The sequence below is a fragment of the Amblyomma maculatum genome, chromosome 4 (genome assembly GCF_055883805.1).
Source record: "Amblyomma maculatum isolate TAMU_Amacu chromosome 4, ASM5588380v1, whole genome shotgun sequence".
Classification (NCBI taxonomy): domain Eukaryota; kingdom Metazoa; phylum Arthropoda; class Arachnida; order Ixodida; family Ixodidae; genus Amblyomma; species Amblyomma maculatum.
Genome location: NC_139347.1, coordinates 33,625,671 through 33,766,665, shown reverse-complemented (window position 1 = coordinate 33,766,665; position 140,995 = coordinate 33,625,671). Strand labels below are relative to the sequence as shown.

Here is a 140,995-nt window from a genome sequence, read left to right as displayed (position 1 = left end):
GGTAGGGTTTCACTAGACCATTTGCAAGCGGTGAGCTGAGTGAATAGTGAAGTTGATGCACGGACTTACCGACATGCGGGTGTGTCACGCAATGGAGTTCACATGCGCATGCTGGCTTGTAGTGGGAAAGCTCTATACGCAACTGCAAAACATGTAAATAAAGATAATCAGTAAACATGAGCCCAATATATCTTTAAAAAAAGAAAGAAAGCACAATATCATCACTTTTTACAAGAGAAAAATTTCCATTGGCAAGGGCAAAACCTGAGCAAAAGCTAAAACATGGCCATTCTCAGGCAAATATATTTTGAGGGACTTCCTTGACACAGATGTAATATCAATGTTCTCTAGCTCCTTATTATTTAACAATGACGGTTCTGTGGGTGGTAGAGGAGCATACCAACATTCAGGATTGGCGGGTATTATACGACGATGGGTTTGGAGTAAGGTTTGATAGGTCGCCAAAGAGGCTGTTATTGCGTTTAGTGGATATATTGTATGAGTCAGCTGCAAGCGATATTTATAACAAAAAATTCCATTGTTGTTATCGCTATTATAGTTGCTGTCTCCCAGTTCACTTGTTTATATATACGTGTATAGCTTAAATATGACCAAATTAAGGAATTGCAAATCAGCATATTTACCCATCGGGGCATTTTGAACGTATATTTAGCAGTTCCGATATGATCCCACACATTTTTATGTATTCCGTCCATAGGTGAATTTCACATCAAATTACAGAAGAACTATGAAATACAGAGTTTTTCATGCATTTGACAATACTAAACAAGATTTAACAAAACGCTATTGTGGGAAAAGTGACAGTTTTCTTCTTAGGCCGAATGAGTAGCGCTTTTGTTTTAGCGGTGTTTACGTGTAAATAATGGCTGAAGAAAAGTTGGCCAGGGCACTGTCACCGTTTTAACGCAGGTAAGCGTCGAGCTTTTTAGTTACGATTCTGTTAATCGCTGCATTTGCTCGCTTTATTACCTGCACATGCCGACCATTCCCAAAGCTCCTCCGTGAAAGCATGGATTTTCGCGGACAACGACGGCAAAATACTGGCGGCACATTGTGTGTGCATCGCATGCAACGGGAAGGCATGTTCGCATGTTGTAGCCCTGCTCTTCTACATCGAACACGGATAGCGGGTACGAGAAGAACCCTCGTGCACAGACGGGGCAAACCAGTGGCTTCCACCACATGTCCGGAATATTGAAGCGCGACCCATCGCAGAGATGAATTTCGTGTCGTCGACAATGAAGAAGCGCCGATTATATGGCGATGTTTCCGCGAGATGCACCATGAGCGACTCAAGCACAGAAGAATCAGAAATTAGCTTCTACGCGCTTGGTACGCGGGCGCAGAACCATCACCGATGTGACGGAGGCCGTCTGAACGCTAGTAAGCCTTTGTGCGATGCCGCACGCTCTTTCTACAACTCTTGGGCTCTTAAAATTAGTTAATTAAATATCGCAGATTGAGCTAGTGCGCTTACCTGACAAAAAGTGCCGTCCACACACGCGGTACTAGTCGGGAGCTGCACTGATGTTTTGCCGGTTGATCCTAGCCAGCCATTCGAGGCGCCGCTTTTCCGACAGAAGCTCCGTGCGGTCGCAGTCGTTTAGTCGGATCTTCGGTATCTTGAAGCAACCAAGGTCCTTGTTGCTTTTCAGCTTCTGCTCCTTGGCCTGACTCCGGTTATTGCAGCCGACAATAACGGAGTGTACCATAGCTCGCGGCGAAGTGCAGGACGGCAGCGCAACGACTGACAGCTTCGCCCACGCGGCTCGAACTGAACCCAAAGATGGCGCGTCAGTGAATACTCCCTATAGTCGAAGCAACTGCGCACAAAGGGTGCCCCAATCCCTGGCACATACCTCTATGCCTTTGTCACCACTAGTTTGTGCGACTGCCCAAAAAGTGCTCCACAATACTCAGAAAGAACACAATGAAAAAGATGGTTTTGGCCCTGAAAGGACCCCCTGCAGCGAACAGTGTCGACTGATTATCGCGAATGATGCCCTTGTACCTTCTACCAGGACAACACAGGGGGAGATAGATGAAAGCGGGTTCACCATGCCTTATTCTGATTTTCTAGCCGGGTTGTCAAGAGAGGGACGGAATGGAAGCATTCTATTGTCCTCAACAGAGAAGACAGGGCCGTTTCCTGTTATCATTGTCAGGGTATAATAGGGAGTAAGGAGGGCGGGGGGGGGAGTGGGTCATTAAGTAAGTGGTTTATTAAGTAATCAAAAAGGAAGGAAAAGAGTGTTGCCGGCCGCAGCAACTGCGATCTAAAATCTGAAGCACCCGAGCCGTGCCCGGCAGGAAAGAAAAGGGGATGAGTTGAGGATAGGGAGAGAATAGCGAGGGGAAGTACAAAGTGGAGCGATAGCAAGAAAGGAAAGCGGGAGCTTTGCACATTATTTGCAAAATGCAAAAACAAAAAAAAAGGACAGAGAGCTCGCGTCGCTCGCGCGCAAGTGCCCGAGCACTGTCCACAATTGACTGCGCCTGAGCGGCCACTGCAATTGTTTACAATATAGTTAGAAGGGCATATATGCGTAGCAGCCCGCACATAGCGTCCTATCCCAAACAGATCTCGCGCGCGACACAATAATGCACAAGCTGCCGGGGTGGGTATCTCAGCGCTCACGGGGAGCGTGTCTCTTCCACATCTAGATCATCGTTCAGTGGTTCCTAGTAGATCAGAAAAGCCATCAGCTTTTGAAGTTAACGAGACATCATAGATAAAGAAGCTCTCGGTTAACATATTTAGCCGTGGTGGCATTCGAAGCCGTTTCTTATCGACTAGCTGTCGAGGATTCTGAGTTTGGGGAGCCTGTCTGGATAGCTTTCACATACTGTGCAGGTGGCTTGGTGGGTTCTGCGCCCCAGGCGAGCCATTGGGAGTTTTGGCTCCAACTTCATGTTAGGAATACATGCATGTTCAATAACCAGCGGCATTCATGTTTAAGATGTGCATACGCAAGTCAGGATGGCTTTTCTCCTCTGAGCCATAAAAATTTATATCGGCGTTTTTTTCCTGCCATAACAAAGCTTGCAGAGTACCAAGGGAGCTTGATGAGCGGCGCGATTCTCCGTCCAGGGCGATTTTGTCGCTGTTTTTCAGTCCTCTTGCCAAATACGAAGGCAAAGAATGTTGCCGGCCGCGACAATGGACCTGCTTCGAGTAGCGCTAGAGTCCCTGTAGCGCTACTGCTCATGAGCAAAGCCTCCTCGACCACCATTTTCGCCGGGATGCCACCCGAAAATGGGCGAAGCAGTTCGCTCCTTGTACTTTTTCACGAAACGACGTCTCTCACTTCATCGACGTAACAACCTGTTGCAAAATATTTGCATACAGTGCTGGTATTTTCTAGGCCTTCAGAATGCGCATACTGTAATGTCCCCTTCTGCCCTAGGTCGCCTCACGAGAGAAAACACGGCAAGTTTCGCCAGAATATAGCTGCTAAGTTAGCAGCTATATTCCTAACCACGCAAAGCGCTGCAAAAGACACCCTCTGCTTCAGGCACTGGTCCCGCGGACTCAGGACAAAGAGGCTCGATGCTGTTGCTCTGACTTGATGCCTCCCATGGGCGCTTGTGCTAACCTAAAGAGAAACTGCTCGCAGGAATATGCAAGGTAACAGGTGAACTATACAGGTATACTTTGTTCGGAAGTATGCGTTCCTTTCAGCATGCAATGAAGCCTTCCGAAGAATTGTGGTGACCGGAGCGTGTAGCTAAGCTTGAATAAATTCTACAAGAGACGAATTGGCTGCCCCTTTTTGAAAAGGAAAGTGGAAAAAAAAAGAAAAAAGTAATAGATTTGTCGCGAGTGGCGACTTTAGTGGTGGCAATCGGATATGTGGTAGCCTTCGCACAGTTTTAGAAGAACAGTGCTTATGCATACCTTGGCTGACCTTATCAGTGCTAACCTTATACTTCGTCTCAGATGTTTGCAGCAGTGCGAAAGGCAGATGCACCCGGGTCCAATCAGGATCACGCGCACTACAATAGCCAGTTGCGCTCCTAGTCGCTCTCGCAAGCCAAACCTGCGTGGCTGACGACAAGAGCACAATTCTCTATTATAGTCCGCAGGGGCAAGGGTCACTTATGAGCAAGGGCTCCTCTGGCTTTTGCAGTGCTGCAAAAACCTTGTGAGACGAAGTATAGAGGCACGCGCGAAACAAGGCTTATGTCTCCTTTCACAGGATGTTTGTAGCTTGCACTGGGCAAGGCAGAGGCACCCTGGTCCGATCAGTATCACGCACACTGCAATAGCCAATTGTGCTCCTACTCGCCCCCCCCCTCCCCCCCCAGTGAAAGGTGCGCTAACACAGGTGCTTCCCAGTAATGCTATTTTCTGGGCTTCTGTAATCTCTCGGATGAGTTGATTCCGACTACGCTCAATGATATGGCATTGATTTAACAATGGAGCACAGTTACGATTCTTACTGCAGTGAATGACTAGGTTGCTCCCAGAAGAATTTCTAACGTTATTGTTGTGCTGTCGTAGCCGGCCGATGAGGCAACCACCTATTTGTCCAACATGCTTTTTGCCACAAGATAGAGGAATGCAATACACAATGCAATCTAGCACCGTCTACGTACGCTGTTTGGTGTTTAATGCTACATGCTTGTTTGAATGAAGGGTAAGGCTGCGTCAGCTTCCAAACCTTGTTTAGCTTATAGCTTATCTTTTTGAAGTTGTGGGAAACATATTGTGCACGTAAGGGAGCACAGACCCCTTTTTCCTTTCTCTAGATTTCTGTGCGTTTTCTAGACGAGCGTTAAGGTTCGGCTAAGGTTCTGCTACCGAGACCGAGGGAGTAATAACTAATTAAAATCTGCCTTTGCTCCGTCAGGAACTATACAAAAGAAAGCTATACAGCCACATCGGGAACTACGGGTTAGCGGAACGAGAGCAAGACCAAAATTTTTTTCTTCCACTGCGAAGCTTCGGAGAATGTATTGGATTCCTTCCTATCAATGGGTCCAGCAACAAACACATGGATGCGTTTCTTCTCTATTAGAGCAGGTGAAGTAGTACACACAGGTAGGTGTGCCAGTGCAATATTGAAATTCAAAAGTTAGGCACTTCATGAATACTTATTATCGTGAACTATGCCACTTTATTCTTCTGCATGTAAATCCTATGCTGGAAACCAAGTCATTTGAATAAAAGCCGGCGTTGCCCGCTCGAGATTACACGCGAGAAAAAAGAACTGATGAAACTAGTTTTTAAAGACCTGTTTGAAAAAGAAAAAAAAAAAAAGACAGGGAGGAAAATGGGGGGGGGGGGGGGGGGGGGGTCGGAGAGAGCCGGTGACACACGAGCGCGTGAAAGAGTTTGCAATTCGTACTGGCTACTTATATATGCATCTGAATTTCTTTGCCGATCTTGGTTTCGCGTCCGCTGAAAGGGTTCTTCGTCACTTCTTTTTTCCCCTTTGTGGCGACTGCTGCAATGCTGCGCTGAGGTTTCTGTCCTCGTACAGAGGCGTTGGACATGCCCCCCAGTCCACTGAGATGACGCCACTACGTGTTCGTGCTAGAACAAACCATCGATAATGTTACAGAAGAGCGTGACTGGTGTTCGGAAAACACCCATTTAAAGCTTACTTAACTGAAGCGCTCACGTGAATTTGTAGAGAATCCTGTGCTCCTAAACTTAGTGGTGTTTTTTTTTTTTATGTCGTTTTTATTGGCTTTTAAATTTTCGCTTAAGCCTGGAGCTGTTTTTAACTTGCTCGCCGTTTTAATCATGCATACAAAAAGACGCCCTTTCTGTGAAATGGAAATTGATCTAGCTCAGAATGAACACCGAAATGACATCATCTCTCTTTTGCATGCTTGTAATGTAATGCGGAGCAAAGATGTTGGTTAGCTGAACATATAAGATGAAAGAATAGTCCTTCCTTTTATTTATTATTATTTTTTGTAGCAAAGAAGAGTGATGCTCTAGTTCACTATGAAGCAATTAAGCGAAACCGTCCCCGCTGGTTGGTTCTCGATAAGTGGTCAGCACTAAACTGTGACCAGTATTTTACAAGCTCTGCGGTTCGGAACAAAGATGACAGCGGTTGGTGTTTTCAGAAACCACCTCGGAAGCAAATTTTTGCGATTGTAGTGAGTCTTCCTCACTATAGCGTAAACAAAAAGCAAGACACATGTCGCACAAAAGTTTCTCACGGATCAGAAAACAATTTAAAGGTAGTAATTATATAATATCATTGTTATGAAGGCTAAAAAATCCCTCTCTAAATATCAGAACCGGGTGTTGAAAACAGGGTGAATAAAACTCTCCGACTTTAACCGTTCCTTACAACCTTTCCAAAGAGCAATACACTCATGTTATTGGGCCAAAATACGCTTAGAATTCTTTTTCTGACCATTGTCGGCAGCAAGAGAAAAAGTGGAAAGAGGATTTTCGAGGCTATATATTCCCCGTATGCCTCGAAAACCTTCTCTTCACTTGGATTTCGGGTGGCTACGTCGCTTTGATGGACACCGCTAATGTCTCCTGGTGCACCTGTTTGCTGTATGGAACTGAAGAAAAAAGCGGCAGGTGCCATTCAAAGGATGCTTTTCTTCCAATGGCATCGACCGATTCTCCGTAAGCCACGGGTAATCCGGTCAAGGCGTCCTGCGTTGCCCCGCTAGTAGGGGCGGGGGGATTATTCACGCAAGTCGATAAGCGTCATTTATTGCAAGGAGGTGGTTCCAGGGCAAAAACAACCTTTTTCTCGAGTTGATAGCGTAGGGTCAAATCTCGTACAATGCGTTCTGTGATCGCTTTTGAGAGTCATAGAACCGTCTAAAATGCCAACCTAATAAAAACACTTTGAGGAGCAACCAAACGGAAGCGCGACTGCCCCCGCTTCCAGCGAACAATTGTCGGCGCTCACGGTGACAATAGCGTGCTGCGCAGAAATGGGCCGCGCACTGCGCAAATTATTTATAGAATTATAGATGTACGAACTCCGCAGCTGTGTTGCCGACAACAGCTGTGGTTGAAACTGTAGAAGCATGTTATGGCGACGATAAAAGTTGTTTTGATATGTATAGTTTAGCGCTGTTAAAAAAGCGCTGAGCTTTAATTCGCATCTACCGTTGTTACTGCTGAGAGGTGCTTTTTTTTGTTTTGTTTTGTTTTGTTTTAGGATTTGCTGCGACTCGCTGGCTCAATGTTTAACGCATTTCACATCCCCGCAGTTGCACGCTATGCTTTGTGAGCTCCTCCTGACGCGTTAGGCTTAGAACGAAATAATAAGTGGTGGTAGTGGTTTATTATCAAATAATCAAAAAGAAGGAAGAGTGTTGCCAGCCGCGGCAGCTGCTATATAAAATCTGAAGCACCTGAGCGGCGGCCGGCGGAAAATAAAAGGGGATAGGGATAGGACAGCGAGGGGAAGTACAGAGGGGAGCGGTAGGAAGAAAGGACAGGGGGAGCTTATACATTATTTACAAAATACAAAAAGGACAACACCCCACCCGGGGTGGCGCAGTGGTTACGGCGCTCGACTACTGTTCCCGAGGATGCGGGGTCGAATCCCGGCCTCGGCGGCTGCTTTTCGGTGGAGACGAAAAGCAAGGCGCCCGTGTGCTGTGCGATGCCACCGCACGTTAAGGAACCCCAGGTGGCCGAAATTTCCGAAGTCCTCCACTACGGCGTCTGTCATAGCCTGAGTTGCTTGGGACGTTAAACCCCACAAACCATACCAAACTAAACAAAAAGGACAACGAGTTCACGTCGCTCGCGCTCCAGTGTACGAGCACTGTCCACAAACTTGTGTCTGCGCGCGAGCGGCCACAGAACAAAAGAGTATGTTCGGCATTTCGGGTAAGGAGCCCGCACTGATGAGATGTTTGTTCTGGTCCGAACTGTAAAATTCCAAATGTCTCATGAAGAGTTCAAACATATTTTGATAATCCTAACTAACTTGTCTGGTTGGTTACAATATAGGCATGCTTTCGGACGTTAAGAGGAAGCAAGAACAATAAAATTTTCCTACACCACACAAACGTCTACTCACACGTGAAATATTTCCTTCAGTTGCGCTTGCTCGGTACAGTCGACACAATGGGCCGAAATATTAGAGTCGAACAAAAACAAGCACAAAAAAAAAAAGCCTTAACAGGAAGCCCTTGCTGAATTATCAGAACATTTACTTTATATTCAAAATATCTGAGGTTAGTGTGTGGCTAGTAATTAGAGAGTAAAATACTTGTAAATATATAGCGACTCTGCAGGTACAACTACCTTGTTACTCTTTTTTTGAAAGCGTGCAACCATTTCAGCTCTTTTGTGGACTTTTTCTGCCGCGAATATCCGACGTATCGCCCTAAAAGTTTTCAGAAGATATATGAGTCCATCATGGGAGTAAATATGCTCTGTCGAAATTGCGTGCACCCGTGTCGGCCGCCCGCTAATGGACTGACTGCTTGGCAAAGTGGCTTTCTGGGTTTTCCACAGCAGAGCAAGAACAAGCAGTCATGAGTCAAGGTACAGAAAGGTAGGCGTTGGTTCTTACTGCAACGGCGATGGCATAGTAAAATGCAAATTGTGAAACTTAGGGCGTAACGGCAGCGAGAAGGCTAGGTTAAGGTGAATATACCCTGAAAAAGAAAGCGGTGTTCTCTGAGTTAGGAGGACCACCGCCTTTTTCTCGTTTGTGACGTATGTTCGACGAAATTCCGAAGTTGTAGATTCGGAGCCCGTGGAAGCTTGTCGTTGTTTTTCTTCTAGTTATAATCGATGATCTCCTGGATTACTATATTACTTCATTTTGATCAACACGCACACGCACACGCACACGCACACACACACACACGCACACGCACACGCACACGCACACACACACACACACACACACACACACACACACACACACACACACACACACACACACACACACACACACACACACACACACACACACACACACACACACACACACACACGCACACACACACACACATCTCCCTATGCCCTACTTGGAGTCAGTGGCCGTTGGTTATATTTGTGTTTTTCATAAAGGGCCACTTAATTTTTCTCTCCGTTGTTTGCTGCTTGGCCTAACGAAGACATCAATTTTGGCTACCTTGATGTTATAGGTACAGTAAGAGGGTTATCACACAACTCCCATCCTCCCGGTTATAGATCAAGTTCCACGTGACACATGCGATAAGACAGGCCGTTCCCCGTCGACCGCTATGGTGGAAGGTGGCGCTGGCGAACATTCTCAAGCATAAGTTGTACTTCGCATAAATACATGAAAAGCATAGCCGTAGTCGTAGCTCAGTCGGAGGGCACCGGAAGCGACATTCAGAGGTCGTGGGTTTGGTTCCACCAGCGGAATGTGTCTTTTTCTTCTGCCTTCTAAGTCGATTATCTCCATGATCATTATTTCGCATTGATCAACGCACAATAAAAAAAAAAAGAGCCTATATTTCGCTTGATGTCGGTGACTGTTGGCTATATTTGTATTATGCTACAGGAGCTCCTGTATCCCCTGACTGCCGCACCGTGGTTCCTATATATGACGAACCGAGTTCCAAGTTTATGACCGCGGTCAAACTCTGTCCTTGAGCAGTATTCATTATCAACTCTGGTTAGTGCAGTTACCCCGTTTTCTATCGCAGAATTTCTACGGAATGTTAAAAGCGACCTTGTCAGGGATAGAAAAGTGGTTGTCTGAGCGCCTGAATCATCTGACATTGAAAATAAAAATTGCGAGACACTTTGGCAAATAAAGCGATGAAAGGTGAAAACCTGAGTGCCGCATTCTGCTACGCTTTTGTTGCGAATGTGGCGGCGAATGATGCTGCGAGTAAAGGGAGCGGCTACTGTTTCACATTCTGCTAGTGTATTTATTCAGTGAAATCTGCTTGGCACGGCGCCTCCGGCAGCATATGTGTCGAAAAGTCTAACCATTGCTATTGGTTATGACTTGCGCTTTCTGAGTTCTAGTTAATGTCTGGTTCGTGTTAGGTAAACACCCCTTAACTAGTAAGTGGTGATTAGTGATAATTACGATGACCACCAAATGCATGGGTTCCTATGGGCATATGCTTAACTATTTTATTATTAGTCGTAAATTATCGCGAAGTTAGGCTTGAAAATGCCTTAAATCATGTTCTGATATCATCCCATTGCTATTGATTAAGTATAGATTCAATGATGATTGGCATATGCCCATATAAGACATGCACCGGAAACGCGGACACGTAGGCATTAAAGGCTTTCGCCTTAATAAAAACAAAATCACAGAAAATCACAAATGCGAAGTTTATAATGGGTGCGCATCACTGCTTTACCACTTCTGTACTTTTCAATGCATTTCAGTTTTGCTATGCTTAGTCTTGCTTTGATGTACAAGTTTTCATGCATATTATTCTCCTCTGTATATTCTTTATTTTCATTTTTTTTTTTTTTTTTTTTTACATTTTAGTGCAGATGAACGAATACAGCTTAGGTTTGGCTTGTCAGGTTTAACGTCCCAAAGCGACTCAGACAATGAGAGACGCCGTAGTTCAGAGCTCCAGAAATTTCGACCACCTAGGGTTTTCTAACGTGCACTGACATCGCACAGCACACGGGAGCCTTGCTTTTCGCATCCATCGAAAAACGGCTACCGCGTCCGAGATTCGATCCTGCATCCTTAAGCACAGAAGTTGAGCGCCCTAACCACTGCACCACAGCGGCGGGGTCGAACTAAGTTTATTTTTATTTATTTTTTTACATTTAGGTGCAGGCTAACTAAAAATGTTCAGTGCTCTGTGCAGTAGGTCGATTGTAAATTGGATTATAGGAAAGGAAGGTCGCAATATCTGTCACACTACATCGTGGATGCTTGCAGCGCGCAGAAAAGAAGGAAGGTGGTAGTGAAAGCGGAAGGAGGTGCGTGGTGGAGGACTACAGTTCAATTTCGACCATCTGGGGTCTTTTAATGAGCCCTGACATGTGGAGGGGGAGGGGGGTGGGGGGCCAACATCGCACAGCGCATGGAAGCTTCTCCGTTTCGCCTTTATTGTCTTCACCTGATTCACGTGCGAAGAAGAGTTCACTCCCACAATGACACTGACCACTGTCGTGTTTCATGGTTACGTGCGGAGTGTATCAGTGACACTCGCTCATGTTGCATGCCGAGGTGACGGCGGCAGGCCACGTGACGTGCACCAGCAGAGATATGCGCACATTCAGTAGCAGCTTATTTCGTTTCGCGCTCAGTAAAGTGTCACAGTGATCTGCTTTAATGTAAGCTATCATTAGCATTTGCGCTCTCTTCGATCCTGCGATGACCTACGAAGATCAAGTGCCGGCATAGCGCGCACCTCGCCGTGCAGAACACCCGTCCGTAAAGCTTTGTAATCGGTAAGAATTGCTAGGTTAGTTGTTCTCTACATGCAAAGCCAATAGTACGCTCACCAATAAATCCTTCCTTTATATTGACCTCAGAGCCGTGGCAGAAGACATGCCGTAAGGCCTACAGTGATGCAGCCACGATGGCCAGCAGCACGGCGAGCCTGCCGAGGCGAAGGTGCGCTGCACGGCAATGCATGGATGAGTAACAGGAAAGCTAGAAGCGCGAATGATCCGTGTTGAATGGGTACTTAGGGGAAAGAGGGAGGGGGGGGGGGGGGGGGGGGGGCACATATTTGCGTAGAAATAGCCAGGAGTAAATCCGCAGTCCAACGCTCTACCCAGCTACTTGTGCCAACCAGCACTCGACCGAAATGCATGCTATTTTTCACCCACGTACCCTGCATAAAACTGTGCCAAACAATTTATTTTTTGCACACTCGAAGTATCCTTGTAATAGCGTATTCCGGAATTCCCACGTGATCTGGCTTTCACATTTACTTTCCCTATTCACAATAACTATAGTTAAACTGCCCACAGATTTCTAGCCTTAGCTTCCCATTTCCGTATGTGTATCCATCCAGATCATCAATGTATCCATACATATCACCCAAAAAAGCTATACCAGCCCCGTCTCCAAACTGTTTTATATCATTACTGATACATTTAACTATTACATTCAACATTTACCTATAACATGAGACATTTAGCTATAGATCCCTGTTTTCCTATTTGCATTTGTCTTTTACCTGCTATTGTTCCTGCAACCCAGACATGTTCTTTGCAGCCTGGTTTTACCCTTTGCTAATTTTTCTTTTGGTGCATTAGCATACCAAACCCCGCCAGACTTCTCTGTTGTTGTTCTTTTGCACCCTTCTCAAACATAGCCTTCGATAATCGGTGATTCTTCCAGGTCCCTGAGGTCTTGCACATTTCTAACCCCTTATGTAACGAACAATGGAGGTAACTTTTTTTCTTAGCTTTCTTCCTATGTCTTCTTCTGGTGGGTTGGTTGGAGTTGTTCTCCAACCTGACATTTTCTGTTTCACTGTGACGCCCTACGCTCGGAACTCTCGCGGACCCCAAAAAAAGCTCCCACATGACCTGCCAGGAACCAGCCGATCTAAGCGCCCAAATTTTACTTGAAATGGATTCCGTCTCACTGAAATCCCTTGGGCCTGTTCTATGTACTTCTTTGTTGGTATCATTTACATCGAAACGCATTTCTCGCAATCTCTGGGTTCCTTCAGGGCATCTCTGGTATTTTGTATACTACAGTCTGCGCCTTTGGAGCTGCTGCCAAGGTCCTAGCAGGCTGATTCTGCCATAACCGTCCCATGTGAAGCGAGAGACCAAATTTGGCAGCTCCTGCCAGCCCATCTCTCGGCTTATAAAATGCAGCTGAAATGCCATCAGTATAGTTTTCATCAGAGTGATGTCACGCGGGAGCTTGGTCGAGGCGTGCTGGCCACGCTAATCACGCCAACGTACTTCTCTTTATGCACAATTCAAAGTACGCAGATAGTGATATTCCCAACCTGATTTGTCATTATGAATTTGCAATTGTGTGCAATAATGCTTGTTTTATACTTCGGCGCGTGACTTAATTAAGACGGTTACCTTTATTAGTGTCACTTTGACACTGTCATCTTTCGTTCTGGTTCAAACAATGTCCATTGTGTTATTTGACTTCCTATTTGTAGTCTAGCGGCATTCTTGTAAAGTGCGTCGTCAAGTATAGGGTGCAGTGATATTTCTCGGCATGAAAAAATAGACAAATCAATCAATACAATGATTTAACACCGTTCATCTAATCGCAAGTACACCAAAGCTATTTCGCAGGTACGCTATGCAGCCAGGCGGACACAAAAATAATAAAAAAGCATTTGCTGTTGTCAACCCTGTAATTGAATAAAATGCAATAATAAACACTTTAACCTCTTGCATTTAGTTAACTTATAGACGGTCACATGTATACTCTACTCCAATTTGTAGAACTCTTCTAGATCGCGCGCGTTACCAGAGATTCAGCTCCAAATATTCCGTTTCGGTTCGCCTCTGCAAGCGTGTCACCATGGCCCCCAAAGGCTTCCGCTGTGACGTGGCGTTTAATGACACTCCATGTGTGAACGGCATAAAAAAAAATAGGTTTTTCCCTTTCGCTTTTGGAGTCAAAGTGGGAGAATCGCTAAGCGCAAAAGCTAGCCGCGTCAGGATGTTTTTGTGCATATGGTCTCTGTCTTTCGTGCGTACTCAAATGGATAAAACGGTAAAGTTCGGGTCGTATATACATCTAAAAAATCGCAAGTATATTGAGAATGCAACCGAATGGAATAGCCTAGAAATGCGACTGCATCCAATTATATAATATAGCTGTGTACGCTAATAATGTTGCCTGGAGGTTCATTAACCGCTATCAAATAAGGTGGACGAGAATTAATACCAAATAAGGCGGACGAAAATTATTCCTGCAATTTGTATACGCCCGGTCGCATAACCTACGCACACAAGCAAGTTCAATGTACTGCTGATTGTTTACGTAAGATCTCTAAAAGACTAATTTCGAACACCAAGAATCGTAGAGGAAGGTCTCATGCTGAAAAGCCATCCTAACCAACGGAACAATGTTGTTCAGCGCATGCCAAGATACGTGAGATGTTGGCAGTTTAAGGGGAAATTGTTGATCAACTCCTGCTAGCAGTCTGACTAATAATCGGGCGATATTGACCAATGTAGGCAAGATATATCTCATTTTGGCAGTCCGACCGAGATGAGTAAACAATACTGGCCAAGGTACACAGATTTATATGAGATCTTGGTAGTCATACTTAAATGAGCGAAAGGTAGTTGCGAGCGTACACAAACGTCTATCTGATGTTGGCAGTCCAATCTAAACGAGGGAACAATATTTGCCAGCGTAGAGGAATGTAGATGAAATGTCTGCAGTCCGATCGATCTGAAGGACATGTTGCCGAGCTCGCATCAGCATATGAGAAATTTTGCCAAGCCACACGTACAGCAGGATGATGGGAACCATTGGTTACCAATAACCTTGTTATTGTTCGGTTAACATAGTGAAGAAACAATTAGGACATAGTAGCCCGTTGTAACCAGCTCATTAACGTCGTGGCCAATATTGGTAATTGAACGGATACATCGGCCCATTGCTGGCAGTGTTCAAGAATGGCACCTCCAATACCAGAAACATACTTGCAATCATACACTGTCCTTGGGCCTTGTTTTGCCAGCACATTTCCAATATCGGGCCAGTTAACTGTGCTGCGGGAAGTTGTAACCGACTGAAGGGGATTATAGCGAAAATCTTACAAGCAACAGCAGAAAGGGGGATGGGTCTGCAGCAATCTACAATTCAGATTTTTCCTTTATGTTCAGTTTTGATATTAACAAACTTTAGGTAAACGAATGCGGAAAAAAATCCAGAAGTAATACTTGTTTTGAAAATTTTGGAGTAGGAAAAGGGATAAAACAGATTTAAACGTCCTTAAAAATACCACTGGGAGGCCGTCAAGCCCTATGACTTCATAAAGCGGCATTCGATCAACTGTGTCATCAAATTCCGCTAAGGTTAAAGGAGCATTTGATTGTAACGTTCGCTCGTTCTCTGAAAGCGCCTTAATCATCGATACCAAACGCTCTACATGAACGTCGTAAGCTGTGCTCAATCCCCACTTATGACGTATACGTAGAATTTATGTATGAAGGGGCAAAGAAAACTAGATATGTAGCGATTTGCGGGAATTGCATATGCATATATGACCAGGCCACCACGTTTCTCAGAGTTCTTCTCAGAGTTTAAAACAGGAATGCAGCGATATCGTAGAAGGGCCACTCGAAAGCGTTCTGCATTACACTTTTGAACGCTGCACTTTGTAGTAGCGATTTCCTCCGTGTAAAAGCCAGGAGCCTCGCATGCAAGCTAGGGCAAATAAGTTAGGCCCTGAGCAATCGTTTCTCTCCACAATCTTCAAACGAAGACATGACGAAGTCGATCGGAATAGTTTTGCAACTCCTTGCTTAAACAACTCTCTAGCGTTAAAATATTAGCGAATGTTAATTAACTCCGCTTAAACCGATTAAACGTACGAAACACTGCCTGACATAGTTTTGCGATACTAGCACAGGGTTTGACAAAGTGTGCCTTCCTCGAAATGAAAATTTGTTGGCTCTGGCAAGAGGAAAGATGTACTGCATCCTTTTTCGGTGGACACCGCTTTTTAGAATTAGTGGCATGCAGTTGGAAATGCGCCTGTCCTATAGGGTCGAATCCATGTCACCCACTAGCGTCCAACTTGGACTAGCAGATGCATTAAAATGAGAAGTGATGGGGTTGAATCCATATCACAAACTAGCGTCCAACTTGTTTACCAGATGGATTAAAAATGGGAAACGATGTAGGCTGGCACCACCCTGAACGCTACGCAACGAGCGGTTGTGTCATAATTTTGATACGGGATCACGTGGTATTTTCTGTTGCCACTTCCTGCAGACACGTTCTGTGGACGCTGCCTATGAGCCAAGTAATAATAATTAATAATACGCCACTCATGGTCAAGCAAGATTCCAAAGCTGTCCCCACTCGCTGCGCAAAGTTATCTTTGCTAGCGGCGAAGCATCATTCTTGTACAATGCTTGCAGCGGTTGAATCATGGGACAGCTGCATTCTCCGAACCGCGCAGTGACCATGGAATGAACAGAAAAACAGGCTTGCCATCACAAGAAGTGTGTCCCTGAAGGAAATCTGCGAAAAATAATCCCAATCGAGACGTGAACGTAAGGCTCCTCTATACGTAAAGGTGCATGGATGACAATCCGCCACCAATGAAGACGTTCCCAGTGATAGCTGATAAAATGCCAGGGCTCTTATGCGTTTTCGCCAAGTCTCGCACACTAAGTTGAAGTGACCCATGAATGTCACATATATACCTGCTCGCTTCGCAGTTTATTTGAAGCGATGAGCCTCAATGATTCGCCATGCAGTTGAAAGTTATAACGCATCAAATGCCTTTCTATGCCATCCTTGTACATGAAGCTACAGAGACCCCTTTAAGAACAGCGATCAGTTCGCCTAAAATCCCACTAAGCGCAACGCAAAGACGTTTGAATCTGTTAATTAATAAGGGCTGCAGGGCTATATCTCCATGTCCATTCATTTTCTATCTTAGTTTCATGAAGAGAAACAATGTCAAGCCGACTGCCGGGGAACAAGCGGTGCAACTGCATCTACCAAGACCGGAACCAACATACGTTGAAGGTTGCGACGATCGAGTGCTGGACGCTCGGCATAGTGATCAACTTGCACTTAAGCATCCGTGATGACTAGCGCCCGTCCGGAAGGGGATATTTCCCTAGCGCTGGCTCCTTTCGCCTCCATCTGGAGGGCGAGATTTTTCGCCCTTCGACATTCGGCTTGCACTCAGCAGGAACAGTTTCCTCCTCAGAAGAGAAAGAACTTAGTGACACGCCGCGCTTCGAGGCCACACTTGATATTGGCGCATCCGAACCACAGTTGCTATCAGGGACTGAACTGTAAAGCTGGCAATTAGTTGCCGGTATGACACATGATGACAACGACATCAGGAATTCCAGCAATGCAGCCACTCGGCGTCACGAACAAAACGACCCAGGCTTGTGCACAGTGACTGAGAAGAGCAGAGACAAGCTGTTGCGCGAAAGTAAGGACGCCTTGGTGATCGAACGTAGTGGACAGGCGTACTTAAAAACCACGTTTATTTCACCACTTGATGTAAGTGAGTGGATTTGGTTGAAGTAACAGCTGCGGTTTCCGCAGCTTGACAACGCTCGAGCCACCTGTTCATCAGCAGCAATGATATGACGAAAAATACACGCGTCAAGCATTTTGCAATCTAACAGGCCGTATAGACGTAAAAAATGAAATAATGTGAGGCGAGTCAAAAAACGAGGCATTGCGAAGTACTGAAGGCAATAAGACTAATTACACAAATAGCTTCTTTAGATGCCTATGCGGCATTGTAACAACATCTATGTGCTGGAAATCAATATCGTTCGAAGAAACCGGTAATGAGCACTTTATCGTTTCAACCCCAAAGCCAGTCAGTGTTACTCTTATTCAAAAGGGATAGTAATAAGCACTTTATCCTTTCAACCACGAAATCAGTCCGTAAAAAAAGAACAAACCATTGTGATTGTTACCTAAATGTGTAGGTTTTTCCCCCACTGTTTTAAGGCTTGCTAAGTTTAAAATGGTTTTTGATTCTGTTTGTGCTGATTTTTTATAAACGTACATCAGTTTATATAATTAAATATTTTTCACTGTAATGATCCTGCGTTTTCGAAAAAGAGGTAGTGTATGTTCTAACAAGCTTGTTACTATTTGTCATAGAAGTATTTGCCCATACTAAGGTGGTGGTGGTAGTGGTTTATTATTAAATAATCAAAAAGAAGGAAAAGAGTGTACGCGTTGCTGGCAGCGGCAACTGTTATCTAAAATCTGAAACATCCGAGCTGCGGCCGGCGGGAAAGAAAAGGGGATAGGGGGAGGTAGCGAGGGGAAGTACAGAGGGGCGCGATAATAAGAAAGGACAGGGGGAGCTTTGTACATTTTTTACAAAATAAAAGAAGGACAACGAGTTCGCGTCGCTCGCGCGTAAGTTCCCCAGCACTGTCCACAAACGACTGCGCGCGAGTGACCACTGCAATTGTTTACAATGTAGTTACAAAGGTGTATATACATAACCGCGCGCTCGTAGTGTTTTATTGCAAACAGATCGCGCGCGCGACACAATGCACAAGCTGCCGGGGTGGGGCGCCCACGGAGTGTTCGTGTCACGCACGCAATACTTGGCGAAGAGCAAGCAGGACTTCAAGCCCGCCTGCTCAATGAACGCACAGAGGCTCACCATTCAGTAAGAGTTTTGAGAATTGAACAGCTAATTGCAAGTACGTTTCTTGATATTGACTGGAAATATTCAGCGACTTTGAATAAAGATGCCTACAACCTTGTTTAGTTTTGATGAAATTCTTATAATGTTTTCGTTCTTTGAAAAATATTCAAAAAAGTATACTCCTTGTTTTGATATGGTGTACTGATTTTATGGGGGCCTACGCAAAAGCTATCGGGAGGTATAAATGGCGTTCCTGGTGTGCGGTATAACACGTATAATGTTTTAATTTTATTTATGATTAATCTTATTCATTAGGCACAATTCCTGACGTCTACAATAAAAAATATCTTCTACTGTTTTTATCCGAGTTAAGTTCTTACCAGAAACCAGAACCATTGAGTCATTTGTATAAATTATATACTTACACTTACCGGCCATTCTTACAATATCATTAAAGGTAACACAATAGGATAAAGACTGCTGCCTTGTAGAACACCGCATTTTATAGGTTTTACACTCGACTTTAGGTAGTTTAAATAGACATACTGTTGTCATTAAGAAGGTAGGATTGAATTTGATTTTGCGAGATTCCGCGGAACCCATAGCTTTCCAATTTGTCAAAACTATAAGATGATTTGCAAAATCAAAATCTTTCCTGGAATCTATATAGCCGTCGTTTTATTTTCAACGTTTTCCAACCTTGTTTCCTTATGAACTGTCGACCGGAACTTCCTAAATCGAATCAGATGTACGGTTATCAAAATGTCCTTTTCAGGAAAATCCAGAATGTGCGAGTTAATCACCTTTTCCAAACCCCTCGATAATAAGGGCAGCATAGAAAGCAGTTGGTAATTTGAAATATCATTTTTATGTCCTCCCTTGTGGATTATTATTATTCTAGAAACTTGCATCTTTAGTGGAAATTCACCAGTTGAGATCGTCGAAAAGTTAGTTATATGGAGTTTTATGGCGCATAAGCAACTGGGGCTATCATGCGCCAACCGCAAGGTTAGACGATCAAGTGGCTACAGTAATGATGCTCAGATTTGGTTTAAAACATTGGCTTCCTTTAAAAATCCGTAAACAAGTGAAAAATCAACAAGTGCTTCTTGGCCTAAAAGCAATGCGGGATGAAATGGGATGTGTTCTTTGTAAAATACAGTAAAATATTTTTTCCTGTGCTCCTCGAGTTGTGAGCATGAGATTAAAATATGATTTACTGTTAGCTCATGTCCACACATTTCACATACAGGTTTGCCTTTTTACGTTAGTAGGAAGTTATGTGTTATGTGTGTATGGCCTATGCGCAGGCGACATAAAATTACCTCAGTGAAACGTTTCTGATGTTCACATGATTGCCATTTTCCTAATATGGGCTTTATGGAGTGAAGCTTGTTCTCTGCTTCGCTTTCCCAATCAGCCTGCCATTTAGCTCGTAATTTCGTACGTACTAACTTCATTCCGTCTCTGTGTGGCATGTTGATTTGCTTTATTTGTAAATTTTTCACACTTGCTGAGCATACATCTGCTCGTTCGTTACCCTTTATCCCAACATGACTGGGTACCCAGCAGAATTTGATAGTATGTTTTCTTCTTGTGATATTTACTATGTTGTGTATAATGTTTCCTATCAGTGGTTGAACAGCATTTTTGGAGTTTATTGCACTGATGACGCTTAATGAATCTGTGTAGATGATGCTGTTTTTGATGTTCTTATCCAATATTTTCTCCACAGCAACACAGGCAGCGTAGCATTCGGCTGTAAAAACTGATGCACACTGGGGTAGTCGTGTTATTTTCTCTGTGTTATTTTGTACTATTACACTGCCAACATAGTCTTTAGTTTTTGAGCCGTCTGTAAAAAATGCAATGCAATTTTTATATTTTTCTTTTAATGCAAGGTATTCTTGTGATATATGCTCATGTGGTGTGCGTGTTTTTTGAAACTGCGTTAGTGTGACGTCGAAAACTGCTGGGAGGGTGTACCATGGTGGGAGTGGTTTATTTCTTGGGGCAATACTTGGCAATTCACTAATGTCTAAATCTTGGCACATTTGTTCGAAGCGCATGAGAAGCGGCTTAATCAACCGGGGCTTGTTGTTGAAGACTGTCCTAGAGGGACATTCCGTGACTACTGAATGACATAGATGTTTTGGTTGAGAACGAAGTTTCAGGATGTATGCACATGTTAGGGCGCATCGTCTGTCCTTTAATGCAGGTTCATCTGTTTCTACATAGAGGCTGGTTATTGGGGATGTTTTGTACGCGCCAACTGCTAACCGTAATCCAAGATCGTGTATCGTGTCTAGTCGTTTTAAATAGGATGTCCTAGCTGAACCATATACTATACAACCGTAATCCAACTTAGAGCGCACCACGGAGCGGTAGATTTGCAGAAGGCATGCTCGGTCGGACCCCCACCGTTTTCGCGACAGCACCTTTAGGACGTTAAGTGATTGGGCTGCTTTCTTTTTCAGATTGTTTATATGGGGAAGAAATGAAAGTTTCTTGTCGAATGTGATACCCAAAAATTTATGTTCATGTTTCACTGGTAGTATGGTTTGGTTGAGGTATAACGTGGGATAATTCTGTAAGCCTCGTCTCAATGAAAACACAACGGCCACTGTCTTTCGAGGAGAGAACTTAAATCCATTGCTGTCTGCCCAGGTAGCTAGTTTATTTAGTGTCAGTTGTAGTTGTCTCTCACAGGTGGATATGTTGGAGGAAGTGCATGCTACTTGCAGGCCATCTACGTAGACGGAGTACATTATGGACTTTGGGATTATTGCAGATAACGAGTTCATTTTCACTATAAAGAGAGTTGTGCTTAGAATACACCCCTGCGGCACGCCGTTTTCTTGTGCGAAAGTCGTGGAGAATACTGTGCCTAAACGGACTTGAAATGTACGGTTCGTCAGGAAGTCATTCAGGCAGCTCAGCATCCTGCCCCGGATACCCAGATCTGCTAGGTCGCGGAGGATACCGAACCTCCACGTGGTGTCGTAGGCCTTCTCCAGGTCGAAGAAGACCCCGACACAGTGCTGCCTGTAGCTGAACGCCTCCCGGATTGTGTTCTCGAGGCGGACAAGGTGATCGGTTGTTGATGATGCCTTTTTGAAGCCGCATTGATGTATATCGAGAAGATTCCGGGATTCAAGAAAAAAGGTTAGTCTGATGTTTACGATGCTTTCAAAAGATTTCGCAATGCAGCTGGTTAGGGCTATTGGTCTGTAACTGCTAGGACATGTGGGGGGTTTGCCTGATTTCAAAAAGGGTACTATTATGGCTTTTTTCCAAGCTTCTGGTATCTTGCCAGTCGTCCATATTTTATTAAAAAAATTCAGCAATGCTTCTACAGCGGCTTGTGAGAGATGGGCGAGCATTTGATAGTGTACATTGTCAAGTCTCGGTGCTGTTTTTTTGCCAGAAGATAAGACTCTGTTTAATTCATGTATTGTTATAAGTGCATTGTAGTCGTCATTTACACCTGTCCGAAGGGGAAGCTTTTGCTTTTCTGCTGTTGTTTTATGCTTTTGAAATGTGCGAGTGTAGTTAGATGAGCTTGACACATTGGCAAAGTGTTCGGCTAAAATGTTCGCTTGTTCTTCTAATGTTGTTTGTGTTCCGGGTGGTGTCAGCATAGGATATGTATAAGGGGTGAAATCTCCTGTAAATTTTAGGACCTGTTCCCACATTTTTTTGGAGGGCAACGAGCTGTTTATCGAGGGCACATATTTTTGCCACGAAGTTTTCTCCGCGTTTCTCCGGACATACCGCGCTCTGGCTTTGGCTTTCTTGTAGTTAATCAGGTTCTCATGTGTCGGATATCTGCGGAGGATGCCCCATGCTTTGTTTTGTTCTTTTTTGGCTAATTTGCATGCCTCCGTCCACCATACTTTGTGTTTTTTTTCTTGCGTGTTGTGACGTCTGTGGAATGGATAATAGTGCTGCTGAAATTATGCACGCGATAAACCTTTCATTTATTTCTTCTACGCTCAAATCTTCAGAATATACTTTTTCTAGCGCAGCGTTCGTTCTAAAAACCGACCAATCGGCGAGGTGGAGTTTCCAGCGCCGTGGCCTCGATGGGATGATGGGTGTGGATGATGATAACTTTAAAACTGTCGGTAAGTGGTCGCTTCCCAGAGGGTCATTTAAAACATCCCAATTAAAATCATTAAAAAGTGATGGAGATGTGAAGGCTAAATCAATGCAGCTCATTTTTCCAGAGCTGGGGCAACAATACATCGGCTTCCCGGTGTTTAAAAGGCATATATTATTTGAAAGTACAAAGTCTTCTAAGATCTGTTCTCTGGTATCAGTATGGTCACTCCCCCAGAAGTGGGAGTGCCCATTTAAATCCCCAACAATCAAAAATGGTTCTGTCAACTGCTCAGTCAAGTCTTCTAATTCATGTAGTGTAATTGAGAGTTGTGGTGGTATGTAGAGGAAACATATTGTTATCGTTTTGTGGCTTATGATGGTTACGGCCACTGCTTCAAGGTTTGTTTTGAGTGGTATTTGTCTGGCAGGGACATCAGGTTGTATTATTATGGCGACTCCTCCTGACAGCCTACCAGCATGCGTTCGATCTTTTCGGAAAGTTTCGAACTTTTTAAAGATATTTCTGTGCTGAGGCCCAAGGTTTGTTTCTTGAAGACACACAGCTGTGGGTGTCATGGTTGTGAGGATATCTGTAATGTCTGCGTAATTTCTCAATAAACCTCTACAATTCCACTGTACCATGTAAGCCATTATGATATGTTGGGGATTAAGAAAAGTTACTTTACTTCAGGAGGGGTTATACGTGGTTTTCCCTTTTTTTCAAGTGAGTGCCTCCTCCCCTGCAGCCCAGAAGTGCTGGGGGAGAAGTCCATCGCCTCACCCGAGGCGCTGGAGTTCCGTGGTGAAGGCACGGACGACCGATTCTTAGGTCTCCCCCTGGTAGGGGAAACCTTGCGGGCTCCCGACTCCGTGGTCGGCAAGCCCTCTTTTGAAACTGGCAGAGCAGCCTTTGCTGCTTCTGCCTGGGGCGAGCAGGATGGCCCTGCCTCAGGTTCCGAAGATACCTTGGCAGACGCCTGATTGCGGTGTAGTGCCTCGCCCTTGGACGCTACAACCGCATAGTCTGGTTTTCCAGTGAATAGAAAAAGATTAGTTTGTGCAAGTCGTTTTCTGGCCTCTGTAAATGAAATGTTCTCTGTTGTTTTGATAGTGATGATCTCTTTTTCTTTCTTCCAACTTGGGCATGATCTAGAATAGGCAGGATGATCCCCCTCGCAGTTCACGCAGTGTGGCGATGAGGCAGCACAGTTTTCAGACTGGTGTTCTTTCGAAGCACATTTTGCGCATGTTTTGCGACTGCGACAACTTTGTGATCCGTGGCCGTATCGTTGGCAGTTAAAACATCTTCGGGGGTTCGGTATATAATGTCGGACTTCAACTTTCAGGTATCCTACTTCGATCTTTTCTGGCAGTACGCTTGAGCTGAATGTGAGAATGAGATGTTTAGTAGGTATCTCTTTATCATCTCTTCGGATTGTTATCCTGTGCACATTTACAACATTTTGTTCTGCAAGACCTTCTAGCATTTCTTGCTCGCTTATGTGGAGGAAGTCATTATCGGAGATTACACCACGCACGCTGTTCAAAGATCTATGGGCGGTGATGGTCACATCGACATCCCCAATGCAGTGGAGGTTTGGAAGTTTTGCATACTTGTTTCGTCGTTTAATTCAAGCAGTAGGTCTTCGTTTTTTTTTGTGTGACTTTGTATTTCGGACCAAGGACAGCTGAGAAACATTTTGACACTAGAAATGGGGACAAAGTTCGGGCCGGCTTTCCTTCAACTTCGGAGTGCACGACGTGATATTTGGGGAAGCTTTTCTTAGGTTTTTGCAGGAATTTTGCAATTTCTTCGGTGCGCCTGTTTTTTTTAGGCGATCAGTTTTTACAGCAGAAGAAGCCATGTAATATGTGTGTTGTTCGGCCAAGGTGCCAGCCGCCAACCATGGAGCCCAACAAGGGGGCAGGACAGGAACTTGCAACCAAGTCCAGTCCATGCCAGCTGTACACCCCAGCTATAACCAAATATGGCGGTACTCAGGGTGGTACGCCACACAAGGTTAACCCTAGCCGCCTGGAAAAAGAAAAACCAAGAAGAGAGGAGAGGACAGGACAGTTGTAGGAAAGGAGATAGGAAAGTGAAAGATGGAGGGGAGGACAGGAAAAGACGACTGCCGATTTCCCCCGGGTGGGTCAGCCCGGAGGTGCCATCTACGTGAAGCTGGGGCCAAAGTGGTGTGTTGCCTCCGCCGAGGGGCCTTAAAGGTCCGAACTCTCGGCATCGGCTCAACCACCAGGATCCCCTTTTCCCCGGACACGGCGATGCCACGCACGGCTAAGCGTGGGTGCTGGGGTCCGTGGTGTCGCACAGTACACGCAAACACCTGCTTTAACAGGCCCCCTGCGGGGAGATCGTCGAAAATGTGCGCTAAAGCAAGTGCTACTTCGTCTATCACACGCTTGATTGGTTTCATTTCTAAATCTAAGTCGCGAGCCCTACTTTTCTTAAGACCATGAAAAAGCCTTGTTACCTACGATACAGAAGTGGGGCAGAAAAATAATGTATTTTGCACTACCGGAATATTTCTAGCGGATTCAGAGCAGTATTTGCTACTTGTGGGGGAATCAAAGAACGCAATCAACCGTCTGGCCTAAGTTCTGCTTGAGCTCATTCGCGAGCACGCTAGCTCGGGACAAGGCGACGCTTCGCCTTTATTTTCAGCCATACTATACTACCTCTATAAAGAAATCACGAAATTTATTAGCCAGATCCACTCCGCTTATTTCTTCATTCTGCATTCTGTTTATTTTTACTTATGATGGCATTAAGCTTTTTCTTCATTACATCGCGCTTTCTGAGGCAAGCGCTGTGAAAAATGCGCAGATAATATTCGCCGTTTGCTTTCTTTAAACTCTTATATAATATATTTCTCAAGCATTTTAAATTCAACACATTTATTTGAATCGTGAGACTTCGCGATTCTTGTTTCGCGAGAGCTTTTTTTTTTTTTTTTTCTTTTTGGTAAGGCTAACGTGATGGCGAGTAACCCAAGCTCTATGCAATTTTTTTTCTGTACTGTTAACGCGACTTGATTTAGATGGCTGTGTAGTAGTGTCCAATCAAAATTTTCATGAGTTCTTCGTAAGCGGCGTTGGTGTCAATTAGCATGAAAACGTCGCTCCAGTCAGTCTGCATAATGACTTACGTGCCGAAAGTTCTCTGTTATGCCAGGTGTTATTTAGCAATATTTTATTACATCTGACCTATTGGGTTTGGAAACGTTATAACTCGAGATAATGAAGGAAATTGTCAAATGGTCATTAACGTCACTGCTCATTCTTGCCGACACGCAGATTTCAGAAGTGTGGTTTATAAAAGTCGAGTATTGTTGACGTGGACGATGTAATTCGTGTTGGACCGCTGAACACACTGAAACATTTGCTTTGCATGGCCAATAAAAATTCAGCAGAGTGACTGGTTTCTTTTTTAAATATATAAATTTATATCCCAGTCTATTGCAAGAATACCTGCTTTTCATTGATATAAGACAATAAGAAGTAAAAAAATAGCTGATAAATTCAAAAAGGCTTCAGTTTGGGGGTATGTACAGAACTGCAGAAATGTTTCCATTCTTTTTAATTCATAATACTTCATAATTTTCACAGGTGACGCTCTATTCGATTACAATTTCATAATCTCATGGGTAAAGCCATGGAGGAAGGAAACAACTTAGGAGACGCCCTTGCCATTCCCAATGCATTGGAGAAAGTGTGGGGGAAGTGACGTCAAAATTTAGGGTTAGTCAAGTCGGGCCATTAGCAACGGCGACGCTGTTGCTATGAAAACTCGGGCCACTAGCAACAGCGTTGCTAAGGGCCCTAGGTACGTGAACGTCGCGGAGAAAGAAAATGCGGAGGGTAAAGGAGGAGGAAAGACGCTGCAGCGTCCGGTCGCGGCGCGGCCGCGCCGGCTTCAAAAAAAAAAAAAAAAGACGTCAGGGCCTCTCCTATGTTCTTTCCTTCCTCCATGTGTAAAGCACGCCATCAGTTAATCTGACAACTAAAGAATTAGAATACTTGCGCAAAACGTAGTCCGCACAACGCAGAAGTTCTGTTTCGTCATCTCGTGGTATAACACAAAGAAGTTGTTCACCAATATTTTTGTTGTACCTGCCCTAAATATAGACGTTGTTAGTGTCACCGTTGTTCTTCGTCTTCAGTTCGTTTGAGTCTATTCTGGTGTTGACGTCCTTATAGCTATGTGCCAACGAGGCCAAATACAACCAGTTTTGCACTGAGTTAATCGCCCTTGAAGCTCATGAACGCCCACATGGTTGGGACTTCAAAAACCCTCTCTTGAGTTGCTGGTGTCGAACAGCTCAGCAATGCGGCAGTTGTCGTTTTTCATATTTGTTCATTTTTATTTACTTAGGTGATGAATATGGTACGGTGATTGAACTCCAGGTAATGTAACTTCGGTGCATAGTTGTACGGTACGAAATGAGACCTTGCGCACTAATGCTAGAAAATGAAGTTAGAGAAATCGGCCGAATATTATCCAAATCAAAACCTTTTTTCGGATCTTTGAGGATGAGCATAATTTTAGCAAATTTCCAGTCTTCAGGCAACCAAGCAGTTTCCAGGGAAAAATTTACAATATTCAACACCTCCGAGTTGTGGTCTTGCACTAAAGATTCCGGCATAGAGACTGTAATACCGTCACACCCTGGAGCGGCAGGTTTCAGAGCAGCCACAATAAAATGCAACACCGATGGCTCAACTGAAATGAGATCAGCACATGGCGCAGGTCGAAGTAACGGATCCATTGTTTGCTCTTGCATTCTCTAACTTCGATTTCTCTAACAAAAGAATAATGAAAGAATGAGATGCATAAAGATCAACTCACGACCATCACAGTATACAGTCTTTGTCAAAAGCTTAGAGCCAAGGGAACTAATTTGCTTCTGATGAACACCTTGCGGCTCAATCACAGTTCATTCCCAGTGTTCCGACGCTTCTGAAGGTAAGAAGATGTTTGGCTCCACCCTCTCCAATGGGAGGGACCTAAACTAACGGTAAAGAAATGCCCCATTGCACGATAGTAGCCAACTCTCAGGGCTCTAAACTTCTGACGAAGACTGCGCCTCTCGCTGTTTTATCTTTCCTTTGGGGTCATTACATGCTTGGAAGTTTCCGTTACATCCAAGGCGAAGAAGTCTCTAAACTTCATTACATATCCTATAACCACTGACCTATAGACAGGAAAATCACAGGATACATATTTTGAGATATATTTGTCTCAGTTGGTCAGATATTTTTTGTTTTTGTTTATAGCCTGTAGTGTCATAATACAACTACGCCTCAGAATGACCTCCTTTTCTTTGCGCCATGTGCTGGAGATTATGATTTTTGCTCGCCCGCCTCGAAGTCACGAAAAAGGTCTGACGTCTCTTCTTTTCCTTCGCTCTGAGCTCTTCCACATAACTTTCAGCAACCTTGCACTACCCTTAGTACCTCAAATAGGTAGTTTTTCCCAATCATGCAGGGCAATTTGTAATCTCCTTCATTGGTCTCAAAACACGTCTTTTCCCTTTACCGCCAGTGTGCGCATTTTCTTTTTTTTTTTTTTTTACCTTCTTCTGTACTGGCCTCGACCATGAGCCTAGTACATTATGCAGTGTTAGCCACCACGAAAGGTGGTTCTTGAAAGAGCCATTATCTCTAAGGAATAATCGACAGCATTAAGTTGGACGATAACTCCTCACGGAATAGCTTCGCCCACGACGTTTACGCCTTGCACAAGTAAAGCAGTCAAAGTGAGCCTCACTGTCTGACCTAATGGATGGAACAAAGATCTCAAGACGTGCACTGCCCCTGTATGGGAGGGAAACGGAATTGCTGAGAGCAACGGGACGTGCATATTGGACACGGCGAGATATCCATTCTTCAGAGAGAGGTGCCTGACCGGCTCTTTCCATGTCAAAGCATGGAAGGGACAAAAGCAAAATGTTAAGCTAAGCCTATGCTATAGATGTTACTGTAACAGATCCCATAGTATGCCTTCTTACGACGTCGTCATTTATATAGTAGGCCACCGCCTACGCTGTCCATGTTCCGCGGTGCTCGTGGAAAAGAACCCACAGTCTCCCGTCGTGCAAGTAGGAATCAGCCAGCCGCGCTCCTGTACGGGGTGCGTGTGTGTACAGGCAAGCTATCCCATAAATGCGTACGCAGTGACGCCAATGCATTATCGTTGGGCAAACAAAGCGAACTGGAAGCAGGAAAAAAAAAATAAAGCAAAGTATGCGAGTCTCTCGAGTTTTCTATGTGCCGTGAAAGGGCGGCAACCTTGTGTACCTATATAGTAAACGGTATGTTTCTTCGACTGAATGAAATGTCAAATAAGTGTCGCTCGCATTATTTATTTTTATTTTATTTATTTTCGCGTTGTTGGTGCATACTGTTGCGTTGAACAGTAGCGGGAAGTTTAATAGGCATCTGCGTGCCCACTTTAAACGATACCATGAGGAGCAGCTCAGTCATGATGATAGTATGCGGTGCCCCACGTGTCCATACTGAAGACATGCCTTTCTCAATAATACAGTCTGTTTGGTCGCTAATGGTGCGCGATGCGGCTTCAACGGAGCAGAGACGTTTGAGCAGATCCGCGAGTCTCCAACGCAACTGCGTTGTAAATTTATGTTTTTGTTTTTACGGCCTAAATTTCCCTCCTTTTTTCCCTTTTCCTTTCTGCTACAACGCACTCCAAAACGCACACGAGAGTTTCTTGCGTTTATTTTTGTGTGATTGTCTTTACGCCTGCCCCCCCCCCCCCCCCTCCCTTTTTCCCAGCCCGGGATGTCCTCACTAAGGAGAGAAAATATTTTGAATCGCTATACTATCAAAATCAAGAACACCACGGATGAACATGAACAGGTTTAAAGCTGTTCTTGTTCATTTGCTCGAGCACGAATTTGTAGGGTCGCGGGCAGAAGATTATAAAGAACACTTCGGTGGTCGAAGTCTTTTATGAGTTACCTCGAAAAAAAAACAAAGGACGGTTGATGCATATGACAGTAATATTAATTTCTACGTAAAATCAGCAAACACTGGTAGTTCCGCTACACTGCGCGTAAAAGAAGGTTGAATGTGGAATGTTCGTCTATATTATTCTGAATGCCAATTTACACGTTCCGCGCGAGGAAGAGGAAAGAGGAAAAACTATTTTATTGTTCCAGCGCATTATTAAGCAAACAGGTGTCTTCTCGCATTAAAGGGACACTGCGGTGATTTTCAAATGTGCTAATACTCTAGATGTTTGAAGTATATTATTTGTTGATCACGTCTGTGAAGTGGCTTTTTCGATTATGCTTAAAACACCTGCACAATCGCCTACTGAATGCGCGTAATTCAAATCTCCTGCGCCCCCGTGCGACTGCTACAGGGGAGGAAAGCAGAGAGAGAAACTTCGTTTCTCCGTCAGTTGTGATGTCACTTTGAGGAGCGGAAGGCATTCAGAGCCACCCGGAGGAAGCTCTCGGCGTGCGAGTTTCCTCGTCACTGCGTGCGTTGCATACGTACAAAACATGTCAACTCAGTGTTGTGCGCCCAATACAACATGGGTTCGTATGCACGAACATCTGTGGGCACGACGATGTCGTCTTCCATCATTTCTCGCAATGTCAAAAGCTCACAGAACAATGTGACGCTACTGAGAAGAGAAATAAATTCAAGCGGACCAAAGGGAATATTCTACTCGAATCATTTTTGTGGCTGTGACTACGTGCAGTTTGTTCCTGATGCGATTTCTATAGGGCTTTGTCAAAAAGGCATGGCTGAACCATGACGCGGTTCCTTCCATTTCCTCGCACAAAAGAGTCGTGCCAGTCACCATTCCCTAGAACCACGTTTATTAAAGAAAGAAAATGGAGGTAAGGCGTGTACGTCTGATTGTAGCTCTATTACTTTCTGCCTATTCAGGTTTCATCTGGATGTGAACGGTCGCGTTTAGCGTTGATTGCGGTCTGTTCACGGAGTGCAATCTCGCGATGGGACGGGCAGACAGCATCGACGCGTGGTTGTACTTGCGTGTCTCTTCATTTTCTTTTTCTTTTTTTTTTTTTTTTTTTTACGCAAAGGTATACGCGCCTCTACACTAAACATCGCACAACGCCTGTGCTTGGTCCTTTGCGAACGAGCAGATGATTAAGAATAGCCCCACTGCTGTGTCGTAGCTAGGTTGTAACGGCTTTGCGAGATCCTTTCCAGCCCGGAATGTGCCTGATTTGTCCGTGGAATCCCTACGGGAGCGCTATTAGAAGATATCGTGTACCGCTCCGCTGAGTATATATGCGCATTCAGGTATGGACCGCACTGAGCGAGGTTTCCTTCGATATGCGTCCAAGCAAGCAATCATCGAAGTTGTTCGTATAGGACCTCGTGATGTTGCACCCGTTGTTGCCTCGTCATTTTACATAGTCCGGTCTGGTTTTGGGATGCAAATTTAATTAGAAATGTAACCGACGAGGTTCTTGTAAGCAGATACGTTTCAGAACACGGTTTTCTCGTGAAAGTATGCGTGCGGTGGAGCTGCAGCTTGGCATTCAACATACGTGAGCCGTGAATTCACTAAACTTAGAGAGATTTAGCTTGCCGGAGACGTACTGACGTAGACGTAGACCGGTTTTCTGGATCCTTCTGCGCAAGCGCATTGACAGGGGTTAGTGACAATCGCGGCCGCTGCGCCTGCGTGGGAGGGGTACGGTAAACCGGTATACGTCTACGTCAGTACGTCTCCGGCAAGCTAAGTCTCTCTATTGTGAGCGTGCGATAAAAGTGGGAGATTCTGTAGGTCTGCTAAATGTCATATGTCCTATGTTTGACTTCGTCTCGCATGCATCGCAGAGCTCGGCAACCGCGCTTCGCTTACGGTTCATTTGTCTGGTGGCAGCTGTGTAGTGCTTCACCCTTTCCATAAAATTCTTCCTCTCTTCAAGGCCTGGCACTCAAAGAAGGATTTGGAACACCACGCCTTGGGCCATTTTTTCACAATAACTTTTCGGGCGGGGCGGGATGCCCGAGACGGAGGTAGTCGGCTAGTGCATTGTTCGCTACCCTTCGTTACCAGGAATATGCACGCCGAGGTTTCACTGAGTACCATGCAGTTTCTGCTAATAATGACACACACACACTTTGTAAAATGCCTTATTCTTTGCCACAGCAAGCGTTCATGCAAAACCTACGCTCTTCAACAACGGAAGTGCTGATCGATTGTGGGCTCATCTGGTACAGGTACATGCGGCGAAAAACCCGATGACCATTCGGATAGAAATGGCATGTCATAATGATTTTCCCAAAGCTGCAAAGAGCTGCGATCAGCAGGCAGCGCAACGACGGAGTCGCATCGGCATCTTTCCTAGTGTTCAAACTGTTGTCACGCGACGTCTTGGCCAATCACAGGCGGCGGCGCAATGCGCGGTGAGCCCCGTCGCGCGAACTGCCTATTTCTGCTGAGAAAAAGATTTTTCTGTTTGTTTTTTTTCCTGCCTAATTTCAACCTGATATTCGAGTTCGCAGTATGAAAAACTGTGGGTTTCCTCCGAAAGCTCGATTTTTGGTAAAAAAAAAAAAAAAAGAAAGAAGTGCCGCAGTATCCATTTAACGCCTACGGGTCGCGTCATTGACCAATTAAGTTATCCAAGCAGCATGGGAAGGGACGAAGGCGGGAAAAGGAAACACACGCTTAGATGAGGAGGCGCTTGTCTGGCGCAGTCAGGTTGGGTACATATGTTCTGACGTTCTTTCATTTTTGCCTATTTTTTATGCGTGCTGATCATTTTGTAATTTTTTAACGTTTGATAATGACAACTTAAGTTAATTTTTCGGTCTGTTCGGAACAATAAATCTACTGCACGATTCGCGTCGTCGTATATGAACATAGAGTCTTTCAATATTATCTAAATGTAAAAGAGGTGCTGAGATCATTAACCCGCTATGGAGAGGTATACGGGAGTGACGTGATGATGTGGTCTAGTACCTTGCTTGGTTATTTTCTGTCGTAACATATTGCTTCAGCCCAAACGAATCTCGAAAATTTTACTGAGGAAGTGGCGACGACAGTACTGAAATAATTCAATCTGCGCACAGGGGGGAACACCTCGGAGCAGCCACCCATTCCTGGGGAGAATGCACGTTTTCAGCCGAACATTATCGAAGCCAAATACGGCTTTTCCAGCATTCCTGTTGCAAAGGGAGTGTTTTTTTTTTTATGAAACTCGGATAGAAGACTACAATATGTTCAACAGCCTCGAAAAGGGACAGCAGTTGACGGGTATAGCGCCGGAAGTGGTGAGGAAATTCGGTTACTTAGGAAAGATATGACAGATATAGGAGCTACAGATTCGGACCATGAAACAGAGGCATTAAATCAAAAGAAAAACTCAGTTTGCTTCTGAAGTCTGCATACATGTCTTAGTAAAGTACGCCTAATTTCTGATCGATCGAATATTTAGGGGAATCTCCCAAGGTGGAGTAGATTTGTAATAAGGGGGTAATTACTCATTGACATCCACCCAAGCGCAGCCATACCGCTATAAAGGAAAGCTATACAACCTTCTCAGAAACTTCGCAGTTAAAAAAAAAAATCGTCCTGGTCAGGGGATCGAGCCCGGAACCACCCCCTTTCCGGGGCAGTCGCTCTGCTAGCTGAGCTTGCCAGGACGGCCAGCAGATCAGATGGTTGGGCGAGAGCGAATTGATCAATAACTCGAAGTGGCAACGGTGTTGATCGAATATTTAGAGGAATCCCCCAAGGTGGAGCAGATTTGTAATAAGGGAGTAATTAATTACTCACTGATATTCACCAAAGCGCGCTTAGGCGCGCGGCCGCTTCTTGATGGAAGCAAACAACGAAAAAAAAAAAAAAGAAAAGAGTAGCTGAACGTGTGCTCCATTATCTCATACGTATTCATTAGCATACATTTACCACGTCATGTGCAGGAGTCCACCAGACATATTAGACGTTTCAGAGAACAATTTCAAGAATTCCTAGAAATGCACTCAAAAATGAAAAACAAGTACTTCCAAGAACAAAGTCTCGCGGCTTCGGCAAACCATATTCACTGCAAAATTTTCCTAATTACACAGCTTATTAACCGAAAATCTCGAATTAATATTTCGGAACCCAAGCATGCACAGGGGATATTCTCTCACGCCGTGTACAATGCCTTGCTGTGCAGCCTGCTGCAAAGAAAAGCCATTGTCAACTTTATGTCATAATTCTTAAGAGCAATGGAACAAATTGAATTGCATGACCCGACGCCGTATTGTAGGCAGTAATCATCGCAACATCTCAGCAGCTGCCGTCTTCTCTGCATCGATCTTCTTTAGCGTGCAGTGCGCTCAGTTTCGGTTTCGCACCAATTTCCTCGCGCCAGGCTTCTTTAGAAAATGAATTCTTCGTTTCGAAAACTGATATAGCATCCTTTTGTTCACAGCTTCGAATTCCCCACTTACCGTAATAACAAAACAATGTTAATCAAAACCGTTAATTGGAGAGTTTTTGGTAATCGGTTGCATAATGATAATAGTCATGCAGTAAACTGCGTCCTAGGAGACCAAGAGCTTGTTTCTGCATTTATTTTTCGATTTTTTAACTTACTGTTTCTAGAAATTTTCCAGAGTGTTCGCTGAAACAGAGTATACAAACCACGCTTTCATCAATGAGTGCGAATGTGTCCGCGTGGCATAGGAGTAGCGTGTCTCCCTCGGAATCGAGGGCCCCCAGGTTTTGATTTACATCTCAAAGAACAGCTCTAGCTGGCAGCGCCGGCCAAGTCGATGTCATGCGGTCTCATTACGTCCCTACCATCTGCCAAAGGCATGCTCGTCATTTTTCGGCCACAACGCTGAAAATGCAACGCCGACGCCAGATTTCCAGTTGAACAGGGAACGTTGAACTTTGTCGCATTAAAACGGAAACTTCTTCATGATTTTTCTATAGGCCTCTTTCTCCCTTTCTGTACAAATCAACATTTTTTTTTGCGTCTCTCATAGCCTGAGTCGCTTTGGGACGTTAAACCCCCCAAACCATCAACAATTTTTAACCACACCTGCGGGAATGCCCTTCCCCACAGGCAGTACACCCCCATCCCCCATCCAACTCATTCCTCCTGGGAGGCTGCTTTGCGAACCACTTAGCCCGCCAGCCAGAAATGGATAATCGATCGGGCTTTATATGAAGCTCAAGCCCGTGGACTCATGTATACCAATAAGAGAACACCCTGGAAGATCTCTTGTTTTTCGCCTGATCAAGCTGCTGCCATCCATGCATGCCGTTCTACCATATTCAGACACTAAGTGAATCAACAGAACGCCCCATAATTACCATAATCACCATCGGCTTAAAAAGCCCACCACGGAATGTAATTGATCCTTCAATTAAACTTATGCTTTACCGCTACACCATCTTTCTTCGCAAACTTGCTGATTTCTCTCAACTAGATAACAACTAGAAGGTGATTTTATGCAGACATTGTTACCAGTGTTCCTGGGTGGCACAAAGAGCAAAAAAAAAAAAAAAAAAGAGAGAGTTGCTTGAAACTTACCAAACCGGACAACACCTTCCTCTTGGTGCAGGCATGCCAGCACAAGTGGTTGTGCAACTCGCACGCATTGACGAGCGACGCTTTAAACTCCGTTTCTGCTTTGTACATTACGTAATTTTACTTGCGCGTATAAACGCAGCAATCCTTATTTTTCAGCTTCGATGGGACGCTCTGTGCACTGGCAATTATTTGGTTTGCCAAGACCTACTGCCCTGTAAGTAATTAGTTCTCGCAATGCTCATCGCCACTGTAGGTTCCCTTTAATTTTGATGGCCGCCACAGAATACACCAGATATAGTTCTCATCAGCTCCCGACAAACCTAATTTTCAGTTACAATCAGCGCACCATATTTTCTTGTTTGTTCTCCTACCCCTGATAGCGAGGCAGCGGTTGTGTTTCGAAGATGCACTTCAATACCACCTATGACAATGACATAGCTGTTGGCAATAGCGCCGCTCAGAGAGTTTTCAGAAAAGGCTTCTTATGGCTGTGACAACACTTTAAGTTTATACTAGTCCCTTCTCATTTCTCTATATATATGTGCAAAGCTCTGAAGGTGTACGGTACTCGCTGTCGCGGACATTATTTCAGTCAGTTCAGTCCAGTCGTTCAGTCGTGTCCGACTCTTTGTGACCCTATGGACCATGTCACGCCACGCTTTCCGGTCTCTCACTATCTTCCTAACATCACATAACTTCATCTGCAGTGCCTCGAGGATGCCATCTAACCATCGCGTTCGCTACCGACCCCTTCCCCGGCGACCCTCAACCTTTCCCAACATCAAATCTTTCTCCAGCGACTCCTCCTTTCTCATCAGATGACCAAACTAGCTGAGCTTTAACTTTAGAATTTGACTCTCCAATGAGCACTCAGGGTTTATGGTCGACAATATCGACTGATTTGATCTTCTGGCAGTCCAAGGAACTCTCGAGATTCTCCGCCAGCACCACAATTCAAACGCGTCAATTCTTCGGCGGTCAGCCTTCTTCAAAGTCCAACTCTCGCATCCATACATCACAACTGGAAAGACCATAGCACGAGTTATGCGGATATTGGTTGCCAGTCTAATGTCTCTGCTCTTTACTAGGCGGTCAAGGCTAACCATGGCTCTCTTTCCCAGAAGCAGGCGTCTCCTAACTTCATGGCTGCAGTCTCCTTCCGGGGTAATCTTGGAGCCCACGAAGAGAAAATCTGTCACAGCTTCCACTTCTTGTCCCTTGATGCTCCAGGACTTGATAGGGCAAGACGCCATGATCGTTGTCTTTTTAATGTTCAGTTTAAGCCCAAACTTCTCATTGGACATTATTTACTAGGCGTTATTGATAGAATCGTAGGTGTAGACGTGTGATCCGTAATTTCCATTATAACTATTTCCTGCTTCCTAGCACTGATTCGATCATTTCACGCCGGTTCAAAGGCAGCTTTACGCATGTACAATAGAGACATTTACCGCCATCGGAAATTTCTCCGCTACCATGCACCGATTAAAGGTAGGTGAAATAAAGTCTGGCCCATTTCAGCACTCAGGGTTGAATGGGATCAGTAAGATCGTTTTTTTTTTTTTTTAATCAAGCCCGATGAAGCAGTTATTATCTGTAAAGGCTAAACACTACATGAACGTAGCACTTATTTTCCTCAAAACGGCAGATGAACTCAGTTTAAGCGACTAAATGTGCATGTATGGTCCGCACAGTAAACGTCAGTTGTATCTCTTCCTTGTCTTCGATCCATTTGCGTGAGCATGGGAAAAACTAAGTCAGCTAACCCAGACAAAAGCAGTAATTGAACCGACATATCATCACGTAGCTCCAATACGAACACTAAAATGAATGGAACGAGAACGCCTCCATATACCATTGTCCTTCCTAGTTTTATTCATAATGGGTTAAAAATTGATGTGTTCTTCCAGCTGTATACGACTTCCCGTTCTCTTAAAGCTGCCCATTCACGTCGTGCAGACGCATGTCGGAGGCACGCACATAGACTGTTTGCACACGCCATTTCAGCATCCAGCGTGGGCGACCGAGCGATGGTTTGTCCTTATCGCTTCCTTATGTTTACAAGCTGCACCTCGCATTCCCGCCGAGTTAGTCTTCTGATGTCGCAGTAAAAGGCTATGAAGGCGCACGTCGTAGATAGCGCTCAGTGCCGTCTGGAAATGCACTCAGAGGGATTGCTACCTACGCCGGGCGACGAATGCCTGTACTGGTATTTGTTTGTTAGTGAAATGTCAGAGGTTCTAGGCATGTTAACAACGCATTGGAAAATCATGCCGGCATTATGTTTTTCTGGCCCGGCCTAATTAGATTTTCACATCTTGCTGCCAATTCGTCGGCTGTGAGACACGCATGCAGGCTTATCTTACGTTGTCCGTCACATGCGTATACACCTCAGCGCCCCATAAATGGTTGCATTCCCCGTGTCAACTTGCCATTGTTTGTTTGCTTAGTTTTATTGCAATGGTAACGTGAAACATTTCCTCCATGAACGGTAGCTGTGTTGTTGGCTACTCGCATGCATGAAAGAAAGCATGGCACTGGGAATCCTTTGCGCAAAGGCCGCGGAAAGGGTAGATGAGGAGGGGGTGGAGGGAGGACATCGGCAACCTGAAGGGACGTTGTGCCAAATAATTTGATTGCCTGGAAACAACCTTATGATCCATCGTAAGCCAGTAAAAAGCACTGAACAGTATAGTTCTCAGTTCATGCACTACGTTATAACTGCATCGCTTAAACTGCCCTATCATACTCTATCAGCACGAAATGGATGATGAAACAAAAATTAAAATAGCTAAGCGTATTAGAAAACGAAACCGTCAGTGCTAGGCAAGCAGAGCTTTCGGGTTCTTTTTCAAAACGTGTTCCTTTGACGAACTCCTTCCAGGCTTCAGCCTATGTCGAATGTTGTCTTCTGTCCAAAAGTCACAATGACTGAAAACCGTTAAGCAAGTGATAACCTTACTCAGGGCAAGTTTGCCCTTTAAAAAAAAAGAAAGAAAAAAAAAAAACCTGTCAGCTCTGACTGTGGCAGAATATCAGTTTCATCCCCCCATATTCACTAAACTGGGGAAACTTTAAGAGTTTCAAAAAAAGACCTTTCATCTCATATTTCTGAGCAAATGGACCAAAATAACAAAAACAACAGCAAAATTTTGTCACTTCTTGTAAGAGTGTTTTATGTGGTCAAATCTAGCATCGTCAAATCAGTCTTAGCTCACGTTATGATACTGCATGATGATCATTTCGCAAAAGTCTTATCTGAAGATTAGTGGCTAAAATTCTGGTCACACTTGAGAGATCGTGTATATGGCACAACGTATAGCACAATGTATTGCACGCGGGCATTTAGCGTAGCGGCGGCGTACTAACACGGACGCATTTAAATTTACTGTGCGCCTCCTGCGCACGCGCAGTGGAGGGGGCGGGCCAGGCATGGCTACTGCGCGTGCCCAGCCGGCATCCGGTAAATCGGCATACGTATACGCCAGTATGCCTCCGCAATGCTAAAATCTGCTTCTGTCCAGCTTAAACGATCTGCGAAAACTTATATTTTTCTATGATTATTTCGCAAATTACTACAATGTAAGAGCTAGTAACTTGTAAAAGAGAAATCTCGATGCTCTGATATTTTGTTATTTGCGTCCGTTCTTTACTAACGGGCAAACATATAATCGAGAATTATTTGCATAAATGCAGCAAATGCTTGACGAGCTGGTTCACCGCCTGCCGACGAAAAAACGACCACACACTGAGTAATAACAGTAATAATAAATAGGTTTTAACGAGAGGTGCAGTATCTGTCACACTGTTTACTGTGGATGGTGGTTTGTGGGGTTTAACGTCCCAAAGCGACTCAGGCTATGAGAGACGCCGTAGTGGAAGACTCCGGAAATTTCGACCACCTGGGGTTCTTTAACGTGCAGTGACATCGTACAGCACACGGGTGCCTTGCTTTTCGCCTCCATCGAAAAGCTGCTGCCGAGGCCGGGATTCGATCCCGCATCCTTGGGAATAGTAGTCGAGCGCCGTAACCACTGCGCCACACCGGCGGGGTCCGTTTTCTGTGGACACTACAGTTTGTACGTGATGTGCGTCAGCCGCAGTTGTCACTGCGCTCATCACGCCAATTGTGGCATTTATTGATCCCCAGACATACGCTCCCGATACTTTGTTAGCGGCAGAGATTTAAAGAATACGAAGCGACTGCGCTCAGCCAGCTGTTAAAGCCTCGAGGAATTGTTCCATTAAATTTTTCTATCTGTACGTACGACCGCACTGCTTTTGATGCCATCTGCATTCGATAGATAGCGGATGTGCTGTTCTTTTCACTCTAGTGCAAAAGATGCCTGCCGGTCAAGGGGGGAAGCAATGGCGTGATTCCATCGGTCCATGCCCACACATCCAGAAAGGAAAGCTGCACGACGACTGTCCGACGAGCACTTGTAAGCATAATTTACTTCCACCGCAAACCAAAATGCTCCTGACAAGATCGCAGATACAGAGCACGGAGTATACACGCTTTCTGCATATAAAGCTGCCTAATTATACCTCAGACTTTTTTTTTTTTTTTTTGCACCACAATCTGAAGCGCTTAGCTAGAGAGTGGAACTGATTAACCCGCCAAAATTAGTCGAATAGGATATCCATATTAAGGCGGCTTAATCTGAATTCATAGTTAAGTTACGTAACTTATTTTTGATAACTCAACATGTTTTCGAACAGAAAATCTCGGGTAGAATGAGGTAAAGAAAATGGCTACACAAAGTCAGTAACCGAACAAGGGTAACAAGGTTAACTCTTGTTCAATTATCTGTGATATTGCCCATAGAAGGCAGAATGCTGGTCGAGCTGCGAATTCTATTGGTAGCATTGTTGGGAAGTGTGCTGTTTGTTTCAGAGCAAAACAGTCATGTTTATAGCCATATACCTGCGCCTTCTGCAGTAGCATCTATTGGGTCAGTTGTAAGACCGTAATTATATAGCAAATTATTTAGATTTAAATACGTAGATATGTCACCTGCTTTGGTGTACAGGGAGGAAAGTTGCGCACTGCGGGTTGCACCTACAAATCATGGCAGGAGCAGAGAAAAACGTAACCAGAAGGTGACCGTCAAGAGAAAAACCAGAGAGTGGCAGATGGTTGCTACCTAGGAAAGAGGATGTCACGATGAGGGCAAATGAATATGCACAGCCTGAGGGTGGTTTTACTGCAGAATGCGAAACTACATTAGTAAACCAAAGTCATTGGTTCTCGCGCCAACCGGCAAGCCTAGTTCCACTGAATATTTTTTTTTCTGTCTCGGTCCCGACCAGAAGACACCGTCCAGTACACTATGAAACTAAAATTCTTTACGAACCAAACGCCTCAGTTAACATCGTTTGTGTTTGAGTGCACATGTCCTAGCGCGCGGGAACGACAGGCTGCTTGAGTCAGCTCTCCAGGATGCGCTCAACAAGCGTGAGCCCCTACTACGACTCGCACTTTCTCGCACTTACAGTGTCCACTCAAAAGACGACAAGGGCAACGCCCTCGACAACAGCGTCCGCACGTATACCTTGGCACGCCAATCCACGCACAGATTAGGGTTTCGCCCCACATAACGCCTCGCTGCATTGCGATGCGTCTCCAGCGATCTTCCATCAAACGCGAAAGCACGAAAGAGTGCGCGCGTACAGCAAAGAGTGACATCGCAGAGGGCGACTCGAAACAGCGAGACGAAACAAAACGAACAGAGATGAAGAAAGCAGAAGATGAATGTGCGCAAGATAGAGCAGGCAGTGAGACGTAGGAGCTTCTGTAGCTCTCCTCGCGGCTGCGACGCCCCTGACGCGACACAAAGGATGCTTTCTCCACGAGCGTCCTCCCTCGGGCGAGACAGAAACTGAGAGGCGCTGGCTCTTTGTCACGCAACTTTTCAGAGCTTCTCCGTTCCGAGAGAGGGGGCTACTCGTCGCGCGTGAACCGACCGACGCGTGAACATCGAAACCGAGTGATACTGCGCGGGGATGATAATGAAGACCGCTGTAAAAAGGGTCTTGCTCAGTGCAGTGCGTAGCAGTGGGCGAAAGGTGAATGGCGCGCTGTCGGCTTGCGCGTGCAGCTCTGTATGATCTCTCGGCCTTGAGAATGGGAGCATGACGCGACGCTCTCGTCGGAGGCCGCCAGGCTCCCAGCTGGCTGTGAGCGGCGGTCTCGCTGGCGTCGCTGCCTTTTCTGCGATACGTGAGGCGACGGCGAGAGTCTCGGTCGCGTCCTTTCAGGCAGCTGTGCTGCGGCAGCGGCACTAGCAGCGAAGACGCGCTTGGGCCTCCACAAAAGGGCGCCGTGGTCCGTGTCCCCCTGGGTTGGTTTCCATACTCCCCAACCCTTCACGTCGTGGGACACAGCGTGACAGCTTTGTGGGGCGGTGCCTATCGCGCGTAGCTGCGCGGTTCTTGAACCCTCTCTGACAGTGTATTCGCTTGGTTCCCAAGACCACAAAAGTTTCGAAAGAGTCGCAAGTCGAGTGATGGAGAACGCCTAGCGTCTTGAACATTAGGTTCCTGTTTCGTGTGGCGAAGAAAACATGCAAGTAGTATAGTCGAGCCTAGTTATAACGGTCAGTTACAACGAATACTGACTAATTGCGAAGGAGGATAAAACTACGACGGAAATATGGGTGATGACACTCAAAAAAACAAACAACTGTCACACCACTCGGATATATTTAATGAAGAGGCACAGCAAACTCGATCCACACTACGAAAACAGACACCTCCCGCGATGTCAGTTATCGCAGAGAGTGTCCGTGCTCTTGTGATCGCCACCCAAAACAAAAAAAAATTACGAAGGACTTTAGCGACTAAAGTAGTGAAAGGCGAAAGCATTCGTGCCGCATTCTGCTACGCAATTGGCACTAATAAGTAATTGATTAATTAACAAATCAATAATTATTAAGTAGGTAATTAAGTAAACAAATATGCATTAATTATTTAATCAATGAATTACTTAATTCGTATTTAATTATTTACTAATTGCAAATAATTATTATTTGATTACTGATTGCCATATGGCCATATAAGGCGCGCATTTGTGCACTGTGGCGGTGTTCTGTGATTGGTCGAGACCTCTATGACGTTATCCTGTCTCGGCCAGTGAGAGCCACCGCAAAATCGGGACTTGTTTTGTTCACGACAGCCTAGCCACTAAAGGCTTTCGCCTTGAAAAATCTAGCGCTTCAACAAACTATCGTTAACGGTGGCATTGAAAAAGCAGTTAACCGTCCACCAGGCGCACCCAAGCAGGCTATTATAGTTCAATCAGTGCGCGCGGGTGTGCCGTGTGTGGGAAATGTTTTAAATGGAAACGTGGTAAGTGAGAGAGGGGTAGCTCTTAAAGCGAGGCTACTGCAGCTTGCGAATAACAACCAATTGCAATGATATCAGAAGTCTAACTACCAGCTACGAAGTACACGTGTCTTGCAGGCCCACCAGGTTACACGTTTCCTGGCCGTTTGGGTGTCGGCCTTCCACGTCGATGCGGCTTGCAAGCAGTGCGGAGGCGACTGGCAGTCTGCGCGTCACTCCCATGTATAAAGAAGAAAAATATGTTTCAATCGGCGAAAACTAAAATCAGGCACTATCCGATGGTTTCTCATGAAGTGCTATACTCTAAGAAACAAAAAAAAAAAAGAAAACACCGGCTGACGGGGGGAGTAACGTACACTTTGGTCCCCAAATCGGGCCGTTATTCCGCAGAGGAGCAACTGCGGAGAGAAGCGTACCGTGTGGAAGTTTTGAGGACTAATGTTTAGTATTGGCTTGAAAAAATATTACCGACGATTACATTACTTTCTAATGTGCAAAATTTAAGCGAAGCTCATCAGCTGTTTGCCGGCTATACGTCTCGCCTCGGGCGGTGCACATATTGAAATCCGAAGCTCTGATTTGCCGCCGCACGGGGTTGGCACTGGAGAAGGAGCGAAGAGAGCAATGAAATTATCGGGAGGTCGCGGGAGGCAGCGCGTGGGCCCATAGGAATGTTGCGCGGCGAAGAGGTAGCAGCGATTGACTGATGCCGCTGACGCCGCTAGGGGGAGTTACACGCAACGGCGAACGGTGGCAGCAGGAGCGCGCGCTGCCCGGGCCGCGGAGCTGGTTACGAGGTACAACGGCGACGACGACGCGAAACGCAGGAACGGGTGCCAGAGAGCTGCGCTCTCGGCGCGCTTTTCTGGTGCACAGCACGTGTTTCTGGATCCATGGAAAAACGTTCATCCTATCTGGCAGGGGAGCCCTGGCCAATTCAAGACCAAGCACATAGGTAATTGCACTCCCATGCGCCCCCCCCCCCCCCCCCTCCAAATGGCGGGGGCGACAATGGGAGCACAATCACCTATTGCGCCCTGTGACGAGAGGTTCCAAGGAGCACAATTACCCTTTATAGTGCGCAAGATCCTGATGGGCCCAAGGCGCCCCTGCCTTTCCCAGTACTGCAAACATTTGTAAGACTAAGTATAAACATACCCCGCGAGACACAACAAAGGCGTAATTTTAGAGCCTTTCACTAGAAAAACAGGTTCAGTGGCGAGTGGCCGATTTTCCCCATGGTTCAGCGCCTCCTTCGGCGCCGCGGCATGAGCGGGCATGCAGTCACTGCCGGTCGGAATAGTCACATGACCTGCCCATTACCGACCGCGATGACGCGTGTCGGAACTCTGCCTCGTTCACACTAGAGCATTCGGCGGAGCGAGCGAGCGAAATCCGAGCAGTTGCAGCGACAGCTCCTTGGCACTGTTGGCGTCTTTTTCAGTCAACGATGCCCTTGTTTGTGTGGCCGCGCCATTTTGTTTTGCGCGTTGGAGGAACGATCTCGATGCTCGGTGCGTCATGGAAGTGCAGAGACTTCAACCTCGAACCATGTCGACCAGATTGCGGCAGGTATATTGCATGCTTACTAGGTGAGAACTTTCTAGGCTACGCCCAGGCGGAAAAAACTACAGAAAATTTTCTGATGTTACGACAGAATTTCTGTGCGGTTTTTGACGGGAAACCTCTTGTGACAACAGAATATTCATTAGTGACGTCAGAAATTTCTGTAGTTACAACAGAAAAGTACTACAGAACTACAGACAACAGAAATATACTACAGAAAAACTACACAACTACAGAAAAGTACTACAGAACTATAGGAAAATGTGATGGTTACGACAGAACTACAGCATATTTTGTCATATTTTTGACACAGTTCTGTAGTTTATTTCGGCTGGGCGTGGTGTGTTATACAAGCTCATGCAGTCGAAAAAAATTACAGAACGGTGTCAAAAATACGACAAAATATCCTGTAGTTCTGTCGTAACCATCAGATTTTTCTGTAGTTCTGTAGTTTTTCTGTAGTATATTTCTGTTGTCTGTAGATCTGTCGCACTTTTCTGTTGTAACTACAGAAATTTCTGATGCTACAGCAGAATGTTCTGTTGTCACAACAGGTTTCCCGTCAAAAACCGCACAGAAATTCTGTCGTAACATCAGAAAATTTTCTGTAGATTTTTTCCATATGCTTCAAGCGAACGCTCATTCATGTGTGGCTGGTGTGTACTCGTAGCGTGAATCACATGGCTACATAAAGCTTTTTGTTGGCATTCGTTCGCGCAGAATAGATGACGTGTATGTTTTCACTTCTGTTTCTGTGCAGCGGCCTCCAGCCATCGTAAGTATTGCACGAAAACTATGTGTAACGTTTTATTCTCGGGGACTAGGGTCGTTTATAGAGCTTGACACGCATGAAAGACGCGCTGTCACTAGCACTTTTGTCGCGACGTTGGAAGATCTCCCGTTTTTGTCTTTTATTTTTAATTTGTCACAGTCTCTAACCTTGAAAAATTCACTTATCACGCCACTGGCATGACACTTGTCACATCTCGATAACTGTTGTATAGTGGGAATACCCCTTTTCGAACTGCATTATATATACACACTTGCGAAAAAAGCGTCCTTGGCTTGCTGAGGAAATGAATAGCGGAGATGCGCAACACTTTATTCTTCGACGACATTTCGACCGGGGCCCGGTCTTTCTCAAGGCTGCGGTTACATTGATTGAGCTTCCGTTTTAAAGGTTTGAAAATTGTGCAGACGCAGGAAAGGGGAAACACAGCAAAACAAAAATTAGAAAGAAAAAATTACCATGAGGGACTTGCTGAAAGCGAGAAAAGAAGGAAACGACGAAACGTGAGTAAGGGCGGGCGGACAATGCAAAAATGAGGGGAACGAGGGAAAAAAACGAAAAAAAAAAATGGGAAAAGGAGAGTTTTCATCTTCGACCTGGAAAGAGGGGAGGCAGAATAGCAAAAGAAGAAGAATTGAATCTGATTCTGAAGGGAGTGTGAGTTTGACCTATGTATTGCATCTGGCAGCGACCACATTCTAGTAACTTTGCCTGAGTCCCAGTTAAAGGACCATAAACACAAAATTTTGGTGGCATTTTTCTTCTTGTTAACGATGCGTAAGTCATTACTGCATATCGATCTGCATGCAGTTTTCGCTTACGACCGCTAAATAAATTATAATTGAATTTTCTTTTCTCACCACTTTGTTTCGACAGCCGAGGGATGGCTGTGACGTCACAGTATTGTCTTGATGCGCTGCATGAAAAAACAGCGATATAAACGTCGATTCTTCGCTTGCAGTGATTCCTGTTCTTGAGGCTGGCTGACCTTATCAATGTAGTGAATTCAAATGACAAAGTTGTATTTTCATCCTTCGCGTGGCCTAGACTTGACTGTGACGTCACAGCCACCGCTCGCCTGTCTAAACCGAAACCGAAACAAGGTGAGGAAAGAAATTCGATTATAGATTATTCAGCAGTCGTAGGCCAATATGACGGGGTGATTCCTGCACACTAATGTCCTAGGCATCATTACAAATGATAAAACACGAACCCAAAAATTAGTTGTCTATAGTCTTTTAAGTTTTTCTTTAATGTCATGTTTGAAAGCGAAATGTGTGCTGTTAGCCTGTTTTTTTTTTTTGTCTGCATGTGTTTGCACAACTGGTATCGACTTTTGCCACAAGGTAGGCAACCTGCGGGAGGGGGTTAATTTATTTACTTTAGTGTGGACTACGTAATTTTGTAAGTTTTTTGGCCATCTGTATGTTACCCGTGGAGGATTTGTGATACTTTTGGAGAGTCGGTCACTCTGTTCAATAATATTAATATTAAAGTGCACTTTAATATTATAGAGCGGAGTAACCAACTCTCCAAAATTTTCCCAAATCCTCCACGGGTAACCTACAGACGGCCAGAATATATACAAACATCCGGGAATCCTTTCGGCCCTTCGGGGTCACTAACCCATTGAAGCATTTCAAGTAAGAAATTCACTGTGAAGATAACCTTAGACCTGTGCACCTGTGTTTAATTATTTGCCTTCACAAAGAGACATAGCCGGCGCCCTTGTCTGGGATCAGACCAAAAGTGTTTTGTCTGCTTTTCTCCTCAATCTTTCACTTCCATTAAATTGCATTCCATTAATTGCTCGCGCGCAAATGTCCACAAATGACTGCGCACCAGCGACCACTGCAATTATTTACGATATAGTCACAAGGCATTATATACATAGCCATGCGCACGTACCGTCCTGTCGCAGACAGGTCGCGTGCTCGGCACAATGCACAAACTGTCGGGGTGGGGCGCCCGGCAGCATACGTCCGAGGTAGCATACATGGCAGTAATTGAATTACAGTAATGGAATTACTATACTTTAATTACTTTTCTTGGTAATTTGTAATGTAATGAATTCCTTTTTCCGGTTGGTAATTTAGTAATGTAATGAATTACTTTTTGGCAGTAATTTTACAGCAAAAGTAATTAATTCCTTTCGAAATCACTTTTACTAAAATGCGCCACTACTTTTTCAATAGACGACGAAGTCGAGTGCCGCGAAAGCAGGAACGGCGTGCGGCAAGCGAAGCCAGCGTAACGGATCGGCAAAGGGGGACAGAGTTGAGCGGAACAGTGCGTCTGAGACCTCAACCATTCGCCAAGAAGCAGGATACAAGGCATCAAGGGAATGCTGAAGGGAGAGATGGTGCCAGAAGGCTGGAGCTGAAAACTAGTTTGGAGCGCGGCGTAGCGGCACTCCCTGTTGCGTCGGCTAGGGCCCAGTGGTGCCTGGTTACACTCAACACCACGGGGCGAAGGAGGATTGGGGTTGGGGATGATAGGCAGAAGGGTCCATGACGTGAGGCACCGTGGCTTGAGCATTACTGAGCACTGAGCACAAATGTGCCGACATCGATTCTTGGTACTGCGGAAGCAATAAATAACCTAGCTTTTCGGGCCCTTCAAATGGCGGAGACAGCTCCGGGCCAGCAAGACGCTGGGTTCGCCGGTCACTTCAGGACCGTTCGGCCATGTTTTTTTTTTTTGTTTCTTTTTGCGGTAGTCTTGTTTTTGTAATCGCACGTACTGTAGGAGAGAGAGAGAAGGAACAGCTCTCTGGGACGGAATTTGGCGGGAAGACGAAAGCATGTGGGTGCTTCGCGTCAGGAGAACAAGTTGTTTTGCTTACTAGCTTTGCTTAGTTTTTGCATGGATGGAAACTTTAAAGTAATTTAAAAGTAATTTAATTACTCAGTAGAAGTAATTGTAATGTAATTTCATTACGTTTTGGGAGCAGTAATGAGTAATGTAATTTAATTACTTTTCTGCGATTTTCAGCAAAGTAATTAGTAATGTAATTTAATTCCTTTTCAAAAGTAATTTTGCCATGTATGCGAGGTAGCATGCACACGGAGCGTTCGTGTCACGCGCGCACTACCTGGCGAAGATCAAGGGGGACTTCAAGCCAAGCCTGCTTATGAACGAACAGGGAAAACATTGGAGACCTTCTTTCGGGAATCTTTAATTTTTCACACGGAATGCTTTCAATGTTTCTCTGCTATGTAACCCTTCTCTCTCCCTGTTAACCCTTAACTGCAGCTAGTGCAGCCTTCGTTTCCTGCTGCAAATGCGGCTATGGATTTCCGACGTTGCTGCTTGTATTCGAGAGCTCTTGCAATATCTGGGGGTGCCTAGCGATACCATACAGTGTCGCCATGCTACAATTGTTTTTCCATTCTTCAACTTCAAGCATGAGATGGGTTTTAAGACATGCCGACACTGCCTGAACGACGCCGGGTTTTCCATTAAACGAGAGCCTTAATGCTGCAAACTAAAAATATTGAGAACTCTTGACAAGTTGCACGATAGCATTGACACTCAGCTCCCACCTGGCACGCATTGCCGTTATTCTGGTGTCCCGTGTGCCAGCCACGCCCACAAGGCTGTGGTGCCGGCATCGTTGCCGCACGCAGAGATCGCTCGTCGAAGGAACGTCGCCATCCACTGCTCTGTCAGTCGCAGGGTCCATCTCGTGCGACGACTCGACCAATCACGAGCAGCGGAAACTGTGAACGCGCTCGTTAAAGTCTCCATTCGGCGAAAGATCCGGCGTTATCATGACTCACGAGAAATTCATGCCCATGGCTCTGGAAGGTGGTAGTTAAGCAGTGACGTAACGGGACATGACGTAGCCGACCACTGAATCTTCGATGTGGGACGTAACAAAACAACATGATATCCCAAAGTTGGAAGGAGCGGCCAACGGACGGCTCATGTGAAGAAACATTTACGGGGGTACCGGATGCCGAGTCAAGCGCGCTTATCGTATAATACACACAGGCCAGCTTGTGCGCCTTGGTTAAAACGGGGTTTTAAATCTGTGTCCGATGGTCACATACATCGGGTAGAGGGATAACGTGGAAGACTGTATGCTAATAAGAATGTGCAAGATGCTGGCGGCAGAAATTGAAATTGGTAATTAAGGGAACAGATACTGCTACTAAGCGAACAAGGTTTCGCAAGGGAAGCCGCAGTGTCACTGACGTTAACGCGTCACACCTTTAAAGTCGAAGCTCAATTAAGTGTCCCCAATATGTCTCTCATTCACCACGACGCCTCAAGCTTCCTTTTAACCTAGTCAAACGATTGTGGCTCCATGGCCTGACTTGTAAGCCGCGAGTCCCAAATAGGTATCTATAATTACTAAAGTGTTTTAAAGGTCAATTAGAATGGACTTTTACTTTGCCTACTATGACGATTAAGGAATTCGGTGTCTCTTAAAACTAACAACTACATTTTATGCGACATAAGGAAGGAGTTTGAGGTTAGAAGCGTTTCAAAAATTCTTTGAGAGACGAAGCGTGCACCTGGTGGTGCGTAGCGAAGTCGGGCAACTTAACGGTTATGACGTAATAGTGTAACGGGCACTTGAAAATAGTCGTATAAATAGATAAATGTGAATGTACATCGGTTTGTGGGAAAGGAAAGACGCAGTATCTGTCACACTTATCGTTGGACATGTCTAGGTAATGGTCGTGAACGGCGCCATGAGGCAAGGGCTCGAGGAAGGTGGGAGTGAAAGAAGAAAGCGAGAAAGAGGAGCCGCAGTGGAAGGCTGCAGTATAATTTCGACCTATAGGTGCAAGCATGCTAAAAATAAAAATTGGTTTTGAACAAAGAGTGTGGATTAACGGCTTACTACTGGGCGGGCACCCAAGCTGCACGCGCGGGACGGATGAAAGAGGGCCAGTGAAACTATAGTCCTGCGGGGATGTTCTTTTTTTTTACGTGAGTGTAGTATTTCGCGTAGTGGATTAGCGCGAGGTGACGGCTTCCGCAAGTGCGCTTTTTGGATGCGCTCGCGAACCATACACACAGGCCTGCAAGCTGGCGGCGTGCACTCGTAGCTTGTATACTGCCACAGAAAGCTAAGAGGAAAACGAAGACAGGCAGTTGATATCCATTGAACAATAACCCCTTCCTTCTCTTCCTTAAAATTCCGTGCAAAAATTTATCTATATCCTTGACTGTTCCACATTTACTTTTGTTTGGCGCTACTCAGCTGGGAGTCAGCAACGGGACAGTTCGCTCAGCGGTGCACACATTCGTTAACACCTCTGGTCGGATTCCTTGCTAGGTGTACCGCTTCCGCTGCTTCCCCTCTTCAGGTTCTCGTTGAGCTGAAATTATTCCTGTTTGTTTTCTGATCAGTAGGGTCTTTTTTTGTCGTATTGCATATTACTATGTATTATTTTTTTTATTTTTATTCTCATATCCAACAGCGGAACTCCCTTACTACTGGTTTCACGCGTGGCCAATATCCCCCTCGTGGGTATGTGCCATTATCTAAGGGCACAACAACAACAATTCCCCCAACTCAGCGCGCCGTGTTCGAGAAGCGCTCACAGCCGTCAGATTAAAGGACTCCAGCAACGAAGGGAAATTCAGTGTCGATTCCGCCTCATACTGATTTCAGCAACTCTGCGCACGCCCTGTCTTCTATCCAGTAGCCTTCGTATCATGTCGCTTTACGTTCCTGCGTCACGCTGGCCTTAGCCAGCATCGCAACATTCGCTCTCTTTCCCGCTTATTTCATGCCATATCTTTGGCTTATTAAACGAATAATCATCGCTCTATAAACAATATTCGCTACATTGTAATCAAGGCTATCCCGATTCGTTCGAATGACGGTGACAACCACTGTATGTTTGAGTCAAGGAATGGCAGAGGATGCATTTACATCCTCATAATCATATTAGGAACGCGGTTCTGTATATTTATTGCACATACAGAGTTTGTCATGTTAACGGCAGGTAGCTCCAGTCGCTGTAAGAAGCGCGAGGAGGCACGACGGGCATGCACACTGAGCGATGGAAGCTGCGAGAGCTCCTTGTGTTTTTTCGGCACCAGTTCACGTTGCCAGGCGAGCTGGCTTTATTTATTTCCGCGCTCTTTTTATAACGCTGGGCCCACGGCAAGCTCCGAGGAATTCATGCCACGTATCTGGGCCTCCCCCGGCACCTGGATCCATTAGCACGCTCCGCTCTGAACCATTACTGTAGTTGAGACAGCCAGTGAACAAGTACACCGGGAGCAAGAACATGGTCTAGATGCCGTGTCGCTGGCTATTTTATTAGATTCAAATCTGATAAAATAAAGAGGGGCTCTCCATAAACAAGGCATTCTTTTCGATAATGAAACTGAGTTTTCTGTTTTGCACTGATAGTGCGGCGCACTCGTCGCTTTATTGTCAGCAGAGAAATCATGTTGCAACTTGCCCCGTAGTACATTGGCAGGGGACAAAATGTGGCTAAATATGTCACGGCCGGGACGTTGAGGAATGAACAGGTATGAATGAATACAACAGTTCGCGGTTCTTTTCAATAAAACAGTCGTTTGAATACTTTCTTACCACTAGACATTTGCTGTGCGTACGCAGTAACCCGTACCGCTCATCACGATCGAACGGTGGCATGTTAATTCTACACCGCCCGCACGTGCACGACCAACTCCGCAATCGGGAAGTGCACCCCAGGGTAGCGGCCTCGTTCGCCAGAACCTTCTACGGCTTTCTGCCGGACGACGACAATGCTCCATAATATATCGCGCAAAGCACACCCCAACGGATGGACGGCGTGGCGAAGAAGAAAAGCCTCCCCGCTGAGCCGACGTCCGAGTTGGAGCAGAAGGAGCGGTGGCGGGTGCAGCAACCGCGAGAGCCCGTGTGCGCGCGTAGCGGTGCGCCGTCGGCGTATCTGTCTGCGCGAAGCTTTCCCCGACCCGTAGGGAGCGCGAGAAGAGACGGCGGGGGCAGCCAGCGCTGTCACAAGATGGCGTCGTCCAGCCCCTGCCGCCGGGGCCCAGCGCCCGCTTCCCGCCAGCCACAGGTGTTGTCCAGACGGTCCCCCGGGCGTGGCGACGTACAGCTGTCTCCTGCGGGGAAGGGGACCCGGTGCGTGACATTGAAGCCGGTGCCGCCGCCACACAGCGGACGTCCCCGCAGCCGCCAGGCGGGGGAGAGAGGGGGACGCGTCCTCAAGCGAGGGGGCGCACGACCGTTGCCGGGGTCGGCCCTAGCGGGCGCCGCGGGAACTAGACCTCTCCTCCAGAACCCAACATGGCGCACACGTCGTCCGCAAGCAAGACTGCACGGATCAGCCTGCGGACCAACGGCCACAACGTCGACTCCGACGCCATGGACGACCGGTAAGCAAGTTTGGAAATCTGTCACCAACCTTAGCTCAAGGGAACTACAGCGTATGCACGCAGCGGCGCCGAGCGCTAAACGTTTTTGTTCCGTTCGCGACGCCTCGTGGGAGTCGCCCTCTCACAACGCGTCTTCGGTATGCATGTGTCTTCACGACCGGTGTGGGGACGGCGTCTTGCATAGTTCTAGTTTTGTCCTTTAGTCGCAAACATTCGCCGGCGCAAGCAGAGGAAGCGAATGTTGCGAGAGTAGGCCGTCTCGACACTGCTATGTCTTGGCATCGCCGCCGCGGCAACCTCCGCGGCCGCCGCTGTCCGGTCGATGCCGTCGCTCGTCGGCACGGGTGAACCTTCGGGCCTTGTCGCGCGCTGGGCCGTCACTGCTGCCTTCCTCCGCTCGCGCTCTCGGGAGAGGGGAACTCCGGCGGCGTGGCTTGCCGGGCCTGGCGTTCTTTTCCTTTGCTGCTCGCTTCTCTTGTTGCTGCCGCAGCCGCGTCGTGGGTGGAGTTGTCGCTCGGCGCGGTCTGGCGCGCGCGCCGGGGCTTCGCAGCAGCTGCTGCAGGATGGGGCCGCGCCTTCGTGGACTTCGGGCTTCGCTTGCGCCTGCGTCTCCGCCGGCTGCGGCGCCGGCGCGCGCCAGGTTTGAACGATCGCGATGACGCGGTTGTTGAGCTCCCACCGTCTCGCGCCGTGCTGCGGTCTGTGTGCACGTGGCTCAAACGCGAGAAATAGCGGGCTTCTGCCAGCTGGATAACGCGGTCTTTTCCCGTTTCTGTAGGCTACTATGTTTTGATGCCCCTGGAACTTGGTTTATAGTTACGATATCCATTTTCACGTGCTAACCTGCCCATCCTCCGCGAGCATCCTTCGCGAAGCGCTACCGAAGACATCGCTTCTGCGCTTGGCCGAAAAACCAAGCGCTGTATTCCAGTTCTTGATCGCTGGTCCATTTTCCAGTAAAGTTACTGCGGATGCGCGAAACCTCCTGGGCCGCCATTTTCTTACGATGCCAGGCAAAAATGGAGGGAGGAGTGTTGTGATCGGGTCGCCACATCAAAACTTCTTGCGGGTCATTCGGCCAAGCCACGTGGGCGCCGTTTTGACACAGGTGTCGGAGGCGCCTACTCTGCGCCGATGTCGAATCGGTGCCATTGACATGCGGTTGCCTCAGCCAATATGCTTCGGAGCGCCAAGGCCACCCCTTCATGTCTTAATTCCGCCATGGAACAGCAACGCCAGCAAGGGACTTATCCCTTGTGGTCTGCTCGACAAAGAGCTTGACCAGTTGCTTTGATGGTGTGAGCCGAGAGCGGAACAAAGCCTCTTCCTCGAACCAACGCCCCCTCCCCCATTACACAAGGTAGAGAGGGAGGGCATGTTGTGTTTACAGATGGCTCAGGTTGGTTTCTGGGGTTTAACGTCCCAAAGCCACTCAGGCTATGAGAGACGCCATAGTGAAGACTCCGGAAATTTCGACCACCTGGGGTTCAGATGACTCACACGTCTCTGTACAGGTTAGACCAGACTATCCCTACACTCAACTGCATCTTGGAAGATAGTGGGGTATGGTATTATTGGGTGCTTTAGAATTGGGACCCAACCGTTTAGAGGGATAGGGTATTAGCGGAACGACAATGCGCACACACAGAATGCTATGATGAATGGGCGGGGGGAACCGCAATAACTCTAAGCATGCCCACCGCTTTGACCCTATTACCCCTAATCTATAGAGTCCCCCTATTCTAAACTCTTTTGTGAACCAATTTCTGCAGAAAATATGCAAGGGAACCTTGGTAACTAGTCCCATCAATTGGGGGGGGGGGGGGGGGGGGGGGCTACTGGGAAAAGGTCCATTCTTGGCATATTCCAACCATGTTCTCTCTGACAGGCTTGCACAGAGCAAGACAAGGGAAGGTGCAATGAGTAAGCAGTCAGTCAGCTGGTCCTTCTTTTTGATCTCTCTGATGATCATGCAGCAAAACGATCCCCCATTCGCATTCCCACTCGCCTCCTTTCTTTTTCACCAGAGAAACGCTATAGTCCTTTCACTGAGGGCTTCGTGGGCGCTGCCATATTCTTAATTTGACTTTTGTTTGTTCCTCGCGTTAACATGACGAAAGCTCCAACAGAACCAGTTTTCGGCTCTCCAAAACGAGAAACTTCGACCACCCGATGCAACTATACTTCCTCTCACAAGATGTTTGCAGCACTGGGAAAGGCAGAGGCACTCTGGTCCAATCAGGATCACGCGCACTACAATAGGCAATTGGGCTTCTACGCGCCTCTCGTCCCCCAAATTTGTGGGGGTGACAGCAGGAGCACAATTCTCTATTATAGTGCACAGGGGCGAGAGGCGCTTAGGAGCACAATTGGAAGGGCTGCTCTGTTTTTCGCACTGTTGCCGATATCTTGACCAATTGAGGACCCTTGGAGAATTTCGTTTCACTGGGCTGTTAAGGGGGGAAGTCCTGTGCTATAATAGCAGCCCAGCTCCCCAATATACCAGCACCCTTCACCCCTTTGTAAAATCATGTATAGGCTAGGCAGGAGAGGTGACTGGCGTTTGTCCGCGTCCAGTGGTAAACTGGATACATCAGTTGTACCTACTCGGCACTGTCCATTCAACTCCCTGCTCAGGCCATCCCACCCATGCCATGGGGACAAAGGCCTGTCGCCTTAGCCTTCCTGCCTAGCCTTGGCTGTAGAGATGCCGAAAGCTTTCCGGAAGTAGGTTGCGTGAGAAACAGAAGTCGCCGGCTAAATTACCATACCATTTTTTTGTATCTCTCCTTGCGCAATCTGAAAGGCGGCTGCTGACAGAAATACAACTTCTGGTATAAAAATGCATTGGGGAGGCGGAATGTAGATTTCTATTTCCAAAAAGATTTTTCTCCAGTCACATGTGGTCTGTTTCAGTGTCTACGGATAAAGGATCAGTCATCCTTGTTTGTCAGCGACCCAGCATCACTGTCGAGACCTGCATTGAATGTAATTGTTTTGTCGATTCACTTGTCCAAACTAGGTAGATTCTGTGCCTCCTTGTTGAAAACGCTGAACTTCTTCCTTGTGGCACTGTCTGTAGTTGCAGCCGACATGTAATAATGTGGCGTCGTGCACAAGTCAGAAAAGCAATGCTAACAAGACGAAGTGGCAGGCTACAAGCGGACAAAAACTCCCACGACTAGTCATTAGATATATGAGAACATTTCTTTTGTTGTTGTTGTTGCTGCCACCACTTGCCTCTATTTGCTACGTGGTTCACTGTCTTCAAGCAGGAAACCTCTGTATAGCCTGCCTATCTGCTTTGAAGCCAGCCTATAGGTGCTAACTATTTTCTGAAATTATGCAATTCGCAACTGTAAAGGAAATTTGGCGAAAAGATAAGATGGGATTTAGTCGGTCTGGCTCGCCAGATTTAGTTCGCCCTACGGCCGCTGTACCAGGATGCTGTGAACGGAAACTGTGAGGGGGTGTGACGTCATACTTAGGGACAAATATGTTCCCAGATCTAAGGACAAGTTCTTGCATCCAAGAACAAATTTCCGTAGAACTAGGGGCAATCAAGTAAGCCTAGAAACCGTTTGTTTCTAGGTAGCCATCGCGTCATATAGCTACTATGTTAAATTAGAGATGAGCGACGGACATTGCCTCGCGCCGCCTAAAAAAGAAAAGCCGGAGCTCACTTCCCGCAGATCTCAGACAGCATCGCGATGTCCGAGTCGCCAGGCACATGTGGAGTCGCTTTATGCTCAGTCCCGATATCTCTAGGTTTTGGTCCAACCAAAGTTTGGCACGGAGCCCCCAACTAGAATCGAAAGGCTTTCACCTTATCGCACGTAAGGGTTCTAAATGTACCCCTGTAATTTGTTTATTGCTTTTACTGAACCCAGTCCCGAACACTAGAGTGATGCGCAATGCGTTGCACTGACTGGAGCGCGACACCCGCTTTTGCCACTTTTTACACGCTGCGGGTCATAGATCGCTGCTTATGTTCAAGCTCGGGGCAGTATCGATTAGACAAGAAACTTCTTTGCTGTGTTACAACTCGTGGAAGAGTAAATGGATGCCAGGAAAACATATGTAATAGAGTTTGTCAAATGGGGTAATCTGTAAGATTCCGTTCAACTGCGGGAATGGTCTATCACACCATACAAGCTGCCAGGCGGGGCGCATCGGTAAGACCACAGCACTCATTGCAATAATATGACCCACAGTTATACAAGATAAATATTTTAGGCAGGAGCGGCGATGTTACAGTAGGAGATGCGTCAGAAGCCATCTTACAAAAAGCAAAGGAAGTGCACTCTAAGTAAAAAAAAAAAGACTATCAGGAGTAGTGATGTTAGTCCTTTTGAGGACCAAATACAGGGGGATAAACATTTAGACTCCAAAGGACAAACTGTAGGAGGAGTAACGGTTTCTCATTTGCAGGTGCTCCCTAAGAGACTAATAGTTCGTCTTCGAAAATGATTCTAAGGAGAGTTGATCCTCGAAAGTAATCCTAAGAAACAATCTCTAGGAGTGCAGATATTACTCCCCCAGGATTAACTCTTTATGCTCAGAAATGATCATTGGGAGAGCAAATATTACTGCCGCAGGATTAACTGTTGATCCATATGAATCAATTTCAGAGAAGTAACTATTAAACCACTAAGACAAACTTTATCCACAGGCTGGTCACCATCGCCCGCCGCTTACATGCTAGCTTCGGTCGACAGCGCTACAATCATCGGTGCATGAATGTATTACAAGGCAGCTCAACTTCAGTTTGGAAACGTTTTATTTAACTCAACTAAAATCTTGGCCCAGTCGGCAATGTAGACGGAAGTCGGAATGGACATAAAGAAAAAAAAAGGAAGAGAGGAAGAATAGGGGTACATTACATTGTAAGACATGAAGCAACAATGCGAAAATCCCGATATAATATACTAACATTAGCAAGAAAAACAAACATTATGCCCATAAGTAGGAAGTTATTTGATACCAGAAGCACAAGACAAGTGGAATTAAAATAAGAAAAACATCAATGACGCTCTGCTATAGCATAACGTCAGTATCATCACTAAAACCAAAAAGAAAAAGTAAGCAGATATTAACTTGGGTACAACTCCTAACATCGCCGGCAAGCAAAGGTACACAATCTGCCCAACAAGGCCATGTGGATCAAATTATTTATTTAGAATCAGCCTTTGTTTGCATACGGTGCACATAGCTCTCTTTTGAAATCATTGACATCGTCAGGAAGTACCAGTGTACCAGGCAGGCAGTTCCATTCCGATGCGGTTTCAGCTATAAAGAAATATATATAAGATGCAGTTCGAAAATGGGGTACTATTCACACTATAAAAAAGTTGTAGAGATGTGAAGAGACGTGCCAGTGGCGTGATACGTGAATTTTTGAACGTTAGATTACTGTGACAAATTAAAAAAAAAAAAAAAGAAGACACAAACGAGATATCTTTCAACGTCGCGACAAAAGTGCTAGTAACAGTGCGTCTTTCATGGTTTCACATGACGTCATCCGCAAGGGGCGCTGGCTGCTGCTGGGCAGGCCGCCATTGCCTTGGTCGTCGTAGCAGACGCCATAGTTGCCGCGTGGTAGCGCGACCGTGATACGCGGTGCGATTGTTTTGCACGTGGCGTGGTAGTGCGACTGTGACACGCGGTGCGATTGTTTAGCACGTGTCGGCGTAAATATGCTGCTCAGTGCATACGCGTGTGATCTACATGAAGCAGAGAAGCACTGGTATTTTGAAAAGGTTCGACTGCGGCGAAATAGACCCTTACGACTACGATGATTCCGACGTGGTGCGGGGCGTGGGACTGCTATCGCGAGTTGAATTCACCGACATAAAATACTATCATGTGCACGGGACACGTTTGTGACGCGACACCAGTTTATAAATCTATGGAAGCACACAATTTTATGACGAGCAGGTGGGTGCAAGAACCATGCGTCAGGGTGCTTGCCGAAGGATGACACGTCGTTCTGCATCGTTCTCGGAAAGGTCAGGGATTTGCGGCGTGGCTGTTCATGTAGCTAGCCTATAAATATTATCACTTTTAACACAAGTGAAAAAATACACGTTCTCTATTCTGCGCGAACGAATACCAGCAAAAAGCTTTATATATCTATGTAATTCTCACTACGAGTGCACGCCGGCCACACATCAATGAGTGTCCGCTTGAAGCATTGCACGGCTCATGCGCTGGTATAACACACCACGTAGCCTAGAAAGTTCTCACCAAGTGTTGTGAACATGCAGTATACCTATCGCAATCAGGTAGACAAGGTTAGAGGCTGAAGTCGCTGCACCTCCATGACGTGCCGATCGTCGAGATCGTTTGTCCAACGCGCAAAACAAAATAATGCCGTTGTCAGCTGGGAGGAGGTTTGGCACCAGAAGGCGCCGCACCTCAAGGTCTCACATAACCTATCTGCCCGTCATCATTCATACATCATCCCCGGCACGTCCCCCCCCTCCCGGATGTCCGGGGGGCGGAGGTTTTTGTTTCGGGATGACGGCCGTACCCTGGCAAGGGGGCAGTCGTGTGGTGACACGCACACAGCAGTCACCGAAAACTATGCAAACTGTGTTTAAGGTCCCCGCTGTGACAGCAGGCCGAACACAGGGAGACCGGACCTTCTTTGGACCTCGGATGTCCTGAAGGACAACTGTAACCCTAAAGTGCTTCATATCGACACTGTTATGGTACGCCCAGAAACCGTGCAAATAACCGGTGGCCTGCTCCACATGTCTATGAACTCTTGCTCGCTGAGGTGACGCTGCTCACGGCTTAGGTAAAACCAGACTTCCCTGCGGACTCGTGCGAGTACCTCATGAAGGCCTGGAACACTGCGTCCATACGCAGCGGCGCACCTGGCAGACCAGACTTGGTACATGCACTCAACGAGCAAGAGCACAAACTGCTTCACAGCATGCCTAGGTAACGGGTCGAGGTACCTGACAGTTTGATACGGCACTCCTGGAATATTGAACAAATCAGCCACTCGTCGAAGGAGGGCTGCTGGGAGAAGACATTGTGAAAATATGTGCACCATGTCTTCACGAACACCACAGAACGGGCAAACTGCTTGCAAGCTCGCTCGTGTGAACGCCCTGCTGCGGATGGGGAGGCAGCCGCGCGCAAGACGATACATGAACGTTGCTCTGCTTGCATCCAAAAAGTTTGCCAGTATCAGATTCCAGCTTGGACCCATGTAAGACAAATGGTGCTGCCCACACAAACAAGTAAACCGTCGACTGACCAAGGAGCAGCGGCTGCAGCAGCTTCGCAAGCAAGACTGCAGTGCTCTGTGCTCTCTCGACGTACTGTACCGACGCGCCTCATCGTGGTCGGTAATGGGCAGGTCATGTGACTATTCCGACCGGCAGTGACTGCATGCCCGCTCATGCCGCGGCGCAAAAGGAGGCATTGCCCTATGGGAAGAATCGGCCACATTCGCTGCTGAATCTGTTTTTCTAGTGAAAAGCACTTCCATATCGCCTTTATTGTGTCTCGCCTTTTATGTTTATCCTCCATTTCACAAAAAGTTTGCGGCACTGCGAAAGGCAGTGGTGCCCTGGGCCGATCAGGTTCATGGGCACTATAATGGGTAATTGTGCTCCCTGGAGCCTCTCGCCACAGGGCACAATAATAGGTGACAGTGCTCCCATTGTCGCCTCCACCATTTCGGAGGGCGAAGAGGGCATGGGAGTGCAATTACCTATTGTAGTGCGCATGATCTTGAATGGGCCAGGGTTCCCCTGCCCTTTGCATGCTGCAAACATAGGATGGATGCTTTTCCATCGATATAGAACCACGGGCTCTGCACCAGAAACCCGCACCGAGAGAGGTGGGAAGAGAGAGGGGAGAGGCCGGGGATCAAGTGAACAGTTCTTTCTGTTCCTCCTTTCGTTAGTTTTTCTCAAGCCCAGACTAAACATTAGTCCTCAAAATTTGGACACCGCACGCTTCTCTCCCCAGTCGCTCCTCTCGCGGAGTAACAGTCCGATCTAGGGACACCGCACGCTTTTCTCCTCAGTCGCTCCTCTCGCGGAGTAACAGTCCGATCTGGGGACCAAAGTGTAGGGTACTTACCCTTTCAGCCGGCTTTTTTTTCTTATACTTCGTCTCACAAGATGTTTGCAGCACTGCGAAAGGCAGAGGCACCCCGGTCCAATCAGGATCACGCGCACTACAATAGGCAATTGGGCTCCTACACGCCTCTAGCCCCCCAAATTGGCGGGGGTGACAGTAGGAGCACAATTCTCTATTATAGTGCGTGGAGACGTGATGCACTTAGGATCAGAATTGCAAGGGCTCCTCTGCCTTTCACAGTGCTGCAGATATCTTGTGAGACGAAGTATAGAGTGTGAATCTGCCGGTGATGCAGCTGGGGCCGTTTAAGTCTGTAATGACTGTTCTCTTTGCGCGTGGCTTGCTTTTTTTTTCTGATATCAGAAGCTTTGGAGCGGCACATAAGAAGTATTTTACTGGCATTTAGGCTAATAGTGCTTTGTCTTCTCTTTTATTTATCCAGCTCATCCTCACCTGACCAGGGCTCGTATACCGTCACTAAATACGAGAAGCCTACCCGAAACTGCAGGAAAGTGGACACAGAGTAAGTCACAAATCACTGACTGTCTTTTCGACCTCTGCTGTCGATGCATGCATTTGTACAGAAGATATCGCCTTGGCGAGTACAGTGAACTTCACAAATTTATCTCCTCATGCTGCCACAAACGCGGGCTGTTCTACTGGACCATGCTGTCAACGAGAGGTTGCGCTGGTGGCCTTCGGCGCGCATGTCGAGATGAGCCTGCACTCGATAAAAAGAGCGCCATCTGCCCACCGCCAGTTGTGAACTACGCGTAACTTATCTGTTCGCTTGAAGCTGTAAGACAACTATGGCGTGGGCAAGCATGATTACTTACTCTTCCTGTAAGTAATCGATCAGGCGTACAAGTAATAGCACTGTTTCCGAGGTGGTTTTGGATGTTTACCGCCAAATGGCCCGCGATGATTGTCGCGCAAACTGCGATTTAAAAGCTTTTGACACAGAGAGTGACGCACATGAATTAAGAGATTACTTCTGGCACTGAGTTTAATCGACAAAGAAATTTACTTTTGTTGGTCGTACCTCAGGAAAACGGTGATCCTGTTCTTCGTGGGTGAGTGGCGTGTGTGTGACAGCCGTATTCGTCCACGCTGTCGGAGTTCATGGATAATAACGAAAAGGCGTAATTTCGAAGCTGCGGTATGGGAGCACTTCCCGTTAGGTCTGCAGGGGCTTAGGCACACATCCCTTACAAAAATGTGTAACGAGTTCCTGTTTTAAAGTCAATTATTGGAGACATCACACTCATGAGGTATTTCTGGTGACTTCTGACCTTAATTTCTGATGCATTGGTGATGAAAATTGGCCACCTCCTTTCTGATTAAGATTTGATGAGTATTTGATTGCTGACATTCTTCATAATTGTGACGCATAAATGAAATATTGGGGCGCATTCCTGCGTGAATTATAATCAATTTTATCTAGTGGTTTGGTAAAAATAGAAAATGTATGGAATGACATTTTTTGTGTTTTCTTCGTAACATTGCTCAGGTGCTGCAGAAATGGTTTTCAATGCAGCGTAAACATCAATATTGTTCATTTCCTCTCAACGTTGGAACGAATCGGTAAACAGCTTAAATCAACCATCTGAAAGCTGCAAGTAACAAGAACGTAGAGAATACAGCAATAAACGCAGTAGAAATATATGCTACCCGATGCGCTTCGCGGGTCCGACCATCTTCACAGCCCGTTTTTTCTCATATATCTCCAATAGAAAACCCCTAGCAAATGTTGGTGGTGAGCTGGTAATAATCCGAGTTTTGTAAAAGAAGACCATCTCTTGTCATATGCACAGTCTATAGCGGGCAATAACTGAGAGATTTAACGGCAAAATTCTGTTAAGCCAATGCGCATTAGTACTACGCGAGCAGTTGATAAAAATGCACAGGCGATGCTTGAAAATGATATTGCTCTCATATCTTCATGCATCACAACTTCAGCTGACTTTTTATATCACAAATGTGTAATTCCAAAATATCATCAAGATTTTATGATGTCAATATAATGCAGAAAACCTCATGCAAAAACTCAACAATTTATGATATCGGTATGATACAAGAAGGCAACAGATGTTGCTTTTGTGATTAACTTCTCATGAGTCGTCATGATTACATCCTAATGACATCACAAATTCAATATTCATTTTTGTAAGGGATGCCATGACTTTCCCGGGAAACCCCTAAATTCACCGCCGTTAAGTGGCTGTTGCGTCAGCGCATAAGGTCCTGGTTGCGCGCTTATGGAACACAGCTGGTACATACACAAGCTTAGCGTTTTTATCCTTTTTAGATAGATATATAGCGTGAAAGGCTCGGTTCCATAGAAAATTGCTGTTTTGACGTCAGTAAGCGCATTCCTAGCTTCGATATACATATTTACAAGGTAGTTTATGGATGAACTTATTGCGCCAAATACTGGCCATAACTTTTTAAATTCACGTACGCCCCCGTCAAAAGTATACGCAGCACAAGGAGTTTGCTTCTAAGCCGTTCAGCCGGGTTCTATATCACATTTGGCAGTCCAAAGGTTGGGGGGAATTGAAGACAATAGGCCCTTCTGCTTCCTAAAGACTGTCATTGAGGATGCAAAATAAGGCACTCGAAGGACTCGGAAGCAAAGCCGGATACTTTTGGCGGGCGCCGCACGTATGTATGCATGGCACGGATTTGAGCGGCAATCAGGCGTTTGGTTGCGCGCCATTTTTCCCTAAACACATGCCGTTGCACAGAAACTGCCATGTGTGGGCAATAAATGCCTTTCGCCCATTTCTGTGGTATCTGGTGTTACCTGTTTGTTGAGCAGTTGATGACGTTCGGTAAAAGTTAGATACGCATTGATACAACGTTAAAAGCGACTCCCGTTTCTGCACGTTATGGCGTGACGGCTTCGGATTACACACAGGCTACTGTCATTGTGAGCCCGTTTCTTGGCGGAAACATCTTTCTCTTGTAGATGTAGTTATACATTTGGTTTGCCGCTAAACATGGTCGTCTTTCACGAGACTTGAGCCCATGACACCTAAAGAAATAGCACAATGCTGCAGGCACAGTTTAGAGCAAAGCCGCTTGTAAAAGCCTCTCCCTGTCTCGAAAAGAAACATGTGTGTGGTATCGAGAAACTTGCTTAGAACTACCGTGCTCGCGTGATGCGGCCACTTCCTGTCACTGAAACGCTCTTGTGGAGCAGGGTTTTAGTAATTTATGTTCTGATGATGGAGATCAATTTTAATGGCGTTAGGGAAGATTTGAGCAAATAGTGCCACGACATAAGGTCACTTTGCCCACTCAGGGAGGAGTCAGAAACCCGTTTCAAAAATATTTGACCCCAGAGAAGGTGCACGAGAATCAAACTAGAGGAACGCTTATGCGCTTTAGTAACTGGTGGGCATCCGGAGGCAGTGGAGATCGAACTCTGCGCCCCCAGCATACGAGATGGATGAAGGCTCAGGCCACTAGGCCACCGCTGCAGTAACATTTTATTTCGTTTGTACGTTCTTGTCGCGTCATACTCCGCCAAGTAATTACGCGTATGCGAAGTTGTCGCAGCAATTGATGGGGATACACTATGTCCTTGCTTTTTTTGCTGCCCGTCATTGACTCCCATAGGCCCCGGTATTCACTGCTTATTCGCTAATCTTACCCTATGTGACTAGTGCGACGTGTATGGTTCATTTTATTCTTTTTTTTTTTCATCGTACGGTTCACTTGCTTTTAGTTTCTCTCTAATACGTAAGCTATTGGACTACCGTTTTTATCCTTGACGTGTTCTTATTTTGCAGTTAGCATGTATGTCTGCCTTTTTGCTGCATTTCAATGTAAACGCCTAGAACACTTCAGCCTGCACTTTGGGGATTTTCTTTTTCTCTCGACCCTTTCTATGTTAGCATGGGTGAATATACTGAACAGATAATAAAGGCTCTACGCACATACCTAGTAAAATCTTTACTTGGGCATCAATTTCACCCCACGAAATTTGTACATGGCACGGAGGGTGGTTGTTTTCGTAAATATAACGTCCGATACTCTTCCAGTACAGTGCACTTCTAGCAGTACGAGGGTTTAGTGCCAGATCTACGTAAGCATTCTTTCTCCAAAGGAATTACAGCGAACGGCTCTTGCACGTCCTGCTGCACCGTGGTCGTAGTCACTTCGCTATGGAAGCCGTAACGAACGGCTACACAGCAATTGTCATAGCGAATTCATGTAAGCAGTTTGAGACTATAGCATAACCAGCGCTATTGAAGGCTCATCGCGAGGCAGTACGTGCAGCTGCTGAAGACAGGGCGCTTTCTGACGTCACTGCAAAGAAAAAGAGAACAAAATAAACCCTATGACTCCCGCGCAAGCTTAACGACGAGCAAGGAGAGTGCAAGCCTTGCGTCGGCAGCAATGAGATAACCGGTTGACGTGCGAAAGCTTTTTCAGTTTCCATAGCAACGCCGTCTGTCTTCAGCTACACGTGAACGTCAAAACATGGCGATTACACAAGTGCTGCTAAAGGAAGCTGTCGGCCCCACACCGCCGTGATACCGGGAGCGTCATTCTGTGCCGAATAAGGCGATGCGCGACAGATATATTTCACTTTCGGAAGTGTCTTGTCGCAGTCGTTGCCATCGTTCCTTCTGTCTCCTTCCGGAGCAAGCGCTGCTATCTCGATGAGTTGCGAAGCCAAGTCTATGACGGATGCGCCGCGGCTCGCATTCGTTTTTGTCTCATCTGACGCTCATCTGAGCGTCTTCGGAAGCTTGCATAGAGCGCGCGATTCCGATATTGCGTTATTATATGCCTCGCGCCATATCGTGCCGTTTTCGAGCGCTGACGCACAACTTCTGAGTCACGTGCTGTTGCTTAGAGGACATCGGCACCGTTAGAAACTGGTTGGGCGAGATGCGCATTTACGCGATAGCATTACGGCACCCATTTTAGCATACAACCAGGCGGCGTGTCCGTAAAGTGGATTTGTCCAAGAGTTTGGCGTCCCAAACGGGCGGCAGCATTGAAAAGTTAATTGCGCCGAAAAGAAAAGTTACGGGGAGCGAAATGAAAGTCGAGCCCGGGACTCGATTCCGAGCCATACGCGTTACCCATAGCTTACGCACGCACGTTCGCGAGGCTTGGTTAAAGCGGGGCCTTTTATCTGTGTCGTGTGCTCTTTTGCGTAGTGTGATAGGTTACGATAGTATGGTAATTAGTGTGTGTGAGATCAGAAGCCCTGTTTACACAATGCCAATATTCAGCCGATGGTTCTTGCCGCCTGTGTTATTTTCGGCTGCTTCTGCTTTTCGGCAGTAGTTCGTCGACAGACTGAGAATTAAGTCGTCACGTTTTGTTGACATCGGAGTTGGCGAGCGAGAGGCGCCAGCATCAAGATCACTGTTCTTCCGCGCTAAGAAGCCGAAGATGCATGGCCTGCAGGAAGCCGGCGTCGCGCGCTCGTGCTGCTGTTGTCCATAAGTTGTTCGCAAGTTTAGTGGTGACCGTCTCCGCTGAACTCGCAAACTATTCGCGGGCTCACAGTTTTCCCATGCACGGTATACTTATGTGGATGGGGAGTCCTCCTCTATTGGACTCATCCCCTAACTGCTCACAGTTCGCAGTGAGCAAAATATGTAAGCAAAGGGTGCCTGGCTGATGAGCGCGCTAAAACATGACGAAGAGCAAATGATGCAGACCGCAAGTATAGGATACAAGTGTGTGATGAAAGTTTAGGGGGTCGTCAGTATTTCTTTAGTGGCATGGAGATATATCTGTACGTGGCAATACTGTGCCTGACAAGGTCTCTGGCCTCGCAGTGGTATGACAGCTTCAGCAGTGTGTCAATATACTGGTATATTGTGTGCACATAAGGAAGCTTGCACTGTCAGTAAATGAATGAATGAATGAATGAATGAATGAATGAATGAATGAGGGGCCATTAGCTTGGCTATTTTGCTGTCAAAATCTAGATAATTTAATCATTCTCTTCATTCTACCACTCAGGACACGCACGTTACTATGATGTTACTATGATGTTGATTTTCACACGAGTTTCACTATTTTCTTTTACTTGTGCTCTTCTCGAATGGAGTGTATTTAGGACGTGGTGCGACTTTTCGCCAGTGGTGGTATCTTGCGATTATTCGAGAATAAGCCCTCGACTCCAGCTTGTCTTCGTGTATATGCCTTGATCGCTTGCGTTTAATTGGAGCGTCTGATTTTTCGTGTTTTCGAACGAACTTCTTAATATTAGAAGCTTCTAGCATAGCTGGGGCGTGCTATAGCGGAGACGTGTACCGGCTTACCGGACGCCGGCTGACTATGCGCGCGCAGTGGCCCACACATTGCCATGAGTATGCCAGTATGCGTGTCTAGGAAGTCAACCATCATTTAGCATGTCTCCATTATGCAAACGCTTTCATTTACAGAAGAGAAAATAGCGAAGAAAAGGAACAGGGGGAGAAAGACGCGCGTCGCAACAGCCATCGTCCACCACCAAAGCGCTGGCGCGTGCAATGAAGGCCTACAACAGATAAAAATTCGGTGGCAGGCTAGCCCCCACCGCAAGCGGCGGTGACCTACCAGTCCTAGCCCCGTACGGCCAGTAGCAGCCACCTCCTCCTTAGCTAAATAAATATAATAATTGGTTCACAGGAAGAGAAAGACGCAGCATCTGTCATGCTTGTTTCTGCGGTCACCTGAACCCCGCCGTACGAAAAGGGAGGAAGGCGGGAGTGAAAGTGGATAGAGAGAAAGTTGTGCCGTAGTGGACGGCTGCGGAATGATTTCGACCACCTAGGGATATTTAACATGCGCTGACATCGCACAGCACACGGACGCCTCTTCGTTTCGCCTCCATCGAAACGCAGCCGGCGGCGGTTGGGATCAAACCCGGGAACTCCGGCACAGTAGTCGGGCGTCTTACCACTGCACCACCGCGGCGGGGCTCCTTAGCTAAAACGCCCGAAGCGCGCGTAAAGTTGTAAATTGGTTTATAGGAAAAATAAATGTACAATATTTGTCACACTTCTCTGTGGACACATTAACCGCGCCATAAAGAAAGGGAACAACCTTGTTGTTGTTGTAGGAAGAAGGAAAAGAAAATGCAGTGGCGGGTGTAATGACGGCCTACAACGGATAAAAATTCGGTGGCAGGCTAACCTCCGCCGCAAGCGACGTTGACCTACCAGTCCGAGCCCCGTAGGGCTAGGAACAGCCACCCTGCACCACCTTCGCCCCCCCCCCCCCCCCGCCGGACGGAAGGATAGGAAGGAAAGGCGCGGTAACTGTCTCACTTGTTTTCTGTGGACACCGCAACCGCGCCAAGACTGACTGATTGATTTATAGGAAGGGAAAGGCGCAGTAACTGTCTCACTTGTTTTCTGTGGACACCTCAATTGCGCCGTAAGGCAAGGGAGGAAGGTGGGAATGAAAGTGGAAAGAGAAAAAGGAGCCGTAGTGGAGGGAACAACCTTGCTACGGAGTAATTTCGACCATCTGGGGATCTTTAACGTGCGCTAACATCGCACAGCACACGGACGCCTCTTCGTTTCGCCTCCATCGAAACGGTCGCCGAGGTCGGGTTCGAACCCAGGTGCTCCGGCACAGTAGTCGGGCGTCTTACCACTGCACCACCTCGGCGGGGCAAAACCGCGCCAACTGGTTAATTTATAGGAAGGGAAAGGCGCGATAACTGTCTCACTTGTTTTCTGTGGACACCTCAACCGCGCCGTAAGGGAAGGGAGGAATTTGGGAGTGAAAGTGGAAAGATAGAAAGAGGAGCCGTAGTGGAGGGCTACGGAGTAATTTCGACCACCTGGGTATCTTTAACGTGCGCTGACATCGCAAAACACACGGACGCCTCTTCGTTTCGCCTCCATCGAAACGTAGCCGCCGAGGTCGGGTTCGAACCCGGACTGATTTATTTGTAGGAAGGGAAAGTCGCAGTAACTGTCTCACTTGTTTTCTGTGGACACCGCAACTGCGCCGTAAGGGAAGGGAGGAAGGTGGGAGTGAAAGTGGAAAGAGAGAAAGAGGAGCCGTAGTGGAGGGCTTCGGAGTAATTTCGACCACCTGGGGATCTTTAACGTGCGCTGACATCGCACAGCACACGGACGCCTCTTCGTTTCGCCTCCATCGAAACGCAGCCGCCGAGGTCGGGTTCGAACCCGGGAACTCCGGCACAGTAGTCGGGCGTCTTACCACTGCACCACCCCGGCGGGGCGTTCGAACCCGGGAACAACGTGGCAGTGAAAGTAGCGAGAGAGAGAGAAATAGGTGCTGTAGTGGAGGCATACGGAGTTGAACCCGACTGCCGGAGGTTGCGCTTCGATAGAGGCAAAATGGAGAGGCGTCCGTGTTAGAGGAGCCCTATAGTCCGTGTGGTGTGCGAAGTTAGTGGAGGGGAAAAAATTCACAGTGGCTTAGCTGTAGTTAAGCCTAGGAGATTGCGAAAGCAACTGCTTCGGTGGCTTGATAAGTCGCCGAGCCGCATCTTGAGCACGATGTCTGACTCGACGCTCTTCATGTTGTTCCTCTGTCTCCGTAGCTCGCTGTCGCTTCCTGGCTTCACACTGGCGAGCCGCCTTCTCCCTCTGCTTCTCAGACAGCATGACGAACTGTCTTACAAGTGCTGAAATGGCATGCTTTATACAGCTCAGCCTCCCCTCCTCTACTAACCGAAGAGATGCGAAGTTTCCTATAAATCAATCAATCTCCAATGGAAGACAATACCACCTGTTAGACCACAGCGCACCTAGTGGGAGAAGCGCGAAACGCCCGGCGTGGCTACGAGCCACGCTACGCTGAAGAGCCGACTTGGTAGCCCAGCTCTAGCGCTGGTATGGCGTCAGTAGTCACGTGGTGTAAAGCGTAACTACCGGACCACGCTACGCTGAAGGCTCGAGACTTGGCGTAGTATTGCTTTCGCAATAAAACCACCAGGTGATAGAAGCTACTCCGCAAACCTCCGTAAACCTCCACAATTGCCTTTTTTACTTTTCGCTTTCACTCCTTCCTTCTTCAAGTTACGGCGCGGGTCAGGTGTCCACGGAAAATTGTGCCAGTTTATTTTTATTAAGGCCCGCTGGCGTTAGTATACGGAGAAAATGATTACGTGCCCCCACTGTACGGCTGTACTCGCGGCGGCATATCTCATCTACTCTGGGATTGCCCTGCTTTTTCTACTGGACGCTCCGAGATCAAACCCTCCCGCCTGAACTACCGTTCCCTTCTAGAAACTGATGCTAACACACAGATGATATTGGCCAAGTATGGCTCGCTCAGTGGCCTGGTTAGAGCAATGTGATTCGAGTGACGACCTAAACAATGAAGATTCTGTCTACTCCCCTTTATCCCCATCCATGGCCATGAGCCTTCCCATTCAATAAAGGACATTCAATTCAATTCAAAGACCCCTATTTGTGGGTATTGCATAAGGCGTGGGGTGACAGATATGGAATGCATGGTTTATTGTAAAACCAGGGCCGGCTTGCACGATAAAGTCCGAGCTAAGTCCAGACTTAAATGGTGTCTTTAGAAAGACCAAACTTATATAAGACGGCTCGGGTTCCGAACGTCGAACGCTTTGGGTACATGTTCACCAGAGTGGCTTCCCAGAACGGCCTCAGCAACCACTTGGGGCATTTTTCCTCGTAACACGATCTTAAGCCGCAAAAATCAATGGCACGGATTTTACACAACGCAAAATTGACGGAATGTGTACATCTTAGAGCAAATACAGTGCCAGCGCATCCCTGTATTTCCCTAATTTCTCTACTTAGACACCTGGCGTCATTGTGTCTTAACCAAGACAGCACTAGAGTCGTAACCATACAAGCGACTTATTCAAGTCAGGACTGAAGCCCAGTCTTGACTCCAGTCTTAAGCGTCCATGCTAGTGGCCTATTCTTTAGACTCCAGTTAAGTCTGGACTTAGCTAAGACAGTCTTAAGATTGTTTTGTGCAAGCGGGCCCAGTTGTGATAATCTCGAGAGAAGTTTGACGGGCAAGTGACGGTTGTGACTTGCGGCACTGTCACAGACATTGCGCCTTCTTACTTCACGCGCGTTTCACGCGTTTTAGTTGAGGAAGCGGAGCGGCCATAGGTGCACCCCGTGAGAGAGCGAGGGCGTGTCACAGTTGCTGACGTTGTAGCCCAGATCACAAAAAAATGTGTTATCTGCACTGAAATGTAAAAAAAAAATGCAAATAAACAGTAATAAACAATAACAATAAACAATGTCATAGGGTTCGTCATCAGGTTGAGTGAATAAAAGGTATCGCAGACTGTACAGGTGCGGATCGACAAAAGTAAACGGAGCACGTTTTTCCCTTCAAATTAAAATTATGCCTTCTGCACCGGACAAAGAAAATATTTGCCCAAGCAAAAGGGCACCGGCGTCTACTACAGGTTCGCACATACCACGACTTCCAGTTTCAAATATGCAACGCGTGAAAAATTTTGTAAACAAATAGCGTGCTCTGTTTACTTTATGCTCACCGGTACATTTAGAACGACGCTATCGCCGCATTCGATAACGCCTTGTGTAAAACTGCAACACACTCTAGCTCCATGCAGTGAAGATCGTCGTCTTTGAAAACATCGTCGTCTTTGAAGTTGCGTCTGCTCCGCTTCTTCGTTTAATTAAATACGCCATACATATACGTTATCTTGCGTAGTGCGGCCTAAGTCCGCCTGCGTAGTGCCGAGCAAATCCGCCAGGCGGCGTGATGACTCTTAATGGCCACTCTGATAAGCCACCATAATTCTGACAATTCTCGACAATTCGCCATTTTGTTGAAATTGTGACGTACGCGTGACGTGTGCGACGGTGCCAGGTTACGTAAGCACACAATCAGGTTACGTATTCTGAAACACGTGACTGTTCTGAGAACCAATCAGAGAAAACAAAATGGCGCCAAACGTCGGCCATGTGTGTCGAGAATAGGGCCCCTGTTCCTCAAAGGTATCGCGGCAACGTGTATCACGTGCTTCAACCCGTTGAGACGCTTACTGAAACCAGTACGGCAGAGAAGTGAGCTGAAGCGGTCCCGAGTGGTGCAGGGGCACGTGCGGAACGAGGAGACGAGTCAGTGGCGTGCAGCAATGTGCTCAAAGTCAACCCTGCTTTTGTATCGCACCCACAAGACTACCCCAGCCCCGGATACTGTACTACAACGACAGTGGGAGTGTTCTTCTCTTTGAGGCACGTGCCGGTGCGCTGCACACACTACTCTACCGTCAGCGTTTCGACACTTTTGCGGCGGTTTAGGCAACGTTGTGCCGGCAGTGCGGTGGAGTGCAGGAGAGTGTTGTACTACATTTGGTACTTCACTGGCCGCGGTTCGCGCCGTAACACCCAGAAGGCACCACTCCACCTCGGGTGCTGGTGTTTGCCGCCTATGACGGAGGCACACCGTATATGTATACGTCGGTGGTGACAACTAAAGGCCGACTCCGCCAGTGGTGGTAGCTGACTCGGCAGCGTTTCCTGGGAAACACCAGGACAGACTGCGTGATACGAAGTGAAAAGTGGTTCAGTGATTTAAGTGATTTTTCTTTAGGTTTGGTTTGGTTTGTGGGGTTTAACGTCCCAAAACGACTAAGGCTATGAGAGACGCCGTAGTGGAGGACTCCGGAAATTTCGACCACCTGGGGATCTTTAACGTGCGCTGACATCGCACTGCACACGGACGCCACTCTGTTTCGCCTCCATCGAAACACAGCCGCCGAGGTCGGGTTCGAACCCGGGTACTCTGGCACAGTAGTCAGGCGTCTTACCACTGCACCACCCAATTTAATGCAACCCCCCCCCCCCTCCACTTTATGGAAAGGGATAGTCATCATCGTGCACTTTTACAAGGTGTGTAAGATTTTTTGCGGACTCTTGACACTGTGAATTGAATGGTTAAGAAAAGGCTTATAGAGTGCCGTAGCGTCCTGGTGTTCAAGTTTATCGGCGGTAATTAATAGGCGCCGCTACCATTGGGTAATTCCCAATATCGACTAGGAATAAGCTTTCGAAGCATGTATTCTATTTTTAATAGACCACGTTCTAGGTCCGTCAATACTGTTGGCAGCGCAAGGCGATATCGCAATAAGCTCCTGTTCAGTGTGGAGGCGAAACTTCGTATGCCTATGCGTGCTACCTGCTTATTGGAATTTGGTGATGAGGCCGGCGATTTCCAGGGCACCCATATACGTGGCTTTTTTCTTCTGTCGTATCTTTGCACACGATGCTATATTGCGACAGATAAAACTCGTGAGCGGCAAATACTAATCCTGCATAGCAATTAGGTTACAAAACGCCCCCATACCTGCCTTGCTAGGCTTTAGCAACTGCCATTCGTTCCAGTTTCGTAATGAGGCGGTAATCACGAACGAAAGCTCAGCGATCTTTGTTTGTCAAAGCAGCATGCATCAGCAAGCTCGTTCGTAGCCGTTACGTAATTCTCTATTAGTCCGGATGGCTCCTAGCGACAAAGGTCCTTTCACTGCGGCCTTAGCGTTTACTGACGCAACTGAAGCGACTCGACAACTTCTGTGCCTTCCATAGCCGACACGCAGGGACCTAACCCGCGTATGCGCATGCATTGTGTGTGTTGATCCAATCCTCAGTTTTTTTTTTATTGATTTTTTGCGTCGCTATTGCCCCATTTTTTGTTTTGGTTTGCGGGGTTTAACGTCCCAAAGCCATAGGGGACTCCGTAGTCGAGGGCTCTGGAAATTTCGACGAAGTGGACTTTCTTCAGCGTTGACTGGCATAGCATAATACACGGGTGCCTTCACTGAAAAGTGGCTGCCACGGCCGAAATTTGATCCCGCGTCTTTGGGTTCAGGAGTTAATTGAGTCACCGCGGCGGGGGATGTTCCCTTTTCCCTCACGGTAGGTATAGTCAGTGCACGTTAACCCTGCTTTCGAGGGAAATGCTACCGCAGTTGTTCAGCCTGACGAAAAAATGTTGCCCTTTCCCACACAGTGACTTTGCCTTTGCTGTATTAGGTCCCCTACATTGAACGAAGGACGAACGAATGCCCACGAGAGGTGCAAAGAGTAGAAATAGTAGGCACATTCGCATGCTGGGGCCCACGTTCGATAGCTTTCGGATAGTGTAATCACTGTCAGAAAACACGTAGGTCTTGCAAGACCTTTGAGAGCGGGCGAGCTTTGGGTGGCAGGGCCGACACCTGAATATCGTTTTCTCGAGCATACACAGTTGTTCAAACATCTGAGTGCGGTTCCACGACGAACTTATTCGGAAATAACACCGAATAACAAGGCACAAACGCTTTCACTGTTCCATCCGACATGCAAAGACAGCACTTCGCTTCTGACAGCGGTCGCGGATCTGAAAGCTAAGCGTACATGTGCGCCGGCTGTGTATATTTTTTTTTCTTTTTAACGGCAGTCGCACGAGGGAGGGCTCCTTTTCTGCGATAGTTCATACACCGTGCAAGAAAGCGCAGCAAAACAGCCTACCTAAACAATGGCAGGTGCGTTTCCTAGTAAAGGTATGCCGAGTCGGAGTGCCGCTAGCGAATCGTGCGAAACCGAAGTCCACGCCACCTCAAACAGTTATGGCGATTCATTCCGTGTCGTACCGTTGGCACTCGAAGCCCGTGCCTTCCCGCATATCGACCTTTGTCGTAGATAAGAGGCCTCAGGACGCCCACTACTGAGAAGTCGTCCGAAAAAGAAACGAAAAGAAAAAGTGAAAATAAACTATCAAAGTGTTTGCTCCTGGGAAGACAGACGTTCGCGGCGACGCACGGCTGGACGAGGGTGGAAACGGGATGGAGCACGTTCCAAGATTTCGGATCGAGCGCGTCCGAGATCGGCGCTCTTGCGCCGCGTCATCCCGGCGCACGCAATGGGGTCTGCCGGCCGCCGCTTGATGTCGACGACGTCGCGTCCTGCTGGCTGTAGCAGTGGAAAAATCACGTGACTGCACCTCCGGAGACTAGCCGTCGGGAGCGCGGCGGACAGGTCAGAGAAGGACCCGCGGTAGACCAGGAGCTATTGCGGTATGGTGGCCGATAAGAGACCCGTAAGCAAGGCCGGCGAAGAGGAACAGTCTCCGATGAAGCCGGCAGGCAAGAAGTCGGATCCGGGAGGAAGCTCGAGGTAAGGTGCCGCGTCTTCGTCTTGAGAACGGTCTGTCTATTGCAGTGCAATTCCTAAGGCATGCTGCCCGCCCTATGAGAGTGAAGGGAACGCATGTCCTTTGCTCTGCGCGACCGCTTTCTTCGGGATCCTGTTTTCCACTGCTGTCCGTTTTGCTAGCTTAGCAATTGTACGGTGCTTCGTGGGTTTTTGAAAGCTTGATGCTGTGGGCAGTGCGGAAGGCGCAGGGAACTTTTCCAAGCTCGGCATGTGTGAGGTCCGACGCATGTCTTTTAGGCGTCCTTTGCAAAGTGTCAAGACGTCTTGCCGGTTAAGCCTTCATAACTTGTCTTCATAGCTGTGGGATATGGGTGTATTTTTGCTTTAGCATTCGGCAACCTCATGCTTGAACGTGGATAGCGTCGAACGGTGCATTTACGGCCGGAGTGGGATATGCAATGCCGTCCATTTGTCAGACTGCGCGCGTCTCGTGCCTGTTTTTCTTTTTTTTTTTCTTGGTCGGCGTTTCTCATAGCCCGAGTCGCTTTGGGACGTTAAACCCTATAAACGAAACCAAACAGCTTTTGTTTTCCTTCTGCACCATTTAAGCTAAAAGGTGGTGTTTTGTATATATAAGTAAATATTTTATTCATAACGCTTCTTTTTCTTGCTTTTTCGATAACGTTGCGGATGCCTCGGAACGCAATTGTACGAGGCGCTTTTTCGCGCTGATCTTCGAGCAAAGCCATCCGGGGTGTTTGCTTTTCGCGTCGGTTACCATCTTAGTGGGCGTAGTTGTGTTTCTTTATTACGCGCATGGCTATATTTGCACCTTGGAATTCGTCTTGTGATGCAATACTATTGCGTTTACGACTGTTTTTCGCTATTAACGTGTGCCGCGCTTGTCTATGTGCTTACCATAAATAAACGAGAGTGCACTGCGGCTCTAAGAGCGTCGCGTGCGCGCGCTCTGCAAGGCGGCCGACTCCCACGCGGGAAATTACCTGCGCGACCGACGCTTGTCGTTTTCCTCCTTTGGGACAGGCCTGGTTTCAGCGCGCGATGCAAGGCCGAAGCCATTTAGCTGCGCCCTGTAGAATATACTCCTATTTTGCCGCGACCGCTAGCGATTTGCGTGCGTTCTTTCTCGCTGGCGTTCGGACTCTTCGCTGTAAAGGAGAATCATTTGCGCATCCAGCGATACACCTCTGCCAGCACACCGCTGCCGAAGGTCAGCCGTCGGTTATACCCGCCTACATGCAACTGGCGCTGTGCGGTGACTGCTGGTTATGATGATCATTAGCGAACGCGCTTCAAAACAAGCAGGCGTTTCTAATGAGCGGTCTCGCTTATGCGGCCCTCTGAGCCAAGCATCAAACGCAGCCGTTGCACAGGGCAACGAAGCGTCACGCTTATTTGATTGTGAACCTTAGCATACGTTAGACACGTTTACTTAGGCGTGAATATTGAGTTATTCAGCGTCACCTCGCTGATATCTGGCGTTAGCAATCATGACAAGATCAAGAAACATTCTAGATTAGATTACTAGAAGCAACCTGCTCGAGCTGTATTTCACTCCAGCTCTTTGTAGCTGCCGGTCGGTGCCTTAATCGATAAGAACGGAACGAAGTGACACGAAATAATGTTCTTGAAATACACGCCGGGAACTAAGTTTCGAACGCTAGTCATATCACCGCGCTTACGTGCGGCGATGCCGAGGAACCGCCGGCGAGTGACCTCACTCGTTCTGCCGACAGGATTGCCGCGAGTAAATTGCTGATTACAAGTTACCTCTTGGTGCACCACGTCACTCGGGCTGGCATGCTGCCCAGCTGTGTATGATCGGACCGCGTAGCGGTGTGGCAATTCGCGCGGTGCCTAGAATTGACAGCGCGCAAACGCACGCTTTGATAGGCGTTTCGGCGCACAAAAGCGCGCACGCGGACGCGCCGTTGGCGTGCCCGCAAAGCATCCCTTGTTTTGATTGTACCGCCTAGGCAACGCGGAGTCGCATCCTATAGTGTAGTACCTGTGTCCTAGCGCGCTTCCACGTTTTTTTTTTTTTTTTTTTTTTTTTTTTTAAATGTCGCGAAGACGCGCGGCTTTCATGGCGCGTTAGCCACGCCCCCTTCCTTGGCCGAGTGACGTCTTCTGGCTGCTGGCACGCGTGTCGCGGCGTACAAATATAGCCGCTCGCGCGTTGATTATCAGTTGGGGCACGCGCGCTAACCGGAAATTGTGTCCGACGGGAACACGGGTTGCCGCCGTTGCGCGCTCCGATACCGGGAATCCCCTTTCCTATGTCATATCTGCCGTGATGGAGAAGCGCCCTAGGCTGTGTTACCAGCACGCGCGCTTTTGTATGGGGAGTGGACCGGGATTCGCGTTCCAGGCCCACCTTATCGCATACCTTGGATCAGCCGCAGTTTGAAGGCGATCACTTCAGGCGTATAACCTGCTCGAGATAATCTAATTTAACAAAGGTATTTTTTTTTTGAAGAAGGAAGGATCACATAAAAAAATCATCTTGTTCCGCAGAGAAAGCCTGGTAAGTTTCCAATTAAATAAAGTAACCTCATAACGAAGACTTATTAGGCAGCAGAGCTAGGAAACAATCGTGCCTAGCTTTCCCCGGACGTTCAGCAACTAGCTACACCTGCCGGTCTCCAATAGCGAGCACGACGTAACTTATTGAGGAAAGTTTACATTTTTAACGTTTAAATATTGACGATTCTGCACAATTCTGATGAAACAGTGTGACTTTTATGATCTAGTTTTCCAGCCCACGACGAAACCTGACCTTTGAAATCCTACCAGCTATTTTCGGCGGACATAGAAAATCTTTGGAATGCACCGAACGTTAAACATTCCCGTGGGATATCGAGAATGGTCGTCTACAGTCAGTGGATAACTTATGTAGTGACATTACACTAGTCCTGCGCCACGAGACGAGAATGTAAGGTATGTGACGTCACGCAACCGGAAGTAGAGCCGAAAAAAAGGCATAGGAAGGGATTGGCGCGCAATTTGAAAGTACCAAAGACTAAAATGGACAAATAAAAAGTGAATTAAACTACTAGAAGCAATCAGAAGCAACCAATAGCAGCATCCGTGCTTTCGCATTACTCCAATGTAGATTCTGCAGTGCTCTTTAATTTTTTTTTTTTTCGATAGCAATACGGCGCCAGGTTTTGAGCCGTCGCGTGGTCTCGGCGGCGGTCACGCTTGACCTTGAACAGCCGAGGAGGAGGAGGAGAAAAAGAAGAATGGTAACTTGGTAATTTACGCTCTCTCGTCATACTCTTAAAGGATGAGCTTGTGTCCCCAATAACGTTGCACCTTACACTGATAGGGCGTGATAGGGGAATAATGTAACAGGCAAAAAAAGCTTCCGCCGTTGGTATCGCAATTCAACTAGGGTTAACTATAGTTAAACCACAACTAATATTTATTTTGGCTTACTACGTTTTGGAACGGGGTCACTTGTCTTCCCATTCGGCACATCTGAACAGACAGGATATATTTTACCTGTCATCCTCACGTAGACAAGGAGAGCTTATTTTTCAATATTATCTTTACAGTATAAATTGTGTGCGTTTCACGATTCCGGGCGTGGGTGGCGGTAAGTGCTAGAGTGGAGATCCGAGAGATGGAGATTCGATTCCCGGTGGAGACCGGGTTTGAATTTTAAAGCCAAAGCCTTTTTCTAGGTTCATGGAACGAAATCTCTTGCGCAAGAGTTGTGCGCGAGATCTGTCATATTCTGCGAGATTCCTCGAGATTAGTTCTTGTCTAACGTGTCTGCCATCTACAATGTTACACTTTAATGCGCGCCAAGGAACGCCACAAGGAGCGATGGTGTACCGTCCAAACGCTTGCCGGGGTGGCGCAGTGGTTACGGCACTCGACTACTGTTCCCAAGGACGCGGGATCGAATCCCGGCTTCGGCGGCCGCTTTTCGACGGAGGCGAAAAGTAAGGTGCCCGTGTGCTGTGCGATGTCAGTGCACGTTAAAGAACCCAGGTGGTCGAAATTTCCGCAGTCCTCCACTACGGCATCTCTCAGCCTGAGTCACCTTGGGACGTTAAACCCCACAAACCAAACTAAGCCAACTTGCCGGAGTTCGTGTGACAGATACTGCGCCTTTCCTTTCCTGTAAACCAATGATATGTAGCACTGCAACGAACGCCGATAAAAAGCAAATGATGAGCGGAAGGTTAGGCTTTCGTCATTCACCTCTTAAGATGCATGTAAAAGTACCGTCCAAACATTTGCCGGAGTTTGTGTGACAGATACTGCGCTTTTCCTTTCCTGTAAACCAATAATGCTGCGAAGATGACGAAGCGGGCAGTGGCGCGGGGCGAAGCGCTCGCGCCAGGCCCGCTGGCCATTAAAGCGTATTTCGTCGTCATTTCATCACGTCGTTCTGTTTCTGTTGTGTCGCCGTGTTTTATCGCTTGTCATGCCACACGTAACAATATGTAGCACTGCAACGAACACCGATAAAAAAAAAAAACTGATCGATTTATAAGAAGGGAAAGGCGCGGTAACTGTCTCACTTGTTTTTTCTGTGGACACCTCAACCGCACCGTAAGGGAAGGGAGGAAGGCGGGAGTGAAAGTGGAAAGAAAGAAAGAGGAGCTGTAATGGAGGGCTACGGAGTAATTTAGACCACCTGGGGATCTCTAACGTGCGCTGACATCGCACAGCACACGGACGCCTCTTCGTGAACGCCAATAAAAGGCAAACGATGAGTCACCTCTTAAGATACATCAGACGTGGTGAAGAGTGGCAATTCCTGGCCCTACGAGGCTGGGACGGTAGGTCAACGCCGCTTGCGGCGGGGGCTAGCCAGCCACCGAATTTTATCTGTTGTAGGCCGTCATTGCACCCGCTACTGCTTCGGTGGTGGACGACGGCTGTTGCGGCGCGCGTCTTTCTCTCTCTCTTTTTTTTTCCTTTCTTCTCTGTTTTCTCTTCTGTCTGCACGAGGCAGCGGAGGTGGCTCAGCTACAGAGCCAGTAGCAAGCGGGCCCGTGCATTTTCTTTTACTTCTTTCTACAGCCACAACAACAACCACCATCAATTTTTTATTTTTTTGATGACGTTAGTTTCGTGTGATGAGGTAATTTTATTGACAACTATATTGTGACCAAACGAGAACGCCGACAGTGTGAGCCATTAAAGGCTTTCGCTTTAGAAAAGGCGCGGTGTTGGACTCCTGAATCGCACCATAATGGAAGGAACGTGGTTGTGAATAAAGAAAAAAGGGAGACTTTTCTTTCCTATATAATAACTGGTTAACAGGAAGGGAAAGGCGCTGTATCGCACACTTGCTTCCGTGGACACCTGTACCGCACCGTAAGGTGGGAGTGAAAATGGAAAGAGAGAAAGAGTAGCCGCAGTGGAGGGCTGCGGAGTAATTTCTACCACATGATCTTTAACGTACACTGACATCGCACAGCGCATGGACGCCTGTTCTGTAATACTAATAATACATGCTGAGCGCCGATATTTTAACACCGATACAGTATACTACGTGCTTGATGGAAGCAGGCAGCTGACCACTAACTTAAATCTAGGCTTTTAGAGATTTGGAGAAGTCTTCCGCAACTATAAGCGGGCGCATGAGCAGAAATGTTGAGGATGTCAGCTGAGCTATAGTTAATTGCTGGTCACTGTCCAACTATTACAGTTAGGAGGCGAACAAACTTTAGTTACTAACATTCTGGTCAAAATTAAGAAGAAATGGGCGTGGGAAGTTGATATAGCGCGAAAGCAAGATAACCGATGATCTCTAAGTGGCTAGAGTCAAGAGAAGACAGATGTTGTTGTTGTAGTGGTTATTTTATTGTATATACAAAAGGAAGCAAAAGATGTTTGCGAGCCTCGGTAGCTGATATCTGAAGCACCTGAACTGGGGCGGCGTAAATAAAAGGATTGCGACAGGTGAGGTTATGAAGTTTCCGGGGATTATTAGGATGCCAAGGCTGGCAGTGGGTCACGCTCTTCGTAGGGATATGGGAAAGGCCTTCGCCCCGCACCGAGTGTGGTCAGGCCGCTGCTGTGATGTCTTATTAGCTGTCCATTTGACAGTTCCGCAACTTTTTCCAAAACTTTCAGCACTCAAACAGTTCCTGCTGTTTTCGCACATTAAACATCGTATAAAATTCCGACCTCGCAACACGAGTCATATGGCGCCAGAGAGTGGCACAGTGCTTGGCGTGAACAGAACGCTGCACATCATTGTTCGTCCCTGCGCCGCCAGGCCGACTTCCGCGAGGCCCGTAGTCACGCGCTGGACGCAAGAGCAAACGATGAGAGAGAACGGTGCGGAAGGAAAAGGAACAAAAAAAAAATTACGAGAGACTTTAGCGACTAAAGTGGTGAAAGGCGAAAGCCTGAGTTCCGCATTCTGCTACGGAACTGTCACTAATTAGTAACTAATAATGATTAATTAGGTGTTAATTATTAGTCATTAAGCAGATAATTAATTATTTAGTCGTTATTTGGTAATTAATTGGTCATAGATTTGTAATTGATCATTGATTGGCATATGGCGATATAAGGCATGGCATTCGCGCATATTGTGGTGGTGCTCTGTGATTGGCCGAGACCACTATGACGTCATCCCGCCTCGTCCAACCAGAGCCGTCGCAAAAGCGGGACACATTTTGTCCACGACAGCATGAGCGGTCTTTCTTTCCCCCTTCCTTTTCTTTCTTCTCTATTTTCTCTTCTGTCTGCACGAAGCAGCGGAGGTGGCTCAGCCACAGAGCCAGTAAGCAGGCCCGTGCATTTTCTTTTCCTTCTTCCTACAGCCACAACAACGACAGCATGAACCATTAAAGGCTTTCGCCTTAAAATTGCGAGATCACTGCAGAGTCTGCACTGGAGAAATGCGTAAGCCTAAGCGTTGCTGTGTTGTCAGCGGGATTCCGTGAGTGATACTGGGCCTTTCCTTTCCTGTAAACCGCTTAACTGGCTCTAATTAGGTTTCGATGGAGTCGAAACGAAGAGCCTTCTGTGGGCTGTGCAATGTCAGTGCTCGTTAAAGAACTCCTTACTCCGGAGCTCTCCACTACGGCCAGCGCCATGTAGGGTGGCGCTGCTACGGCACCCCTTCCACTCTTTCTGCTTTCACTTCCATCTTTCTCCCTTCTTTTACGGCGCGGCTGTGTCCGCAAAATGAAGGGGATATACGGCTCTGCACAGAACAAGTGTGATAGACTGTGTGGCTTTCCTTTTCTGTGAACAATTTATTATTTTTCTTGGCTCTAATTAATTACCTAATTATTCAACAATAACCACTTTGTCACTTGCACACCTTTCCCCGACGCTCTATCCTATAGTACCGTTATTTTTCCGATATACCAAAAAGTTCATCTTTTACAGCGCCGACAAAATCATGCCCACGCGAAATCCTCCTACATATAGCTAAATACAATCTTTACGCATTTAAGCATAACCGCTACGCTGCTCGTGCAAACTACCTTCATCGTCGTCTACACCGCTCCTTATGGCGCGCCTAACAGACACACGCCCGCTCATGACTTCGGTCGAGTCTACCCTCAGTCATGACCGCACAGTCGACAACCTGCCGTTGCTGTGGAGGTTCTCTGGAGACGCGAGCAATCTTCCATCCGTTCGGTGGAAGACTCGAATTGGACTTCAAAGGCTTCGAATGTCGTTGGGGGGTCGCCGGGAGAGGGCTAGTCCACCGTGTCACAGACGGAAACGCGGGGCGCTCTTGGACGGCTGCCGGCGAAGACGACGACGTCCCGTCCCTGCCACGTGAGGAGGCTCTCCGCGTCTGGGAGCGCCTCGCGACCTCGGGACCACCGCCCCTGTGTTCCATTCGTGCCAGATCGCTCTCTAGGCCCGAGACTTCCGCCGCGGTGTCTGCGCCTTCTTCCGCCACCCTCCTTTAAGAATCCTTCGCCGACTTAACGAAAGCTTGCGGCTGGACATGTCTGATGCTGATATAGCCCTGGCGCTTGAGTCCATCGTCAAGAATGACCGTCGGAGGTACGTTATGCGACTTTCTTTCTCGGCCTGTGGTCGGGACTGCGGCGTTTGGCGACCAGCCCGCCCAGACCTCTTTAGGTATTCCCCGCATCGCGTGTATGTCGTCTTGCGCTGTGTAGGCTGTGTGAAGGGGCTCGCTGCTGAGGGATGGTAACACCCACTGCTATATGGAGAAGGGCAGGATTTGACTATAGGCGACATTGCCTTTTCATCGTGCCGAGTTGCTCTCGATCTCTAAACAGCCGCAAGCCAGCTTGCAGTATGTAACTTTAGGCAGTTTTGTTCTTGAACCAGTTGTTATAGGTTTGTTTATAGGGCAAAGCGACTCGGGCTATGGAGGCACCGTAGTGGAGGGTTCCGGAGATTTCGACCACTTGGGGCTCTTTAACTGCAGTGACATCGTGAATTGACACTGCGGTGCTGCTGTTGCACGAAGAAATGACAGCTAATCTCGACAATAAAACATTGTCTGGACTTCACTTTCGTTCGCGGCATCGATTTCTCGGGGAACGTTGTGCACTGAATCTCTGCTTTTGCGTTTTACAGGGCTCATACATCTTGAATAGAAAACCCGCCGACTCATTCAGCTGCCACGAATGTCCCTCTTTTTATCACCTTTGAGCCTGCCTCACTTACGCTTATTGCTTGACTTGCGTCGGCGTGCAGTTACGAAATACTTTTCCGTTTCGGAATTACATGTGCTGATTGTGAAATGCGCGGTTATTGAGCACTTTTTTTTTGTTTAGGTATTCTTGTGCTTAGTTAGACTTGAACCACTGTTCTGCATGTTTTTACTTCCTTCAGCAACCGTATATTTGCTACCGAAAAAGAAACCTGTCTACGCTGGCTGTGAAAGGCTGTACATGTTGCAGAATTGCACGCAACTGTGACAGAGGTTTAATGCGTTACTGTTTAGTTCGCCGAAGAGTCCCTGGAGAGTAAAGCAGTCCGCGCTGGGCCACTAGAGTTTCCTGAGCACTCTTAGTTTATGATCCCTTACTGGCTACTTCAGTGTAGGGTGTCGAACCGGAATTTTTGCGGGTTCGGTTCGGGTTCGGGTTCGCGCCTTGCGGGTTCGGCTCCGCAGACACATTCCGTTCCTGATCGAACCGGTACGACCTTGTCTGAACCGGTTTAAATGAGTTAAAAAAAAAAAAAAAAACTTAACGACAAAAGGAACATTTTCAGGGACCATGTGTTTTGTAAGCGATCTCGTCCACACGAGTGGTATTGGGATGAGGCCTCTATTTTATCCTTGTTTTTTTTTTTTTTTTTAATTCCTGTGCTGCTTCTTCAAGCTAGACTCTTCCTGCCGCCTCACCGGTTTTTCTTTCCGTTTCTCGCACTGCAGTTCACCTATAGCACAATTACTGCCATTCCCTCCTGTTTTACTCAGAACATAGTGGCGTGGCAATCGGGACACTTGCTGCCGTGCACAGTCCAATAGCAGCATGTCTGCTTCCAGGCGAAAGAAAGTACTCAGAACATAGTGGCGTGGCAATCGGGACACTTGCTGCCATGCACAGTCCAATAGCAGCATGTCTGCTTCCAGGCGAAAGAAAGTACTCAGAACATAGTGGCGTGGCAATCGGGACACTTGCTGCCGTGCACAGTCCAATAGCAGCATGTCTGCTTCCAGGCGAAAGAAAGAACTCAGAACATAGTGGCGTGGCAATCGGGACACTTGCTGCCGTGCACAGTCCAATAGCAACATGTCTGCTTCCAGGCGGAAGAAAGTACTCAGAACATAGTGGCGTGGTGTTGCTGTTGGACTGTGCACGACAGTAAGTGTCCCGATTGGCAGATAAGTGAAACTTATTGAGCATGCGCAGCACCCTACAGAATGCACGCCACGCTGTAGATATTGAAAATGCCTCATATGATGGAGTGTTTGCATGAACTCGGCGGGGGAAGGTCCAGTTTGCTTGCTACTCAATGCAGAAAGCGAGCAGCACGGTTGCCATCGTTGCTTAAAGATAAAGAGAAGAATTGCTCAGACACGCTTATCTGAGCATGCTTTGGAGAATATTCAAAGCCTGTCGCCATTAGTTTGTTATATAAATATCGTGCAATTTGAGAAGGCGTGCTGTGCGTCGGCTCATTCGCACTCTCTATCTGTGTTCTTGCGCAGCGGAAATGGCGAGGAGACGGACAAGCGGAAGCGGCCCATGCGCTTCTCTGGGCAGCACGACATCCGGCTGCTGCAGGAAGTAGTAAGCTTGAACCCGTTCAAGGACACGCCGCCCACCACCACGTGGGCGTCCATCTCCAAGAACCTCGAGCACCTGTTCACGATCAGCTCGCGGCGATGCCGGGAGCGGACCATCTTGCTTCTCGACCAGTTCATCAAGGGCGACTACCCGAGCCTTCAGCGGTACTGCAGCAAGGAGGAATTTGCCATCAAGGAGCAGCTTCTGCAGCAGGTACGCGAGCCACTGTCATGAATTAGGAAGCATGAATTTGGGCCAACTCGCCCAAATTTCTTCATTCGCAGCCATGTCTGCTTCTAAGACGACTGCTTCTAAGGAATGGCGGTCTGTCACGATGTGTTGCACCTGTACTGGTGTTGATAAAGTAAACGGAGTGTGCTGGTCGGCTCTGGCCGCATTTACCTACATACTATAGAAGAAATTGAGCAGTTCTGTACGTCCGTTTCCTGCTCTATCGTGCCTTCCGCGGCAGTCGTATATCTCTCTTCGCGCACTATTTGTTATCACTTTAATTAAAAACAAACCCGCTCAGAAACGAGATAACAAATTAAGGGAAGGCGCGTCTTAGCACATGCTGCGTCGCGTGTGCGTCTGCGAAGAGCTCGGCGCAGGTAGTCATTATGAATTGAACCTCTTTACGACTCTTTCCAGGTGCATAGACGTGTAAGAGCCTTCGCATATCTAAAGGAAAATAAATCAGTGACTCGCCTTTCTGAGATTCTCCTTTTATAGATTTTCCCTGCAGTCAGCAAATAGCGCTGTGCGAAAGACCGCGGCGTGCTTGGTTCACTACATTTCGCATCTGTACGATCCTTTGTCATCGCTGTATTCGAGTCTAGTAGTGGAGCCTTGTAACTGTGATAAAAATGAGGAGCGCCTTTTGACGTTGAAATAGAGAGCTATGGCATGCAGGCGTGCACGGACGACATAATTGTATCCCCTTGGAGCTAACATTTCTCCCGTAAATTTTGAACTTTCGATCCTTATGATGGAAAAATTCTGCTTAGTCATATTGGAAGCCCGCGACTCGTAACTCTAAGAAAATTGCCAACATTAAGGGGTGCCCACACTTTCTTATTCTTAATTTCTCTTGACCACATGTGTGCTTCACCTCCAATATTAATTTAGATATGGCTGTTCGGCTTCGATTTCGAACTCGGTCTACAGTCTTTGTTGTCAGTGCGAATAGTGTTTCTGCCCGTGCCGCGGCCCTGGCTCCCTGATAACTGTAGTCGGATACAGGCCAAGAAAAAAGTAGCATCCAGCTATCAAAGGACCCCCCTCCAACCAATAGCTACCGAGCTATACCGTGACGTCACGGCCGACCGCCTTGCACCTGCGAGTAGCGCTTGGAACGTGGTTTCTTCGAGTGAGTCCGTGCTTGCAAATAGCTCCTAAATGCTTCGTAAGTTCTGGCAAAAATAACATACCTTTACTCAGTTCGATCGATAGTCATTTGCTTATCAGAGTACAGCAGGTAAAACGACATATTCTGATGGTAAATTTCAGCACTGTCGAGTTTTTACGAAAATTCACGAAAATTTGGAGCGATGCCACTTGCTGGAGGGAGGTCCTTTGAGGGCTGTTTGCCGCTTTTTTCTTGACCTGTAACCGATTTAAATATCAGAAAAGAAAGGCACAGTAGTGTCTAACTTTGGACGTCTGTGACATGGAATTGGAGTGTCTGGCACCTCGACCTGCAGTTGTCTTGGAAATTTTCTTGGAAAAATCAAGGACTTTCCTGGGATTCCGTCAAATATGTAGCCAAGTCACGGAAAAGGACCGACTGAACTTAACGCTGTGGTCTGCAATGGGTATTGTATTCAAAAGCTGGTGTGTTCACATTGGCACGGTTTCTTTTCGCTTCAGATTTGCATGGGACATGGGATCCTGTTCGGTTTAACTATAGCTTAACTAAGCGTGCATGCAATAGATGGTTCTGAACTGTTAGCCAAGCTCTTTAGTAAGCTTAGGCTGATGATCAATGAACGTAGTCGCGTTTAAAATTATGTTATGTGGAATAAGCCTTAACCAGTAATGGGCTCATTTCATATGCTATTTGGATGTTACATGCGAGGCACCACGCGGCCACAAATGCGACCTATCATGCTTGTTCCCGGGCTGTGTCCATCTCGTTTTCATTGCAGTGCGTGCAGTTTCATTAGTCTTTATATTTTGATTTGAATATATATTTTATATCGTTCGTCATCATCGGTCACTATGATTTCCCCCCTTTATATTATTCAGGAAATTGCGCCCGTGTGCTGTGCGATGTCAGTGCACGTTGAAGAACCCCAGGTGGTCGAAATTTCCGGAGTCCTCCGCTACGGCGTCTCTCATAGCCCCAGTCGCTTTGGGACGTTAAACCCCACAAACAAACCAACCAACCAATCGGATTGTCAGGGAAAACAAGGAGAGTCGGGCAACTTGAGAACAATTGGTTCCGTATTCTGAGTTCTGTCGCTTTCGGAACCGGGTCGTTGTCGCCGTGACCATGAGTTATCTGATTGGTAGAAACACTGGAACCGGATGTCAGCTCGATTGTTGCCGCTTCCGGTTCTGGCGTCTCCACCAGATGAGGCCGAAAACTACGCTTCTCAAAACAGCACAAAATGGGAACACGGACCCAAAAGGACGACTATAGCTAGATACGCATACTAGTGAAATAATGAAGAGAGATACTTGGTAAGAAAACAGCGCAAATGCACAATGTCCTTTCCTGTGGTTGTGTTTTTGCGCTGTTTTCTTACCAAGTATGAATAACCAACTAGCCCAGCACCATGTTTTATTGAAGAGAGATAGGTGTCGTAATAAAGTTCTCTTAATCAATTTCGACACCTGGAGTTCTTTAACTTGCGCTTACATTGCACAGTGCGCGAACTTTTTAATTCAATGTTTTTTTATGGCAGCCGCCTCGCGGCCGTGGTTGAGCCCCAATCTTAGGCTGAGCAGGCCATCGCGCTAACCACTGAGTCACCTCTGCGACTAGCTCTTAACGCGCTCCTTGCGTCTACAAACTGTCGCAACAAAAATGCCTTTTTTTTTTCTTTTTTGAACTGCCATACTCGCCACGTGCCTCATGTCTGTAAAACTCCGGGGTGTGCGAACGCCAGTGGAAGGTCGCGACCTTCCTTGCTTTTTCTCGCGAGACTTGCTGTTAGCACGTGCGCCTGTTTTTCATCCACCATATGTAGGCGCGTTCTGGGATCCCCCACGAGACAGGTAGAGGTGGAAACCATCGTAGGACATGCGAAAGAGCGCGCATAATGTGAAAACAGCGGCTCTCGTCTTTTCATCGCACATCAATCAATTTGTTTATAGGTCTGCAAAGACATGCTGTCACATACGCGGTAATATTTAATTATCTGAGCAGCGAACGCATCCATTTAGCCTTATTGAAAAGGTACCTTCAGTAGTGCTAGGGTGCTTTCGCATTTCGTCGCATTTTCCACTCGCTGGCTATTGATCAGCTTCGTGTAGAGCAAGGGCGGATTGAAGAGCGCCCCCTTGGACGGCTAGTTCTGTTTGCGTAATGCATTTGTGGCTCTCAGCGCCAACAAAATTGGTTTTGCTTGGCTACCGTAGCAAAATTCTCGCGGGGAAGAGGGTGGAGGGGGGTTCTCCCCTCCCCCTTAACTTTGCCACTAGAATAGAGAGGTCAAATGAGTTCAGCCTCGCAGAATTTCGCCGCAGCAGGGCTACTGTGGATAGGTTGAGGTGTTTTAAAGCATGGGCATTTATTGCCTTCTATCGCTACCGAGCATCGTCGCGTAAATGCTTTGGCTTAATATGCACTGCGTATAAAAATCTTATTCACCAGCCATTCGCAGAGGCTGAGTTAAGTGTTCGGCTGGAATCTGACCAGGGTAGTTTAGTCGCACACCGTTCAGTAATGCAGTTAACGTACTCGCGGCCTGTGTCAAGTTTCAGCATCGCTGCCGGCACTACCACTCTACTTCCGCTACTACTGCTACTGCTTCCACGACTACTACAGTAACACGAAGCCCATTAGTACCAATGTTGCTTAGAATATTACACTACCACTACCAGCTACTACGACCACCACCACAACCGCTGCAACCATGGCTACTACTGCCAAACCCCTCATCGATCACTAACCGTGCCAGAGGCTCGCCTTCTCCGACACATAACAATGAATGCGCTCATTATACCCCCCTACCGCCTCTTATTCCATCGCTATCGATCTGACACCTGCTATTCCAAATAACGCTCCACCTGTGCGAACCTATCGCATTTTCTCTTCCTTGGGCTGCCGAGCTGTTGAGTTCCTATCCTCCCCCCTTTCTTCTATCACTGCCTGGCTCGGCTACCTTGGCGGTGAAGAACAACAGCTTCGACTGGTCGTCAAGGCCGTCGACATGTTCGGCCTATAGTTTTTGGATCATGCAAACTCCTATACTACAGCTACTACTACAAACTATGCATTCTACACCCTGCTACTGCCGCTACCACCACCACTATTAATGCCGCGAATTTTGCGTGTACTTCTACTACTACCACTGCTCCTGCAACTAGCAATACTATTAACACTATGTCACTGCTACTATTGCTGTCATTGCTGCTATTGACGGGCGTTGTATTGAACAAGACCTTATGTGCGCGAAAAGAATGGCTGAAGCTGAGAGTTGGCACTAAAGCTCGTACTTCCTCACTGGACAGGTTCTGCAGCAGTACGAAGATGGCGCGGGCGGCTACAGCTCCCGCATCGGCGGTGGCTTCGTGACGGCAGCGGCGGCAGCGGCGGAAGAGGAAGACGAAGATGATGACTTTGACCCGGAAAAGGCCCGACCGCGAGTAATTCTTCAAGAGGACTCCACGTCCGAGCCATACACCACTAAACAGGGTGAGGGTCACGAACGCTTTCCTCCCCTGTCTTGCATTGGAAGGTCTTGACACCAGCTAACAGACTATGGAGCCGATATACTGATTTGGAGCAAACCTCTCTCTCTCTCTGCATTCTTGTCAGCCGTGTTCGTGGCCATTTTGGTAATGTCTTGTCGTTACCCTACATCTCCTATTGTCATTAATATATAATATGTCTCTCTCTCTCTCTTTTGTCGTTACCCTACTTTCAAAATACAGGGAATTTTAATCAGACGACAAAGATGCGTAGAGTGATTTCATCCAATACCATAGTGGCTGCCACAAAATAGCATATATCTGCTACGTTTTTAAATATCAACAATCGTTGCAAGTATGTTGGCTTCCTACCACTAATTTCAAGGCCCCGCCGGGGTGGCGCAGTGGTTACGGCCCTCGACTACTGTTCCCAAGGACGCGGGATCGAATCCCGGCCTCGGCGACCGCTTTTCGATGGAGGCGAAAGTCAAGGTGCCCGTGTGCTGTGCGATGTCAGTGCACGTTAAAGAACCCCAGATGGTCGAAATTTCCGGAGTCCTCCACTACGGCGTCTCTCATAGCCTGAGTCGCTTTGGGACGTTAAAGCCCACAAAAACCAAACCAAACTAATTTCAAGTCATGTAGGCTGTACATCAACACGTGCTGCTTTGTGCAGCTCAATCAACTTTTCCCCCCGCCTCACAAAATATTGAGAGGGGAACGACTGAGTCTCTAGAAAAGTGAGCAGCAGACTGTACGGCTGGCGTGGGTAAGAATTGTTTGTGTGCAGGCACGGCTCCAAGGCCCCCTTTACCCGAAATCGAGAGATATAACTACCCTCCCCCCACCTCCCCATCAACCCCTTCGATACGAGAAATTACCTTGAGCTGCTCCCGGGCAACAAATTGTGGCAGTATAAATATGGCTTGATTTTAGTGATAGAGCGAAAGCTGCGAGTGTTGCAGCGATAGCCTCTGTAACATCGCACTTTCACTCAAGGCGAAAGCCTTTCTAGGCTCACGGGACGAAATCCTCCCGTGCGCGAGATCTGTCAGCGTCTCCCATTAGGAGGCGTTGGATCTCTGTGCGAGATTCCGCGAGATGTGTTCTGCTTGTCTAGCGTTGCTGTCATCTGCAATCCCACACTTGAACGCGCACTACTGTGCCGGAGTACCCGGGTTCGAACCCGACCTTGGCGACTGCGTTTCGATGGAGGCGAAACGGAGGCGTCCGTGTGCTATGCGATGTGAGCGCATGTTAAAGATCCCATGGTGATCGAAATTACTCCGCAGCCCTCCACTACGGCTCCTCTTTCTCACTTTCCACTTTCACTCCCACCTTCCTCCCTTCCCTTACAGCGTGGTTGCGGTGTCCACAGAAAACAAGTGAGACAGTTACCGCGCCTTTCACTTCCTATAAATCAATCACACTTGAACGCGCACCAAGGAACTCCACGCGACAGGAGCGATGGGGTACCATCCAAACGCACACTTGTCGGAGAGTGTGTGACAGAGACTGCGCTTTTCCTTTCCTGTAAACCAATTATAATTATATGATCTGCAATCCCACACTTGAACGCGCACTACTGTGCCGGAGTACCCGGGTTCGAACCCGACCTTGGCGACTGCGTTTCGATGGAGGCGAAACGGAGGCGTCCGTGTGCTATGCGATGTGAGCGCATGTTAAAGATCCCATGGTGATCGAAATTACTCCGCAGCCCTCCACTACGGCTCCTCTTTCTCACTTTCCACTTTCACTCCCACCTTCCTCCCTTCCCTTACAGCGTGGTTGCGGTGTCCACAGAAAACAAGTGAGACAGTTACCGCGCCTTTCACTTCCTATAAATCAATCACACTTGAACGCGCACCAAGGAACTCCACGCGACAGGAGCGATGGGGTACCATCCAAACGCACACTTGTCGGAGAGTGTGTGACAGAGACTGCGCTTTTCCTTTCCTCTAAACCAATTATAATTATATGCAGCACTGCGGCGAACGCCGATAAGAGGCAAACGATGACAGGCAAATGATGAAAGGTAGGCTTTCGCCGACGGCGGCTGCGTTTCGATGGAGGCGAAACGTAGAGGCGTCCGTGTGCTGTGCAATGTCAGTGCACATGTTGTTGTTGGTTGTAGCAAGAAGGAAAAGAAAATGCACGGGCCTGCACTGACTCTGTAGCTGAGCCACCTCATCTGCCTCGTGCGGACAAAAAAAAACTTATTTATAGGAAGGGAAAGGGTAACTGTCTCGCTTGTTTTCTGTGGACACCGCAACCGCGCCGTAAGGGAAGGGAGGAATGAAAGTGGAAAGAGAGAAAACCTCGTGCGGACAGAAGAGAAAATAGAGAAGAAAGAAAAAGAAGAGGGAGAGAAAGACGCGCGCCGCAACAACAGCCGTCGTCCACCACCGAAGCAGTGGTGGGTGCAATGACGGCCTACAACAGATAAAATTCGGTGGCAGGCTAGCCCCCGCTGCAAGCGGAGGCATCCCACCTATACTGGGGGATAACTTCCTCTGGCAATGGAGCCAAAGATACGAGGGCGGGGCTCTCCTAACCGGGTTACTACGCTATGTAGTTCCGAATACCTGGCCTCGGGTGCGCTTTCGGCAACGCGCACTACGTACGCTGTCAAAAACAGACGCTCGTTACGAACGCGCGCAGAAACGGGCGGAAAAAAGCGGCAGAATAGTTCAGTAATAGTATAACATTCTAGAGCATCACCTCCGAAATGTCTGGGCGCACTATATCCTCGTGCGGAGCGAGCTGGTGCGTTCGGGCTTCGTAGCTTCCACAACATTGCCACGGAAAGTTATAGTGTAATTATCTCTGTGTACCCACCACCACCACCACCTACCTGTCACAGCCCCATCAGGGTCAGGGTCAGCCACTCTTCACCACCTCCCCCTCCGAGTTACAAGTTCTGTCAGTGCACGTTAAAGTGCAAGTTAAAGATCCCCAGGTGGTCGAAATTACTCCGGAGCCCTCCGCTACGGCACACTTCCTTTTTATAATAATAATTGTTTCAAAGGAGAGGAAAGGCGCAGTATCTGTTGTGGACACCTGAACCGCGCCGTAAGGGAAGGGAGAAAGGTGGGAGTGAAAGTGAAAAGAAAGAAACAGGTGCCGTAGTGGAGAGCTGAGAGTATTTTCACTATTGCACAGCACCCCGCCGAGATGGCGCAGTGGTTACGGCGCTCGACTACTGTTCCCAAGGACGCGGGATCGAATCCCGGCCTCGGCGGCCGCTTTTCGATGGAGGCGAAAAGCAAGGCGCCCGTGTGCTGTGCGATGTCATCAGTGCACGTTAAAGAACCCCAAGTGATCGAAATTTCCGGAGTCCTCCTCTACGGCGTTTCTCATAGCCTGAGTTGCTTTGGGACGTTAAACCCCACAAACCAACCACAAACCAACCAACATCGCACAGCGCATGGACGCCACTTCGTTTCGCCGGCTGTTTTCAGTGGAGGCGAAACGTTATTCTCGGTCGAATGGTAACATTACTTTGACGTTATTCTCGGTCGAATGGTAACATTACTTTGACGTTATTCTCGGTCGAATGGTGACGCACGGCGAAGCTTAGTAAATATACCTTCTGGCTGCCAGGGGCCTTTAGGATGTCGACAAATTTGTTTAATTCATTTGTAAACCACCAACTAGGTTTCGGTCGTTGAAGCGAGCACTCTGCAGGCGCATAATAAGCCCCTCTGTCAGAATGCTATCGGCGAACTTGATCGCTCGTCCGACCTGAAAGCTCTGCTTTTAATCAAGATAAACGACGTTTTTCTTTTTCATGGCGAAATGACCTGTAAGTTCATTCGTCACAACCGGGGAAATCCCTGATTTAATCACCGCTGCACTGTCTCACAGCGAAGCTGTTTCTGTAACTAAGCGCGTACCCTTCCTCTTCAGCGAATAACCGTGGGAGTCGAATTTCTCGCACACGTGGATAAGTTAATAGAGTAGTTCGGTGCCCTAGGGTCCGCCGGCTCGAATGTGTACGTATCTATAGTGAGGGTATAGTGTGTGTGCGGCATTGGCTGTTTGGGGCGCCATAGTGGAGGGCTCCGGAGATTTCGACCGCCTGGGGTTCTTCATGTGCACTGACATCGCACAGCACATTGGGAGAGAAGGAGAAACATTTATTTATAACGAAATGATTTGGGAAGGGAGGTGCGTATGGTTGTGGAGCTGAGTGGCAGATCCTATTCCGGGACGCCATTGGCCGCCGCCTCTGCCCGAGCTCTTAAGCACTGCTGCGTTGGACTTGCCAAGTCGTCGACGTGCTCCAAGGTCGAGAAGAAGAAATGGACATGGGCAGGACATGTAGTGCGAAGAGAGGATAACCGATGGTCGCTTAGGGTAACAAACTTGATTCCAAGGGAAGGAACGCGTAGCAGGGGGCGGCAGAAAGTTAGGTGGGCGGATGAGATTAAGAAGTTCGCAGGGGTCAAGTGGATGCAGCTAGCACAGAACCGGGTTAAGTGGAGAAATATGGGAGAGGCCTTCGCCCTGCAGTGGGTATAGTCAGGCTGATGATGATGATGATGATTATGATTGTGAGTGATCGCACAAACGATATAGCTTTGCTACAGTTCACCTTCCGTTTGCTCAACAATTAGGCCGTGAGTTAAGGGTACCGACTATTTCCTTGCGTCCGAAGACGAGAGAGACATAGCAGCAGACGCAGTTTTCGGACACTGTCAAACTACGTCCGAGGAACTACGCTGTCGTTTTAGTTGCCAGACTGGCTTGTAACACTTGCCAAGCCGTGAGATTGCTCTCACTCGCAGCGCCCTCGTGATGTGAAAATGACTATATTAATAGTATATTACCAAGTGGGTGGGTCCGGCCAGGGTCTGCGGTCCTGAAAGCCTCCTCATTGTTGCTTTTCATGAGTTGGTATATAGCGCCCACTATAGTTCGTAACCACGTTCGCCTCTCGCGTTTTTAAGCGTGGGACGCATGACTGACATCTTGGCGCAGGCCTCAAGGTGAAGCAGAGGAACATTAGAAAGCGAATGAAGGACGTCTGGGCCGCAAATGCGTAGCGAAACGCCTCAAATATTTTAATAAACTTGTTTACGTACGGCGCCTGCCTTGTGCGAGGATTTTAGCTTTAATAGCGCCAGTCCCTTGCAGTGCGCGTTTATTTTCCCCCACCGACGGCAGAAAGTTGTAGCGCGGGCTTATTCTTGATGAGTTAACGCGCGGTAAAAAGTTTCGCATAAATCCACCACCAAAGGGAGATTTTAGAGAGTATTCATTTCAGCATTTGCCGAAATTGCATTTCTTGCTCAAAGCAGTGGAGAGACAGAGAGAGAGAGACAGAGGGGTGGAGCGGGGGGGGGGGGGGGGGGGGCATTATCCCGCATAGTTGCGTGAGAACTGCCCGACAGCAGCTTGGCTGCTTCCATTGTCCCTGTATTTGAAGTCAAGAACTAATAGAAAGAGAATAGAATTCAAGTATACTTTAAAATTGGTGATATTTATCACAGGATAAAGCTTGAATATATCCAAATAAATTAGAGGTTTTTAGTAGGTTTTCGGGTTTAACGTTCCTGTTGCGGGTTTTATATTTTTGAATCGGCAACAGTGGCCGAATATCCAGGCTACGACGCCTACTAGCTAGTGGCAGTCGATTAGCAAGTCACCCTGGTACTTTCTGCGTCTGTGACCACAGGGGCTTTCTGTAGCCGTAGCTCTGGCTACGATATCAACCCCGGCTATCAAAATTGTTAGCGACTCCAAATCTGCTGTGCGGAGCTTTGCTCGGGACAAAGTCTTTCCCGCCGTAGCGAAAATTCGTAGCTCATTTAAACACTTGTCCCGGTACATACAAATCATATGAGCTCCTGCGCATTCCTCCCTCCAATACCCGAGGATTGCTGGACCGGGCGGCTGGCCCCCATCCTTTAGAGGCTGCTAGGGATTGCGTGATTAACTATAAGGGATAGCTCAACATTGCCGCTTAAGCAGAAAATGGTTTTCCTTCGGGTAATAAGTATCTCTCTAAGGTTCAGGAAACCACTCAGTAAAGCCTTTCCTAGCCCGGTGGTGCACGCTCACGTATACCCGGCCCTCTATTCATCTGCTTGCACGCATTGCGGCCAACACGCACACTATCACTTATTTGATGGGCTTGACGTCGAGACCCCCCTCCTCAAGGATTGCGTCTCGTTAACGCTCAGCATGGGAGGCCGCGTTGCTCAGCTCGGAGCCCGACCGATGTCCGAGCTATTGAATGAGCCCTAGAAGTCGTCAGAGCTAGGCCAAGTTTGCTGAAGCCACCCCACATTTGAAATCCCTGGGCCGAAAATTGTTTTTTCTCCTCTTCCTCCTCCTTTCTGCATGTGCAACTTTTCCGCATGCTCTGTAGCACAGGGCGTTTCTCCGGCAAATCAGCACTTCTTTTGACACTAATTCTTCACCTTTGCAATATCTTACGCTTTTGCTGCCTTATACACTTGTTTGTAAAGAGCGGCTTAACCGCACGGCTTGTGTCATATCTTGTGCTCACCGTGGCGTCCTCTCGGGTGCAGGTAGCAACGAGCAGGAGCAGCAGGCGCAGAATGGCACGCCCTCGGCGAAGGAGCAAGCGACCCCATCGGCCAAACGCGCACGCTTGGTAGCGCCGTCGCCTTTCTCCATCAGCGGCAACGCCATTGGGAATGGCAACGCCAGTAACGGCGGCCTCACCGACGACGACGAAGGGGGCCTCGAAGATATCGCCATGGCCGCTGCCATGGGTGACGTCAAACCGTCCGACTTCCCCAGCCAGGTAGTGTCGTTCCTGCTCACGCGTCAGGCCAAGGAGATGCGTGTGCGCGAGAAGGAGCTCAAGCTGCGCCGAGAGGAGCTCGACCTGGAGCGGGCCAAGCTCAAGCTCCAGGAAGACCGGCTCGCCCTCGAGAAGGCGCGCTTCGAGATCGAGCGCCAGGAGCGTGAACTGCGGCTCCGCTCTGAGCGCCAGGAAAGGACGCTCTTCATGGAGGTGCTCAAGAGGGTGGTCAGCTCGGGATTTGCGGACTCCTAGGACTCCTGGCAACAAGTGGCCACCAAGCCACTCGTGTCAGTCATTTTTTGGCCGTTGGCAACTGTGGTGCGCTTGTGTGAGAGAGAGTGTGCGTACAACGTACATCGTATACCTGTGTCGTTCGCGACAGTGTGCGTGTGTGTGGATGTGTGATGTAAATATGAAGAAACAAAAAGACCATGCCGTATTTGTTGACACCCGGTGTCCAGTTTCTGCCATTTGGTAGATGACTTATGGTACCTGAGTTAAGGAAGACCTAGAAACGAGCGGTGGTTGAGTGCCAAGGGGAATGCGTCAGTGAGGAACCTAAAGTCGTGGTTGAAATGAATATGGTAATGCGGTAGCATATTCACAATTCTATGCCTTGGAGCTTTTTGATTTGTTTTAACTTCAAATCAGCTTATTTGTAATATAGAACAACGACGGCAAGAAAATGCAGCAAAAACAGAATCAGGCGAATGTTTGCTTTTTTTTTTACTGACATTTTACTGTATTTCTAGTCGAGTTCGTAGTCCCCTTGTGTAATACTCTTGGAATGGTTAGAGCTGGATGCGTTGAATTCTGGGGGCTTTTTAGTAATCTGGAAAATGAGGAGCGGCCGCTTCATAACCCGTACCTAAGCTTGCACGTTCGCTGAGCAGTTGAAATGGTGTGGATAGTTTTGGTATATATGTTATCACCCTTGTCAAGGGTTCAAAAGCGATTGGTATCTTCTGTAGACTAGTTCTGCAATGCAAAAGGGCGATCATCTTCCGCATGCAGTCACACACCAGACTTGCCAAGCATTCTCTTAATGAGGGTCGCTCGAACACCTGTTATCGCAGCGTTGCCATCGTTGTCATCTTATTTAATCCTGTTTCGGGGCCCTCTTATTCTGGATGGGGGATCCAAGTTTGCTTTTATTTTGTTATCTCTATTGCAGTGTATGTGTGTGCTGATTGTCCTTTCCGCTTTTGCTGCCTGCTAAGTAAGCTCGCTGTGTTTCCTATTTAAAAGCAACTGCATTTCAGGCCGGCTGCTTAGACTTTCAGGTTCTTCAATGTGGAGTATCTGACCCCCGCTTAGCGGGTGGTGCAGCTTCGCCTGAGTGGAAAAGGGCAGTCAGCAGACTGACAACCGTGCCCTGTAAAACAAGAAAATGCCTTCTCCGAACGATCCCAACATTTTCTATTCTAATCTTCATGCAGTGTACTTTCATTTGATGAAATGCAAGCGAAGTGAGCCTTTGCTTCTCGCATAATTATGCACCTCTTTAAGATTCACTGTTCGCTTCATCTGAAGAGTGAGCATTTAATCAACTGAATTGGAGCCGTCAACGGTTTCCGTTCAAAAGAGGAAGTAGCATCTTAAGTTTGGTGCTATAATCTGAGACCTTGTGTCCTTTTGATTTTGTCTGGAATAGAACTATGAAAAATAGCACCGACAGATGCTTTTTTTTTTTTTTTTTTTTTTGTAGTAGACCATTTTGTAGTAGACACATGTTTATCCCTTCTTTCCTATCATGTCTGTAAGCGCTATTTTTCGTTGCCCCCTTCCAACATGAGCCAACCAGCCCGACTCAGCCTTCTTCCTGTCTGCAAGAGCTCCCTTTTGATTTCGAGCTGATTGCAGTGACCAGCAGTCAGTAGTACCAACCTCAGGACAAGACAACGTTTCATCGTTGTGGTTCTTGCCACATGTGCATCTTGCCAACGTTAACATTTCGAGTTAGCGTTTCTTTCCTCGCGACAAAAAAAAAAAAAAATGGAATACGATTGTTCGATATAAAAGCGCGGAGATGTTTAGGGAAGGAAAGTGCCAGCGAGATAAAACGTTCCTCGCAACACTGATTATTGTTCTACACGGGACCACCTCTGTAGCATTTGTAGAAGCCTAGATAACACTGGTATTCCCTTATCTTGAACATTGTGGCCGGTCGCTGCACAAGTGCATCTTGACTGATAAGTGTCAGACACGTTTCAGAATGACTGTGTGCCTGTACAGGTGACCTTAATGTGGACAGCACAGACATATCGACCTTGATACTGCACTGAACCTAGAGTTTAGTCTCAATCACTTTCCCTTGCACACATCACATTTGTATAAGTGACACTGGTTGTGTTTGTTGTAGAGAACTTGAGGAGCTTCCATTTTTGTGTCACCAGATTTAATGTGGTGTAGTATGTGTATTCGGAGCACAGGTTGAGAACTACTGTGCACTGGAGCAGGCAGTATATGTGCTAAGTTCTGGTTAAAAACTGTCTTGTTGACTGCAACGGACTGCGTATAGACTGCTATACCGCGTGAGATGTGAATACGAAAACAGATTTGCATGCTACCATACATTAGTGAAATTAGCTAATCAAAAGTGCACTAGAAGATCATGTGATCCTAATTTGGCTTCCAAGGTTTATGGAAGAGAAGAGACATTACAATTTTGTGGCAGTCTTGACTGGGTGATGACATTTTTTCCTTGCAGCAATTCACTATTCGTATCCGGTCTTAGGCTGCCCGAAAAAGATTCTCGTGGCTGTACTGACTGGTAAACTTTTGAAGCCTACTGTGGCTGCTACAAGACTAAAATTATGGCAGGCGTCTCGCGTGTTCAGTTGCGTTATGCTCACGAAAAATGCGAGATTTTTCGAAAAGTCTTTATTGATGCAAAATATTGAGTTTGTTGAGAGGACCTCCTAGTCTGGCGGAAACATGGCTGTAGCCATTCTTGTATAGGCTTTCATGTTACATTCTGAAAGGAAAAAGTGGGAGTAAGAAAATTACCCAGCGCTGATTAAAATAACACACGCATTCGGTACGCTATAGAATTGGCACGATGCTCCCCGTAAGTAAGCAGTCTCGTCTATTTCCAAACTGACGCACTGTGTTCCTATTTGTTTCCCGAACGAAGCCACGCGCTGTCTTATCTGGACGGCTGTATCACTGCAGGCAATTTTTCGCCTTCGCATATTTGATTTGCACGCAAAGACGAATCATGCATGCCTGGTACGCGACGGACGCGGTCTTGAGTAATCGCACACGCGCTAGAGATCGCTGTCATATATGGCCACTTTTGGCCCCTAGCCCTGCACCCATCACTCATCCAGTAAAGCGCGACAGTTCCTAAACAAAGTCCATAAATTGGCAGCATGTTTCCGGTAGTGGGATGCAGTGTGTAGCGACTCATGTTGAGTAGTAGAGGAGCATTATCACTGGTACTTTCGGCATTTCAAGAACAAAGCGAAACTAAAGAAACCAACCAAAAGGTGGGCTGGTTCTTGAATAGCAACTTCGTCACCAATAACATTGTGAAATGGCACGGGTCACCCCCGCTGCGGTCTTCCTTGTCATGCCACTGATGACATGTGCCATCATAGGCGCTGCATAAAAACGGCGTTCGACATTGCACCGCCTTGTATCCTGTATGTATTTATTTTGACATGCTTTCTGTTCATTTTGGGATCCACCGCACAGTATGCAGTGTTCTGTAGCCACTTTTTCTTGACTGTTTCCTTTTTTTTTTTTTCTGCCCAAGTGAGGTCATCTTGTTGCAATGCCTCCGAATGTGCCCTATGCAAAACTAATTTCATATTTTCTTCGTGACGCGGAACTGCTTTTAAGGTTATGCATATGTGTCTTCTTGACCCCCCCCCCCCCCCCCCCTTCCTTTCATTTTTAAACAATCTTTCCGTTTATCAAATTCATTTTCTTGTTATTTTTTTTTTAATTTACACTGCCTTCAGAACGTCTCTTATTTTTAGCAGTGCTTCCGCCATATAATTCTATCACAGCCACGTTTAGTAATTCTCGTTATATCTTTTTTTTTTTCTGCACCCTTTACAGAACAGTTGATAGCTTGACTTCGCACTTTACATTCCAATGCCGAGGCTGCATCATCTTGCGCATATCAAACTTGTTTGACAGCTCAGTGTCTGAACATGTTGATGTGCCTCAACGGAAGCTGCGTAAGCGTAGAGCAGGAAAACAGCTACATTAAATATAAATTGTGTTCAAGGAACATTAAAGCATCTCAAACTGTCTGCTTGATGTTTTTTTTTTTAATTATTATTGTAGTTTCGCTCCGGCATTTGACAGTACCACTAATACCGTATGTATAAGGCATGCTGTTTTACAGCCATTTACGTTGAATTGCATACATCTATAGTATTACTGTAACGAAGGATGTTTGTTGCCGGACTTTATTAGCGCTGTACGAGAGGACCGTTCTGAATCTCGTTCAAGTCTGGCGTTAGTACAAAAGGTTGCAGATGTAACCAACATATCCTATATTCTAAAAACGCCAATTTTAAGGAAAAATGCAATGTCAACGTGTTTTGATATTTCTGCTATTTCTGCTAAGCTTATAACCTTCTGGTCTGCGGGACAGAATCTCGCGCAGTGGCGGTAAGTGCCCTTTTTTTCTGCCTTTCTGTCTGCATCTGTAGGTTGGTACATAGTCCGTGTAAAGCGAGTTCCTACAATAATTATTGATGTCGCACTAGCGCTCTTTGTGTATCCTCGGGGTTGTTCTCGGGACCGCGCACCGGCTGGAGCGTTCTTGATCCCAAAGTTGGTATCCTTTTCAAGAGCGTTTGCTTCACACCACCGCTCCTTTGTGATATGAATAAAGCAGTATTTATTGATTGCATCGTCTCCTTGTCTACTTCGGCAACCTTTTCAATTTTTTTTTCTTCCTGTGAGGTTATCAGGAAGAAAAAGACATCTTAATTTCCTGCATGGAACAGGAATAACTAAGAAAAAGAATGTTTTTCCTGATTTTACAGAGAACTTATCCTATTAAATCATATATGCTGCTTTTAGGTAAACAAGCACTTATTGATTCTTCACAAATTGTTATGTTCCTTAAAGCAGCTAACATTTAAAACAAACTGTAACTATTAAACGTTTCTTACCATGTCATCGAATATTAACCTTGTGTTTGGTGCATAGCCTTAGTTGCTTTTGCACCTTAATGCGCAACATAAGCAACTTTTTGCTTTGGGGTGGCGTCACGCTGTTCTATCGCATACGCATAATATCCCTCACGTGCATCCACATTCTGCTTCCAGCTGGTCACGCCCAGTTTCATCGAACTGCACGCTTCGCTGCAATGCTTCACCGTTGCTGTTCGGTGAAGCATCCTCGAAACTTGAAGGGGCTGTTTGTGCAGATGCATCGATACTACTGAATCGCACTGCGGAAAGGGTAGGGAAGCGTTTGCAATTTTGGAGCAATTCTTCAACCATGCAGGGCAGGATGGGGAAAGCGGAGCGCTTGGATAATTTGAACCTTAGGTTGATTTGAACATTTTTCTTCTGCATTGTAAGCCACGCTAATTAGAACTTACTGTAAAAACAAAAATGCGTTCAGTAGCATTTAACGCCGTCAGCCTACTCCAAAGTGTCCGAAAGAGCCATAAGTTGCTCCAAACACACTTCGAAATCGGAATTTTAATGCTCCAAAGCTGCTGAAATATAACATGGTGTCCATTTGAGCTAGTTAGTGCGAATCAAACACATTTAACCAGCGAAAAAGAATAAAACTTCTCTTTTGTGTTTGTGTATTTTTCGCTAGTTCAATATGTAAGATTTTGCTGTTCACGTGTCTGCTCTAAAGCTCTAAAGCATGTTCGCACCCCTGAATTATGTCGCACTTATGGCTGCTAGAAGTGTTGAATTATTAAGAATTAATCTCAAAGGTTTTACGGTTTCTGTTGAACTTCTTTCGTGCCTGCATAATGGTAAGGCAGCAGCGACAGATCCTAACTGACGCAAAACATCTGCGACTTGATAAGCTGTGACACCACCAGGTTTAACGTATTGGCCAGCTACGCTTTCCCTGAAGGATCAGGAGCAAATTCCAGGAGTCGTATACAATAGTTTAGTCACATCAGGTAGACGAAGGATGTTGCAGGTGAAAGCTGTATAAATCTGAACAACTATTTTCTCAATTCTTTAATTTAAGAGGAAAAAGTTCTGGAAGGTTCAACATTGTTAAGTCTTTTTGCATTAGGTACACTGCCCTATGCAGTCCACGCTTTGAATGTCACTAGCTGGACTGCTGCTACGCAAAAGGGACTCGATCCCCATCGTGCAAACCAACGAACTTTTGCATCGTTGAAGGTGTCTAACACTTTGTTGTTGTTTACTGCAGAATACCCGTTAATAATAATTTAAAAATAAAAAGCAAGTAGAATATCATCCCCACCGGCTGTCGTTCGCACTCGGTTCTGTTGTCGCATGCCAGTTTCGCTTCGAGAATTCTGTGTTGCCCCAATACTCGCTAACAGTAAACAACTTTGGCCCCTCTCTTCGCGCTACCTCCTTTCGCGGCCATTAGTCACTGGGTTTTTCTCACTTGCCAATAAAGGTCACCGCATAAACACATCGCCATGCGTGTTCACAGTTCATGAAGTCGCACACCCCGAAATATCAGTCGCGCGAGGCAGCCGAGAACGTTGCGCGGTTTGATGACGTCCATATATACCTCATGAATAACATGATCGCAGCAACTCTGCGATCTGCGATGAGGCGCTGATATGTGAGCCGCCACATGACGCAAAGGCGCATAGCCATGCAGATTGAAATAGTGCTACACATCTAAAAAAAGTGCAAACAGAAACTGAAGCAAACAGTGTTCGCGAGTGAGATGTCCTTACAAGCACCGTGGACCACCGATATGCATGCCCAGTACGGAGTTCTCGTGCATATGCAAATGCGTGGCATAGCTCCACAAGAAACTCCGCTGTGAAATCACTGGATGACTTCGACGCAACTTCTTTTTAGTAGTGCTTGTTTCCACTAGATGCACAATGAAAAGACGGTATACGAAGCGATGAACGCCTTCGTATCCGACACTGCGATAATAAATACAGCAGGGACGCGAGTCACCGATATGCTAGCACGGAGAGAGAATAGGGAGTGAAATGCGGGCAGGATCTATATCACGAAGTACTGGTATTGGTCAGTTAATTTGACAAATAAGATAGGAAAGAAAAGAACTATGTAGGTTCAACTATCCTTGAACTATGTTTCACGAGCGTTAGTCAATAGTCATCGGCCGAAGTCACAGTCGCTGCTGCCCTTACGATGTTAGCTCGTTTCCGTGCTTAATAAGCTTCTTGACAACGAGATGGAACCTGGCTTCTCGTTGTTCCCGTCACATTCTTTGATTCTCCTTCTTTGGTCTCCGGCTTGGGCCATGCTTGGCTCGCAATATGTGATAAATAAATAAAATAAATAAAACATTTAGTCACTTGTACCCGGATAGATACAAAGCAGAGTGCAGAAAATGTGACGGACCGTCGATCACAACTTCTGGGACTGCCTGGCGATGTTTTGGTTTATTTTAATGGGAAGGGGAGGGGTCTTGTGCACTGGACTAGTATTGCGTTTTGTATTCCCATCAGATTGAATCGCCTTTCAGGAAAACTGACAATTTCTTAACTTTTACATTTCCATGTTGTAATCAGCTTGTAATTAACAATCCGCATTCTTGGACTTCGTCGTGGTGGCTGTGAAGGTTCCTTCGGGCTCGAGAAAAACTCGCCGCCTATGGGTTTCAAACCCAAGATGCGACAACGCGATCCACTTCTCCTGGTGCTTTAAATCACTGCGCCATCCCGTTTTCGCCATCTCGCTAGCCGGTGGTCATGTACTAAGCTGCAAGAAGAGACGATCACTCCTCGCGTCGGTTTATTAGGGCTTGAAGCGAAATTTCGGAACGACGCTGAGCAGATAATGCTTACTGCTGGGCTATAAAAAAACAAAAACAATACAGTAAAGACAAAAGAAACTGTTAAACTTTCTATCCATATATAAGGCGCAGAAGCGAAAGTGCTAGCTTTCGCCGACCTACACCCCTTTCCCACCCTGACATCATAAGGGCCCCGTGAAGGCACTCTTGATTTAACTGATACCTAGAGAACACCCTCAGCACCTTCCATTCGCTAGTATACCTTACCATTCTCATTAATCTCAAAAGAACATACATACGACAAACATCGCAATACAGTTAAGGCTGATACGGCTATCACTCTAAGAAAAAAAAAAAGAGAGAGGAGAAAAGCTTGCAGATCCCCCAACAATCCCGCAGAGTCCGGCTGCCTGATGCACCGGCAGTGCGGTAGCCGCCGAGAAAATCGTGGTCCGCCCAGCCGCGGGGTTCCTCCACTCGAGCGGCTCGACGTGAGCTCCAGACGATCGTCGAACACACAGGATCATCTCCTTGACCCCTGCGAGTTGGATGCAAGTGTGAAGCTTTCCCGCCCTCTTAAGACACTCAGGTGAGCTGGAGCCGGCTGTACCTGCACGTACTCACCAGCCAGGAGCAGCAGAAGCACCGACCGTCGGGTTCCTCCTCCACCCTCAACTCCCCCTCTCTACCACACGCATGCATACCCGCACACGACTCACGGAGATCAAAGGCAAGAGCCGCCTCCTCAATTAGGCACCGTTTGCGCTCTTCATTAGAGCGTGCGGCCACGAAGAAGCGCCGGCGAAGCGAGGAGTGCGAGAGGGGTGAAGAGGGAAAAGGAATGACCGCGTTCGGCAGCTTCAATAGCCGCCGCCACTGCCATCTAAGAGCGAGTGGACATATGATCAGCACATGAGGCAACACAATGCAAAGGGGAATGGCTGCAAAGAACAACGCTGTCTTAAAGAGGATCAAAGCAGGAAGGGCGAGGCAGCGCCCAGCCGTGGGAAAGGTTCCTCTTTGCGGAGAAAGAAGTAATTGTCAACTGTGAGAAAGAAGGCGTTGAGTATGTGCGCTTATATAAATATTCTGGGCCCAGTATTCGCTTGCGATACTTTTGAAAGTAGTCTTTGTCAAAAATACATGAAGAAATGGATTCCTTCTAAGGAAAGCAAAGGAGGCTAGCTTTTGTTGGCCTTTGTGCCCATGACGTGGGAAATGGGCTCTTGAGCTCTAATCACCTCGCACCTTTTCTCCAACTTCCCCCTTCACACCTCCGCGCTAAAAGCGAACATTCACTCCTCATGACAAGTGGACAGAGTCATGTCTCCTTCATTTTCATGCCTAGCCTCTGCTGCATTGTCCACGGATCGGTTGGTAGCGCCAGCTGAAAAATCAGTCCAGCAAGCACTGTACACACTGACAACTATCTCCCCAAGGCAAGGGCTGAAAGAACCATATCCTTCCTTTTCCTGTCTGGGCTCTGCTGCACTGTAGGTGCGAGCTTATGAGAACTGGTCGAAGTCATTTGGCTGAAGGGTCTTTGGGACAGGAGGGTGATTTTACAGGGACAGGGCACCGAACACCTGCTCGTGGTGAGGACGTCGAGAAACACTCTGTCGCTATTATCTTCTGACCCTCAAGCAAGCGTCCTCAGCGTGAGCCAGGATACCGCGCAATTTCGAAGTCGTCAGTGTGCAGGACACTGCGGAAGAATCACCTGCACTCGTACCATACTCGTACCTCCATCCACTGCACTAGCATCGCCGAGGCCGAATGCTTGGCCATTACACTCGCAATTGCAAATATCAGTCAGTTGCAGACTCAGCGCACCACAATATGTACAGACTCCCAAACAGCATACAGATATCTACTGCGAGGAATCCTCCCACACTCATCTGCTAAAATATTATCTACTCTACCTACCCCTCCCAATCTCATCACCATCACATGGCTTCCTGGGCACGAGGACATGCTCGGAAATGAGCGCGCTCATGCGTTTGCCCGAGAACTAAGCTTCCGGGCGCCGGTGGATGTCCTCCCCAAACCTTCATTATACACCACCATCGAACCTCTTGACTACAATACAATTGTTCACTACTATCGTCGTTGCCGTGCCACGTACTCGCCACCACATCACACGCTTTCTCACATCAACAGCATGTACTGGCGACAACTCCAAACACATTCGTTTTCATCTCCTCAATTTGCCCACATATTTCACCCCACGGACTTCCCACCATACTGCACCACATGCAACGCCACCCCACCCACCCTCTACCATTACTTATGGGAATGCCCACATCCCATACGCGTTCCTCCTCCCCTTTCTTAGTAAGCCCTTCTCACCCAGTGCTCTTTGGGGCCTGTGAGGTACGAATAAATAAATAATCTTGTTATGAATGATAGCAACCTGAAGTGAAAGAAATTCAGGACAGCCATGGGCAACGGCTTCTGCCGTTGCGCAGCCAAGCCACAAAGCGAGACATTATCTTTTTTTTTTTTTTTTTTTAACAAAAGACAATAAACTTGTCTCAACTGAATCCTTTCCAGCTATTCTTTATCGCCAATTCAAAACGCTGTGCGCTCGTGGCAACTTGTACCATCCCACGCGCCAACTAGCTGACGCCGATAAAGAAACCGCCGCCAACGTATCGGCCTACCGCTGCAACGGAGCCATCTACTCACAGCCGCACCTAATTTCGTTCATGCATACCCCGGCTGAGAACTGCACAATCGTAGTGCGCGCATGCGCTAGTCACGTGTTTCTTTTCTTGTATTACGCACGCTTTCTTTGATGCCATGTAAAAAGGTGCACGTGACGCTTGCTCTAACGCAAAACATGGAATAGGATGTTTCCGAAGCTGCTCTGGAACATGGAAACGAAGGAAACAGCCGCAGCCGTCGGCATTCCACCACCTGGCCGTGACGAACACCGAGCCCTTCTTCGGAGCCCGTGCAGGCAGCGACGCAGCCCTGCAGTGACGGCGAGCCATAAGCGAAACTGAGGCAGTTGTTTCAATTAAATATGTTAAAAACTATATAGCGAGTATGTGCCTCCATCATGCCCAGTGTGGACACAGGAACCCTTTAAGTAACTCGAGTCATCACAGCTGGGATGCCCTGTAGATGGCGACAAACTGCGAACAATGGCTAAAAAGCGCGCTTCTCGCTCCAAATCCAGTCAACACCGAAGGTGTTGAATCGGCATCGAAACGTTGGTTATCTGATAAATCTTTGACTGAGTGCTCTAATTTTCCTCCTGATCAGGCATATCTCTCCCGAAATATTCACGCTGTAATCAGTGCAGATACTGTCCACTGTACGCAGGCAAGGAGTGGGTGTGTCGTCTCTGCGGAAAGCAGTTCGCGGGTGGCTGAACTTTCACACTCCAGAATAGACCTCTCTGACGTGTAAACAACGTGATCTCAAAAGACGCGTAGCTTTGCAGGCAAAATCATTCAGTTTCACTTCTCAACCGGTTTCGCAGTCTAGAATTGGTTATCTAGCGCGAGACCACCAGCTAGACTATGCAATAAACAAGATATAAACCAATTCTCACTATTTCACGGACCAGCGCAGCGTATTCATTGGCATAAATAAAGACGAAGGCACAAATTAAACCACTGCTCAACCACGGGTTTAAGCACAAGTTCGGCCACAGGCGTAACCACAGGCAAAAGAAGCTTTCGCTTCCATCTAGTTTTAACCAGAGCTAACCACACCTAATTTTCTTTTGTCTTTGTTCTGTGTGTGGCGCTGTTTGTATTCTAAAATACGTAGTGTAGCAAACAAAGTATGGTCAGTCGATGATGGGGAGGCGAAAACTACTACCCATGTTTAATCTGAAGCCCTCCGGGAGTAAAAATACGCCAGGAAAATGAATCGTCAGGCTCAATGTTTATCCTGGAAGCCAGCATAAACGAAACAAAAGCAAGGAAGAGAATTACCCAACAAAGCGTTGAGTAACGGCTCAGTAGTTTTTCTCTGCGCGGGCCTCAATTATCAACATGTTTTTCTTGCAGTGAACTTGCCGTGTTATCCTGATCCTTTGTTAAATTCGTCCACGTTGACTGTATACGAGTCACTGACCTGTTCCTGCACGAATACATCAACCGCTACCCTTCTTTTCCTCGTTTTCAGAACTGGTATCCCTGCTTGCTTCGTCAGCGTGCAATTTCTACCAGGTTTACTACCCGATAGGCCCCCTTACCTGCACCGTTAGGTCTATGAGTTATTGCGTTATCAACGGCACTCGTCCTCATTTCTGTAGAGTTAGTTAGGTAGGGATAACGGCGTCGCGCTGGTCGCGTCTTGCAATCGCGCGCGATGTCCGCCACCGCCATGCGTCACAGTCGTGCGATCGTGCCCGTTGCACCACGCTTGGAAAGGGGCTCGCCCCGACGCATCCTTCCGCAGAGGAAAAGCGAACGCGCGTCACGGGCGGAATCGGGCCGCCTATATGCATCGTGACCTTGCCTCAAAACAGCGCTCATCGGAGTCGACCTCTATCCCTTCTTTCATTCGTTTCTTTCTCTCTCGACCTGCTCTGCATCACTACGGAGCGTTCGGATTCTTTTTTTAAACAACAGGTCATATCCTACGACGCCGTCGCCGACAAGCTCGCTACTCCTTGCTCGACCATGACCCAGTGGCGCACTTCTTCCGACGGAGAAATGATTCACAACGAGTTACGTGAAAGCATCTGCAATCCCCTATTTTTATATAGCGACATCGTTGTCTTTTCTTCTTCTTTTTCTTTCTTTTTTTCTTTTTTGAAGAAGAAGACTGCTGTTATGAACATCCTGAAGAAATTTTAAGTGGGTCGTTCGAGCGCCGGCCCACATTGTCAGGTCACCAACTGCCGTTGATAATTTATTTCCTTTCTCTAGAAATTTGGTAGTTTGAATACCAATCGAGGTGTTTTGAAAAACTAAGGCGGCGTTGTTTTCCGTTGCTCCGCAATATCATCCTTATAAAATCGCGCTTGTTTTGTCCACAATAGAGGAAATTATGGAGAAAAAGCACTGCGCCAGCAATAGACTAAACTTTTCGCAACGAAACATAATGCACGTGTATTGGTTCTGACCAATGGCGAGGTCAGGTCATTTTTACTTGTTGGGCCCGCTCAGGTTTTCGAGGGAGAGAGTGAAAAGGGGAAAGATAACCGCGTCGCTGCCGCGAAGTCGAGCAATTTGCCGCGGGATTGCGGATGGTTTTATCCTGGTTAACCGCATCTCGCTTCGACCCTGATCATACGCAACGCCAGCGCTGTGCCCCACTAAGTCGGCAGCGTGGCTTACGCTCAACTAGTGCTCGAATAAGCAGTGCCGCCCTAACGTACAGCGAACTCTTCCCGCATTCAGAATCGCAAAGTGGATACTGAGGCCTGTGACTAAGTCATCCGGTCGAAAACCGCGTTGGGGCGAGCAGCGGTTCGATGTATGCGCTAGCTACGCAAGACGAGTATCAGTTTGTGCTGAGAACCACAAGAGCTTAGTTTGCTTATCTGTATACATGTCCCTCTGTTCGTCCTTCCGTGCCTGTCTTAAAATTGCTAGTTTCTTGTCATAGCGATGCTCTCAAATTCCTGTCGTCACTTTGATATTCGTGATACAACGTAGAGAATGCAAGCAGGTCATGCCCGCTGCGTTCGTGTGTATTGTGCGTGGGGTCGGTTGTTTTTTGCGGTGCCCGCAACACGAAGACATATGATATGCGCTCCACTCGCTTCCTTCGAAAGGTCATTAGCGCCATACAGGTCACTTTAAAGCACCGTTTACCGGAACGCGGAGACGTGCTGTTAAGGAGCGAGGTTTCCTGGCTTCTATATATTCCTTCGCGAATCTGATGCCAGCAGCAGTTGACGACTATTGTGTGGAATTGGGTGCACGATGACTTCATTGCCAGGTCGTAGATCTGAGCCTATAATTTCTGATCATGTCACTACTGTGAGGAAGCGTCACTACTTTGGAGCAACTGCCTGCGCAACATTTACACAATAATCTCAAACTCAAGATTAAGGGCCTGTTTTCCTCATGACGTCGTTTGATTTTATAACATTTAACCTCTGTACCAGATATATACTAATGATAGTGTTGTCCCTGTGTCACCGCTCATTCAATTAATTCCACAATGCAAACAAATGCAACCGCCCCCCCCCCCCCCCTTTTCTTCTGTCATTTTATTGGTGGTTATTTCATATCTTGAGAATTTAAGATTGTGAAATATTCGCGTGCAATTCGCTGCGAGCAAACCACTCCAGTTACTCGCATTGTTCTACCTCGTCCGTTTCTATCATTGCCCTTATATAGACTATGGAAGTGACATGCATTTAGACCCTGTTCTAAGATCTTATATATACACGACAATAATCACTAAGGTTGGAAATTACGAACAGCAAAGCCAGATAAAATATCCATCAATTCGATCCGCACCGCTGTCTTTGCTGGCCGGCATTCACAGTTGTACAGCTCGGAGATTATAGCGCTCCGCGGCATTAATGGCGCGAATCAAAGTTCGCTCCCCTTGCGAGCTGTAAGGGTCGCCGTTTATTGCACGGAGATCCACACGCAAACAATAAAAATAGCTCACAGTGCGTGCTTTCCTCATGGCTCGGCAATCCAATGCTAAGGCTGCAGAGAGCTGGTTGTTCCCAAGTTGGTGCCATATACATAACGCCATATATGCAGTCCCCTGAGGGCGCGTGGTATATAGTATGGCCATAAATGCCAGCCGACAAGAGCTGCGATATATAAAGACTTGGGGTGCTTTTTTTGGATGCAGGGTCATAACTGACGATAGATGATTTAACACCAGCAGGTGCCTTCTCAGTCAGCGCAAGTCATGCGAAGCATTTCATGCGTCTGAAAACTATAAGTCATGCGAGAAAATAACTCGTGTTAAGTCGATCGAACCACGGTCGTCATGCTAAAGCCGGTTGCAAGGAATTAATATACTCAAGATATAATAGACATAGCTCAAATTTTGTCAACTGATCGCAGGGAAATTTTACCACCAATACTTCATCAACCTAGCCTATCCATGCTTTCGCATTAATGAGAACCAAACTGGAGCCTCCTAATGCTAACGCACTGTTCTCGCGTATCGACGTTTAAGCGCCCCCGTAACTTTTTATTTCCTTTTACCGACTTGCGTCTCAGATAGCTCCTCCACCCTTCCATTCAACTCTAGGGTAGAGGACATTCAACGAATGGCCTCTATACCTTAAATGTTTTATTGATCTCCCTCGGTGTGGACTTCATCTTGACCTAACGTTGGGTGCTGAAACATGTCTAGCGTTCATTAGTGCTGATGGATATTTTAATTATAGTGCTCCTAAATAGACTCTTCCCGTAGCATGAAAGGCGTTTCAGCTAGCTAAGCCCCGGTGCGGTGGCTCAGTGGCCACAGGATGGCCACTAGAGGACGGTTCACGTGGTAAAAAGTGAACGGTCAGTGGGTGGACAGATGGCGGTCAAAAGGTGGTGATCCATTGTTTTGCTATGTTACACAGTGGTGAGACTTAGCTTTGCCTGGTTTCGGCAGAGGCTTCAGAATGACACCAGTCAAATCTTTACTGCAAACCTCGTAGCACTTTATGACATAAACACGAGTGAAAGGGACCGAAGGTACCTCTTCATTCTTCATAACGTGCCCCCCCCCCCCCCCCACACACACACAAAGTTCATTTCGAATATCCTAAAGTCCGGCCACGGTAGTAATTTCTTTTCAAGAAGTTTGACGTGCTAACCGATGTACGGCAGACAGACATTTATCATGATTTAAACTCTTTATACACGCGAATTTTCAAAACTCGTCTGAGACTCACCAGAGCATCTATGGATGTCCTGTAGCCTTGGTGGACAGAACCGTGACGGACAATTGGGGCTGAATATATAGGCCTTAAATACATTCCTGCATTAAAATTTGTCAAGCATACAAGTTAATGCAGTTTGTGTGTACAAACATTGCGAATTTTGTAATTAATGCTGGCAAATTCTGATCGATTATAAAATGTAAAGGAAAATAAATACTGAGCATCGTGGCACTAGTCAAAGGGCTGTTCACTCCTTCCATACATCCACAGCCATCCGTCCATTCATCCACCCTGGTGGCGCCCTTACACCAAAGCCCGAGGCCCATGGCTCTCGATCATGAAAGCTAAAAAGTAAAAAGTAAAAAAAAAAACCAAAAAAAAAACATAGATATAATCTGGACGCTTTGCAGTTTCACGGTGGAATTTTCCAGAAATGCAATATATAAAACGCTACTGTTTTTACAGCGTTAGATTTAGAACATTAGAACAAAATACAAAAATTCTCCAAGTAACTGTACTTACTGTGTATAAAACAGGGTCGACGTTCTTTCATGGACACATTGACACTAAAGGGAAATTAACTGACAAGAGTGTTCTGGTTTATCCTGCCACAGGAAACAGAGTAGCGCGATGGTCCGCCATCACGTTCGAAGCTCTACGGGAAGGCTCCCCTCGTGTGCCAGGAGCCTCTGTTAGGGCATCGCCAGTAGTGTTTGGTACCTTGCTAATTTCCTCATAGTCCGCGTTAAAATTATTCAGAAACAACCCAATTTTCATCTTTAAATCCACAGCCACTCCTGTAACTGTGTAGCACTCTTTTGAAGAAAAACGCTACATCGAAAACTCTGATTGCAGTAGCCTGCAAATTTCTACTCCAGTCAAGGTGCAAGCCGTCGACTGTCGCGGTGCGTACCGGTACCGTCGTCGCCTCCGGTAACTCTCATATATGTGCAGCTGTGTCCATGGTACCCTGATAACAGTAAGACAGCACACAAATACAAAAATAGCAAAGCGTTTACCGTCACTGCAACCGCGTACCGTAAACCTCTGGTAGTGACAGCAGCGACAGCGCCGGTACCGGAGCGCACGGGCGGATGGCACCAGATGTCCGCATATAGTGAAATCTCGTTGCGCACCAGGGAGACGTGCACATGCGAAGCAGCAGCACCGCATCTGTTGAGTCGGCTGCGCCTCATTAAAATAAGAACGTTGGTGAGCGGCGCAGGAAAAAGTGCAACTTAGCTCCCTGTGAGCGACACTAAATTTCATAACCAACTAGTGCCTTCTGTCGGTGGCGAGGAACAACGCGTAACTCAGAATATTTTCATTTACAAATGTGAAAACGAAAAAAGAAAATATAGAGTATGATAAGATGGCGTACGAAGTACGCAGTTAGCCCCAGGCATAGAATAATGCTGTAAAATTATTACCTACCTTACCTAATATTTAAGTGCCGCGCTCAAACGTTAAGCTAATGTTATAAATAAACAAAAACGTCATGTTTTATGAAAAAAAAAATATTAGTTTAACTTTCAATATATGCAGTATTATATGGCCGACCTTAAAATGTCGTTTTAATGTTGTTAATTAACAAATAATATTTGTAAGTTGTAGTATAAACAATAAATTACCGTTCCATATAACATTTTTCCAAGATACACTCTTCTAAACATCTTCATAATACATCAATTATAATTATAGAACTCCATTACAAATATATTTCAACCATTGGGTCTCAGAACATTTCCCCGTGTTTTTAGAGTAAAGTCTGTGTTCACCTAGCGGTATTTTTCAATTAAATATTTTGTAATAGATTGTTCCTGTCATTGGTTACATGCACATCCCCCTTACTTTGTTATAAATATTCGCTATCCATTCGCCACTGCTGCTCATCGCACTCCCCTTGACGGGCATGTGAGCGTGATTAATGGTATTCGTTCAGAGGTGAGCGTATGAGACGCATTTTGTGCTGTATTGTGGAGCTGAGCAAGAGCCGTCCTCGTTGTTGGCCCTGGCAAAATGCTTAGTGAACCTTCACACCAAACTGGTCTGCATGCCAATTTAGAGACGATTTACCGTTTTCAATAATATTGCATTTATATTGTCTAATCGCTTAATTAATTTTAAAGAAAGGCTGTTTCAAGGCTGCTCTGTAAGAGGAGCATAGAAAGGAAGGACATGAAGAACATTGGATTAATGTTCGACCGGAACGAAAATGTAACATTATTGTAATGTTTCGATGATATCAGGGATGTTTACAATGATTCTCTACTCTTATTATGTGCTGCAGAATCGTACTTATATAACGCGTTCCACGCTTGATACGACTAGTTCTGACAGTTGCAAGCACTCAAAGTTCCCGCGGTAATTTCTCCGCGCGACATCTGGTGATGATCGCAAAGACTATTGTCTAGGTTTTCTGTGGCCGGGATGAAAGCTGGATAGACTGTCAATTTGCTTTCTAATAACCTGCTCGAAAAGTTCGCTGTCATTCAAGCGAGCCGGCCTGGATACCTTTCAGTAACCTGCGAAACTGTTCGATCAATACACACGCTTGACGATAATGAATGCGCCGGAGGGGCAAAATGATATTGCGTACGAAAAGGCGAAAGGCCGAAAGCTTGGCAAACGCTCAAGGCTCTACCTTAGTACTCACGCGAACTTGATTCCGTATGCTCCAAGAGCAATTCATTCGTTCATTCATTCATAAATCTTTATTCACAAGGGTGACCTTTGGCACGAGGGGAAGTGCGTGGGTTAGGTGAGGGTGAGGTGTGGCATTCATTCATTCATTCATTCATAAACCTTTACTTTATTCATGAGGATGACCTGAGGTGTGGCAAGCAAGCAACCAAACAGTTTTTGTTTCTTTCCGCTAGATGACGCTACGTTTCCACTTTCACAACTTTCGCCGCACACGAACTAACACGAGCGCGAATATTTGACTTTGTGACGTCTCGCAACGTCGCTATGACAGGCGGCCCATTATTTGAAGAAAAATTCATTACTCCATAATTTTGTGCCTAACTGTAACAGTCTTGTTCAAAAGAAAACATCAAGAAATGACGTGAACAACTTAAAAAATAATAATACCACCTCCAACGTGCTCAAACGAAGCAGAGTTGTTCGATACAATGCACGCTGTTCGAATTCTGGCGCCATGCGTCTTTTTGTTTGGTTTGGTTTGGTTGGGCTTAGATTTAGCCATAGGCAGGCGTAGGTTTGCTGTGATTAAATTGCCGACATTATAGTGCCGAGATCCCCGTCCATTAAATTGCCGACACTATAGTGCCGAGATCCCCGTCCACGTGGACGGGGATCTCGCAATTTAATCACAGCAAACCTACGCCTGCCTATGGCTAAATCTAAGTCCAATCGCCACTCTAGTGTCGGCAATTTAATCACAGCAAACCTACGCCTGCCTATGGCTAAATCTAAGCCCAACCAAACCAAACTACAAGAGGAAACACGTGATGCTGTATCTGCGTCAAAGGCCAAGATGTGGTACACCATATGTGGTACCATGGCTAAGCTATATAGCCATACTGTGACCTCTGGTTCGTTCAAGACCAAGCGGTCTGCCAGGTTGGCCTCGGCTGATGCATGGCGTAGGGAAGCTTGTGCTTCAAAATAGTTATGATAGCCGGAACACCGGCGAAGAAAACGTAGTGGCCCTTCTGTAAACATCTGTACTTGCCCCACAATCTTAGAAATATTGGGCTTTCGGCACCCCCAAAATTTGTCACTCTTTATAGGGTCAGGTAGGGTAACGAACCTATCTGGAAATCAAAATGACGGCTGTCAGAGACGACGTGCCACGAGGTACGTTGATTCCGCGGAAGGTATAGTGTATAAAACGCCTTTACCCCTCAGTCGCTATTGGGTTTGGCAGTGCGGACAAAGTGTGAATGTGCGACTGCTTGAGCATGCGAACAACGTCCGTCAGAAGCGTGAAACACGTGAGATTCATTGGCGCGATTGTTACCTCCAGATTTCGATATAGGTGCAAATGTCGACAGCCAACCTGCGAAAATCACGCCGGAGATATTGGAGGCATTGGAATTATAAAGCATAGGCAGTGACTGTGTCTGCAAGCAATCAGTAAGCTTGTCGCGAAATAAGGCGAGGTATCTGTGCCACGTGACATGTATTTAGCTTTGCGCTGCTAGCCATTTGTGTCCCACTCTATGTCCGTTTTAAAAAGTGATTAGTCAACAACAGTTACAAGGGTATAGTCACAAAAGCCAATGCGAGTTTAAGCTTATTCTCCGCAATATTATAACATGTGGAATTAAGCAAGACCAGCTACCCCAAAACCATCCCACGGTGAAGTACTATGAGGATATGACTGCGCTGATATGGTCAGATCTATCTACGTGGCTATAAATGCAATCAGCAACTCTATCTTAATGGAGTCTCCGATTCATGAGCTCGAAAATTACCATGTCTAACATTACAAGGATACCCGCTGTATGCTCGCAGTTGTGTTGCATGACAAAGGTTCTGAACACGAAACCTGTGCGCTAAACGTTTCTGGTCGACTATTTGTTTTGTAAAAAAAACGACTCTAAATGGCGTCTTGTGCATGCAGTTCTTCAATTCCTCCGGCAATGATCTCGCAAGAGGTAGCTTGTTCTTTCCTTTACGGCACTCGTGCAGTATTCATGCGTACTTAGGCACTCGCGCGGTACTGGCTGGGACGAGTGTGGCAAGAGTGCACGACCACAGAATCGCATGGTGTAGCACAGAGTGATATCGTCATGCAACACGCACTAACGTACGACGCACCTGAATTTATAGATACAATTGCGAAGAACGTTCGTTTATCGAAGAACGAAATTTAAGAGACGAATCACCTCTGGGTGCTGGCGCACTTTACCCGGCTATTCAAACTTGTCGCAAGTTGCGATGGGCTACATTCCGCATGCACCGGCAGAATATATACAACTCTATTATTACGTATACACAGCAAAAATGCACATGGATTCGTCAAATGAGGCAGGGTTAGTGAAATTCCAGGTGTTCCTCAACCTATATACTTTAGTTAATGCAGAGGGAGACAGAAGTACATCTGACGAATATCCTTTCAGTTCTGACCACTTATCTCTCAATCTTCAAATGAAAAAAAAGAAAAGAATGGGTTTCTTCCGATTTCGGTGATTTCGAACCTTAATTGCACCCCCAGGAAAATACAATTCGCCATCACGCATAGCCGAAACACCACATTATGAAACTAGTGTGTTGTATTTATTTCACAGCGGCGCTGTAAGCAAAATGTTCATTGTTTTAAGAGTCCCTGCGCATTGTGTGTGGGTGTGTGGGTAAGTTTTAAAAGGGAGATGCTAAAGCACGGCCACTGATCGAGTGTTTCAAAGAGATTATTGGTTAAGTTCCGTCTATAAAGTTTCTCAATATTTCCTTGAGGAAAATCTGGCAGCACTGCACTGCATCCACTCCGAAGAGGAGTAGGAATGCGGGGACTATAGGTTTTGAAGTTTCTCCTTGGTACCATTGGTCATAAATCGTGGATTCAGCTTAACAACACAACCTTTCTCGAGGCGAGCCTAAAAGAAATGCCGGGATAGCTTTCATACGGACCTGGCATTGGCATTAAAATTTATGGAAGAAGTGAGAAACACACAACGGAGATAATTTCATATGTGCAAAATAGATGTGCATAATATAGACTCATCAGCGCGGAGTTACCGATTCTGAGTTGGAATCCATGTTAATATCAAAACAATCGACAAGCCCAATAGCAAGCGTCATCTTCCAAGCACAAATTTACAAAGACAGTGACATCCTCCCTCTATGAGCTTGCGCTGATATCTTCCGGACGATGCTGCTTCCCACTACTCGAAAGATGTCTGTGGTGTTTGGACGTGTTGTGGTTTGCGACTAGTCCGATGAGATGCGGAAGAGCGTTGGGCACTTTACCGCACCAGTGGCATCTATTAGGGCACAAGCTAGGAAAAAAAAAACCTTTATGAGTACAGATTGAAATATGAGAGTACCTTTAATCGTAAGCTGCATTTTTCTCTAGTGAGGCTTTTATCAGATGGGGGAGTAAATCACTATATGCTTAGTCTGAGGGTTTCATGGGCTGTCTCCATAGTTTGGGGAGATGGCTGTGGGTGTGTCACCTTTCTGGAGTGTTTTAATAAGGACACTGCAGCAGCTCTGTTTTCGCTGTGGAAAAAGCTTCAGGTACTGAAGGAAATAATTGGCTTGACATTAATGTGTCTGATGAAGAATACAGCTGCAAATCTGCTAACGTGGCAGGATCTGTGAAATCGTTGTTGTTGAGCTATTCATGTTATATTTATTTGTGATATAGGTGGTCGTAAATATACACTCACAAAGTTTAGGTATTTTCATCACTATCTTTCGTTAATAGTTGTTGAGTTTGTTCTAAAACGCACCGACAAATGTTCACTGTTCCGTAGGATATACTCCCAACAGGCTTTCTGTATCAACGTGGTGTTTTAAAGATGGCATGAGGTTTCCTTGGAGTCCGACATGTTGTCACGCACTGCATTTGTTCAGCAATGCTGTCATTCAAACCGGACAACCTAGACAGCTTTACACGAAAACGTCCCCCCAAACAGCATGAAACGAACGAAACCTGCCAACTGCGGGGCTCGCAAGCACCCCCCCCCCCCCCCTTCAATATAACAATACTATAATAATAATATAACAATAATAATATAACAAATATAACAATAAAGCGACTGTGCACCAGAATTATATTTTACTGAGTATGGCGTTGGTGCGATCATTTGGCTTTCACTCAAGCTATAGCTTTTCGATGTGTGCATCACAACCGATAGACACAACGGTGTGGTGTGGATGTATAGCCAATAAATGAGTTAAGCTTGCGTTGCTTACCTCAGGTGCAAAACATTAGCCCGAGCTCAGTTCACGCAGTCTCCTTTACGACCTCATTATCACATGCAGCAATGGTCACCACAAGTGACGTGCTTGTTTAATTGTACAAGATCGCGAGCTATGGCATCAACCGCTAGTAAGCATAGCCTCCGAGATATACGAGTGTCTTGGAGGCTACGACGGGGCTTGCAAAAGTGTTCCTGTCACAGCGATACTTCATTAGTACCTTTTCGCGAAAATGTTTTCAAATGCGAGGTATTTCCACCCCGCTCGATAGTGCGTTCCGTCGCCTCTTGCAACCTGTATAAAGAAGTAAACAGCACGCCACGCAGATTCGCATGAAGTGATCGGCACTGCTCAATCGCTACTGATAACTGCGAGAAGGCATGCACTGTACATTTCACCCGTAAATAGTAACTATGTATTCAGTTACTGTTATGTTAAAGACAGCAACGAATGTAGCACTGGTCGTTCTGCATATCAAGTGGACGTAATTCGAGGAAGACCAGGCCTGACCGACCAGGATATTAATGGCATTAATAAATGCGTAAAAAGCATCTTTTTGATTATTCCGATTTTGGAGGGTAGCCATTTATAAGGTTCTATTTTCAATTCAGGTGAGTCCACGGGATCTCTAGAAAGTACACTGATGAATACTGCAGTCTCCATGAATCACTGCATGCATCCCTTTCCCCTCTTCCTTCCACACACAGAAAAAAAAAAAAAAGAAATTAAGATTTTTCTGCTTTCCGTCAACGAGCACAAGTTCCCGGTGGCATGCGTACAATACCTTGCAGCAAATGAAGAGCGTCACAGTCCTGTATGTACATATCGAAGTCACAGTTTCGTAGACCCTTCAAGACGGAAGATTATGACGTCACAGTTTCGTAGACTCTTCAAGATTGTGACTCTTCAAGATTCTTGTATTACCAAGTTTCATCGTGGCCTAATGATCGGCACATTTGAAATCTTTTCAACATTGTGCCGACACCCAAAAGGCGCACGGAAGGCGCCAAACAAGTTTTATTTCTAGTCAGGCTGTACCAAAAATAATTAAAGCACTACGGAGAAGGTGCTGAAAGTTACACTGAAGGAGATGCAACATAGAATTGCCAAGTCCTTACAAGGAAGCAGCTCCTGACGGTCCTTACGTGGACACGGTTTCACATTAGCGTGGTATGGCCAGCACACCACCCGTTTACATGCCGAGCGCGAAAGCATTTGCCTAAACCTGTCCCACCGGATTCGTGCCATGCAGAGTAAAGTACAAAGCGATGATTAAGTGCCAGAACACTTTATTTAGACGTAATACCCTATACTCGAATGACAGTTGCATTACGAGTTGCCCTCTTTAATGGACACACACACACACGACACGAGAGTGAAAGCGAAATGTGAAAATGAAAAATAATAAAGAAATCAGTGAAGGCGAGTAGCTTTCAACAGGTGCGACGACAGCCAAAATATGCTAGGAAACACCCGTCGATACTATAGATGAGAAAACTTCAAACACCCGGCGTCGGAATGAGCGACCAGACATCACAGGTAGAGGGCAAGGGCGAAAGGCAAACAGTTTGTGCACACACGCACTACGCGCTGGGCACGCAATGTCCAATGGTGCGTAAAGATCACAGTCGGCGTCCGATGTTCCGTTGTACCATATAAATATGTGCAGCACTCGAGACCGCGCGGTGATGACCGTTGTCCGCCCGGAACCGATGAGCCACAGGACCTGCAATCATGACAAAATAACGGAAGTTAAGCATCATGCAGAAGCCAAAACCAGATTGACGAGTAAACATTTCGAAAGTCTAACGCAATATTTGGGTGCGAAAAGCCAGAAATATGAGAAAAGGTGTGAAGAAGTATCTCTTAATATGGCTTCACCCTCACGGAGAAGGCGGGGGAGATCGCCACGATGCCCTTGTCTTTCGCAAAAGCGGAAGGCAAATGCGAGCCAGCTTTGTTTAAGAATTAATGAACGCCATACCTAATTGGAGGGGAAACGTGGCCGAGTCGACCTTCGACGGCTGTTCCATTGACTCTGACGGCAACTGCGGGATATTACGACGACCAAAACCGAACTAACTCATTTTTAGCCTACACAAGACGACGGGTGCTGGCGCGAAAGACTAAACCAGCAACTTTGGGTTGAAAACAGCACCGAGCATCATGAAGGTAGGTGTGCCGTGCAAACAAGCGAGGTTTATTTTTGCGCCCATATCTGTCAGAGCTTTCACACAGACGAATCGTATTTCAGGAGCCAAAACACTGGCTCAAACACATACAAGCTAAGTTATAATGGCCAAATTAATAAACGGGGCCGCGGAAAACAACCAAATGAGCAGGCGCCAGCCAGCGACGCAATACCCTGACACAGGGTAATCAAGCGCCCAACCCAACAAACACAAAGAGGTGGGTGAGCCAAAAACGTGGACCGCTGCCAGGCCAAAGGCACCATCGGAGACTGGAAGTCTTGGCGGGCGTCCGCAGAGCGGACGGGGAAATGAGCGTCGATAACGCAGCTCCCCCTCGCCATGTGGGTCTAGCCCCAAAGCGATAAAACACAGGGGTGGGAATGAACTCGCGCCACCACAGCCTCATGCGTACGGTGCGCAGCTGGCGATGCCGTTGGGAACACGTCTGAGCAAGCCATGAGCGAGGCGGGTCTTCCCTGTTGAAAACTGGCCTTGCACCGCCGCAGCAATGCCCGCTTTACACCTGGCCCAAATCTCGCCGTCTCTGCTTTTGTTCGTCTCGTCCGCGTCTTTTTCCGCTTCTGCGGCCCTGCCAGCAGCGATCGACCTGGGTGTGCGGCTGACCGGACTGGTTCTAACAGGACGCAGCGCACGATTATATAATAAGAAAGAGGACAACAACATTGCATCAACGTCGGGCTGCGAACGGGGAGGGGACAACGGCCTCAATGCAATGCCGAGGTCCCCGCCGGCGAGTTTCGAAATTATCGCCAGGTGCTAATATTCGGCCCATGCGAAGACAGACTCCGCTGGAACATCTAGGCAGCGCTTGAGAGAGACTTCCTGTTAGTTGGATTGTCCTTTGGTATAATCGGAAAAGGGATTTTACACAAACTGCGCGTAACCGCTTAAGGAGCGCTGGCACTCATTTTTGAAAGCGAAGTATCTGATGTTCCAGTCATAATTCCGCAAAGCTTCATCTTGGACTAACCTGACGTCGGCTACGACGGCTACCAGGCAGCATTCTATAACGGGGATAACAACAGAGACAAGTGAAAACAATCGACTTAGCTAACATGTTCCTACATCGTCAAATACATTATTTTTCAGCTCTAGGCACTTTCTGCCCCAACAAGACTGCCTTTAGCACCCAAAGACGCGATTGCGCAAGCGACTTCTTGTTGCCAACCGTTGAAACGCTGACCACGCCTCAGCAAAACCAAAACAAAGGCGCGTTGGTGTGCGCCCTAGCAACACATATTACAAATCGACCACCACTGATGCATTACACTGACAAATGAATGAACATAACGGCTAAGCGGCTGCATTTCTGAGCCATGCGTCACTCCCAGGCTAAGATCGATAAGCACAGGTGTTTGACGGCTCCGATGCTCACGCCCGGCGGTCGGTATAACTGCGTTGTAGGCCGCTCAAGGACATCGAAGCTGGGCGCCGAACATGGCGTCAGCGACAATGTTGGCAGTCAACAGGTTCGACGCTCATGCCAATATCAAGCTTTTTCAGCAAAGTCTCTGTCATTTACAACTGCGATCAAAACATTCCCTTCGCAACTAACGCATTCTGCTGACAACGAACTGAGGGGGTGTGAAATTGCATTCTCACCAGACTTCAATGCCTGCTACCGCCAGAGTTCTTGCGGTTCCTCTCGGTGTTGACCATTTTCGTGACTAGTTTTCGGACGTGTCCGCTGGGGTCATGGTGGTTGGTGTGCTCGGACGCTTCCCTCTTCGACCTCTGTTTACCGCTGTGGCCCGCATACAGGAACTTGTCGTACTCGAAGTTGTAGTGCTCGTATTCGTCAAAGTGGCTCTCAGACATGTTGAAGGAAAGATCTGCAGCAGTGACTCGACAGAGAAAAAAGCGAAGTACGCTTGTAGTACCAAGTAGGTAACAGACGTTGCCGACTCGCAGTCGCCTCCCTTCTAGGAGTAGCTCCAATGCATGCGGGAGGCCTGCGGCGCCGCGTTTATGTTGCCGTCCCGGCGGTGACGTCACAGCCCCAGACACAACAAGACACAAAACGCAAAATGGGAGCAGACGCACCGCTCGCCCTCTGGCGTCAGCGCTGATAAACTTCCTCGCCGCCTAGTCGTCGTGGCTTGCCCGGGCTCGCCCTCCCAACACGCCGCATCACGTCGTTGCCGACGTCAGTTCTTTTTGCGCTTTTGCTCGATTTTTCCCTCTTAGTTTTGTACACCGTACACGCCTCAGATAGCGTATGTTTTGCGCCAGCGTAACAGTATGCTGCAAAACGGAAAATTCGAGAGCAGTGGAGTTCACCGACGGCCTGGTACAAGGAGAGAAGGAGCATATGCCTGCTCGCGCCTTCCACTAGCGTGCATGGCGTTTCTGGAAGTTTCGCGCGCGCGATCGTCGAATCAATAAACAAAAACAAACAGTGACTCATAGCCGGTAACCTTGGATGATGGAAGGGCGTTCGCCCGCTCCAGTAACGCAAGCACAGTTAGGCTCAGGGTAATGCGAAGGGGGTGTACGTGGAGGTGATCAGGAATTCACCTTGAGTGTCGACCTCGTCAGTTCAGCTACGCTTGCAGGGGGCTTTTTCGACTGAGGAATGAAAACAAATGAAACTGTCTCGACCGCTGGAGATTTCTGGATTCATGTCGTCGCACGGGGCTGGATGACTCAAGGAAATTGTTTCGTTTTTGCTGATGGAAGAAGGAAATGGCGCTTTTCGTTTATGCTGCAATAACGTTGAAAGCATTCCCTTCGAAATCGGGGACTGAAAGCACCAAGTTTACCAAGTTTATTCACCAATAGGCGCGGTAGCCCTTGTAATTCGAAATTGGAATTGCATCATTGTTTCGGAGTCCGGGGCCACTTGGCAGGCTTTTATTAAAGCGCGCGCTGCATTGTCCAATAAGAGAGAGAGAGAAAAAAATGTACGTGCATCTATTCTAGATTCAATTCTATTAACGGAAAGAGCGCACATTGCCGTGCGATCTTGGGTAAAGTTTTACGGCCTTGCTATTCATGGTTGAACTAAAGAAAATAATAATAAATGCGAGGACTTTGCCAACCGTTGCTCCTAGTTCTTAAATATATTTTATTCTTATATATGGTTCAACTAAAGAAAATAATAATAAATGCGAGGACTTTGCCAACCGTTGGTCCTAGTTCTTAAATATATTTTTCGGTCTCACGCCACAGATATAGTTTTCAATTTTCACGTTGTACGCTAGCAACCATGCTGCACTTTTGACTTTACTTATTGATTCCAGTGTTTGTTGCGCTGCATTAAGGCCGTGATAGATAGCCATCTAAGGAAGTGCTCAGCAAACACCAAGGCATTCAACGAATTGGACAACAGGCTTAAAAAAATATAAATATGTCAGATACATGTACCAATAGGTTCCTAATGAAGATTACAGGAACTTGTGATATAGCATTAGCAAATGGGCTAAACGGGTACATAAGCATTTGTTTTTTTCCTCTGAGGAAACGATTTGACATCCGGACGAAGACCCCAGAAAGGTTCTATATAAAGGAAGCGAAGTCCGCACGGCTGAGAAACGCGGCCGCTTCTCTATGATCGCTGAAGACCAATAACAACAGTGTTTTACCTTGGAGCACGGCCAGATTTTTCTCAACGCTTCCAGCTGCCTCTGCCCGCGAAAGAGAAATAAAACAACCTCGCACGTCTGCTATAGCGAGAGGCAGAGGCCGCGTGTGGCGCGTCTTGGAAAATCCCCAACACATGCGGCGCAGTTTCGTCGATGTCAGCCTGGCCGAAGAGATGTACTGCTGAAAGAACTGCTCGTTGTCTTTCCCGGAAGAGGGGGCGTGTCTCCAACTTTAGCTAGGCGTTTCGACGGGGGCGTCTCACGTGGCTGCCTTCCCGAACTCCTGTCCCTGTACATAACTGCCATTGGCGGTAGTTGTGTCTTTGCTATCATGAGCAATTTCATTTTGTCTATACTCGAGTGTTTTCTCTATTGTTCCTACAGGCTCTATCTCTGCGCCTCACTTCTTCTTTTTCAAGTTTGTTATCGCATCGTTGGCTTCACGAGTCGTAGGGCCGAAGTGTAAATGCAGTTTCCTTTGTTGTGAGCGCTCGCTTGTTATTGTTCTCATTGTAAGCGTCACCAAACGAAGATGAAAGCAGTAAAACGAAAATAAAATGATCAGGGCCGGCTGCTCTTGTTTGCATGTTTAAAGCACGGATGAGTCATTTTACACTGAGCGACTAAGCCAAGCTGGTTGCTATACTGGAGATAAATTGAACGCCTTTGCAAATGTTATTTTCTATGCCCTTGGTCGCTCCTTGTTTACACGAAACCGCGCTTAAGACGATGACTCACGACGTGGTGTTGCGCGAAACGACGCCACTTGTCTTAATAGCCGTCGTAGGATGCGGCCTTTCTGGAACCATATGAAGCAATTATTGCAGAAGGAATTGGGCGAAGGAAGAAGTAGCTTGCTCTCCACGGCGTGTAGCCGGTGCGTGGTTTGTATAGTGCCGCTGGTGATTTTGTAGCCAGTATTGACGACGGCATTCTTTAATATTCCTAACCGCGGTTGCACTCACGGCCAATTCTGAGACTGGTCGGTTGAAGGGAAGAGCGGGAAGTGTTACTGTGATGGTTATTTATAGACAATGAGTTTGCTGTTTTGAAGAATTAAAATAATAAGGACACTAAGCATTCGTGCAGATTTTTCGTATGCTCTTCCCCGATGAGTGCGGAGGAAAAAGGCTAGGGGCGAGATCTAGAAAACGTATAACTTGTAAGTATTGTGCAAGGCGAACCACCACCGTTCAGCTTTTACAGTTTCCCTTTCCCGCGAACCCACAACACCAGGAATAGCGTACAACGCGGCCCCAAAAACGGCTCCGTGTCGCTCTTGGCCAGTTTGCGCTAGCACGTATGCGAGGTCGCCGATAACGACCCATTTCGACACTATAGAGGAGAGAGGCAGCCATGTTTTTAGAATCTACCGTAAGACGTTTACAAAACGACTTCAGGACAGAACTTAACATACGAAAACATATTTCGCGAGTTAGCGTGCAGAAATCAGATGTGACTGCATCATATCGGGGCTGCAAGCGCGGCGTTTTTCAGTTCCGGCGACGTGAAGGAGCGGCCTTCTGGAACTCTCTCTGGCTTCCTCGTGCGCTGCTCCGACTGCGGCGGGTGCGCGTGACGTGACGTGACCTGATAATGCGGGGCGCACTTCGAAACGTCCGGCGAGCTGCTGCGAAAACACTCCCCTGATATTTTATTTCCTGCTATACTCGTTCCATGCGTTCCGGACGAAGCGACCGCCTAATATGTTTGCCGTCTATCTTGAGAAAGCTGCGAAGGAATCTAGTAAAATGCCGTTAAATAAATGAACCGATTTTCTCGTCCAGGACCGTTAAAACGATGAAGATTGTTTTAGCAGTTTGTTATAAAGCAGCGAAACAGTAATGATTCAACCGCGCATTTATGCTAAACTTCCCGATTCTGTACATCCTCCGCTCTTTTAATGGTCCACCTTCAACTTGTACATATGACATCTCGCATATGTCGTGCTAGGAATAGGGGCTATGTTTTCATCGTGTAGAAATTGGTGCATTGCAGAGCTTATATTTATGTAACACATAATTTTGAGAAACTCCCCAATCCGCCTTTGTCTTCGCATAGATTGATCCTTCATGGTCTTTAACTGTGTCAAATACGAATACACGTAATAGTGTGTTTTTGCTGTCAATGAATGCAAAAATTTCCAATACCCCCCCCCCCCCCCTTTCTTTTTTTTGTAAGCTGTAGATTGCAAATTCAAGTCAACGTAACCTAGTGTGCAAGTGCTCACCTTTGTCTCTACGAATAGCGAAGTTCCGTGCGAACCATTTTTCATGTTTTGAATTGCCTCCGTTTCTTTCGGTTTTTGGCTTTCCTTTAAACCCACAAAAGCGGATCATATGCAAACTGTCTAAGCAAACAGCCTGACGGCGAATAACGAAGCTGTTAAATATTTGTACTAAGAGTAAAACAGGTCGGAAGTGTGCAAAATCCTCCCAGCTGGGCCCATTTCTCCTGCGAAAGCTCCGCCTATAAAAAAATATGAAAGAAATTACGGCTTCAAAAGGAAAACAGACATATATTTTCAATTGGCTCTGTATTCGGTGACAGCGACTCTACTACGGCGTCTCTCCTAGCCTAATTAAGTCACTTTGGGACGTTAAACCAACACCCGTCAAGGGGTTTTGGTTAAACCCCACAAACCAAACCAGCCAATTAACTTGACGTATTCGCAGAGAAAGCGGAATGTTTCGCAATGCATGTCGCTCAAGAAAAAATAAAATTACAGCAGCTCAGATAGTGATTCCCGACTCTAGCCAGTGAAGATCTTTCATGATTCTCCACACAAATCATGTTATATGTCACTGCCGCAACAATGGAAGAAGCAAGTGAGAGACAAATAGTATCGTTTGTCTCTCCATACGCATTTGCTTTTTTCTCTGTTTTGTGTTTTGCGTCTGCATTTCTCGGCTGTGACTCTCGGAAGCGTAGCTCCGCCATATGGCGAGACATTGGAATGAGCACGACAAATATTGGCATCGGGTCCTGAAGGAAGAGGAAGCGACGGCCGGCCCTGTTATTTGAGTAATTATAAGGAAGTGGCAGAGGCTCACAGAATGCGTGGACGGCAGAATAACGAACGCGGAACGAGCCAAAGCAGCGTGATCAGTAAACTATGTAAATGGCAGCCAACCGACGTCACTACACGTGTAGTTAAGGGAGGTGCGGAAGGAAAAGACGAAAAATAAAGAGTTGGGGAGGAAATTTGTCATCGCCTTCTACATATGAAAAATAATGCTGTGGTTATTTCATCGGGCCTGTGAAGCTTGTAAGCTTAACAGCCAGTGAAGACTGGCTATTTTCGATAAGCATTACAAATTACCATTTCGACAAACGTGCTTCAAGTGTCCAGGCGTGACATATCACGAGATGTCGGGCTGTGTTTTGTTTTGCACGCGTTTGTTACTGGTCAGGAATTTAATAGCAAAATACCTAGAGTATATGGCGGTATTACTGCCATATGAATTTCGCCAAGATTTTGCTTTAATCCAGCTCTAGAGGAACCCACAGAGCTTTGCAGACAGAGAAAGAAGATAACTTATTGGTGGTCAAACTAAGGATAAAAACTCAAAAATTCACGAGCAGAAAACCAGTGGATTTTATTTGAAGACGAATATAACGCTGCGCAGAACCTCCTTCAATAAATAAGAGACGTTTGTGGCGAACAGTTTTGTGTAATGCGCACCACCTCCAAAGGAAAATAGGAGCGAAGGGGCTGCTATTCAGCGGCTCCAGAGCCCCAGATATAGATAAAACCGCGTCTTGTGTGCAAGCATGGATGACGTCCAGACAGTGACGTTCGCATAACACGTGCATCTTCAACAACGGCTGTGGCGTCGTATGCAGATAGCGCGCGTTTTCTAGCTTTCCCAGCGTCTTTTCTCCTACCAGCATATCTCAGGTATACCTTATCGCACATCCACTTTCCTAGAATTGCTGAGGCCGCTTTCCTCGTAAAGAGAAAAATTAACGAACACGAAGTTAAATTCTCCCTAAGGCTCGCATCGCCACCGCCCTACGAACTTGGAAGAAACTTGGAAGCTTTTTGTCCATACAATATGTCTACAAGCCTTTGAAAAACAAAATTAATGCTCCCTGCCGAACTCCCTAAAGAGTGATTCTGTCACCGAAGCACATCGGTAGGTTGTTTACATATACGAACGACTGATAAATCAGAGACAAGAGGTATTAGCTATCTAATGGGTTTTTGGTTGTTTTCTTTTTATGAGCAAGTAAAGCTGACTATTCCAGACCCAAGGTCTGTCAAAACCTGTAGTAAAAGTGCATGTGTTTTTTTTTTTCAAAATTTCGGATGGCAAATAGCGGGCAAATAAATTACCCCGACGTTGCTTGTACAGGATAAGCCCCTTCACTAAGCCTTCGTTCAGGACAGCGCTTGCAAAGGCGCTCATTGTTATATCTCCGGAAACAGCTGCGCGTGACGAATAGAGGCCACTGTTCTCCAAGCTCTGAAAAAGCAGATGTAGCTGTTTCAAAGGGCGCCGTGTAGAGAAAGCAGAGGAGGCCACGCTCGCTGTTTATTGCGATCTCAGCACTTTCATCTACAGCCGGTGTAGAAGTAACAACCTTTCTTGCTTAATGAATGGATAAATAAGTGACAATTCTCTTGTTGACAGGACACTGCAGAGGTAACCAAGCGCTACAGTCATTTTATTTACTTGCCTCAGCACGAGCTTGCTAATGGCCGCCACAACTTATAACATGATTATACGAGCACAACTAGCTCGTAGTTTATCGTTGTAAAACTGTAGTGGGTGCCTATGGCCATTGTAAAACGATTTTAATTGTATAACGTGGAGTCAATGAGCCATCGCTAGGGCTTTTAAATCACGGTACATTTAACTTAAAGCAAACGAATATCAGTGGTGTTCGTTTGCTTTAAATGACTATATAGACACCTAACTTTTTGGTTCGTGTTTTATCATTTGTAGTGATGCCTAGGGAATTACTGTACACGGTTCACCTCGTCACATTCACATATATGAATGCTAAATAATTTATGATCATACATTTTTTTTCTCGCCTGTTTCTGTTTCAACAGCCAAACGATGGCTGTGACGTCATAGTCAAGTCTATGTCACGCGAGGGATGCAAATACAGTGATATAATCATTGCTGAGTCATTTGAATTCACTACATTGATAAAGATAGCCTGCATCAAGAACAGGAATAATTAAAAGTGAAGAATGAGCGATTATATCGCTGTTTTTTCATGCCGCGCATCAAGACATGATTGTGACGTCACAGCCAACTCTCGGCTGTCGAAACAGAAACTGGTGAGAAAGTAAAATTCAAATATAAGTAATTTAGCAGTCGTAAGCGAAAACTGCATGCGGATCGATATGCAGTAATCACTTACGCATCATTAACAAGAAAAAAAAAATGCCACCAAAATTTGGTGCCTATAGTCCTTTTAGAGAAGATGCGTATTTCGGATAACGTTAAAGCACATCGAAAACACCAGACGTTATTAATACTGGAGGCTGGAACAAAGACAGAGATGATGCGGGTGCCAGGGTACCGACGCACGCATCAAACGAGGACTTTAACTGCGAGAAACGAGGTAGGGTCATTAAGTGAGGTGGTTACAGTGTCGCGCCTCAATGTAATGACAACAGGAAGAGAGCTGAGAAAATTATGTGCAAAAGCTGCTCTAAAGGAGACCAAAAAGTAAATCAGCAATTTTTAAGTGTTAAAATGTAGTCAGTAATTAACAAACAGGTTGATATCCGCCTTTAAAAGTGATTTTTATTTGCAATGTGTTACGCAAAGGGATGATGCGGAAGAATAAATGATTGGAAGCCACAGATGGTGCCCACTGCGTGATGCTCAAAATCAAATTTGTGTATATGTGATTTTGGAGCACAGTGTTAGGTAATCTTGAAGCACAGGGGTTATGTGTTATGGATATAGTGTTATGTGATATTGAAGCACATGGGTTAGGTCGAAATGTCTTACCTTGTTCTATAAAGTGAACCAGTTTCATAAACATATGGTAGCAGTGGCAGTGTGAGGAATAATTGATTCGAGAACACTACACGTCTCAGTCGATTCAAATAAACTTCATCAACTGGAAAAGGTAGCATTGATCCAAAATACAGCGTGACACACACACACACACACACACACACACACACACACACACACACACACACACACACACACACACACACACACACACACACACACACACACACACACACACACACACACACACACACACACACACACACACACACACACACACACACACACACACACACACACACACACACACACACACACACACACACACACACACACACACACACACACACACACACACACACACACACACACACGCACGCACACACACACACGCACACACGCACGCACACACACACACACACACACACGCGCGCGCACACATACGTACACGCACGTACACACATACACACGCACGCGCGCGCGCACACACAGACACACATTTACCTACGATTATTACACTCAATAATGCGAAATGTGACCGCAGCTCTTCACGAATTTTCGCTTTCCGATGTGGGGACGCAAATAATTTGAGGCGGATATGCTTCTATGTTTGTGCACACATATCTTACCATTTATTTCACTCCAGATAATTCGGGACTCATTTCAGCTTTGCCCTTGAGGATATGACATAGTGCACTTTAACGTCCACTTTCGGCTGCATGCACTCTGGTACTCACATAATCACTAGACCAGATTTGTGTCTTTTATGTCTCACGCATTCATAGCGTACAATCTAAGCTAACAAATTATGTGAAAGACCCTCCGACAGAGATTTAAAGCTCCACTTTACCCCCATGTTCTTTTGCTTCTTTTTTTTTTTTCTCGCACTATCACAGCCGGAACTACGGACTTGGTGCAGACAATTGACGTTTATTTTTGCCCATATCTGTCAGAGTTTTCACACAGACCAACCTTTTTCAGGAGCTAAAACACTGGCACAGACACATACAAGCAATATTATAATGGGCAAATAATAAACAGGGCAGCGGAAAACAACCAAATAAGCAGGCGCCAGTCATTGACGCAATACCCTGGCACAGGGTAATCAAGCGCTTAACCCAACAAACACAAGGGGGTGGGTGAGCCAGAAACGTGGAAGTGATTTTGCCCAGTCTACAAATAGGGCGTATTTGTCACAGTGGGCGTGAATTGCTTAATGAGAATCAGTACAGTTGTACCCAGATATTATACGATCAGATCACGTTGGAAGCCGTGCTGATTATCAAATAAAATGTTATGCTTCACCATGTGGTATTAATAGCAGATGCTATTACATGTTCCAGCCATTTGCAGCTGGCATTTGCTAATAAGAGGAATTTTTACATTGATGACGTAGGTGCATCGTTGGATTAGATTGGAAACTAGGTAGCCTTTTTTGGAACTACTTGTATCAATGGACTGATGAAAAACCGCACCTAAGTGTGGTATATCAGAGGTTTCACTAATTTGAGTACCTTAGTCCAACGGGGCCGGGTGCCGAGTTTGCGGGGAGTCAGTGGATGGCAAAAGACACGGTTTCTGGCGTTTTGACAACTATGTAAGTTATATTTGAATACAGCTTAGGAAACTGTCAACCGTTTCTTGCAGGTGCAGGTTATCGCCAAGTTTAGGCTCGGAATAGTATTTGAAAGTGATTGTTATCGCATTGTATGGTAGGCTATATTGTAAACCACTGATATGGTGACTCACTGATAAGATAACTCATGCCTTCTATTGTCTGTTTAAGAGCGTGCGTGCTCTCGTGTGCAAGTCACGTGCTTACACTATACCTTCCAAAGCATAACAAGAGGAAAAAGAAAAAGATACCCAGATAGGAGAGCTGCTAATAAAAGACGCAGTTTCTTTTGTTTGAGTGTCTAAGAGGAACAGGTTACAAGGAAGGGAGGGGGGGGAGGGGAGCAGAACTGCCATGGGCGTACCGAAAACACGTCCTCTGAATATATGCTTAATACGTTGTCGCCGCCATGAAACTCGTGTTGCGGCAGGAAAGAAGTCAGGCGGAAACAAACACTATTGTGTTCGCGTCGGAAAAAAAAAGAAAAGAAAAGAAAAGTAGCGTAGCCACTTTTTATCACGTGCCTTGTATTTACATTTTGGCTCTGTCTCTCTGTTGTCGATGATTCTTTTCTTCGAATTTATATTCAATAAGCTGGAACGCCGAGCTTCTGCACGTGTTTGCAGACTGATTGCATATTGTAATTTAGCTTCCTTTATCTGCTTGTTTTCATCGAGCTCCAAGGGGTAGTTTTCGTCCCACTGTCTTCATTATTTTCAAGCGCAGCGACCAGCACGATTTTATAATCCAGCCCTTATAGGAGTACTGATACCACAGTTTTGCTTCATTTATAATCTTATTAATGATACGCCAGACAGCACTGTAAAAGGATCATCATGCGGTATTCGCCTACGATTAACAAGTAACTTGTAACTGAACTTTTTTTACCCTTTTCAGTTTAGGTTTCAACAGATGAGTGATAGCTATGACGTCAATGTATAAATCATGGGAGGTACGAAAATAACTGCTGTTACAGAATCGCTCGTTTCTTCACCCACTGTGACTCATGCATTTTATACAGGATGTCATTGTCGTTGTAGTGAATAAAAATGACAACGAAGCTACTAAAGGGCTTTTTTAAGTCACCGTTTGTGCGTTTTTCTGAAGCCAGCAAACCTGTAGAAGAAAATTAAAGAAGGAAAACGTGGCTAAGCGGCGGTCAACGTGGATATAGAACCTAAAGCGGCGCGAACAGATAGATCAACTTCGATAGTAACTCCACAAGAGCTCTGTATGCTATCGTCACCACCGATCACCCCTACTCTTCAATTTTCACCCATTCGTAACGGACCCAAAACACGCCACTGTCGCACATTAGTCGGGTCCAAAATTTTATCGCTAAGGCTTCCAGTCACAGATTTCGACGTTCGTTGCCCGATGCTTAATCTTGAAATCGGCCGCTTTTTGGTGGAAGCGAAAAGCAAGGCTCCCGTGTGCTGTAGGATGGCAGTGCACGTTAAAGAATCTCAGGTGTTCGAAATTTCCGGAGTCCTCCACTACGGCGTCTCTCATAGCCTGAATCGCTTTAGAACGTTAAACTCCACAAACCAAACCTAATCATGAAACCCTAGCATCGATCCGAAAGCGAAATGAAACGCGATGTGCCAACGCACATAATTCACATTTGGTAAATTTAGCTTACCAGCTGAAGTTTTTTTCAGCCTTCACGTGACCTATATATAACCTTGAAATTATAGCTTTTGCTCGGCTGTTGAAGCCGAAACAGAAACAAATGAGAAAAGAAAGCAGTTGTTGATTATTTAGTGGCCATGGGCAAGCACACGTGGTGATCCGTATAATGTGTTAGGCAATCATTACAACGAATAAAACTTGTAAACAGAAATTAGGTGTCAGTATTCTGTTTAAACAGCTTTAAGGCACATTATAATAAGAGAGTAGTTACTTATCACCCACCTAAGCGCAGTCACACGGCTAAAAACGAAAGCTATACAGTCATCTCAGAAGCTTAGTAGCTGAAGTTCATCTTGGTCCTGAGTTCCAACCAGCGACCACGTCCTAAAGATTGGATGCAAAAGACGCATTTTGATGTGATGCGGTCTCGTGCTCTTGAGACGTCATTGGATAGAACGCCACACGATAGATCGGTTACGTGATCCATCAAGCCCTTACACGTAACCTTCATTATCTTACAGAACACCAGCCACCTGAAAGCTGACACTGAGCTCCTCATCTCGTTACGTAAGCGGTGGTGGGAAAGGAAAACGTAGACTTAATTAGTATCCTTGTAGGGTCTTCAATGCTGAAGTTCCACATTCGACGACTGTCCCAACCGACGGTTTCGTAATAAAAAATCAAGGTGTGCCCTCATCTCACGACGGAGTCGACAGAGCGAAGATGCTATAAAAGCTTGGAAAAGCTCCAGGAGAGCCGTCACGCGCTCCAGTTATCTCGGCAAGGAGGTCACCCCGTATGGTGCGCGAAGATACTGGATTACTGCAACGCCTGCGGTTTCGCAAGCGATGTTACGAGGCGTGCTTCTCTGGAGCAGTATATGTCGGCGAAAAAGATTAGGCTGAAAACACGTGCACAGAAAGCTAGTCTAAACCCCACGCTGCGGTGTGTCCATAAAAGTCGTTGTTTGTCCGGGAATGGAGTGAAAAAATGGGTGAAATACCAACCTGTAAAGAAAGTAAATTGTTGTTGTTGTTGTTTTCCTCTAAATCTGATGGCACATACCCACACAGGGGGATCGGCCAAGAAGTCAGTGCGTCCTTCACATCTTCATTTTTTTTTTTTTACTTTGTGGTCTTGCGCCATCTTCCACTCGAGGTGAACACTCACCTAGACTGAAATGTGTCATTCGATACCTTAGAAAGCTCTCCCCTAGAGCATTTCGTACCTTTATATCTACATCCTAGTTTACAATTTAATGCCATATGGTCTCATTATTTGTTGGCATTGCGCGAATCGACGAAGAACCGTAATTAATGATGTTTTACAGCGTTTCACTGATTTGAGATGCAACAGGTGCCTGGTCGACATCTTTCATTTACTTTACTCGTACATTTTTTTTCTAATGGTCTGACAAATGATTATTAATTATCTTCGATTATTTAAATGTAGAAAACGATTTCAAAGCCCTTAAATTCTTTTATGAAAAAGAGATGAGTTCTGCATTTACCAGCTGTTGGTTTCCGAACTGCTCCTACTAAGCAAGTTCAAATGTATCACACAGCGAAAATTGTCAATACTTTCAAACCAAACTCATGAATACTGTAGAATGCAGCCAGTCATACCAGTTGGTTTCTGAAACTTATCAATTTCCTTTATCTTATTGATCAAGCTTTCTGCAAAACATATTTGCTCGTATTTTTTGCAATTCTTTTTTTATCCCAAACCAATTTCTATGCATTTCTTTCTGAGCTGACCGCCGGGAAATACGAGTCAGGCCGTTCGTGTTTTTGAAAGGGCCGTGCTGTGTCCACTCACTTTGCGAAAAACGGAGCTTGTACTGTGCTGAATTCTGCTGTCGTAAAAAAGAGACAGCACACCGCTAGATCCCGCGCTTGCAGCAATATTGCTTTTCAAAAATAGGCTGCTTTCTGCGCGGTTCCCTTTGACAAATTACGCTCGAAAGCAACTGACTCGAGTAAAGAAGCGCTTGTGTAGAGAACACATCACATCCTCGTCCGTCCACTACGTCGTTCCGCGTAGAATACCTGTATTCTTACTGTACGAGTCCGGTTTCAGAGTTCACGTGAAGAATGCGAGACGAAATACTCAGTGGTAATGGGCAAGCCCTCCCCTCCCACATGGCGTGTTCCTTAAAATCGCTGGAACACTCAGGCTATCTCTGAGCACAGCAGATAGTGGTTTACGGAGATAACAGTTATTAGGAACCTCCGCAATATGTCGATGAAGGCTAAACCGTAATATCGACAGGCTTTAGCTATTGCAATAATGAAACTCGCACTATTTTCAAAAATGACATTCGAGATTAGAATAGAAATTTTGTTAGGCACTTCAATTTCAAATTCTCAAAATTTATGTGCTATACAATACAAATAAAGAATGTGTATATTTGATACCCATCCTGCAAACTTCTCATTAAAGAAGAACTTACTCGAAAAACTTAGTTATGTTTTAGCTCTGGTTAACCCCAGTTGAATTGCGAAAGCAACGGCGAAAGCTTCTTTTCCCTGCTACATTATTCCCCTATCACGCCCTATCAGTGTAAGATGGTACATTATTGGGGACACTTATATGACGCGAGAGCGTAAGCTAACAGCCCACATATATGTAAATGAGAATGCAAACGATTCTGACAGGCTGATTCTGATATCACCCTCCCATATGAAAGGAGTGACCCTAATTTGCAGCTCCTGCCCGTGGCATAGGGGTAACGTGTATTTAAATGTAGTGGCAGGCTGATTTTCCTTATGAGGAAACCGTAGCTATACGCCTCTTCAAGGCGTAGCTGCGGCCACCCGAGGTCTTGAAGACCTACCGCAGTGTAACTTTCGCTACAAAAAGAAAACACTGGGAGAGACTGTCGCACCTCTCTTCGCTCGAATTTTATTCGCAGCAAAGCTAGTGCAGGCAAACGTCCATGGATGCGAACGAGCTTGCTTCGATGGAAAGGGATGTTCTGCTTAGCGGAATGAGTAAAGTTCTACAATATGTGACCAATTACGGCTCTCCGCAAATGTTTAACTAAGCCATCGCCCAGTTTATTCGGCTGTTTTACCTTCATACTTGTCTCTCACCAGGATAACCAGAATCGGCTTTGTACGAAGCTAACTATTCCACATTCATCTGTTGGCAAAGCAGGTATTCCGGGAAGCGGCCGCTCGACGATACCCGTAGTGTTGTCGCATATGCCTCTGCGAAACCTTACACTGGATGGTCTCATAGTGCTGCGGGGGTACAGTGTAACTATAAATTTTATGCCCGGGAAGACGGTTGCCTATGCGTTGCGCATGAGTACTTGTAAGCTCAGTGTGGCCGAAAGTTCACTGTTAACAAAAAAGGAGCAGCACCACTGTATTTTCTGTTTCCACGCGAGAAGCAAGAGGCGCAGAAAGCACCACGAGTATCGTTTCATAATGAGCATAATAACAGGATATAGAGGCAGTGGTCGGTGAGGCTATGAACAGGTGATACAGAGGAAAATGGTGTGCCACGAAGGCGTCGTAAGAGTGAAGCACACATTAAGGAAAATCAGGCTGCTTGATCATTGTACGAGAGTGCTGAAGTTGAGTTTACGTATTCTGCTCAGTGATGCTATATCGACATGCATATAAGCGTTACATATATATAAGGGCGAAGGAAAAATGTGCATGGTTTCTATATATACGTTGAAAGTCCCTTTCGAAAGCACGGAATGCAACTATCGAGATCTCAGGAGCTTGGAGCAACGTCTTGCTCAGCGCTGCGCCGTTCCAGAGATTCCGGAGTTCGGACGCGCCGCAGGGTCCATCTCGTCGGCCGTGACGTAGAGCTTGGAAGAAAGAGTGGGATCTTCGGCTACCGGCACCTCGTCCGTCGTGGAAAAGCATACGCCCCGCCGCTGATCAACGAGCTTTCTACCGTCTCTCCTTCCCTTGCAGCCCGTGCCCGTCTTCTTCCTGGTATCCATGAGCGGCGTTGATGGTGCCTTCTTGGTCGTGGAGTTGAGTCCATCACTAGGTATTCTTAGCACCGGCACCGGCAGGCTGGGCATAGCAGTGTTCTTGCCAGTGGGTTCGCTGCCTTGCTCTGCTGGGGACTTGAGGTTGTTGTCCGGGTGAGGGTTCTCCGTGATGGCAGGGTTCAGACCGATGGACCGCTGCGGGGTGAGGCGGGGCAGATTTGCCTCAGTAATGCCATTGGTCTGCATCAGCAGCGTTCTTTCCTGGATAGAGTATAGAGTGGAGCGGCGCCGGGCATAGGCGGCCTTCCAGGTGGTGATCTGCGTCAGGGACACGCGCGACGCACTGCTAGAGTCCTGGTGGCTGCTGGTGACCAGTGGCTGCTCGAGGTCTGTGTACTGCTTGAACATGGCCAGCACCAGCACCTACGTCGTGAGAGCTTGATTATCGCAACTGGAACACTAAAGTTAACGGCAAACTCTTCGAAAAATAAGTGCACTGCTGTTCGCACATAAACTATGTGCGCGTGCACCTTGATACGATTTCACATTAGCCAGATATGCATGGCTACCAGTTTGCGCGAAGTTGATCGTCCCTGTAATTCGGTACTGCGCGAAATCCCACTATATTCAAGCTTAATTCAAACTTCTCAGGGGTGACCCTGCTACTTCACCTCCAGCTGAGACAGACACTTAAGGATCTGTGAAACGGGACTTCTGATGCATTCGTCCCAGAGGAAACAGGCAAACAATGTTTGCAGGTACAAAATGTTCCGAAACGAGAGATACTCGTCGAGACGGCACTGTTTTCCGCAACATTAAGCCATATTTTACCGTTGGGGCGAAAATGGCAGAATTCAACGTTTAAGAGGAAATATCAAATACCCTCGATGTAGCCGAGGATTTTATTCGCTGGTCCATTGGTGCTAGCTGCACTGCCCACTTCAGGGCCTATTTCCATTTTAAATATTTTTTCTCTAATTTATTTGACCGTCAGCAGCGCCAGCAAGGTTTTACACTGAAACGGCATTATAAAGGGGGCTACAAAATGAAAACTGAGTCCTCATACGTAGTGTCACGTATCTAGTTATATAAGGCTGACAATACTGGGGTGGCCAAACTGCTGCTCGCGGGCTTCATGCGGCTCCTCGCTGCTCCAAGTGCGGCTCGCGGCTCTCTGGGATCCGTACCCACCTTCCCCATATTCCTGCCTCTAAAGAAAGTTTCTTTTGTGTTGTAGAAGTGATGCAATATATATATATTTGCATTCATCGGAAGCTGTGAGGCTAGCTTCTCAACAATGAAAGCGGTGGAGTCGAAACAGCGTGCAAGCCTTACGGGCAAGCAACTATATATAAGCTGCTACGGACTGCAACCACATTGATTTGAGAGAAAATTCTATGTGCTTGCTGCATGAAAATGGCAGCGCAATGCAGAAGCTCAACGCAGATGCACAATGAGTAATCGCTGCTTGACTGGCATTCACACTAGACACCTGCTTTGTTCGACGGAAAATAATTCGACCATCCCCCCCGGTACACTGCGGCTCTTGACCGAAAATGTTATTTTATTCCTTACTATTTTAAGCCTTCCTGTTCAACCTTGGACCAGCAATTAACTTAATAAGGTCGAGGACAGATGTCCCAAGAGAGTATACTTTTTTCTAAAATGGGAACGGTATCCCCATGTTGAACACTGTTCTGTGGTTATACAGAAAGAAAGAAATTATCACCCCTTCCCTCCCTCCCGACGAAAGGAAAACCGATTATCCAGAGAATCGTTAAAACGTGCATACGTAGCATTGGGGATTTCAAAAGCATTATTGAGATGCAAGCCGGTTGCTACTCGACAGATACATGATATATTTAGTTCGATGGATCGCGTCAACGTTTCGCCCGTCTCCGTGCGTCGGAAGAGGGGAGAGTACACTCCACACTTCCCCGTTCTATACCCTTCCTAGCTACCCAAAAAAAAAAAAAAAAAAAAAAAGAATATCCCGACGTGGTGCATGGTTGGGGGCTGCATAATCTAGAACCTTTCCCGGTTATGCAAACTTGATCGAAACGTGAAAATGAGGAGCATTAGAAAAAGTTTATTTCAGCTCACTGCGAAACTGTTAGCGTCGTTCAAGCGAAACTGCTTGGATGAGAAGAGCCAGAAGTCTGTCATTACGGCCATATATTTTAACAATAAATGGTTGGTTGGTTTGTAGGGTTTAACGTCCCAAAGCGACTCAGGCTATGAGAGACGCCGTAGTGGAGGACTCCAAAAATTTCGACCACCTGGTGTTCTTTAACGTGCCCTGACATCGCACAGCACACGGGCACCTTGCTTTTCGTCTCCATCGAAAAGCGGCCGCCAAGGCCGGTATTTTGAACAATAAATGCTTTCAAATTCACTTTCTCATTAATGAACGGCTTTTTTAGTGCAGTTGCAAGCTAGTTTCAACATCAAGAAAAGAAAAAAAAAAAAACCTTCTCAGTTGGCAGCCGAAAATGTGCACCTCTGTCTTGCTTACCTTCAATATCGTCACGAGAACAATCTGCAGAAGCGACGGTTTTAACTGAATCGTCTGAAACGAGAGCAAACAAAACTTTGCTCAGTCTCGATTAGACGCCATCATCCAGTTTTTTCTATCAGCGGAGGATATTCATTTCGGTGAAAGCGCATAAATTTTTCAGGCTCTTTTTTAGCTATAACTAAAACGTCGAAATAGAAAGATACAGAGAAATTAAGTCGTAATCATACAATTAACTTTGACTATTGATTTGATATAGTGCTTTAGCAATTAATCGGTCTACATTTCGGATGGAATCTCACTTAATCCGTCTGGCCTTCTCAGCTCACGTTATTTCCCCCGCACAACGATAAGCTAGCTGACCGCCTTAAACCAGTAGGCATTCATCAGATGGAACTGCAGATATCGAAGTTGGTTGAAGGAACGCTACGAAAAAGCCGTGGAACTAAGGATCGCAGCAATTAATTGGTTTGAGTGAATTGCACACTCAAGAATCTAAAACGGTACTGTTGCCTTTAATTTTCTGGAAAGAAAACAACACACTTCCTAAAAATAAGAGGTGGAAAGCAGTGCTGGTCGTATGTATATATATATATTTTTTTTTCATGAGGAATTCGGAGCCCTGAAGGAACATTAGCAATACAAATTTTCTGAGAGAAGTACCCACCCCCTCCCCCGGCCTCCCCCCCCCCCCCCCCACCCCCACTCTTTGCGAAAAAATAAATGCTACTGCGTTATAAGTGTGGTACTTGTACCGTGAATCATGACACGAAATGAGCTA

General features: G+C 46.6%; 2 protein-coding genes across 4 annotated transcripts; one reads left to right on the top strand and one right to left on the bottom strand.

Annotated features, from left to right (window-relative positions):
• Nucleotides 1–39,283: 39,283 nt before the first annotated feature.
• On the top strand, nt 39,284–100,932 carry LOC146190664 (uncharacterized). 3 transcript variants are annotated; one of them, XM_084601043.1, is made up of 5 exons: nt 39,284–39,370; nt 60,539–60,619; nt 84,355–84,646; nt 89,114–89,297; nt 95,833–100,932. In XM_084601043.1, the coding sequence occupies exons 1-5, from the start codon at nt 39,318–39,320 to the stop codon at nt 96,324–96,326; spliced, it is 1,104 nt and encodes a 367-aa protein (XP_084457169.1). In that variant the 5' UTR covers nt 39,284–39,317; the 3' UTR covers nt 96,327–100,932. The 3 variants fall into 3 exon arrangements, with proteins under 3 accessions (XP_084457169.1, XP_084457168.1, XP_084457170.1); XM_084601042.1 differs by lacking the exon at nt 39,284–39,370 and adding an exon at nt 51,882–51,993; XM_084601044.1 differs by lacking the exons at nt 39,284–39,370; nt 60,539–60,619 and adding an exon at nt 73,722–74,216.
• Nucleotides 100,933–119,979: 19,047 nt separating this feature from the next.
• On the bottom strand, nt 119,980–122,880 carry LOC146190663 (nuclear protein 1). Its single transcript, XM_084601041.1, has 2 exons — nt 122,523–122,880; nt 119,980–120,433 (listed from the first exon to the last, which is right to left on the bottom strand). Exon 1 carries the CDS (start codon nt 122,736–122,738, stop codon nt 122,529–122,531), a length of 210 nt encoding a protein of 69 aa, XP_084457167.1. The 5' UTR covers nt 122,739–122,880; the 3' UTR covers nt 119,980–120,433; nt 122,523–122,528.
• Between the last annotated feature and the right edge of the window lie 18,115 nt (nt 122,881–140,995).

Excerpts from the sequence above, each read along its gene's own strand:
- LOC146190664 (XM_084601042.1), top strand. The coding sequence starts at position 51,905 with ATGGCGCACACGTCGTCCGCAAGCAAGACTGCACGGATCAGCCTGCGG. Across the intron at positions 51,994-60,538 it reads TCCGACGCCATGGACGACCG|CTCATCCTCACCTGACCAGG; the intron begins GTAAGCAAGTTT and ends TTATTTATCCAG. Across the intron at positions 89,298-95,832 it reads GCCATACACCACTAAACAGG|GTAGCAACGAGCAGGAGCAG; the intron begins GTGAGGGTCACG and ends TCTCGGGTGCAG.
- LOC146190663 (XM_084601041.1), bottom strand. The coding sequence starts at position 122,738 with ATGTCTGAGAGCCACTTTGACGAATACGAGCACTACAACTTCGAGTAC.